The sequence below is a fragment of the Clarias gariepinus genome, chromosome 16 (genome assembly GCF_024256425.1).
Source record: "Clarias gariepinus isolate MV-2021 ecotype Netherlands chromosome 16, CGAR_prim_01v2, whole genome shotgun sequence".
NCBI lineage: Eukaryota > Metazoa > Chordata > Actinopteri > Siluriformes > Clariidae > Clarias > Clarias gariepinus.
The window spans coordinates 8,261,999-8,370,553 of NC_071115.1; the positions used below are offsets into that span (position 1 = coordinate 8,261,999).

At 38.2% G+C, this 108,555-nt stretch overlaps 3 protein-coding genes and 1 long non-coding RNA gene across 8 annotated transcripts; all 4 read left to right on the plus strand.

The window, feature by feature from the left end:
* Nucleotides 1-26,719: 26,719 nt before the first annotated feature.
* Nucleotides 26,720-29,184, plus strand: LOC128544392 (polyserase-2-like). Its single transcript, XM_053514448.1, has 6 exons — nt 26,720-26,959; nt 27,074-27,329; nt 27,458-27,632; nt 27,723-27,976; nt 28,074-28,171; nt 28,258-29,184. The coding sequence occupies exons 1-6, from the start codon at nt 26,915-26,917 to the stop codon at nt 28,714-28,716; spliced, it is 1,287 nt and encodes a 428-aa protein (XP_053370423.1). The 5' UTR covers nt 26,720-26,914; the 3' UTR covers nt 28,717-29,184.
* Nucleotides 29,185-46,091: 16,907 nt separating this feature from the next.
* LOC128544394 (uncharacterized) lies at nt 46,092-52,287 on the plus strand. Of its 3 annotated transcripts, none has more exons than XR_008365785.1 (6): nt 46,092-46,142; nt 51,126-51,243; nt 51,369-51,548; nt 51,637-51,870; nt 51,996-52,090; nt 52,202-52,287. It is a non-coding gene; the product is annotated as an uncharacterized LOC128544394 (long non-coding RNA). The 3 variants fall into 3 exon arrangements; XR_008365784.1 differs by having other exon boundaries at nt 51,637-51,864; XR_008365786.1 differs by having other exon boundaries at nt 51,637-51,741.
* Nucleotides 52,288-56,503: 4,216 nt separating this feature from the next.
* On the plus strand, nt 56,504-81,711 carry LOC128544390 (transmembrane protease serine 9-like). Of its 3 annotated transcripts, none has more exons than XM_053514443.1 (10): nt 56,504-56,641; nt 59,833-59,853; nt 60,295-60,457; nt 60,562-60,830; nt 61,502-61,647; nt 61,750-62,005; nt 62,111-62,285; nt 62,378-62,631; nt 62,755-62,852; nt 62,948-64,095. In XM_053514443.1, the coding sequence occupies exons 1-10, from the start codon at nt 56,593-56,595 to the stop codon at nt 63,464-63,466; spliced, it is 1,950 nt and encodes a 649-aa protein (XP_053370418.1). In that variant the 5' UTR covers nt 56,504-56,592; the 3' UTR covers nt 63,467-64,095. The 3 variants fall into 3 exon arrangements, with proteins under 3 accessions (XP_053370418.1, XP_053370421.1, XP_053370419.1); XM_053514446.1 differs by lacking the exons at nt 60,562-60,830; nt 61,502-61,647; nt 61,750-62,005; ... (2 more) ...; nt 62,755-62,852; nt 62,948-64,095 and adding exons at nt 75,134-75,402; nt 78,845-78,990; nt 79,089-79,356; ... (2 more) ...; nt 80,187-80,284; nt 80,402-81,711 and having other exon boundaries at nt 56,508-56,641; XM_053514444.1 differs by lacking the exons at nt 59,833-59,853; nt 60,295-60,457; nt 60,562-60,830; ... (4 more) ...; nt 62,755-62,852; nt 62,948-64,095 and adding exons at nt 73,803-73,823; nt 74,870-75,032; nt 75,134-75,402; ... (4 more) ...; nt 80,187-80,284; nt 80,402-81,711 and having other exon boundaries at nt 56,511-56,641.
* Nucleotides 81,712-83,630: 1,919 nt separating this feature from the next.
* On the plus strand, nt 83,631-107,842 carry LOC128544954 (uncharacterized). The gene is made up of 21 exons (XM_053515266.1): nt 83,631-83,791; nt 86,815-86,835; nt 87,463-87,625; nt 87,735-88,003; nt 89,178-89,323; nt 89,425-89,680; nt 89,763-89,934; nt 90,026-90,279; nt 90,403-90,500; nt 90,614-91,214; nt 95,754-96,179; nt 96,267-96,427; nt 103,603-103,633; nt 104,154-104,316; nt 104,462-104,730; nt 105,865-106,010; nt 106,112-106,379; nt 106,462-106,636; nt 106,715-106,968; nt 107,088-107,185; nt 107,280-107,842. Exons 1-21 carry the CDS (start codon nt 83,746-83,748, stop codon nt 107,652-107,654), a joined length of 4,392 nt encoding a protein of 1,463 aa, XP_053371241.1. The 5' UTR covers nt 83,631-83,745; the 3' UTR covers nt 107,655-107,842.
* The last annotated feature ends 713 nt before the right edge of the window (nt 107,843-108,555 follow it).

Sequence of the window (108,555 nt, forward strand, 5' to 3'; positions counted from 1 at the left end):
TGCTAGTACATGTTACTCGATAATAATAATAATGTATAGTAAGTTTAACAGATCATAATGTACATAATACACAGAATATATATATATATATATACACACACACACACACACACACACACACACACACAGTGGAACCTTGGATAATGAGTATAATTTGTTCTGGAAGCAGGCATGCATTTCAAAACACTCATACACCAAATTGAATTTTCCCCTAAGAAATAATGGAAGCTCAAATTATTCGTTCCACAGCCCCAAAAAATAAATACTTAAAAATAACTAATACAATTTAAGTAAAAAAGTAAAAATAAAACAAATATACCTGCACTTTACCTAAAAAAAGGTAAAAATAAATCCCTAAAGATCAGTGTTTCCGTTTGTGTGCGCAGCACTGTGTGTGTGTGTGTGCGTGCGTGCGTGTGTAAGCTAAAATAAGGATCCCCCCTCCCCCTTCTCGTCTTACACAGTTACCCTTTCTCCACTCTTTTCACACAAGCGCACACAACGAAAACACAGTTTTATCGAAAAAATTATGACACACAATTCAGAGACGCACTAATCTAGTGAGACTTGCTCTTGCTTAACACACGTGCTGTACACACACGCATACAGACACAAAATAAAATATATTTTAGGCACGCACACATGTGGTCACAGTGTTATAGTAAACAGTACACACCTGCATGGATATTAATTATACCAGTAAGAGACACGCACAAAGACCCAGGAGGGGAGACGATAACCACAATTCTGCAGTGCAAGAGAGAGAAAAGCCATTGGCTTTTTTTGTGAATACGTGACGGTCGGCGTCAAAACAAGAAGCGCATGGCTGATACATAATACTTGGTAAAGTAAAACTTTGGATTATGAGTAACGCGGTTTGTGAGTGTTCCGCAAGACGAGCAAAGATTTTTTTTTATAAATTTTGACTTGAAAAACGAGCAAGTCTTGGTTTACGCGCACAGAGTATCATGTGTCACGCAAGAGATTCTTGTTTTGACACAGAGCGTCAAGTGATCACAACTGTGCCAACGGTTTTTCTCTCTCTTGCACTGCGGAATTGTGGGCAATCGTCTCCCCTGCTGGGTCTTAGTGCTCGTCTCTTACTAGTATAATCAACATCTGTGGACGGATGTACTGTTCACTATAACAATGTGACCACATGTGTGTGCGTCAAACATATTTTATTTTGTGTTGTAAGCGCGTGTGCACAGCACGCATGTATTGTTTCTTATAACACACGTGTGCGCGCATGTAAAGCAAAAGAAAGTCTCATTAAAAGGTTAAAAAAATCCAGTTTCTTCCTCTCTGTTATGTATGTGTACACGCATAATTTGACACCGTGTCACACACTCTCTCGGCTTTAGTGTGTCTGTATGCATGTGTGTGTGTGTGTGTGTGTGTGTGTGTGTGTGCGTGCATCTCCTCTCTGCTTCACAGTTATTGTGAAGTAATAACGCATAATTTGACCCCGTGCTGGTTCACACACTCTCTGTGGACGAGAGGGGCTTCACACACACACACACGCGCGCGCACACGCGCACACACACACACACACACACACAGCGCCGTAAACGGAAACACCAATCTGTCGGGATTTATTTCTACTTTTTTAAAAAGGTAAAGTGTAGGTTAATTTGTTTTATTTTTACTTCATATTTTGTGTTAATTATTTTTATGTATTTAATTTTTTGGGGCTATGGAATGAATAATTTGCATTTCCATTATTTCTGATGGGAAAATAAAATTTAGGTAATGAGTGTTTTGGAATATGAGCCTATTAATTTTGTGTTTGTGTGCGTGTGTGTACTGTTTATTATAAAAATGTGTGTGCGCACTAGTAAAGCAAAATTAAGTGTCATTAGGGAGGTTAAAGATCCTTTCTCACACTCTCTCTCTCAGCCTGCACTTTGTGTATGTGTGTGTGTGTGTGTGTGTGCGCGCGCGCTTCATTAGACACCTTGGCCCCTCCCCCCCTCCTTTCGCCTTCACACATAATTTTTGTTAGGCATTGTTTCCGTTAGTGTGTGTGTGTGTGTGTGTGCGTGTGCATGTGTGTGTGTGTGTGTAAAACTTAAATAAGAGAGACGGTAGGGTTTTTGTTTAAGATGAGAAGAGGAAGAGGGAAGGGTCTCATTCCTTCTCCCCTCTTACTTTAGTACATGTTGAATGCAACTATGACACTGAACAGCTTTGGAATTCAGGATTTTGCTACACTCTTGCTTAACTGTACTGCTTTGCAATGTAATGTTGTTTTTTTGAAAGTATAATAATTTGATAGAAGGATCAGCATGTTGTTCAAGCACTGTTATTAATGACTGTGTATTTTTAGGTTGTCATCATTGAGTAATCGTTTAATGGCACTATTAGTAACTTGTTTGTTTATTTTACTCTTTCTCCTTTGTTTACCTGAGAGTCAGTATGTGTCACCGTAAATCACATTTGTGCTTATAAAAACGTACATACGGAGACACCCTAATGGAACAGTTGTGCTCCTTTATAATGGCTTAAATCCTAGTACAATACTCGCGATGACAATAAAACTAAGTAGAAGCATGGAAATTAAACAATTATAATGATTGACATGTGCCATGTCATGACTATCAAGTAGGGATGCACCGAAATGAAAATTCTGGGCCGAAAACGAAACCGAAATTTTTGGATGCACTTGGCCGAAAACCGATACCGAAACTGAAAATGGCTTCATTAAAAAACATGTTTAAAATATTTTCTTTTTGTTTGTATTAAAAAAACTACAAATTAATTAAGCAATCAAACTTTTATTGATAATAAATAACAGTAATAAGGCTGTTTAACAATAACAAAACTTTATGACATACTCCGTGTTTGATGCGTAATGACAGCGCGAACGAGACGGGAGGATGGGAGAGGCGTGGCGACAATTTCGGCTTTTATTTTCGGCACTTTCTTACGTTTCGGCCGAAACCGATAATGCTATTTCGGCCGAAAATTTTCGGCGGCCGAAATTTCGGTGCATCCCTACTATCAAGTGAGAGAACAGAATAAGTTCATGGGAGTAAATGAATAGGTGTAAATTCTAAATTCCAAAATTCTAAATAATAAATTGCTGGGAATTTAAATTAATAAATAAATAAATTAATAATAATAATAATAATAATAATAATAATAATAGTAACCCATTTTTAAAAATTAAAACAGTTTTTAATTCACTTTTAGATCGTTTGAGTCATCATTTAATGGCACTATTATCACAAAGCCCTCCCCCGCGCCCCTTTCGGCCAATCAGATCATCGCTCCATTCTGCTTCTTCCTGCCTATAGGCAGAAGCTGAAACAGGAAGCTCCAACCTCAAGGGCGGTGCACTGTTGGTCGGACCAATCAGATTCCATCTTACAGGACTGTTTTGATCACGTGGACTGGGAAATGTTTCGAATGGCTGCAGACAGCATTGATGAATATGCAGACTTAGTCTGTGGATTTATCAGGAAATGTGTAGATGACGTTGTACCATCCAAAACAGTAAAAATTTATCCAAACCAGAAACCATGGATAAACAGTGATGTTTGCATGGCACTGGCAGCACGGAACTCTGCCTTTGCCTCTGCTAACACATTGGAATATAAACACGCCACCTATCAACTTCGGAAGACTATTATGTCTGCGAAACGTGAGTACAGGGACAAAGTGGAACAACAATTTGATGATTCTAGAAGAATGTGGCAGGGACTGAATACAATTATGGACTTCAGAAAGAAAACCAGCACACCACAGACCACGGCCTCTCTGTGTGAGGATCTAAACGTATTTCACGCTAGATTCGACACAGGAAACAACACGAGACTGCACAGCGAACGCATCATGGACGATGTCAGTGCACACGGTGTCTGAAGAGGATGTAAGGAAGTGCTTCAGACAGGTGAATGCACGCAAAGCCGCTGGTCCTGCCGGAATCCCCGGCCGTGTCCTTAAATCATGCGCGGCTCAGTTGGCTGGAGTGTTCATGAACATCTTCAACCTCTCCCTCTCTCTGTCTGTAGTCCCAGCCTGCTTCAAGATGGCCACCATCGTCCCTGTACCCAAATTCTCCACCATCACATCCCTGAACGACTGGCGACCAGTAGCCCTGACCCCCATCGTGAGCAAATGCTTTGAAAGGCTGGTCAGGAACTTCATCTGCTCTGTGCTGCCGGACTCACTGAACCCTCTACAATTTGCATACCGCCACAACAGGTCCACTGATGACGCCATAGCCCTGACTCTACATACTGCCCTCACCCACCTGGAGAAGAAAGATACGTATGTGAGAATGCTGCTAGTAGATTATAGCTCTGCATTCAACACCATCATTCCCTCAAAGCTGGACAGGAAACTACAAGATCAAGGATTGAGCAGCTCTCTCTGCAGCTGGATTCTCAACTTCCTGTCCGACAGACGCCAGATGGTCAGACTGGGCAGTATCACCTCATCCCCCGTCACAATGAACACGGGTGCTCCACAAGGGTGTGTACTGAGCCCTCTACTGTACTCACTCTACACATATGACTGCACAGCCACTAGCAGCTCCAACATCGTTGTGAAGTTTGCGGACGACACAACAGTGGTGGGTCTTATCACCAACGGTGATAAGATGGCATACAGGGAGGAGGTCAGTGCCCTGACACATTGGTGCCAGGAGAATCATCTCTCCCTCAATGTCGGAAAGACCAAAGTGTTGATAGTGGACTTCCGGAGGTGTAGAGGTGCACATTCCCCCATCATCATCAACGGCGCTGCTGTGAAAAGAGTAAGCAGCTTCCGCTTCCTGGGTGTCCAAATAGCAGAGGATCTCACATGGTCAGTTCATACTGACAAAACAGTGAAGAAGACACAGCAGCGACTCTTCTTTCTCAGGAGACTAAAGAGATTTGGCATGAGCCCTCGCATACTTAGGTCCTTCTACCGCTGTGCCATCGAGAGCATCCTCACTGGATCCATCACGACCTGGTACGGCAACAGCACCGCCTACAACCGCAAAGCTCTGCAGAGAGTGGTGCAGTGTTCCGAAAGGATAATTGGAGACGTGTATGTGTGTATATTCTGTATGTGTATATATGTATACTTATACTCACTTTTTTATTATTTTTTTAATAACACTTGCACAATATTTATACTACTGTATTATCCATATGTATATTTATTCTTATAATTGTACACCACTATTGCTTGTGTAGCTTGCACATAAGAATTTCACTTACATGTACGGTACCAGTGTACCAGTAACGTGATGTGACAATAAAAGCGACTTGACTTGACTTGACATGAAGTTGCATGATTTGTTGCAACATTGGTAGTTTGTAAACTTCTACATCCCATTGCTATGTTTCCTTCACCCGTAGCCTCAAACATCAAATTTAATACACTCAGATGTTTGTCTGTGAAGACAAAAATGGATCAGCACCCATATTCCTGAAAAAATTTGTCATGCCCTGCACTTCACTATTCTGTCCAGTTTCCTACAGTAGCACTGGTTAATTAAATGTTTTCTCTTTATTTTTATTGTTTTCAATATTGTATATAAATATTGCAGATATTGAAATTATGACAGAACAAATATAGAATTCTGTAGTCTACAAAAATGTGTTAAATAACCCAGAATTACGGTGGCCCAGAAGGGCAAATCATCTTTCCTGTATATGTGTGTTTTTTCCCTTATAAATGTGCTTTTTTTTCCCTTAAAAATGTCCTTTTTTCCCCTATAAATGTATGCTTTTTCCCTTATAAATGTGCTTTTTTCCTTTCAGAATGTGCTTTTTTTCTTTAAAAATGTCCTTTTTCCCCCTACTAATGTGCTTTTTTTCCCTTAAAAATGCCTTTTTTTTTCCTTAAAAATGTCCTTTTTTCTTTTATAAATGTGCTTTTTTCCCTTGAAAATGTGTGCTTTTTTTCCCGTGTAAATGTGCGCTTTTCCTGTGTAGCTGTCTGCACTTTCTCGTTTGTGCGCAACTACTTCTTTCCCGTGTGAGAACTGTCTTTCTCCCCTATTTTGCAAGCTAAAAGCTAAAGCTAATGCGCAAAGGATTATGGGAGTGAGGTCAAAACGCAACTGAACACGGAACCTTTCCGGATATCAGCTCCAGGACTCAACATCATGGAGTATACAGTGAATTATAGCGTGATAACGTTATTTTCACTAAATTTTCAACTGCACACAATTACCAGGTAATGTTTAATACATAAAATTAATCAGATGTTACTGTTTAGGCACTAATGATAACTTTGTAGCAGTGTTAATACTATTGGAGTGTTTGGGGGAAATGCCGAGCCGAGTGTAAATGTCAGTGATTTAAAGGAATATTATCTCATTTAGTCCATTAAACACTGATGTAAACCATCAGCTCCATGGCATCTCTGTAATATACATCCACATATGGATTTTTAAGCAAGCTAATATCACTATGCTAACCGCTAGCGCTTAGCATGGGGAAACTAGCTTGTTCATTAATACCGTACTTTCCGGACTATAAGCCGTGACTTTTGTTACACAATTTCAACCCTGCGGCTTATGCAGAGATGCGGCTAATGTATGCATTTTTTCTAACGGCCGCCAGGGGCGCTCGAGCAGAAAAGGTAAGAGTGAGACATGTGATGTCGAGGAAGACGCAAGTCACAACCGCTAATAAACACCATAGAAGAAGAAATTTAACGTACGGTAACTTCGCACGCTTTGTACATGAATAAAATTAGCATAAGCCTACCCTCATCATGGAAAATGCAAAAAGAAAAGCATATGACGCAGCTTTCAAGTTAAAAGTAATCGAGCTGGCCGATAAAGAAGGAAACAGAGCTGCAGCACGTAAATTTCGCATAGATGAGTCGATGGTGAGACGCTGGAAACGGCAGCGGGAAGAACTGAAGCAATGTAAAAAGTCGAAAAAAAAAAGAAAAGCTAAGTTATGTTATTAAAACATTGAAAACTCTTTTTGTGTACCGTCTTTCTTTGTAAATATCCCATGTTTCAATGTGGGCACATGCGGCTTATAGTCAGGTGCGGTTTATGTATGTACAAAATGGTTTTTCCTTTAAAATATGTACTAGGTGCGGCTTATAGCCAGGTGCGGGTTATAGTCCGGAAATTACTGTATATATTAGTTTAATAGTGTATTTGGACACATATACGTGATGTAAACAGTTAGCTCTATTGTTTCTGTAAAATGCCTGTCCAAATATGAATCTATAAGCAAGCTAATATAAATATGCTAAGCGCTAGCTTACTAAAAGAGCTAAGATAGCAGCAACTATTGCTAATTATCCCTGAGCTGTTCCTGCTTACACAATGTATGTAACAGTCAAGAAAAGGGGCTTTTGTTCAGGTTCTATTTATCCTATTATAAAGTCATTAAATATATGTTTATACTCCTTATAATATGTATGATTGTGTGTTTTTCTTCTCACAGTGAACTGTGTGTAAATCATCAACTGCCTGTGTATCAGCTGATTTCTACACCAGCTTTACATCCTGAGCAGAAGGTGAGTGCTCAGAAGTATTTACCTCTCTTTTCAAGAACACCACTGAGCACATCTTAATCAGGGGACAGGGACACATTTCTCTTCATGGACATGATGTGTGTGTTAATGAATGGTGGAGATTTTGCAGCAATCCTTAATAGCAAAACCAAATAATTGGTTTTAATACACAGCATTACTAAAAGCTTGCATTCTATTAAATTTTGTGTGCATGTCCTGCCTGCGTGTGTCAAACTGTGTCATATGATGTCAAACATTATGAAGTGATATTAACTTGCTTATAAACCCATATGTGAATGTATATTACAGAGATGCCATGGAGCTGCATAGTAACACCATGAAGTCTTTTTACTAGACACTTATATTAACATGTCTTTATTTCTCCCCGTTGTAGATTGTCGTGGAGAGGACGGACCCTTGATGCTTTGCCTTTTTGCACCACTAATACATACATGTATTTTATTAATTTGTAAATAAAGTCTTTAATATAATTTATAGTTGAGTATTTATTTCTAGTTTGCTTATTATTTAGCAAAACAGTTAAAGTGCATGTAAAGCATTGCTGCAAATGACACTGAATAGAATCAGATGTTACTCCACTATGTGTGAGGGTACAGGCTTATATACAGTACACTGTAAACCGGGATTTTATATCTAATTAAACAGTCAATTACAATGTACTAAATAATTTAAGTTTGATTGCATTACTATTATAGGTAAGTATATTGTACTAATTTGTAATACAATATACTTGCAATTTGATAGTAATGTAATAAGTTAATAATTTTAAGTTTAATTGCCTAAAAATAGTAAGTTTTAGCCATGGCCACGCCTCTATCTCCATAGAGACCGAATTTAAAGTTGATGATTGGCTGTTTTTTCAGGCAACACACGAGATGAACGTGCACGCGCCATTTCGGTTATTTCACCCGTCCGATTCGACCACAATCCGTTTTCCACCTCCTCTTCTTTTAATTTGGTTTTCTTTTACTCGAGAGGCTGATTTTGAGCGTTAAAATATCAGCTTGAAAAATGTTTTATCACCTGTTACTTGGACCGCCGTTAACAGAGCTGGTGTAACGGTCACTGTGGGCGGACGCTGCCCCGCATTAACCTCCCGCCAGGTGACCGCGCCGAGGCTGCTTCCAGCAGGTCGGACTGCTGTTTCACAGTCTATTAAATCTGGTGAGTGCTATTGGCGAGAAGTATAAACCTGCTGCTTTTTTTTTTTTTTTGCTGTATTTTGCACTGGAGGGGCTGAGTGTGGCAGTATTAACTTTGTTGTAATGTTGTAATGTTCAACAATTTTAGCTAGCTAACTGGGAACACGAACGCGCATTTCACGTAATTTCACCCGCTAAATTAGCTAGCTATATTATATAGCGTTGTCTTATCACTTTTTCTGCTGTTTTGGAGCAGTACACTGTGATGTTTTTTAGTTTGATGGTCATTTTACCTGTTAGTCACCTGTACGGGAATCATTTCATGGTCTGTTTGCGAGCAGTGAAACATGCTTTAACCAGTGTGATAGGCTATTGTCCACCTCTCCCCTCATTATTATTTTTTAAGAACCGCTTGGTATTAAACTTTTACTTTAACGGTTTACAGAATGGTTAATTTTATGCACATGAAAAATATAAATAGGTGGAGGTAAATAGAGGTACTTTTTGTTGGGCAGGACTGCATTATCTAACTGCTTAATTACAGTATATCTTCTCTTTGTTAATCTGTTTTTTTTTCTATTAGGATATAACTAATATGGACTTGTACAGTAAAACACCAGTGTGAGTCCTCAAGAAAAACCTCAGCTCAACCCATCCAGAGTGGACATCATCTTGGAAGGGAGTGTGGTGATGGATAAACTGGCCAACATGCCTCAGGCTTTTTTGGACTGATGTATGCTCTGCACCTGGACTATGATTAACCCTTTGTTTAAATAATAATTTAAAAAAAGGTTTATAAGACATGACTTGTTCTTGAATTTCATGTTTGAAGTTTAAATAAAACAGGAAAATAATATAATGTTTCAATTCTTTTTTATATTAAAAAAAATAATAATTTAAACTCTCTAATTTAAGTTTAATCGAAATAAAAAATTCTCACTTTAACTTAAGATATTAAGTGGTGTGATTGGGTAAAGCAATTGATATTACAAACGATTTTAAGTTAAGTCAACTTAGCATTTAAGTTAAACTTACTTAAGTTTTCATTAAACATTACTAAGGCAACCAGTTTCCTTAAATTTTTTAAGTAAACTCAACTTGTCTGGGCTTACAGTGTATGTGATTTTAGCATCAATAATGTTTTTCTGCTAACTAAAGCATGCTGCCTTGGAGATATTAGTGACATCTCTGTTTCAGTTCGAACAACATATTCCATAATATTTATGAATACATTAATCCCATATGTTCAGCAGTTAAAACAGAGGTTCTTACACATTTTCAACTATAAAACAAACACCTCTGCATACATTTACTTATAGTGCATTTCCAAAAATTTATTTTTGTTATTTAAAAAGTAAAACTTTTTTTCATTTAAACGATTACCGGTACTGCTTACACCTCCATGAAAATCAAAATATTGTCAAAATATTAGAATATTTCACTTCAATCAGGGGGAGGACTGCTGACCTAACAAGTTGTCCAGAAGATGATCATCTACACCAATTATTTGGTTTTGCTATTAAGGATTGCTGCAAAATTTGGCCCCATCTCCACCATTCATTAACACACACATCATGTCCATGAAGAGAAATGTGTCCCTGTCCCCTGATTAAGATGTGCTCAGTGGTGTTCTTGAAAAGAGAGGTAAATACTTCTGAGCACTCACCTTCTGCTCAGGATGTAAAGCTGGTGTAGAAATCAGCTGATACACAGGCAGTTGATGATTTACACACAGTTCACTGTGAGAAGAAAAACACACAATCATACATATTATAAGGAGTATAAACATATATTTAATGACTTTATAATAGAATAGATAGAACCTGAACAAAAGCCCCTTTTCTTGACTGTTACATACATTGTGTAAGCACATAACTAACTATTCAGAAGATCTCTAGCTATGATAAAACCACTACATTATACAGCAGTATACATTATATGGCACTCAGGAGCTCCAATAAACTACATACAACAATTCGTTAACAATCTGTAACATTTAGCACATAACTGTCACGATCTGGGTGTATTGGCAGGTGTTGAACGCCGTGGGCGGAAGGAGCAGGCATAGAGGCAGATGGGTGGTGTAATCAAAAAAAGAGTCTTTTTAATAATAATTAAACAAAATATAAATAAAGATACAAACAAAGAAACAAACAAACTTAAACGATACTTAACTTTGTGCTGACAGGGGCTCTCTGGTAAGACACAGACAGGGCAAGACACACAACACGCCCTGCGGCGAGACACACAACACGCCCTGCGGCGAGACACACAACACGCCCTGCGGCGAGACACACAACACGCCCTGCGGCGAGACACACAACACGCCCTGCGGCGAGACACACAACACGCCCTGCGGCGAGACACACAACACGCCCTGCGGCGAGACACATAACAGGGGGACAAACACAACAGGACATAAACGAGGTGTGGAGCTGAAACGAGACACTAGGGAGAACGGGAGACACTAGAGACACAGGAGACACTAGAGACACAGGAGACACTGGAGAGGACAGGAGACACGTAACGACGAGACGAGAGACCAAGAGAGGGACAGGACAAGGGCTAAAGACATGGCAATCAGCTAGGCATGGCTTCTAGCTAAACATGGTTAAGCACTGCTTAACCATGGCAGTTAGCTACACATACACCTAGCTAAGCATGTCTTCAGCCCCAACATGCACTAAGCTATACTTACCTAATAGCTAAAACACACTAGGGAATAGGGGCTCAGAAACACAGACAAGGATACCCAGTGGCTAGGCGAGGCAGCCCTCCAAGACTAAGGGAGGCAGCACTCACAAGCTAGTCGTTACTCCCAAGCCAGGAGGGACAGCACTCTAAACCTAGGCACACTGGAACACTAGGGGTAGAGGAAACACAGGACAGCTAGAGACACAAAGGGGTTAAGGCTAGAAGCATGCTAGTTACTGTAACACAATATAGATCTTAGCTAAGCACGCTCCTAGCCCCACACACACCTAACTACTTACCTGCTCTAGCTAACCACAAGAACACAGGAGGACAGGACTGAATCAGCTCCACTAACACAGACACACAAAACATACACAGAGACATTGCCGGTAAGAGAGCCCAAGTCAACACAACTAAAATCAAAGTACAAACTAAACATAAAACTAAACAGAACAAAAGCCCACACATGTGACAGTGGTAATACCCAAAAATGCTCGACCCAGTTTCCCAGTCTAAACAGCTATTTATAGATTGGTTGATGGCTACCTCGGTTCAGGTGTGCACTGCATCACCTGACCGAGGTGCCTGCTGGGAAACTGAGTCGGCCAACAAAAACTACAAACTAAAAACAGTGACCTCTAGTGGAGGACCCTTACAGTACCCCCCCCCCTTAAACCGCTCCTCCGGAGCGCTATTGGTGGTCCCAGGGCACTTCCCTGGTGTCCCTTCACCCGACCCCGACGGGCTAGCTCCCATAGTCAACTGTGTGGCGGAGGCAGCACCGGATCGCTGTTGTAGGCCGGGCGGAGGGGGCAGCACTGTATTGCTCTGAAAAGTAGAGCCCCTGAAGACAGTGCTGTGTTGTCCCCCCAATCCGGGCGGCCGATGCAGTACTGGCTTTTCCTCCGCCGTGCAGCGGTGGGTGCCCGACATCGAAGCCGGGTGCTGGACGCTGTGCTGGGGTGTCGCTCCGAAGGCGGTGAGCCTTGAATAAGGGCTACTGGACGAAGGTGGGGGCCTCCACATGAGGCCTGCTGGTGTTGCTTGGACCTCCTCGAGGCGCTCGGCGGCTGCTGCTGCTGGGACCTCCTCGAGGCGCTCGGCGGGTGCTGCAGCGGTGGCCTCCCCGTGAGGCGCGAAGCGTGCTGCGGCGGTGGCCTCCCCGTGAGGCGCGAAGCGTGCTGCGGCGGTGGCCTCCCCGTGAGGCGCGAAGCGTGCTGCGGCGGTGGCCTCCCCGTGAGGCGCGAAGCGTGCTGCGGCGGTGGCCTCCCCGTGAGGCGCGAAGCGTGCTGCGGCGGTGGCCTCCCCGTGAGGCGCGAAGCGTGCTGCGGCGGTGGCCTCCCCGTGAGGCGCGAAGCGTGCTGCGGCGGTGGCCTCCCCGTGAGGCGCGAAGCGTGCTGCGGCGGTGGCCTCCCCGTGAGGCGCGAAGCGTGCTGCGGCGGTGGCCTCCCCGTGAGGCGCGAAGCGTGCTGCGGCGGTGGCCTCCCCGTGAGGCGCGAAGCGTGCTGAGGCGGTGGCCTCCCCGTGAGGCTCGAAGGGTGCTGCGGCTGTGGCCTCCCCGTGAGGCTCGAAGGGTGCTGCGGCTGTGGCCTCCACGTGAGGCCTGAAGGGTGCTGCGGCTGTGGCCTCCACGTGAGGCCTGAAGGGTGCTGCAGCTGTGGCCTCCACGTGAGGCCTGAAGGGTGCTGCAGCTGTGGCCTCCACGTGAGGCCTGAAGGGTGCTGCAGCTGTGGCCTCCACGTGAGGCCTGAAGGGTGCTGCAGCTGTGGCCTCCACGTGAGGCCTGAAGGGTGCTGCAGCTGTGGCCTCCACGTGAGGCCTGAAGGGTGCTGCAGCTGTGGCCTCCACGTGAGGCTGCCGCTTTAGTCCCAGCCCCCTCTGCTATGCCTTGGTGGGTCGAGCATTCTGTCACGATCTGGGTGTATTGGCAGGTGTTGAACGCCGTGGGCGGAAGGAGCAGGCATAGAGGCAGATGGGTGGTGTAATCAAAAAAAAGAGTCTTTTTAATAATAATTAAACAAAATATAAATAAAGATACAAACAAAGAAACAAACAAACTTAAACGATACTTAACTTTGTGCTGACAGGGGCTCTCTGGTAAGACACAGACAGGGCAAGACACATAACACGCCCTGCGGCGAGACACATAACACGCCCTGCGGCGAGACACATAACACGCCCTGCGGCGAGACACATAACACGCCCTGCGGCGAGACACATAACACGCCCTGCGGCGAGACACATAACACGCCCTGCGGCGAGACACATAACACGCCCTGCGGCGAGACACATAACACGCCCTGCGGCGAGACACATAACACGCCCTGCGGCGAGACACATAACACGCCCTGCGGCGAGACACATAACACGCCCTGCGGCGAGACACATAACACGCCCTGCGGCGAGACACATAACACGCCCTGCGGCGAGACACATAACACGCCCTGCGGCGAGACACATAACACGCCCTGCGGCGAGACACATAACACGCCCTGCGGCGAGACACATAACACGCCCTGCGGCGAGACACATAACACGCCCTGCGGCGAGACACATAACACGCCCTGCGGCGAGACACATAACACGCCCTGCGGCGAGACACATAACACGCCCTGCGGCGAGACACATAACAGGGGGACAAACACAACAGGACATAAACGAGGTGTGGAGCTGAAACGAGACACTAGGGAGAACGGGAGACACTAGAGACACAGGAGACACTAGAGACACAGGAGACACTAGAGACACAGGAGACACTAGAGACACAGGAGACACTAGAGACACAGGAGACACTAGAGACACAGGAGACACTAGAGACACAGGAGACACTAGAGACACAGGAGACACTAGAGACACAGGAGACACTGGAGAGGACAGGAGACACGTAACGACGAGACGAGAGACCAAGAGAGGGACAGGACAAGGGCTAAAGACATGGCAATCAGCTAGGCATGGCTTCTAGCTAAACATGGTTAAGCACTGCTTAACCATGGCAGTTAGCTACACATACACCTAGCTAAGCATGTCTTCAGCCCCAACATGCACTAAGCTATACTTACCTAATAGCTAAAACACACTAGGGAATAGGGGCTCAGAAACACAGACAAGGATACCCAGTGGCTAGCGAGGCAGCCCTCCAAGACTAAGGGAGGCAGCACTCACAAGCTAGTCGTTACTCCCAAGCCAGGAGGGACAGCACTCTAAACCTAGGCACACTGGAACACTAGGGGTAGAGGAAACACAGGACAGCTAGAGACACAAAGGGGTTAAGGCTAGAAGCATGCTAGTTACTGTAACACAATATAGATCTTAGCTAAGCACGCTCCTAGCCCCACACACACCTAACTACTTACCTGCTCTAGCTAACCACAAGAACACAGGAGGACAGGACTGAATCAGCTCCACTAACACAGACACACAAAACATACACAGAGACATTGCCGGTAAGAGAGCCCAAGTCAACACAACTAAAATCAAAGTACAAACTAAACATAAAACTAAACAGAACAAAAGCCCACACATGTGACAGTGGTAATACCCAAAAATGCTCGACCCAGTTTCCCAGTCTAAACAGCTATTTATAGATTGGTTGATGGCTACCTCGGTTCAGGTGTGCACTGCATCACCTGACCGAGGTGCCTGCTGGGAAACTGAGTCGGCCAACAAAAACTACAAACTAAAAACAGTGACCTCTAGTGGAGGACCCTTACAATAACAGGAACAGCTCAGGGATAATTAGCAATAGTTGCTGCTATCTTAGCTCTTTTAGTAAGCTAGCGCTTAGCATATTTATATTAGCTTGCTTATAGATCCATATTTGGACAGGCATTTTACAGAAACAATAGAGCTAACTGTTTACATCACGTATATGTGTCCAAATACACTATTAAACTAATATATTAATGAACAAGCTAGTTTCCCCATGTTAAGCGCTAGCGGTTAGCATAGTGATATTAGCTTGCTTATAAATTCATATGTGGATGTATATTACAGAGATGCCTTGGAGCTGATGGTTTACATCAGTGTTTAATGGTCTAAATGAGATAATATTCCTTTAAATCACTGACATTTACACTCGGCTCGGCATTTTCCCCAAACACTCTAATAGTATTAACACTGCTACAAAGTTATCAATAGTGCCTAAAACAGTAACATCTGATTAATTTTATGTATTAAACATTACCTGGTAAATGTGTGCAGTTGAAAATTTAGTGAAAATAACGTTATCACGCTATCACGCTGATGTTGAGTTCTGGAGCTGATATCCGGAAAGGTTCCGTGCCACAGTCAGGAAGGAATCTTTACATGCAGGTTCCACTTTTTACTAGCAGATATACAGTAGCAGAATTGTCACCATGTAAAAAGTTTTTCTTAGAAGATTATGCATAAAAAAAAGAGCTAACACTTTACTATAAGGAGCACATATTAGCAATATATGCAAACAAAAAATATCATGACATTAATTAATAAAGCCACTTACAGTCTAATGGTAAGTTTTTCCTTAGATCTTTTGAAATATTTGATGAATAATAATACTTAAGCCCAAGGTGCCTAAATTATTTAGTTCGATATAAAAGGAGAAACAAGACACAGTCATTGACATACCTAAACATTGTTTTTCTGTCGGTTGTTAGTCTGTGGAATAGCTAACCTCAACACCAGGATTGTAGGAGGACAGGATGCTGTTCCTGGGTCTTAGCCTTGGCAAGTCAGTCTGCAAGTGTATGGAAGACATTTCTGTGGTGGCTTTTTAATCAATAATGGCTGGGTCCTCTCTGCAGCTAGAAAAGTAAGATATTGATTTTTAAAAAAATATGCAAACACGGCTGTGACACCTCATGTAATAATACTGAAGTGACGATGACACGAGTGATTGCCTGATTTTTACAGGTACACAACCTCTCAAGGGACTAAAACTGGGACTGTATACCTTGGAATGAAACAACGTTAACAATATATCAAAAACCCTCATTGCGATCATCATGTGCATCGGGCATAAACTGGATTAGGCTAAACTCGGAAACAAAAATACAAGCGAGGTCAATATCGGAAGACAGGTACGTAAGAACGGCTTGGTAACGACACTGGGGATTAATCACAGGAAGCGTATACTTCGCAACGACCGGAAGTGTGAGAGTCTCTTTTATTAGTTCGGTAATTGGTTTCAGGTGTTAGTATTCAGGTGAACAGCGGCATTGGAGTTGGGAGTTGTAGTTCTTTGAAGTTCTAAAAGTCGCCCATCGTCCCCTTTAAATTTGATATGAAAGCGGCGGCAGACTTCGGCTCCTTCGGCTCCTCCCCGTCTTTCAGCGCGGTCTTTAATTCGCCATCACAGAGCGAGGATTAAGGCAAGGTGTGTGTTTTTTGATAAATTGTTATATCTGCATCAGTGCAGTCCTTTCTTATAAATACAGTTTACAAAATGTCATGAGGTATTAATCAGTTAAATCTTCGCTGTGTTCACCCTCATCACACCAGCTGTTTCCTTTAGTGAAAATTAAGCCCTTAATACATACCCTATGAACCTACTTTATAAAACAATCATGCCGGTGGTAGTTTAATTGGAAAACCTAACTGTCTATATAAAACATTGCACAGTGCATAGGGAATTAACTACCATAGAGTTATGCACAAAAATGATTAAAACTAGTGACAGAAAGCATTTAATGCACTCGTTTTAACTGCATAGCAGTGTGATTTACAGAGATAGAAAAATCCTCTTATTTTGTAGTAAATATTGTATTGTATTAAATAATGTCCCAAATCATAAATAGTCTTAGAGTAGGGTTTTTGTCACTTTGATTTAGAAAAAGGTACTTTTATTAATTAATTAATAAAAACAAAAAACAAATTTGAAAAGAAGGTTTGTTTAATTACATCAAAACAATATTTGTCTATATTAATGAATTTAAATAAATACCCTAGTAGCTATGAAATTTTAAGGGGTTAAATAGAGAACCTACTGTCTTATTTATGTAGCTAAAACACTAAATTAAACTAGATAACATGATCAAAGTTTTAATATTTACACTCAACAAAAAAATATAAACGCAACACCTTTGTTTCTGCTCCAATTTTCCATGAGATGGACTTAAAGATCTAAAATTTATTCCAGATACACAATATTACCATTTCTCTCAAACATTGTTCACAAATCAGTCTAAATGTGTGATGGTGAGCACTTCTGCTTTCCTGAGATAATCCATCCCACCTCACAGGTGTGCCACATCAAAATGCTGATCTGACATCATGAGTAGTGCACAGGTGTACCTTATACTGCCCACAATAAAAGGCCACTTGTGGGTTAGGGTTAGGGAACCAGGCCAATATCGAAAGCTCCCCTTAATGTACAAGATCCTAAAAACTTTAACATACACGAAAGGACTCATCGTGACACAGAGTCAGCACTGGTTATTGTGGTAAATGACCTACTACTAGCCTCTCATTAGGGTTGTTTCAACATGGCTTGTACTGCTTGACCTTAATGCAGTTTTTGACATTATTGATAATAATATTATCCCTTACAGATTAGAAAATTTTGGAGTTAAAGAAATAGACCTCCGGACTAAGGTCTCATTCAACTTATATTATTATTAAATGTTTTCTGTTTGTAAATGTGAATGGTGTCTTCTCTATGTAAATAGTCAATACTAAATTTGGTGTAACACAGGGTTAATTTTTACTGTCACTATCTTTTCGTACATGCATGCTGTCTCTTGGTAAAATTAATAAGAAACATGGAATTCTTGTTTACTGTTATGCTGATGACACACAACTGTGTATTTAAGTCCTTATCACATGAAGACCACTAACTGTTGCTGAGAATGACTTCATATGCTTTGCTTGTAGATACTATGTGACTACTGAGAGCACTTAAAATCCCCAAAGATGGCTTTGGACTGCATTTGATACAGCCAGATTTATTATACTGGCTTATTACTGCAGTTGCCCTGATGTTCATGTTACCTAAAATGCGTGCTTGTTGTACAACCGCACTTTTGACATTATACAGTAGCACATTTATATATTTTTTTCCTTCCAGTTTTTAGTATCACTTACTTGAAAAGGGGCTTCCTGTAAAGTCTGATTCCTTTCAAGATTTTTGAAAGAGAGTTTTTCCATGCAACCTTCACAGCTATTCATTTTCTCATGAATATCAACTAAAAAAAATTATAAAGCTGTAAAAAAAAATAATAATAATTTATATTCAGAAGTCTGATATAAATCCACAATGAAAATTTTTAAAGCATTAAAATTTATCAGCACAGTTATCAAGCTCCGCCCATGTTTAAAAAGCAGCAACTTTACCAGTTTTTTAGAGATTTCATAAAACTATAAATTCCCACTCCAACTGAGCAAATACATTCCACTATGACACAAGCCAAATGTTCCAAACCTTACGTCCACAAGAGTAGAAAAAAACATTTGAATCATTTTTAAAAAATGTACAAAACTTTTGCAATGTTCTTTCCAACGTTAAAGATCGCCAAAAGAATTTACAAAAAAAAAATCCGGAAATTCATAGAATTACAAGCATCACAAATTAGAAAAATGATAAATTGACGACATTAAAATGTATCTATAAACTTTAAATGACGACATTAAAATATAAAAACTATGTAAACTCTACATACCAATCATCACCTACTGTATATTCACCAGGGAACCACTTTAAAATGGATAATATTCACACAAAAAACTTATTTACACTTATATTTACTTAAAATATTTTGTTATTGTTAAAAATTATTTTACTTTAAAAACAATTTATAAAGCTGTAAAAATGGCTCAAAATATAGATTGATTTTGTTTCTTTAATCATTGGACCCTTTTTAGTTTATTTGAACTCAATTTAAAAAAAGAAGTATTGTAAATTTTTTTATGAAAACGTCTTTAAAAAAAACATTTAAAAATGCTTTTTTTTATGAAAACGTCAAAGCACTTTTGTAAGTTGTTCTGGATAAGAGTGACTGCCGTGTAAACTAAAATAAGCTTTTTTGTTTGACAGGGAATTACGTAGGTTTTTTTTATGGTACAAAAAGTCTTGGCTAATGATTGAACAGATACAGGCAGTAAGAATGAAGAAGAACTTGTTTTAGTCAACTTTTAGTCTGACATGATGACGCAACATGTCTGTTGGTCATAATAAAACAAATATATTCTTTATGCAGTTTATCTTCATCATCTATGCTTCTATAGACAGGAAGCCAGATTATTATGTAGTTGCTGATTTAAAAAATGTTCATTGGCTGATCCCAAGTGCAAGAAAGTACATATATATTCAAATGTCATTCTGTTTCAGAGCAATAGTATTTGACCATGATGATGTTCAGAACATTGTGTGTGGTGCTCCTAGTCTTCACCAAAGGTAAGTTTTGAATTAGCTAGGCATTTCGACTTCCTCAATAAACAACCTGTTTTCTGAGACAAGAACTCATCCTGCCAGTTTAAGGTTCAGGAGTTTTTTCTATGCTTTACTAACAAACAGTTTTAGTGTAATGGTATTCTTCAACCATGGCTTAAATAAATATAACACAAGATCCATCACAATTATTAGTGAAATGTAAAATGTTATGTTGGGACTTTAATGTAAATTCAAAATATGTGCATGTGTGTGCAGCCCTGTATGACCTGGGTTTGTACTGGTCTAAACATATAAAAGTATACATATACGTACATGTACATGTAATAATATACAATACTGTAATTGTAATGATGTATACTGGGCTATTTTTAGCTTTGTAGGCAAGCATCAGCTTTTTAAATTTAATGCGGCCAGCTACAGGAAGCCAGTGCAGGGAGCGGAGAAGTGGTGTGGTGTGGGACAACTTGGAAAGGTTAAAAACGAGACGTGCTGCTGCATTCTGGATCAGTTGCTGAGGATGAATCATGGACAGAGGCAGGCCTGCCAGGAGTGAGTTGCAGTAGTCCAGTCTTGAAATAACAAGGGACTGAACAAGCACCTGAGTAGCCTGTGAAGAAAGAAATGGGTGAATTCTTCTGATATTGTAAAGAAGAAATCTACAAGAGCGAGTAAGGTTAGCGATGTGTGGGGAAAATGACAGATGATTGTCCATGGTTACCCCAAGATTGCGGGCAGTGGTTGAACGAGTGATTTGGTTGTTGTCCAGGATATCACAAGGTCTTGACAGGGGGATAAACAACAGTTCTGTTTTACTGAGATTGAGCTTCAGCTGATGAGCAGCCATCCAGCATGAGATGTCTGCCAGACATGCTGGGATCCGGGTGGAAACCTGAGTGTCAGAGGGAGGAAAGGAGAGAGTAAGTTGGGTGTCATCTGCATAACAATGGTATGAAAATCCATGCGATGATATGACCTTACCAAGAGACCGGGTATAGAGGGAGAACAGAAGAACACCAAGTACTGAGCCCTGCGGGACACCAGTAGAGAGTCTACGTGGGGCAGATGTAGATCCCCTCCATGTTACCTCATATGACCTATCTTCTAGGTAAGAAGCAAACCATTGCCACGCTGTTCCACAAATTCCAAGGCTTGTAAGAATAGATAATAGAATCTTGTGGTTCACCATGTCAAATGCAGCTGACAGGTCCAGGAGGATGAGGACAGATGATAGTTTAGCAGATCAAGCAGCATGGAGCTTCTCAGTGACTGACAGACTGACTACAGTCTCTGTAGAATGTGCCACTTTGAATCCAGATTGGTTGGGATCATTAAGGTTGTTCTGTGAGAGATAAAGAGCCATTTGGTTATAAACAGTTCTTTCAAGAATTTTGGAAATAAAAGAGAGAAGTGATACCGGGCGATAATTGTTAACTTCTGATGGGTCCAGGCAGGGTTTCTTGAGGATGGGAATAACCCTTGCCTTCTTAAAAGCAGCAGGAACATGACCAGATGATATGGAATGGTTGATGATGGTTGTGGTGAAGGGAAGGAGGTCTTGTGAGATGGCCTGGAGCATTGTGGAAGGGATTGGGTCTAATGAACAGGTGGTGGGGTTAGATGACGAGATGATCTGCTGAACCTCATCAGATGACAGGTTGGAGAATTCTGCTAAGGGAGGGAAGGGAAGGTCCTGAGGTTCTGCCGTAGGAGTTTGGTTGGGAGCGAAGGACTGGCGGATTGCTGCAATCTTCCCATCATAGAATGTGGCAAAATCGTCAGCAGTCAGAGAGGAAGGGGCAGGAGGAGTCGGTGGGTTAAGTAGTGAGGAGAAAATGTTGTGGAGTTTGCCAGGATCATGTGCAGAGGCTTCCAGCCTTTCTCTGAAGAAGGTGGTTTTGGCAGAAGTCACATCATATGAGAATTTGGAGAGAAGAGTCTTTGGTGAGAGGTGAGATCTGCATCAAGTTGCGATTTCTTCCATCTTCTCTCTGCATTTCTTAATTCTCTCCTGTTGTTGCAGTACATCAGATAGCCAAGGAGCAGGACAAGATGTCTTCCTTGGTTTAGATGACATCGGGCAAAGAAGATCTATGGATGAGGAAAGAGAGGAGAGGGAAGTTTCAGTCGCAGTCTCTAGTGGTAGAGGGGAGAAGGAGTCTGGGTCTGGGAGGGATGATAGGGTGCAGAAAGACACAGAGGAAGGGGAGACAGAGTGAAGGTTTCTGCGGGTAAAAGAGACATTTTGATTAGGTTTACAATTATTAATTGAGACCAGAGCAAATTTTTTAAATCAAATGATCATATGATCATAAAATCCTATGATTATATCAAATATTAAAGTAAAATACAGCAGACAGATTCAGTATGAGTAGCAGTGGCCAAAGCGTGCCCTGACTGTATCCTTTAAGAATTATTTATGTCTTTGCTATTGCATTTCAGTTCTTTGCTTCACTTACCTACTTAATTTATATGTTGAGTAAAATTATTATTTAGACATTCTTTTTACCTATAATACACACAGACAATTTTTTTAGAAATAGATATTCATCAAAGTGTCTACCAGCAAATATCATTGTAGGGCAACTAATCAGGTTATCAAACACAACAGTAAAAAAGAGGTCAGTCTGCTAATAAAGCAAAACAGACACGACCTGAATCAGATCAGAGTATCGAGCACCGAGTATCATGTATAACGCATGCGCTTCTTGTTTTGACACTGAGCATCCCGTCATCACGACTGAGCCAACGGTTTTTCTCTCTTGCGCTGCGGGTCCTAGTGCTCGTCACTTACTGGTATAATCAATGTGTGTGTGTGTGTGGTTTTCTTTCTCTTGCGCTGCAGAGTTTATGTGTGTTATGTGTGTGCGCGCGTAATTTGACACCGTACAAGTTTACTCTTTCTCTCACCTTTAATGTGTGTGTGTGTGTGTGTGTGTGTGTGTGTGTGTGTGTGTGTGTGTGTGTGAAACAGAGAGGGGGTGCTTTACTCACACACAATTGCACACACATAACAAACACTCAGCAGCGCAGAAGAGAGAAAAACACACGCACACACAGCGCCTGTGCGCATAAATGGAAACACTTATCTGTCAGGATTTATTTTTACTTTTTTAAGGTAACATGCAGGTTAATTTGTTTTAATTTTACTGTTACTTTCACGTTCTTACGTTTTATTTTGTGGTAATTATTTTTATGTATTTAATTTTTTTGGGCTGTGGAACAAATAATTTTAATTTTCATTATTTCTTATGGGAAAATGTGCTTTGATTTATGATTGTTTTAAAATACGAGCCCGCTTCCGGAACGAATTATGCTCGCAATCTGAGGTTCCACTGTACTTAATATATGAATACGTTAACAGCCAACAGCTAGGTGTAAATTTTGTTTAGAAATAAATAAATATATGAATAAATATATTTATTATTAAAACAAAGTCTAAAAATGACATAAAAACACATAGCTTGGCACAGGTTATATGGCTTTCCGGATGTCCTTCCTGACACAACTCTCCTATTTTTTCTAACCAGGTTTGGAACCAGCACTGTATACAGTGGCTGGTGTGGAAACCTACTGATGGCAGGGCTCAAACACAGATCCTCAGATACCTATATCAACAACCTACAGTAGAGCCTTAGTTGCCTAAACCACTCCTCCGCTGCATTTACAAACTATTATAAACCTATAATGTGAGTTAAGGTCAACATTCACAATGAAGATATTGTAGGTACTGGTGATAAATTAATTAATAAAAAAAAAAAATATATATATATACATATATTTTTTTTATAATTTATATAAGTTTAAAAGTTCCTAGCCATGTTGAAGGTGTGTATACCGTATGTGCAGTGATTTCACAGTTCTGGGGCTTAAGAAATAAAGACAACTGCAAATTAAGTGGCTCACACAAGTTATCGAACGGAAAACTGGAGCCAGATTACAGAAAACATAACACCAAGAACATTAACATAAATACAAACTGCCATAAGATTACACAGACTGGTATGATGGTCATGTGATTACATACTCAACCAGGGCGCTGCCTGTTATAAGCACTGTGCATACATGGTTTTTGATTTCTGTTTGCCAGTCAAAGAACGTTTCTAGCTTTTTTTCACATTTAGTTATCTTTCAGCATCGTTTCAGCAGGTTTACGAGTAGCCTAGAAACAAACAAAAGAATGAAGATAAACATTTTTTAAACTGGAAAGCGACCTGTCATACACAGCGAAATGTCTGTGAATGGTAGCACTGAGTTTAGCCTTAGACATGTATGCGGTAGGGTAATGAGAGTTTTATGGTAGTGGTGTTTCAGTAACATGCAAAAAACTTGGCACACCAAGTAAGCACACCCTGGATGCTTTTGACATGGTATTAAACCCCCTAACATTACTACAGTAGGTAAAAATCCATGGATTCCACTTACTTCACTAACATGTAAAACCTGTTCTCATTATGTGTCATGGAATTACCATGGAAGTATTATAACTAGTGGGCGGCACGGTGATGTAGTTGTTAGCACTGTCGCCTTGCACCTCCAGGGTCTGGGTTCGATTCCTGGTCTGGCTCGATTTCCATCTTTGTGTGCATGGAGTTTCCATGATCTCCCTGTGCTTGGTGGGTTTTCGTCTGGGTACTCAGGTTTTCTTCCACAATCCAAAAACATGTAGGTTAGGCTAATTGGTGATCCCAAATTGTCTGTAGTGTGTGAATGAGCATGTGAGTGTGTGTGAAATGCGATGGATTGGCACCATGTTCAGGGTGTACCCCTGCCTCATGCCCTAAGCCTCCTTAGATAGGCTCCATGTTCCTGCAACCCTCAATACAGTATAAACCGGGATAAACGATGATGTATCATAATTAGCAATGGTCATACAACACAAACCAGAGTAAAAGAAGAAAAAGATAAGCTGCTAATGATATCAGCAAAACATCAGTGGAACAAGCATTAAAAATGTTGTTTAAGTAACGATTGTCTTACTAAAACTTTTTCCATTTCAGGATGCCTCTCACAGCTGGATGGTAAGTTTTTCTTTACATTATTTAAAATATTTTGATATTTTTTAATTTAGAAATACATACATGCCATCATTGCTAACAAGAAAATCTTAATGGTAGAGACAAAAAGGAAAAAAAAATTAGGGTTTTCTGGGGGTTTTTCCACCTTCTAATTTTTGCCAGTATGTGCTTCAACTACCTAATGGTTTCTTTGGGTTTGCCTCTCTGGTTAAATTCAGGTGTTTAGCCTACAACTAAGAGTAAAAATGCTTTCAAATTCTATCCTATAACCCCATATGCAACTTAATTTCTATATTTTGCACTACCGCTGGAATCAATTTAACACTTAAGTGGTAAGAAAAACTAGACCTAGTAATCAATGTGGGTTTAACTTAGTTTTTTTATCTTTAACAGTCTGTGGCAAAGCTTACCTTAACACCAAGATCGTAGGAGGAGAGGATGCTGTCCCTGGGTCTTGGCCTTGGCAAGTCAGTCTGCAAATTTTTGGAAGCCATTTCTGTGGTGGATCCCTCATCAATAATAGATGGGTCCTCTCGGCAGCTCACTGCTTTGCAGGGTGTGATATAGAATAAACAATTATACAAAGAGCTTATAGAGGTTTAAAGCATAATGTATTAACGCCAAAGTGATGATGAACAAGAACAGTTATGTTTTTTTCAGAACTCCATACTCTCTGGTGACAGTAAAACTGGGGCTGCATACTCTGGATGGAAGCAATCCTAACAGTGTGTCAAGATTGCTTGTGAACGCTTTCATACATCCTTTGTACAGTCCTATAACGCAGGACAATGATCTCTCACTACTGCTGCTGTCTTCTGCTGTACCATTTAATAATTATATCACCCCTGTCTGTCTGGCTGCAACAGGAAGTACTTTTAATAATGGGACCCCAACATGGATTACTGGTTGGGGAAACATCAGATTTGGAGGTGAGAATTGAAATTGTTGCTGTTCTTATAGCTTTACAGTCAAATAGCATAGTTGAAAATTTAGGGAAATGCTAAGCTCACCCAGAGGAATTTTTTTTTTTAAAACACTTGATGACAAATGATAAGAATGAACAGCAAAGAACATTAGACACTACAGATATTTACATCAAATGCTACATGAATATAAGTGTGCAGGTCCTGAAAACTAAAAAAGGCTTGCACACATGAAAGCTGGCCACTCCAAACCTCACCCTCCTTTTTTCCTTTCTGAACTAGTTATTGTAGATTTTTTCCACAGCTTTTTCAACTTCCTCAACAGCAACACAAAAGAATATTAACTACACCAAACACACTTAACATGCAGTGTATAATATTAAAGAGTTCTCTTTGGAGTGCCATAGACTGACAGACAATAGAAAACAAATTACCATGTTGTGAGGAGACAAAAGGAATCCAACAAGGTATAGTATTACAATATAAGGAGTAAGGAAGCACAATAAGAGAAATGGTTTATAGACATAATAGATAGAACGATGAAAGATGTAAGAGACAGACTCATAGGAAAATTCATACAATATGAGAAAACCCTAACAGTCAAGGTAATAAACAGTAACATTAGGTTACATGTTGCTCGTTACTGTTTACTACATTTTGACTGACTAATAACACACAAATGACAAACCAACACAGCTCTGCAGAAGTATATAAACAAGAAATTTTATTTTAAAGAACCATAATAAAAACTAATGACTATGCTTTAAAAATGCAATTGTCATAACAACTCTGTTATACTCATTATCCTTGCATCATTGTCTTTGTATTTTTTTTTTTTTTATGAGCAATAACCTCATTACTATAGTTGGTCCACTTGTTGAATGTTTTTAAGTGATGTTCCAACAAGCTGCATTGTAATTGGTCAGAGGCATTCCTGTCGCTGGGCAAAAAGTTGGTCAAATCTATGAACAAAAAAAAAAAAGGCTTTTTTTTATCACATAGCGAAATTCTATCACTGATGTGAAATGTCCTACTGGAGGTGATTGGTTTGAAAAATATTATTTATGTGAGCGATAATCTTACCTCTGGCTTATAAATTTTTTTAGCGAGTCTTGGTTGGGCCACTGAGAAGGCGAGTAGATTAAATGATGTTTTACTTGTGTATTGTCAGTAAATTTACCATCTCCTGGGACATTACAAGAAGTTAAGGTTCCAGTTATTGGAAACAGGAAATGTAACTGCTTATATGGAGCTGGATCTATCACCGACAATATGTTATGTGCTGGGTTATTGCAAGGGGGCAAGGACTCTTGTCAGGTATTGTCATCATTATAAGTTTAAGTTTTGTACTGTAACTCAATTAACTCAATAAACTTTCAGTTTAAAGATTTGTACAATTCAAAGACATACATTTTTGCTTGCACTACACAGGGTGACTCTGGAGGTCCACTGGTTATCAAACAGGGCTCTCAGTGGATCCAGGCTGGCATTGTGAGTTTTGGTAAAGAATGCGCTCTTGAAAATTTTCCCGGTGTATATTCAAGGATTTCTCAATACCAGGATTGGATCAGTAAAATAATCATCACAAACCAGCCAGGATTCATCAAATATACATCAAATGACATTGATAGTGATCTGCAGGTGACCTGCAAAGGCTTGTTGCCTGTTCCCCCAACTATTGTACCGTGTAAGCTTATTTGCATTATATCTAACTCTTCTTGATGAATTTGCCACAAGTATATTTTTGTAATGTTTTTTTTTTTTGTTGTTGTTTAATTTTCTATAAAAAAAAATTTGATTTAATATCTTCTTTAGCTGTGGTATGTGGGAGTGCCAAGCTCAATACTATTTCTGGAGAAACAGATAGTTCCTTGGCATCAGCAGGTACATGGCCGTGGATGGCCAGCCTGCAGCTTAATGGTACTCATATTTGTGGTGGAACACTGATAGCTCAGCAATTTGTCATGAGCTCAGCTGATTGCTTCTCTAGGTAAACAAAATACATCCAGAAGAGCAGAGTGGGTGTCAAACAATAATCTTCAGACAGACATTAAAACCCTTTTTTTCCCCTTTTGTCTAGCTCAAGCAATCTCTCTGACTGGACCGTAAAACTGGGTCGGCTCAATCTGAACGGCTCTAACCCCAACGAGGTCTCTTTCACTGTGGCTAATATTACATTTAGCACAAATGCCAGCAATAACATAGCAGTGCTGAAGTTGTCTACCACTCCCACTCTTTCCGACTTCATCCAGCCCATATGTGTAGACTTTGGCAATACCAACTTCAGCATTGGTACTCGGTGCTGGGCAGCTGGCTGGGGCTCAGGAGGAGGAGGTACAGGTTTATTTATGTGTTAAACAAAATAAGTGTCTCATGTCAATATAATAATAATAATTATTATTACAATAATATTACTATCTTTCTGCTATAGTTCAACAAACGCTTCAGCAGTTCAACACTACTATAGAAAACTGTGGAAATTTGTCTTCATCCAGCAGTATTTGCATTAAAGCTATACCATTAGAACAGGTCTGATTTTTGTTTGTTTCACTTCTTTTTGTTATTGTCATCCAAAATAGGAAACTGACATGTGGTAATTTTTTTCTCTCCATCAGACTATAAGAGGAGGTCCTTTAATGTGTAAGATCGGACAGACATGGATCCAGGCTGCCATTTTAACCATCGCTAACAACATTGTGAACAACACCACTAATTCCACCAACAGCTCAAACAGCACCACTAATTCCACCAACAGCTCAAACAGCACCACTAATTCCACCAACAGCTCAAACAGCACCACTAATTCCACCAACAGCTCAAACAGCACTAGTGGCTCCACTAAATCCTTGTCCAATATATACCTTCGTGAGACAAATATACAGGTCATCACTTCAACATCCAGTTTCTCAGTTTTCTTGCAGGCTACAGTGGGTACCTTCCCTCCTGCTACAACATCCAGCAACTCATCTTCATCCTCATCATCTTCAGACAGTGAAGCTTTGTCATCCCTCTCAGTTGTTTCAGTCTTTCTATTGTCCCTTCTTGCCCTCCTCCAAACTTTTGGTTTAAAATAAGTACTCTCAAAAAGCCAGTATATTATTTGGAAAAATACAGTATATCTTTCTTGATTCATTTTTGGTTACTTTATTATTTTCTATTCTTTTTTTTTACCTGCATGGTTTGATACAGTGCAGATTAGTCTTGCTATCCAGTAATGTAACACACCTACACCATACCACCATGCCTACTGTATATCCTGTTCTTCATGAATGTCTTATAAAAGAGAACAAGACTAGCCTGTTATAGACATCTATATATTTGTGTATGTGGAATTAAACAGTTAATGCCCTGCTCCCAACATGTTAAGCTTTCATACATTATACTGTAAATATTGCACGGAATTGCTGTTTCATATAATCATACTTTAAATTACTGAGCAGTGAATTCAGTGGATTGGATTTGTGTGGTGCAAATGTAGCAGATAAGATTATATTTTACATTTACTGCATTTTACTGAAAAACTACAGTACAACACTATTAGATATAGGGTAAATAAATTGTGGCAATTCTGTAAATTATCTAATGTTCAATTATTATTACTTACAGTATAATGATGCAAACAAAGGGAAGTAAATGCTAGTACATGTTACTGGATAAAAAAATAATAATATTTTGATCTGTTTTGTGGTGAGAGCAGAATTATTTGGAGCGTGTAAATGAAATAATAATAATAATAATAATGTATAGTAAGTTTAACAGATCATAATACATAATATACAGAATATATATACACAGTGGAACCTTGGATAATGAGCATAATTCGTTCTGGAAGCAGGCATGCATTTCAAAACACTCATACATCAAATCGAATTTTCCCCTAAGAAATAATGGAAGCTCAAATTATTCGATCCACAGACCCAAAAAATAAATACTTAAAAATAATTAATACAATTTAAGTAAAAAGTAAAAATAAAACAAATTTACCTGCACTTTACTTAAAAAAAAGGTAAAAAATAAATCCCTAAAGATAAGTGTTTCCGTTTGTGCACGCAGCAGTGTGTGTGTGTGTGTGCGTGTGCGTGTAGAAGCTAAAATAAGGAGCCCCCCCCCTCCCCCTTCTCGTCTTACACAGTTACCCTTCCTCCACTCTTTTCACACAAGCGCACACAACGAAAACACAGTTTTATCAGAAAAATAATGACACTCAATTCAGAGACGCACTAATGAAATCACTGCTGTAAAGTAAAAATAAAACAAATTATCCTAAACTTTACCTTTGAAAAGAATCGCAACAAAGCAGTGTTTATGTGTAGAGCAGAGAGAAAGAGTGTGTGTGTCTGTGTGTCTGTAAAGGCAAAAGTAGGAGGGGTCTGTGTGTGACTCTGTGTGTGTGTGTGTGTGTGTGTGTGCGTGCGTGTGTGCGTGCGTGTGTGTGTGGCACGGTGTCTAATGATGTGCGCGGACATACACACAAAGAGCAGGTTGATACAGAAAGAGAAAATTGATCTTTAACCTTTCTAGTGAGACTTGCTCTTGCTTAACACATGTGCTGTACACACACGCATACAGACACAAAATAAAATATGTTTTAGGCACGCACACATGTGGTCACAGTGTTATAGTAAACAGTACACACCTGCATGGATATTGATTATACTAGTAAGAGACACGCACAAAGACCCAGGAGGAGATACGACTAACCACAATTCTGCAGTGCAAGAGAAAGAAAAGCCATTGGCTTTTTTTGTGATTACGCGACGGTCAGCGTCAAAACAAGAAGCGCATGGCTGATACATAATACTTGGTACAGTAAAACCTTGAATTATGAGTTACACGGTTTGTGAATGTTCCGCAAGACGAGCAAAGATTTTTATTTTTATTTTTTGACTTGAAAAACGAGCAAGTCTTGGTTTACGCACACCGAGTATCATGTGTCACTTCTTGTTTTGACACAGAGCGTCAAGTGATCACAACTGTGCCAACGGTTTTTCTCTCTCTTGCACTGCAGAATTGTGGGCAATCGTCTCCCCTGCTGGGTCTTAGTGCTCGTCTCTTACTAGTAAAATCAACATCCGTGCACGCATGTACTGTTCACTATAACAATGTGACCACATGTGTGTGCGTAAAACATATTTTATTTTGTGCTGTAAGCGCGTGTGCACAGCGTGCGTGTACTGTTTCTTATAACACACGTGTGCGCGCATGTAAAGAAAAAGAAAGTCTCATTAAAAGGTAAAAAAAATCCAATTTCTTTCTCTCTGTTATGTATGTGCGACACCGTGTTACACACTCTCTCGGCTTTAGTGTGTCTGTGTGTGCATCCCCTCTCTGCTTCACAGTTATTGTAATGTAATAACGCATAATTTGACACCGTGCTGGTTCACACACTCTCTCTCTGTGGATGGGAGGGGCTTCACACACACACACACACACACACACACACAGCGCCTGCACGCATAAACGGAAACACCAATCTGTCGGGATTTATTTCTACTTTTTTAAAAAGGTAAAGTGTAGGTTAATTTGTTTTATTTTTACTTTATATTTTGTGTTAATTATTTTTATGTATTTAATTTTTGGGGGCTATGGAATGAATAATTTGCATTTGGTTAATGAGTGTTTTGGAATATAAGCCTATTTGTGTGTGTGTGTGTGTGTGTGTGTGCGTGTGTGTGTGTGTGTGTGTGTGTGCGCGCGCTTTATTAGACACCTTGGCCCCCCTCTTTCGCCTTCACACATGTACAGCTTTGGAATTCAGGATTTTGCTACAGTCTTGCTTAACTGCACTGCTTTGCAATGTAATAGGTTTTTTTTATAGTATAGAAATTTAATAGAAGAATCAGCATGTCGTTCAAGCACTGTTATTAATTACTGTTTATTTTTAGGTTGTCATCATTGAGTAATCATTTAATGGCACTATTAGTAACTTGTTTGTTTCTTTTACTCTTTCTCCTTTGTTTACCTGAGTCAGTATATGTCACCGTAAATCACCTTTGTGCTTTTAAAAATGTACAAACGGAGACACCCTAATGGAACAGTTGTGCTCCTTTATAATGGCTTAAATCCTAGTACAATACTCGCGATGACAATTAAACTAAGTAGAAGCATGGAAATTAAACAATTATAATGATTGACATGTGTCATGTCATGACTGGCAAGTGAGAGAACAGAATGAGTTCATGGGAGTAAATGAATGGGTGTAAATTCCAAAATTCTAAATAATAAATTGCTGGGAATTTAAATAAATAAATGAATTAATGATAATAATAATAATAATAATAATAATACATTTTTATTAAAACAGTTTTTAATTCACTTTTAGATGTGTATTTTAAGATCGTTTGAGTCATCCTTTAATGGCACTAATTATCACTATTTTTTTTAACTCTTCTTCTTTGTTCAGCTGAGAGGCAGCACGTGTCTCCATAAATCACATTTGTGCTTTTTAAAATGTACTGTATATACGGAGACAATTTAACAGTTGTGTGTCTTTATAAATCACACTGTGTTGAAATAGCACAGGTTGAATTGTAGGACAATTCTTAGGTAAATGTTTACAGTTTACTTACAAATTGCATAAGGACCTACTGTAGCTGTTTTTCTTGCAGCTGTGTCCATCATATAGATCGCCAAGCAGACCACCTGACCCACATTCAACCTGGCATTGGTTGTACACTGAGTGCCCAGTGTTTATAATTGTTCTTTCGAGCTTGTAATCTGTGCTAAGGAAGCCTGGTGGCTAACCCATGAAACTATCAAAAATAATATAAGATATATTTATTAGAATCTTTGATATATTCTAAGGTTAATTTTAAATCTTATCAGCAGTGCAATACTTAAATTCCTCATTTTCATAACTACACATATTTTCCCATTAGTTTCACTTGCTTAACACTTATTGGTAATTGCACTACTGCAATAAATATTTTTATTTAATAAATATTTTATTCTTTAAAACATGCTGAGTCAAACATATGTCTGCAGCACTCTAGTGTCACTTGATCCATCCAGGCATGCATATTATACAGAGAAGAAAGAAGTAAGCTGCAACTTTAAGTCGTGCAAATGAGATAATTATTAAAGAGTGACATAATTTAGAGGAAATTCATAATTCTTTATTATTCATCGTTATTGATTTAGTTGCTCTAGTGTTTCATTACTATTTCTACAGTACTAGCAACAAGGTTAAAATATGAATTAAACATAAACAATATAATTAACTATTTAGTTTATTTAAAAAGGACTATGGTATCTCTTTGCTTAATTGGCCAGCAAACTCGCCCGACCTAAAACCCATAGAGAATCTATGGAGTATTGTGAAGAGGAAGATGCGAGACACCAGACCCAACAATGCGGTATCAAATAATACTGTACCTTGTGCATATAAAATACTTTCAGCAAAGCTCGGGTGAATTGCTTATTGTGAAGTATTTGTCTCCCCACCCAATTGATGGAAAGCAATCTGTGAGTCTTGATAATGATGATGTGCAGTTAAAAGGGCCACCACATTCACCTGACTCGATGTGATTTTTTTTTATGGGTCTATGTGAAAGCTCTGGTTTTTATCCCCCCTCTTTCTTTCAAGCCTTAAGGAACTCTAGCAGAGAATCATTGAGGCACTGGAGACTGTTACGCAATATATGCCTAAGCGTGTTGAGCAGGAGCTGGACTACCAACTTAACGTGTGTTGTATCACGCCTATTGAACAGTTGTAAAGCTTTGTGATATTGGTTATAAAATCTATATCTGTTTGAACATGTTGGAATTTTTGGGATTTATTTCCCCTAATTTTCTCCCTAATATCTGTAGGGATTTCGTATCCAATTCCCACCTGTTGCGTAGGGCCCTCCTAAATCAAGGTTATTACTCAATCATTAAGTGCCGGTGACTGTCACGTGTTTCCTTCGAACCACATGAAGCCAACTGACCACATTTTTTCGAACTACTTGCTCACGCACCTTTGGGGGTGACGTAGCACACTCAGAGAACAGCGTTATTTGGTCCTTCCGCTTGCATGACCTCACACACTGCATGAAAAGAGTTGTTTTCGGACAAATATGGTATGGGAAATCCCCGCTAAACTTTAGGTTTGCTAGTTGTATGAGGCAGAGTGCTTGAAAAGGTAGAATGCAAAGGAAATTTTGTGAAACGACCAGATACCTTATGTATATGGATGTATACGGGAATCGGTAAAAACTTTCTAGGAATCCTCACAGCTAGTAGTGAGAGGTAATGGCGGTGAGGTGTAAAGGCCTTTTGTATGTTAATGACTAGCAAAAAGAGGTGCTGTCCTTCTTATCATAGCCGGGTGCGGGGATTATCTGTGATGTGCCTTTGTCTCTTCAGCTTGAGGGTTTTAAAGGAGAAGCAAGCTGCACACACTGCTCTTCTCAAAAGGGGTTATCCAGCATCTTGATGCATTTGAGCACAAGTTTAATGAGAGAAGACCACACGAAGAGTCAAGCCATGTGCATAAAAGAGCTAAGAGGGTGCATAACGTGGGCATTGCGGTTGACCTTTATGTTACCTGACAATACAGTAGTAAATTATACCTTGCCAAGTTAGCCTAAGCATTTGGCTACACATCTACTTTTTGTTACTTGCATTGATGTAGGTGTCCAGAATATTCAAAAGTTTGTCACGTCCGAATTATACAATGTTGTTTACAAATGTATGTATTAAAGCGATTTTAATTCAACATTACAGGAAGCTATAAGGAGCCTCCATAATTCAGAAAACAACCCACATAAATACGATCCACAAACTGGGTAAAAATGTTGTTTCATTACATGCCATGCATGGGGTTTTACATAATAATTTAAAATGTAATTGATGATACTACTCTCTTTCCAGACAAAATAAGTTTACTTTATGATCATGCCGTGATGACATACAGTATCTGCTGAAGGAATTAAAGATGACTTTTGCAGATACAGACCCTGAGTATATAAAGGGTAATCAGAATGTGGTATTGTAATTATTTTCATGTCCCTTTATTTTTTTATCCCTCTAATAATTTGAATTGTTTATGTCACTTTTTTTTTTTTTACCAACATGTTAAACATTGCAAAAGAAATACTTTTTGTCTCAGCCAGGAAAGTGTTAGCTAAGAGACTCCATTAAGACAGGGGCTAAAAACCAACAAAGATAAGCAAGTGTACAAATTCATTTATGTAATAAGTTCTGTACATCTCTGAGTGTTTTTAGAGGTTAACATATGATGTGCTTTGCAGTACTGCAATACTGCAATACTGGAGCTGATGTCCGATGAGGAGGTTGCCATTGTGAGCCATGCCGTCAGCGTGTAATATCTAATGGGACAGAGCTAGAAGGACATTTATTTTGGACATCTAACAAGCACTGGTGCATGTTTGTTTTAGTATTGCTTTTAATTTAATTGCACCTTCATAAATGCACATTTGTTCATTTTTTCCATATTTTATGTGTTTTCCCCCTTATTCTTACTTTGCTTTGTATATTTATTAGTCTTTGGTTTTATTCAATTCTATTGACATTTTTTGAAGTATGTAGAGGATATATAGTATTGTGTGTGTGTGTGGGGGGGGGGGGGTCTATCTACATACCTGCCCAATATCCAATCAAGTCACTAAGTTATGAGGGCTTGGGTTGGGCTAAATAAAAAGTAGTAACTGGGTAAAGTCCCAATAGATGTCAGGGTTTGAAGAGTGTTTTCATTATTCTCAATACAGATACACCTCTTTTCATGCAGTGGTAGAGGTTTTGGATTGGGGTTTGTAATCCAGTCTTGGGGTCCTGTATTATACAGTATAAATCTATTTTATTTGTCATTATTAGTTTGTTCATATACCCTTGCTTTGTATTGTGCTGTAATTTGTAATTTGGTATTGTCTCTTTTCTTTCTTTTTCTCCTTTCTCCTTTTCCTTTGCCATCATAAATGAACAATCTGAACAGCTTTTTCGCGAAAACAAAATAAAAGGTTTGCAGATAATCACTGTAGTAGGCACAGGTGACACTGATGCAGGCCACTGTGCTGTCTTGGGCAGCAGGTAGCACCCTTGTTCTGCTTTTTCCTTTTTTCCAAGAGTATTGCAGTTCTCCAGTTTCATCTCTAGTTGGACCTTTGGTCTAAGGATATGGTCTCCTTTATAGGTAAAGGAGAGGCACTCAGAGAAGAAGGAAAACAAAAGCAGGCAAAAGCAACAGTAAAGCAACAAAAAGGGAATGGCTGATAAAACACACACACACGCACACACACACACACACACACACACACACACACACACATATTATCACTCAGATTAACTCAAAACAGATATATCAACACACACTCAAACACACTGATCAACACTAATGTACACACCAACATGTAAATGCTCTTTGCACAATATTCATTAATTGCTAATTTGCACAAACTATTTTTATCTTTGCTGCTACTTACAAGGAACGTTTACTGTTTAATGTTTTATGTTTCTCCTCCCACTACCTCAACCTACTACCACAAAGTATTGTAATGTCATGCTGTCGCATTTTCACTTTGTCTCTCTTGTTTGCACGTGCACTTTATGCTGTCACTTTTGTATAAAAACATAGACAGTTCTCGCAATACATATGATTTAAAAGAAAATGTGATTTATTCAATTCAATAAAATTTTATTTATAGAACACTTTTAACATTGGTCATTGTCTCAAAGCAGCTTCACAAAACGAAAAGAGGATTATGGAATTGTGTAGCAAAGCAAGTAGAAATGTGTATAGATTATAGTGATCAGATCCCTGTCCCTGATGAGCAGCTAAGGACAATGGTAAAATTCCCTGGGATGGCAATAGGAAGAAACCTTGAGAAAAAACAGATTCAACAGGAAACCCATCCTCATTTGGGCCATAACAGATAGCAGGAATTTTTATTGCAGACAAACTGTGTTAAGCAGCTGGAAGTTCAACATAACAGAAGATGTCTAACTTAATATGGGATCCAGTTCAGTTTGGCACCAGCTTGAAGCAGAATCCAGCTGGAGGTGGTCTTTCTCTGGATGCCTCAGGAACCTCATAGGGTTGGCCTCTGTCTACTGGCACAATCCTAAGGTGCCTGCTAGTTGTGAGATGTCATAACGCATTCATCTGGCCAACAAAATTTCAGAGTTGGTCATAACCAATTTATTTTTGCACATTCCTTTTTTTCTGCTTCAACTCCTATTAACTTTAAGACCTGGCATAGGTGCCAATGTAATAAGACAATCAATGTTATTCACTTCACTTGTAAGTGGATTTAATGCTATCAATGGTCAGTGTATGTGTTTTGCAGTGTCACTTGAGAAACCATAATTTAACACTAACAAATCCAGATTCTTTCACTGGAAGTGACACACAGGTGAACAATAATTTCTCAAATATGTGTTATGCATATGCAGTACAATATCTACATCTACACAAAACTTCTAAAAAAAACTTTTTTGCAACATTGTCCTGCTGGCTATGCCAAATGTTGGCCTGTGAGGTACAGTAATTTTATTGTTTACTTCTCAGGAAGAATCTCTAAGAAAGCTCTAGGGAAACCACTTGTTATTGAGAAGAATCAGAAAAAAGGCATCAGTTTGCCAGGCAGCATAAAAATTCAACTTTGAAGTGATGGAAAAAGGTCATTAGATCCAGAGTCTAAAAATACATTGTGGGAGTATACTGTACACAGGTACAGTGTATACTTTAAGTGTTATATAAAAAATAAAAGGCTCCAAGAACATAAAAATACATTATAGAAATAGAGGTAATAAGAAAATACAATTGCCTTGCATTAATGAACAAGGCAAGTCATCATTAATACTCTAATAAAAAGTTTTTTCTTGTAATAACTAGAATAACATCTCACAAAATTAGTTGTCTGTAAATCTATTAGTCAAACTTGCTGTTGAGTCTTTATTACATGTACTTAAGTAAAATTTTATTCAATATTTTTTGTTCTTTGTATTATTATTATTATTATTGACTGAACGGAAACAGTACCATTGGCACCACAAATAGATATAATATTAGAAACAAATTATTAACTTTGTGTCAAAATCAGAACGGACACAAGTGCAGGTCTCCTTCAAGCTTCTTTTTATTTATTTATTTTTTTCTTCACTATCTATTGAAGAGATGCCTTGATTCAGGCAAAAACAAAAGAACAAAAACAAAACAGAAACAAACTGAACTGTTTTCTTTAGACAAAAACACAGGAACGCCAACGTCTCTTAAATGAAAAACAAAAACCACTCCTAAGAGGAAAAAGGCCTTAACTATGAGAGGTGGCTGTAGTTCCCTTGGCAGACAGCATGGGACCGAAGTCCGCTGAACAGCGAAGGCAGGTCGGCCTAGGGGCGGCAAACTGCAGAACAGCGCAAACTAAGAAAAAACAGGACCCAGTCCGGATACAAAAAGACAAAATAATGAGAGAGAGGGGGGGAAAGGTAAAACAAAACAAAGCCAGAGGATACTGGCTTGGAGCCAATATAAGGAACAAAATATACCGAACTGGACAGGACACAAAACGGGCAGACGGCTGGCGACATGAAACAATGATCTGACACAGGACAACAGACAAGAGGGAATAAATAGGGTGAATGATTACAACGAAAACGAGGGAAAAAGGTGAGTGAAATCATCTTGATAGAATAATAATGAGGAAGTGGGAGGAAAGGTAGTGATGTCACAGGAACACAGGCACATGACGAGGATAAAAAAAAAGCCATTTGCTTGAATAGACATGTAAACAACACAGAATGCAAGGGGGAAAGAAAAAAAATAAAAACTTTAGAGATCAGACAGGGGTTTGACAGTGAAAATCCCCTCCCATCCCAGGAAGTCGGATTATGGGATGCCAGGCAGCAGAGAGCATGTTCCAAATCCTGGTTATTGAGAGACAAACTGTGGGCCCCTATTGGAGATCACATCAACCGGAAGACCATGAATCCGGAATACTTGGTCAACCACCACCTGAGCAGTCTCTTTGGCGGAGGAGAGCTGGGGAGAGGGATGAAGTGGGCTGCTTTGGAGAAGCTGTCCACCACTGTGAGAATGATGCTAAATGTGACCACGGGCGGGCGGAGATGGGTAATGGCCAAAGCAGACCAACGAGAGGCGAAGATAAACTCATGTTCTGGGCGCAAACTGAGCAAGCTGCCACAAACTGCCTGACATCCCTGGTCATGAAGGGCCAGCAAAATCGCTGACGGATGAAGGCCAGCGATCTCTGAACTCCTGGGTGACAAACTAGTCTGGATGACCCCACTGGATGACCTTAGAGCGCAGTATCAAGGGGACATACAGCTTGCCTGCTGAAACCCCTCTGGGTATGCGGCGCTTATGCAGAGCCTCCTGAACCTCCCTCTTGACATCCCATAAAAGTGCGGCCACCACCATGCCTTTGGGCAGGATGGTGTCAATAGAGACTTCCCGCTCGGGGGTCTCAAACAGGTGAGAAAGAGAGACCAGCTTTGTGTTTTTAGGAGAGGGTAAAATTAAAACGGCTAAAAAAAGACCAGCGGGCCTGTCTAGAATTTAGTCTTCTGGCCGAATTGATGTACTCTAGATTTTTGTGGTCGGTCCAGACCACGAATGGTTGAACTGCGCCCTTCAGCCAGTGACACCACCCACCCAAAGCCAGTCTGACTGCCAACAACTCAAGATTACCTATGTCATAGTTCCGCTTAGTGGGGTTCAGGCGGCGGGAGAAGAAGGCACAAGGATGCACCTTTCCAGCTCAAAGAGAGCATTGTGACAGGACCACACCTACTCCAACATCGGAAGTGTCAACCTCAACAATGAACTTTCATTTAGGATCTGGAGTAGACAAGACAGGAGAAGAGACAAACTGGGAGAGATACTCTCCGCTTTCACGAATAGTTGGTTCTCCAAAAGCCGTTGCAACACCTGCCGGACATGCTGAGTGTGTACCTGCAAAGGGGGAGAAAATATCAGGATGTCATCCAGGTACACAATGACAAATTAAATTACCATGTCTCTCAGCACATCACTGACCAGGGGCATTGGTCAGACCAAACGGAAGGACTCGGTATTCAAAGTGTCCCATGGGTGTGTTGAAAGCTGTCTTCCACTCATCTCCCTTCCGAATACGGATAAGGTGGTAAGCATTGCGCAGGTTAAGCTTAATGTAATGTCATTCAACCCCCGATAATCAATACAAAGGCGCAGGGAGCCATCCCTCTTCTTGACTTCTAGGGCCAGGGGTAGCTCAGTGGTTAAGGCATTGGACTACGGTTCGGAAGATCCCAGGTTCAAACCCCACAACCACCAAGTTGCCACTGTTGGGCCCTTGAGCAAGGCCCTTAACCCTCAACTGCTCAGATGTGTAATGAGATAAAAAAAAAAAATTTAAGTCGCTCTGGATAAGAGCGTCTGCCAAATGCCTAAATGTAAATGTTGACAAAGAAGAACCCTGCACCCACAGGGGAGGAGGAGGGATGGATGAGGCCAGCTTTGAGGGACTGGTTAATATATGTGTCCATGGCCTCTCTTTCCGGACCTGAAAGGGAATGCAAGTGACCCTTGGGCAGAGAAGTGTCTGGGAGGAGCTCAATGGCAAGGACATGGCCCGGGACTTGCTGAACACCAGACTTAGGTCGTGGGACTCCGCCGGAACCCCAGACAGGTCAGCAATCTCCACCTGCAACACAGGAAAAACACAACCAGAAAAAGGGGCAGGACTAAGACAAGAAGCAAGACAATTTTGGCTCCAAGATAAGACAGAATTTCCAGACCAATTAACGTGAGGGCCATGTTGTACCATCCAGGGGTGCCCCAACGGGACCAGGCAGGGATATGTTCAGGCAAGGGAATGGCTGGAATACCCAATCGTGCAGCTATCGAGCTGTCCATGAAATTATCCTCAGCCCCCGAATCAACCAAGGCTGAGCATGACTCTGAAGTCTCCCTATACTGGACCAATACCGATTAAAGGGTGCGAGAGGAGGGGGATTGTGAAAAAGGAATAGCGCTTACCAGGATCCCCCGCTTCACTCGTGAGCCTTGGCTTTTGTTGGGCAGGCTGCGGCAAAGTGGCCTGGCTTTCCACAATAGAGGTACAGGCCCCTGGTCAGACGCAGTTGTTTCTCCTGGGGTGTTCCCAGATGGAAGCGTCCCACCTGCATGGGTTCAGGTTCTGACAGGACACCGGTCGGCGAGGGAGAGTGGGAACCCTCCACCCTGCTAAAGGAGCGGCGACAAAGACGAGTCTTGATGCGGAGTGCCAGATTGATGAGGTCTTCCAAGTCGCCGACGACAGAGGAGGTATTGCGTGGCCAGTTCATCCTGTATGTCCTCCTCAAGCCTGGCCCGGAACATTGCCCTAAAGGCTGCCTTGTTCCAGTCACAGGAGGCTGCTATGGTCTTGAACTGGATGGTAAACTCCCTGACTGAACGACCTGCCTCACGAAGCCGTGCGAGCTTGTCCGCTGCCTCCTGTCCTCTGACAGACCGGTCAAAAAGCCTCATTATTTCCTGCTGAAGCTTATTAAATGAGTCACAGCATGGGGTACTGGACTCCCAGACAGATGTTCCCCCTTCACGAGCTTTGCCCGTAAGGAGAGTCAGGACAAATGCCACTCTTGTCTCTTCTGCTGCGAACGTGCGTGGCTGGAGGGCGAACACTACTGAACATTGTGTCAGGAAGGCTCGACAGGAGATGGGGTCCCTGTCATAGGGAGGTGGGTTGTTGCAGCGGGGTTCATGCTCATGATGTGAGGGGAGGTGGGCAGAGTCTGCTTAAGCGCCCTTTCGCTGGAGTTCCTGGATGCGAGCCGTGAGGTCTGCCACTTGGTTGGTGAGGAACTCCCCTCTCTTGTGGTGCTGGTCTGAAAGAGTTTGAACCTGCTGCGTCCATGCTGGTCAGATCGTTTTGTCAGGAAATCAGAACTGACACAAGTGCATGTTTCCTTCAAGCTTCTTTTAATTTTTTTTTTGTACTATCTATTGAAGAGATACCTTGATTCAGGCAAAAACAAAACAACAAAAACAAAACAAAAACAGAAACAAACTAAACTGTTTTCTTAGGCAAAAACACAGGATCACCAACATCTCTTAAAAGAAAAAAACTGCACGGCCGCGAAGAAGAGCAAAGGCAGGCCGGCCTCAGGACGGGAAACTGCAGAATAGCGCAAACCAAGAAAAAACAGGACCCAGCCTGGATACAAAAAAGACAAAAAAAAAACAAAAGAGAAGGGGGAAAAGGTAAAACAAAACAAAGCCGGAGGATACTGGCTTGGAGCCAAAATATAGAACAACATATACCGAACTGGATAGGACACGAAACAGGCAGACAGCTGACGACATAGAACAACGATCTGACACAGGACAACAGACAAGAGGGAATAAAAAGGGTGAATGATTACAACGAAAACAAGGGGAACAGGTGCATGAAATCATCTTGATAGAATAATAAAGAGAAAGTGGGAGGGATGGTAGTGATGTCACAGGAACACAGGCACATGGCGAAGGATCAAAACAAATGCCATGTGCTTGAATAGACATGTAAACAACACGGAATACAAGGGGGGAAAGAAAAAAAAAACTGAATTTTAAAGATCAGACCAGGGGTTTGACACTTTGGACTTTGGTTGAGGTTAATTCAATGCATAAGTTTTTTCTTCTGTGTTTACCCTTTATATTCTTTTTTTAGGTCATCAATTTTATCTACAGTAGTGCTTCTATAGGATTGGACTACATGACCCCCATGTGCATCAGTAAGCCGTGGCCACTTATGACTGTGTTGCTATTCACTAGTTTTAATTTCTTGGATTACTTTTGGTAGGTCCTGACTACTCCATACCGGGAACATCTCACAAGACCTGCAGTTTTGGGGTTGCTCTGACCCAGTCATATAACTGTGACAATTTGGCCCTTGTCAAAGTCACTCAAATCTTGATCATGAACAACTCCAAAGCTGCAATCTTGCAGGATGTTCCCAGGCTGCAGTGGTCAGGACATACCCAAACTGATCCAAGAAAGAAAAACCAGTGAAGTGGCTAAAGGGTCATAGTGAAGGAGGCCAAAGCTCATTGATACATGTGGGCAGGGCTCCCAGAAAACACAAAGAAGTGTTCAGTTGCACAGGTGGAAGTACATTATCTGAGTTTCCACTTGTGTCATGGGCAGGTGCATCCCCAAATTGATAAGACCTTGCTAAAAATCGGACAAGGCAGTTCTTCTTAAATTATTGAAAATTCTTAAAAGCATTGAACTAAGATGTGTTCACTAAGAGGTGTCCACTAAGAGGTGTCCATAAATAGTATTGGAATTTTCTCATCATAGTCCAATAGCAGCGCATCTAAGACTAAACTGTTTCATGCTTGCTTCTATTTGCTGGTCATTCATGGCAATGTATGCAGGTGTGTGGCATGCTAATAAATCCCCCAAGTGTTTGCTTACTGCGTTCTTCACCAGTACCACCAGACAAATAACAAATGCATGCCAGTACAAATACATACCCCAAAGTGTGGATAAAGAAAATGGTCTATAAAGAGAGAAGAGCAGGAGCATAGTTACAGCATTTTCACTGGTGTCGAGGGAAAAATAACTCAGGTCATTCATCCTGGCACCTGGCATATAAGAAAACATTATCAACCCAAATAATAATTAATATATTTTTTAAATGATGTTGCAATATTTTTGTTAATCTAATATGTAAAACCATTAAACAAGTTTTCCAGGGTTTTCCTCCACATGTTCATGTGTACAGAAAGCAAAATATATATTCAACTGATATAATGATCACCTGACACTTTATTTACTGTATCTTAGTAGGCTGCTTTTATAGACTTTTGCAGACTACTTTTTACAAATGTGCAGTTTTTTTGTGTATTATGCAATGAAAGCAGTATTCCTTATATTTTTTAGAATACAAAACAGGAACACTCATTAGTGCACAGTAACACTTAAAGTGCCCCTAATCAGGCCTGTGACTTATAGGCAATAATGCAAAACATACATTTTTATGTTTATTTCACCCATTTTCAACAAAAGTTAATAACTTTTTAAAAACATCTTAGATAAATTTAGGACGAATTCTGACTATTTGATTTAGTTTGACTAAACGAACCTTGGAAGTTGTCAAACTTGCAGCAGGACTCTAGCATTAAAACACAAAAGGTAACAAAAACAAATATTTCTTAAGTTAGATTATTAAGCTAGTTTACAGCACATGACAAAGCACATGTCTGCTTCCTCATCTTTTTTCTCATCCTCTTAGCTACTAAGGTTTCACAACCCAGTGAAGTCTTAAGTGTCGGTCCCATGCCAGAATAAATGAGGATGGGGAGTGCCGAAGACTATCACGTGTTTCCTCTGAACCATGTGACGCCAGTCGACTGCATCTTTTCAAACTGCTCGCTTACAGCGGACAGCGCTATCCGCTCCTTCCGCTTGCGTGAGTTTACAGACACCCTGATTGGCTGTAGAGTCGGGCTTAATGTGAGCACTAAGTACCTCTCATCCCTCCTCTCTGAGAGAGCTCAGCCAATCAGCTCTCTCTAGACCTCGGCTGCGAGGGTTACAGAATCAACCGGGAATCAGACCCACAATCTCCAGATGATAGGGCGGGCACTTTACCACTGCACCACTCGGAGGCCTGAAAGAGATTTCTAAACTGATTCCGCCACAGCCTAGAATAACAACAACCACCTCAGGTAACTTTGGCCAGAAGGATACAAGTGGAAATCAGGCCACTGTTTATTGAAGAATGAAGAGAATGAGAAGGAAATAAGGAGATGTAAAAGCATACAGTTCAAAATAGAGACTTTGTATGTTGGCACTATGACAGTGGTGTTTGCAGATAATATTGTGATCAGCAGCAAAAGTAGGCAACAGGTTGTGTCTAAAGAGGTGAAGGGAGAAAGAGGAATCAAAATCAGTAGGAGCAAGACGAAGTACATGTGTGTAAATAAGAGAGGGGTGGGAAAAAGATGCAGTTGCAAGGAGCAGAGATAGAGAAAGTGGAGAAGTTTAAATATTTAGGGTCAACTGTACAAAGCAATAGAGAGTGTGGGAGAAAAGTAAGTACGAGAGTGCAGGCAGGGTGGAATGGGTGGAGAAGAGTAGCCGGAGTGGTCTGTGACAAAACGGTATTAGCAGGAATGAATGTGAAAGTTTGTTGTATGCTTTAGAGACGTTGCCTCTGACAAAAAGCCAGGAAGCAGAGCTGTAGGTGGCAGAGCTAAAGATTCTGTTGCTTTGGAAGTGACAAGAATGGACAAGATTGGAAATTAGTATATTAGAAGGACAGTGCACATAGGACGGTTCAGGGACAATGTGAGAAAGGCCAGATTAGGATGGTTTGAATATATGCAGAGGAGGGATAAGGAGAATATCGGGATGAGAGTGCTAGAGATGGAGATGCCAGGCAGGAGGAGAAGAAGAAGGCACAAGAAAAGGTTTATGGAGGTAAGAGAGGACATGCAAGAGGACATGAGTGACAAAGAAGCATTTGGTAGACAGAGTTTGGGACAACTGGTCCGTTGTAGAAGCTCCTATTTGGAGCAGCCAAAGAAGATGTTGTTATTTTATGATATAAAGTTTAGCTGTTTTGCAATAACAGCATTTTCAAGTGCGTTTGTAAAACCCTAAAGCACCATTAAACTGGCAACCATCAGAGGAAAGCAAGACTAAAACCAATCTCTGCTGCAGAGGAGAAGTTTGTTTTACAGTTACCAGCCTCGGAAATCACCAATTAACAGCACCTCAGATTAGAGCCGTTATAAAGGCTTTACAGAGCATAAGAAGCAGACACGTTTCAATATCAATTGTTCAAATGAGATTTATGCATATTGTGGATGCTTTCAGCATTGTTTTATAATATAGAAGAAAAAAAAATCAGGAAAGAGCAATGAATTAGAAGGTGTGTCCAAACTGTTGACTGGTGGTGTATATGTAGTGTACTGTATGTATAGTGTGGTAGTGCATACATGGATGGATGGATGGATGGATGGATGGATAGATAGATAGATAGATAGATAGATAGATAGATAGATAGATAGATAGATAGATAGATAGATAGATAGCGAGAGAGAGAGAGAGAGAGAGAGATAGATATGTCTTAACAAAAGCATGAGGCAGAAATGAAGCACATTCTCTTGAAAAACTTGTTTTAGTAGAATACAGGTCAGAAGGCATTTTGCTGTGAATCTTAAGCTCTGCATAGTTTACCAGCAGGGTTTGCTTTTTTAGTCTGGAAAAGTGTGCGTGCGTGTATGTGTTTGGGTGTGGATGTTTGTGTGTATGTGCATGTTTGTGTGTGTGCGCGCGTGTGTGTTTGTGTGTGTGTGCGTGTGTGTGTGTTTGTTTGTGTGCATGAGAAAGAGGGGCAGAGAGAGAGAGAGAGAGAGAGAGAAAGGGAAACTTGAGAGGTGTGGTTTATGAGTTGAAACAAAGGTAAGATATATGTAGAGATGTGATGATGTTAAACAGCACAAGAGTCTTTAGCAATGATTGTGTTCACAACCTTGTGTGTGGTGTTCCTAGCCCTTACCAAAGGTAAGTTCCTAACTTCCACAACATGTGCTACTGTACTTTTACATTGACATTAATATACAGGTTTTTATTTATGTTTAAAAACTAACACCAGAACTTTTACAAGATAAAAGATAGACTATCTAATATATTACAAGTTTAAAGATATCTAATAGAATATATTTAAATACAATAATTATGCATAAGGACTAATAAGCTCATAGCTCATCAAGAGCCATTCAAGACCCCAATTATTAATTAGTTCATAATGAACTACAAAATGTTTGCTTTAATAATTACTTATTAAGTGTATTATTAGCTTGTCAGTTTGTGTTAGACGTGACTTCTGCAAAGACAGTCCTCTACAAGGAACAGCTGAAACCTTCTTCACAAGGGCACCACAAGATCCACAAAATTTGCTTCTTCAAGCTACATGCTGCTAGATCAACCAAACCATTATCAGTCCTCTTTTTTTAACCTTTCAGTAGTGTTTGACACAGTTAAGCTCAAGATTCTTTAGTCTATTGAAATGCATGGCAAAGTATGCCTAGAGCCCCTCCTTCCTTCCCTCAGACATCTCAAAATGGATGACAATAAATCAGCTTTCAATATAATTCCAGCAAAAATCCCAGTTATTTGATTCCAGTGTTAGGATCTTGTGATCTCCCTGGACAACTTTATGGTTTCATCTTTGGTCACTTGCTGTAAGCTTGGGATTACCATATAAAATTAAATGTCCATTACCTCTCACATTTCTGATCTGACATAAGGTTGCATAATTTATTGCAACATTGGTAGTTTGTAAACTTCTACATCCCATTGCTATGATACCTCCAGTGGAATCCCGTAGCCTCAAACATCAAATTTAATACACTCAGATGCTTGGCTGCAAAGACAAAAATTGATCGGCACCCATATTCCTGAAAACATTTGTCATGCCCGGCACTTCACCGTGCTGTCCAGTTTCCTAGCACTGCTTAATTAGATGTTTTCTTTTTATTTTTATTGTTTTCAATATTGTATATTAAATATTGCAGACATTGATATTATGACGGAACAAATATAGAATTCTGTAGTCTACAAAAATGTGTTAAATAAACCAGAATATATTTTTTTATATTTTCAATTCTTTAAAGTAGTCACCTTTAGCTTTGATGGAAGTTCTGCACTTTACTGGCATTCTCTCAGTCAACCTCATGAGGCAGTCATTTAAAATGCCTTTCCAACAATCTTGAAGGGTTTCCAGGGATTTTAAGTACTTGTTGGCTGCCTTTCCTTCACTCCTGTGGTCCAACTAATACCAAACCATCTCAATTGGATTTAGATCGTGTGATTGGGGACGCCAGGTTATCTGTTGCAGCATTCCATTAACCTCCTTTTGGACAAATGTTGTTCTCTTTTGTTACTGTCTGTTTGTTTTTTGTACTGTATATGGCAATTGAAAAAGAATGCATTTTAGTATAATGCAAATACATTAAAGAACCATATACAGTATGTGTACTACTGAGCATATGTTTTATGGAGACGAAGATATGATAACTAGTTCGGTAACCATCGGTAACCTTTATTGGAATGTAAATGTACATCCAAGCTTTGCTGCAGGAATCTTAGGGCAACATACAAGAAAATTAGTGCTGTCAGAATGAATGATTAATCCAAGTGAAAAAATATATATACATATACATACATATATATATATATATACTGTATATACACTCACCTAAAGGATTATTAGGAAAACCATACTAATACGGTGTTTGACCCCCTTTCGCCTTCAGAACTGCCTTATTTCTACATGGCATTAATTCAACTAGGTGCTGAAAGCATTCTTTAGAAATGTTGGCCCATATTGATAGGATAGCATCTTGCAGTTGATGGAGATTTGTGGAATGTACATCCAGGGCATGAAGCTCCCGTTCCACCACATCCCAAAGATGCTCTATTGGGTTGAGATCTGGTGACTGTGGGGGCCATTTTAGTACAGTGAACTCATTGTCATGTTCAAGAAACCAATTTGAAATGATTTGAGCTTTGTGACATGGTGCATTATCCTGCTGGAAGTAGCCATCAGAGGATGGGTACATGGTGGTCATAAAGGGATGGACATGGTCAGAAACAATGCTCAGGTAGGCTGTGGCATTTAAACAATGCCCAATTGGCACTAAGGGGCCTAAAGTGTGCCAAGAAAACATCCCCCGCACCATTACACCACCACCACCAGCCTGCACAGTGGTACCAAGGCATGATGGATCCATGTTCTCATTCTGTTTACGCCAAATTCTGACTCTACCATTTGAATGTCTCAACAGAAATCGAAACTCATCAGACCAGGCAACATTTTTCCAGTCTTCAACTGTCTAGTTTTGGTAAGCTTGTGCAAATTGTAGCCTCTTTTTCCTATTTGTAGTGGAAATGAGTGGTACCCGGTGGGGTCTTTTGTTGTTGTAGCCCATCCGCCTCAAGGTTGTGCGTGTTGTGGCTTCACAAATGCTTTGCTGCATACCTCGGTTGTAACGAGTGGCTATTTCAGTCAAAGTTGCTTTTCTATCAGCTTGAATCAGTCGGCCCATTTTCCTCTGACCTCTAGCATCAACAAGGCATTTTCGCCCGCAGGACTGCCGCATACTGGATGGTTTTCCCTTTTCACACCATTCTTTGTAAATTCTAGAAAAGGTTGTGCATGAAAATCCCAGTAACTGAGCAGATTGTGAAATACTCAGACCGGCCAATCTGGCACCAACAATGATGCCATGCTCAAAATTGCTTAAATCACCTTTCTTTCCCATACTGACATTCAGTTTGGAGTTCAGGAGATTGTCTTGACCAGGACCACACCCCTAAATGCATTGAAGCAACTGCCATGTGATTGGTTGATTAGATAATTGCATTAATGAGAAATTAAACAGGTGTTCCTAATAATCCTTTAGGTGAGTGTATATATATATATATGCTGTTACCTTGCTTGCTGGCGCTTGGTTGTGACATTTTGATCGAATCTTGAGTCTCTATCACGGACATCTTCGTCTACTTATCACAACCTTATCAACCGAAAATGCTATTTTATTCAAATGTCCTTGCTGGAGTGTGTGACGTGACATCATGTGCAGGTACGATGAATCGCGTACCAACCAATAGGGTGTCGGAATTCTATGTTTATACTTCTCATCCAACCACAATCAAATTTGCTCCATCTGGATGGCGCAATTTATCCTGATGTTTTTTTGTTTGTTTGTTTTTTGAATGACAAGCTGAAATAAAATAGGAGTAACAAGGCTATTTTTAAAATGTAGGGAGTAGAAAGTACAGATAATAGCGTGAAAATGTAAGGAGTAGAAGTAAAAAGTCGGCTGAATAATAAGAACTCCAGTAAAGTATAGATACCCAAAATTTCTACTTAAGTAAGGTAACGAAGTATTTGTACTTCGTTACTTGACACCTCTGCTGGTTATGTGTGCCCTCAATTTTGACAAAATCAACAATGGTGTCACCAAAAAAGCACCCTCACATCATTTCATCTCATTTTTGCCGGCTAATCTAAGGTGCTGTAAATTGGGTGTTTCTGAGGCTGGTCATTCTAATAAACTTATCCTCAGCAGCATAGGTAGCTCTTTGTCTTTTTTACTGGGAAAAGTCAGTTTCATCATAGCGTTTGATAGGTTTTGGTAACTGCACTTGGGGATTTAAAGTTTTTGAGATTTTTTGGACTGACATGACATGTCACAAATTATCTCTTGATAAAGCACACCTGTGAATTGACAATCATTCTGGATGACTACCTTGTAAATCGGATGAAAGAATGCCATGGCTGTGCGAAGCTCTTATCAAAGCGTTATGTACTGTAGCTACTGTGGAGAGTCCAAAATATAGAACATATTATGGGAAGTTTACCATTTTATTCCATAATTTTCCATAATTCCATACATGATCTTTCATAGCTTGGATGTCTTCAGTATGAATGTACAATGCTGAAACTAATAAACACAAGTACATCTGGTATCTATATTGGTTTCAAGCCCAGCTAAAATGGGAGGGTTGCATTAGGAAAGATACCCAATGTAAAACATCTGATGGTCTGCTGTGGCAATATACAGTATATTAATATGCATACTGTATGTTATATTTTACTATCTATTTAATTTAAATAGCTTCCCAGTCTAATATTGACGCTGTCAAAATGTACTCAATGTTCTTGTGCTGCAATCAGGAAGGAATCTTTAAATGCAGTTTCCCCCTTTTTACTTTTTCCTTCTTTTAAAATATTTGAGTAATAATAATGCTTAAGCCCAGGGTGCTTAAAGGATGTAGTTCGATATAAAAGGAGAAACAAGACACAGTCATTGACATACCTAAACATTGTTTTTCTGTCGGTTGTTAGTCTGTGGCATAGCTAACCTCAACACCAGGATAGTAGGAGGACAGGATGCTGTTCCTGGGTCTTGGCCTTGGCAAGTCAGTCTGCAAGTGGTTGGAACACATTTCTGTGGTGGATCCCTCATCGATAATGGCTGGGTCCTCTCTGCAGCTCACTGTTTCGAAAAGTGAGATATTGATTTAAAAAAATATGCAAACACGGCTGTGACACCTCATGTAATAATACTGAACTAGCAATGACATGAGTGATTGCCTGATTTTTACAGGTACACAACCTCTCAAGGGACTGTAAAACTGGAACTGTATACTCTGGAAGGAAACAACGTTAACAATATATCAAGAACCCTCATTGCGATCATCACACATCCGGCATACAATTAAAAAATGCACAACAATGACCTCTCTCAGCTGTCTTCTGCTGTACCGTTCAGTAATTATATCACTTCTATCTGCCTGGCTGCAACAGGGAGCACCTTTAACAATGGCACCCTGACATGGGTTACTGGCTGGGGAAACATCGGTGCTGGAGAAAATTAAAATTGTTCGTATAACTTTATAATCAAGTAGTATAGTTGAAAATGTAATAAAATGCACTTAACTAACTTGCCAATTATTTATTTATTTTATTTTACAAAGGCAGTCTTCATCACATATTCATCTGGTGGCACTGATGGTGATCTGCAGGTCTCTTGCACTGGCTTGCCACCTGTTACCATAACTGCCCAACCAACTACTGCCACAACTACTGGAGCATGTAAGCCTACCTGCATTTTCTCTTAACTGTTGGTAATGAAGTTACTGAAAGCATACATCATGGGACACTGTGCTTTAAATAATAATAATAATAATAATAATTTTCTCTTTAATCTGTCTTTTCAGCTGTGGTGTGTGGAAGTGCCAAGCTCAATTTTACAGTATTTCGGGAAAAGCAAACAGCACCTTGGCATCAGCAGGTAGATGGCCGTGGATGGTCAGCCTGCAGATTAACTCTACTCACATTTGTGGTGGAACACTGATAGCTCAGCAGTTCGCCATAAGCTCAGTTGATTGTTTCTCTAGGTAAAAAAAAAAATAGAATAGCAGAGTAACTGTGAAACATTGAAACTTTAGCCAGACATGTAAATCACATTCTTACCTGTCTATACAGCTCAGCCAAACTCTCTGACTGGACCGTGAAACTGAGTGAAACGAGGTCTCTGTTGCCGTGGCTGATATCACATTCAGCACAAGTGCCAGCAATAACATAGCTGTGGTAAAGTTATCCACCACTCCTACAATGTCCAACTTCCTTCGGCCCATTTGTGTGAACCTGGGAACTACTGTACCAGCTTCAACACTGGCACTTAGTGCTGAAAAGCTGGCTGGAGCTCAGAAGGTGAAGGTAGAGATTAATTTGTGTGTTAAACAAAATAAGTGTCTAGTTCCATTAACAAAACAATTAATGTCAGCAATTATAGGCTCTTAGTGATCCTTTGCACCACACCTTTTTTTATCTGTATGATATAGCCCAGCAAACACTTCAGCAGTTCAACACGACTATAGTGGATTGTGGAACTGTGTCTCCATCAATCATCTGCATAGCAGCCATACCATTAGAACAGGTCTGTGAGTTTGTTTGTTTTTTAAATTGGTTTTTATTTTTACTTTTTAATTCCACAGTTGCCAATGTACAATAGGAAACCTTACCTGTGGACTTTTTCTTTCTCCATCAGGGTGAAAAGGGAGGTCCTCTAATGTGTCTGTCATGGTTCCAGGCTGCTGTTTTAACCCTTGACAACAAGCGCATCACTAAGTCTACCACCAGCTCAAACAGCTCTAGTGGCACCAGTAAAGACTAACTAGTTGTGTTACCTCGTGCCACAAATATACAGACCTTCACTATGATATCCAGCACATCTTCATTACCATCATCATCAGGCTGTGAAGCTTTGTCATCTTTTTCAGTTGTCTCGATTTTTTACTGTCATTTCTTGCACACCAAACCATAGGTTTGGAATAGGCTCCCTTAATAATCAAATATACTGTACATAATGAATAAAAAAATACACTATGTCTAAGAAAACATGCACTATATCTCTATTGATCCAACTTTATTTTTTAACCTGTCTGGTTTGATACAGTAAGCTGATTGCTGATAGCTGCCATTCAGTTCTATAACACAGCCCTAAGCAATAAAGTATACCTAGTTAACAGATAATTTCAGCACAGGTAATTGTTACTACTAAATGTCAACATAGAATAATAGAAAAGACATGGCTTATAAAGAAGGGTTTGTTTTTATAGTCATTTGATTTATTAATGTTTATTCCATAAAACCTGTTAGTGCTGTCCTACCGGTCCACCGCAGTTTAAGGAAACTTTCAGTTTCAGGAATGTACACGTACATATGAGTGAAGGAATGTGTGGTATTGTTACATAAGCCATGACTGGACAGGGAATTAAGCAGACCTAATTGTAGACTACCAAAAAAAAAACATTTTATTTAAGTATTTTGTACATATGTATATTTATTGAGCTTAATTTAATAAATAAAGAGTGCCATGAATATAAAGGTTATAATTCTTATTGTAAATGAAGGGATTATGTGCATTAGGTCAGCTAAGCGAGCTGCATTATGGTCGCTCTTGCAATAACTTCTTATTTATTGACATCTTACAAAATTTGTCAGATTGTCTATAAATCTATGAACCAAATACTCTTAGATTTTTTTTTTAATATAACTAAGAAAAACTAAAATAACTTACAATAAAAGTGTCTGAAGATAATTGTATTCAATTAATCTTTATTGAGTAAGATAAGATATACCTTTATTTCGTCTCACAGTGGGGAAATTTCCACGTTACAGCAACAATGAGCAATGTGCAAACATAAAGTAGTGACAGTAAATGGAATGATGTTATGGTAAATGGAAGGTTTCACAAAGATTTTTATCAACAGTTTTGCTCATTTGCTCCATTGTCCTCCTTACTGTTGGAAAAATTGTTGATTTGATTGGGGTAGAAATCAAATGTCAGAGGTGCTGTTTTTGTTACAGTAGTTTCATTCACTGTAGTAAATGTCAGTAGTGACAGTGTCTGCAAACGTGATGTTTTTGCAAGAGACACATATTAATTTGACAAAGGCGAAGATGATTAAGAGTTTTTTTTCAATTATTAATGATCCAGCAGGTGAATACAGTATATAGCTGTTTTGGTTAATTGGTTGACAATATTGATTGTTTTCCAATGGCTTGTGTTAATGGCCTATGCAAAAAATTTCCCCCTGAGATTATTGAAGTTCTTTGAATCTTGAATCTTGAATATACAAATAACTGCTCCAAAGCAAGGATGGCCTAATATAAATTGCTATTTAAAAAAAACACTATAAAAAGCAGTCAACAGTTGTTAGTAAAACAAAGCCAGTAATTAAAGGGACAAAGCTTTGCATAAAAAACAGTGGTTAAAATTTTGATGATATAGATTTTTTTGTCTCTAGCTTTTTTATTTGGACCTCTTTTCAACATTCAGACCACACACAATTAATGGATGGATGGATGGATGGATGGATGGATACGGTACAACTACAGCAGCCAGTTGGACTTTAAGTGGATTTAAGAACTTTACATTAAGGCGCTTTAATGAGGTAATATAATAAAAATACAGATTTTATGTACATTAAAGTTTCTGTATGATTTGTTTACATAACTCTACATTATGTACGTTCTCAAACTACAACAAAAGAATTTTGAACTTGCTGACAAGCCTGACAGACTGCTTTTGACGTATGCATGCATGTACAGTAAGTAGGACAATCTTACTGGGTAAATAAAAAACTAAATAAGAATGGTTAATGACAGTAAAGAGGACACAGATCCCTCATTATTTTACCTTCCTATCCTTTTCAATGGCTGTAAAAAATGTGCCCAATTTACACATCTTAGTAGATACTGGCTTTTAATCTGAAGGTACAATTAAGCTGAAAATGCTCCAGGCCAATATCGAAGCTCCCCTTAATGTACAAGATCCTAGAAAATGTTAACATACATGAAAGGACTCATCGTGACACAGAGTCAGCACTGGTTATTGTGGTAATAACCTACTACTAGCCTCTCATTAGGGTTGTTTCAACATGGCTTGCACTGCTTGACCTTAATGCAGTTTTTGACATTATTGATAATAATATTATCCCTTACAAATTAGAAAATTTTGAAGTTAAAGAAATAGACCTCCGGACTAAGGTCTTATTCAACTTATATTATTATTAAATGTTTTCTGTTTGTAAATGTGAATGGTGTCTTCTCTATGTAAATAGTCAATACTAAATTTGGTGTAACACAGGGTTAATTTTTACTGTCACTATCTTTTCGTACATAAATGCTATCTCTAGGTAAAATTAATAAGGAACATGGTATTCTTGTTTACTGTTATGCTGATGACACACAACTGTGTATTTTAGCCTTTAGACATCCACTTAATAAAGTTAAGGAATGTCTAAAGGACATTAGAGATGCTTATCAATGTCTTCTAGTTAATTGTGACACTGGCACTCAGCCCACATGTAGCTAAAAGTAAACTTTCTGTTCACAAAGTAATTGCATTCTTGTAATGACTTACAGTAGGTGCATACTGTAAATAAGCTCCAGTTAGTCCAGAATGCAGCAACCAAACTCCTTACATGAATCAGAAATATATTACCAGATCGTCTCTAACTTAGGTCCTGATACCTCCTGCTCTACAGACTTGTCTGATCCATTATGTCTCTTTTTTGAGTCCTCATCACATTAAGACCACTTACTGTTGCTGAGAATAACTCCATATGCTTTCCTTGTAGATACTACAGTATGTGACTACTGAGAGCACTTTTACTTAAAATCCCTAAAGATGGCTTTGGACTGCATTTGATACAGCCAGATTTATTATGCTGGCTTATTACTGCAGTTGCCCTGATGTTCAAGTTAACTAAAACACGTTGCTTGTTGTACAACCGCACTTTTGACATTATAGCACAGTTATAGATTTTTTTTCCTTCCAGTTTTCAGTATCACTTACTTGAGAAGGGGCTTCCTGTAAAGTCTGTAATATCTGTAAATATATATATATATATATATATATATATATATATATATATATATATATTTATATCCAGAATTCTTAACTCTGGAAATCTGCTTTGTAACAATGACCATTATTAAAGCATTAAAATTTATCAGCACAGTTATCAAGCTCTGCCCATGTTTAAAAAGCAGCAACTTTACCAGTTTTTTAGAGATTTCATTAAACTATAAATTCCACATCCACAAGAGTAGAAAAAACATTTCAATAACTTCAAAAGAAGTTATAAAGATGGCAAAAAAAAAAAAACTCAAAGTCATAGAATTACAAACATCGCAAATTAGAAAAAAGATAAATTAACGACAATAAAATGTAAAAACTTACTGCCACAATCAAAAATATATTTACCAAATTTACCACGCTTCACAGACCAATCATCACCCACTTTGAAATGGATAATATTCACAAAAAACTTCACAAAAAATATTTTGTTATTGTTGAAAATAATTTTACTTAAAAACAATTTATAAAGCTGTAACAATGGCTCAAAGTATAGATTGATTTTATTTCTTTAATCATTGGACCCTTTTAATTCCTTTAAAATCAATTTAAGATATAAGCATTGTAATTTTTTTTATGGAAAAGACTTTGAAAAAACATTTAAAAATTTTATTGAAAACGTCAAAGCACTTTTGTAAGTTGTTCTAAATAAGAGTGTCTGCCATGTAAGCTAAAAATAAGCTTGCTTCCAGGGAATGACATGTTTTGTTTTTTGTTTGTTTTTTTAATGGTACAAGGAGTCTTGGCTAATGATTGAACAGATACAGGCAGTAAGAATGAAGAAGAACTTGTTTTAGTCAACTTTTAGTCTGATATGATGACGAACATGTCTGTTGGTCATAAAACAAATATATTTTAAATGCAGTTTATCTTTATCATCTATGCTTCTATAGACAGGAAGTCAGATTATCATAGAGTTGTTGATTAAAAAAATGTTCATTGGCTGATCCCAAGTGCAAGAAGGTACATATATATTCAAATGTCATTCTGTTTCAGAGCAATAGTATTTGACCATGATCATGTTCAGGACATTGTGTGTGGTGCTCCTAGTCTTCACCAAAGGTAAGTTTTAAATTCGCTGGGCATTTCGACTTCCTCAATACACAACCTGTTTTCTGAGACAAGAACTCACCCTGCCAGTTTAAGGATCAGTAATTCTTTTCTATGCTTTACTAACAAACAGTTTTAGTGTAATGGTATTTTTTAACCCTGGCTTAAATAAATATAACACAATATCCATCACAATTATTAGTGAAATGTGAAATGTTATGTTGGGACTTTAATGTAAATTCAAAAAATGTGCATGTGTGTTCAGCGCTGTATGATCCTGGTTTGTACTGGTCTAAACATATAAAAATATACATGTAATAATATACATAGATACTGTAATTGTAATAATGTATACATGTAGTACAAGACAATTAAAGCCCTGGGCTGTACAAGACCATTTATAAACTAATTACTGCTTAGTTTATAATTACTTCCAAACAGTACCCTTATTAAGAAGTACTTAATAGGACTAATTACCCAGTATTTATTACATGCTAACAGCACTCATTCAGGTATTAATAACATGTTGCTTGTTCACTCCTGTTTAGTCTAGTGAAATAGTACTGTACCACACTACCAAATATAGAAATAAATATAAAATATTTGTCTGGATATTGCACAGGATGTGAAAATAGGAATCAATGTGTATGTTACTATTCAAAAAATAAGGCAAGTATTATTATAATAAGCCGTTGGTAATTAATACCAGAGCAAATTTTTAAAATCAAATGATCATATGATAATAAAATCCTATAATTATATCAAATATTAAAGTAAAATACAGCAGACAGATTCAGTATGAGTAGCAGTGGCCAAAGCGTGCCCTGACTGTATCCTTTAAGAATTATTTATGTCTTTGCTATTGCATTTCAGTTCTCTGCTTCACTTACCTACTTAATTTATATGTTGAGTAAAATGATTGTTTAGACAATTTTTCTACTTATAATATACACAGACAACTTCACTTGAAATAAATATTCATCAAAGTGTCTACCAGCAAATATCATTGTAGGGCAACGAACCACGTTAACAAACACAACAGTAAAAAAGAGGTCAGTCTGCTAATAAAGCAAAACAGACACGACCTGAATCAGATCAGAGTCACGGGCTGTATGTCAAAATGTTACAATGTTACAATATGAAATGTGGCCTCATGCTACCATGCATATATATATAAAAAAAAATGGCAACACTTTCATACAAGGTGCACAAATAAGCAATATATGAATACTTAATATATGAATACATTAACAGCCAACAGCTAGGTGAAGATTTAGTTTAGAAATAAATAAATATTTTTTATTATTAAAACAAAGTCTAAAACTGACATAAAAACTTAAAACTTTTGTTCGGCTGCTCCTGTCAAAGGGTCATCACAGTGGACCATCCACTCTGCACAGGTTATATGCCCTTCCAGATACAACTCTCCCATTTCTTCTAACCAGGTTTGGAACCGGCACTGTATACAGTGGCTGGGTAGTATGGGGTGTGGAAACCTACTGATGGCAGGGCTCAAAAACAGATCCTCAAATACCTAAATCAACAACCTACAGTAGGGCCTTAGCTTCCTGAGCCACCATTCCCCTGCATTTACAAACTGTAATAAACTATAATGTGAGTTAAGGTCAACATCCACAATGCAGATACTGTAGGTACTGGTGATAAATTAATTATAAAAAAAAAAATACAATATAATTTTTTTTAATCCAATATGAATTTAAATACAATATAAATATGTTTTTTAAAAAAAGAAGAATGAAATAGCCATGTTGAAGGTGTGTATACAGTATGTGCAGTGATTTCACAGTTCTGGGGCTTAAGAAATACAGACAACTGCAAATTAAGTGGCTCACAGGTTATCGAACGGGAAACAGGAGCCAGATTACAGAAAACATAACACCAAGAACATTAACATAAATACAAACTGCCAAAAGATTACACAGACTGGTGTGATGGTCATGTGATTACATACTCAACCAGGGCGCTGCCTGTTGTAATCCTGTACGCACTGTACATACATGGTTTTTAATTTCTATCTGGCAGTCAAAGAACATTTCTAGCTTTTTTTCACATTTTGTTATCTTGTGTTTCAGCAGGCATACGAGTAGCCTAGAAACAAACAAAAGAATGCAGATGAACTATTTTTCAAACTAGAAAGCGACCTGTTGTACACAGTGAAATGTCTGTGAACAGTAGCACTGAGTCTGGCCTTAGACATGTATGCGGTAGGGTAATGAGAGGTTTATGGTAGTGGTGTTTCAGTAACATACAAAAAACCTTCTTTGGTTTTCTGACATTGCAGGACATTTTAAGGAAACCCACAATGTAGCTAAAACTGTTAAAGGAAGCTAAGAACACTTAAATGTCTAGTTTTGTGATTTCTTGCACTGGCACCATTTTGTCAACTAATAGTTTTAGTAGTCATGTTGCTCACACACATATTCAAGTTTATTTTACTTAGTCCCTAAATTAACCTATTTTAAAAAATATTTTTTTCATTTAATACAATAATTAGGTAAATTTGCTTGGCCAGTACTAAGCACACCCTGTCTGCTTTTGACATGGAACTTAAACCTAACATTACATATCTAGGTAACTAGGTAAAAATCTCTGGATTCCACTTACTTCACTAACATGTAAAACCTGTTCTCATTATGTGTCAAGAAATTACCATGGAAATATTATAATTAGCAGGCGGCACACGGTGGTGTAGTGGTTAGCACCGTCGCCTTGCACCTCCAGGGTCCGGGTTCAATTCCAAGCCAGGCTCGATTCCTGTCTCTGTGTGCATGTTCTCCCTGTGCTTGGTGGGTTTCCTCTGGGTACTCTGGTTTCCTCCCACAGTCCAAAGACATTTAGGTTAGGCGAATTGGCGTTCCCAAATTGCCCGTAGTGTGTGAATGAGCATGTGTATGTGCCCTGCAATGGATTGGCACCCTGTCCAGGGTGTACCCCTGCCTCATGCCCTAAGCCTCCTGGGAAAGGCTCCAGGTTCCCACAACCCTGGATACAGGATAAACCGGTATAGACGATGATGTATGATGATTATAATTAGCCATGGTAATAAAACACAAACCAAAGTAAAAGGAGATAAAAGGCAAGCTGCTAATGATATTAGCAAATATCATTTGTTTAGTGGAAGAAGCATTAAAAATGTTGTCTCCGTAATGATTAATGTTTTACTAAAACTTTTTCCATTTCAGGATGCCTCTCACAGCTGGATGGTAAGTTTTTCTTTGCATCATTTAGAATATTTTAATATTTATTAATTTAGAAATACATACATGCCAACATTGCTAACAGGAAGAGACAGGAAGAAAAAAACAGAATTAAGCACAAAGTGTAGCATACTTCGGTCTAATCGTCCATGGGAGTTTTCATCAGGGTTTTGTGGTTTTCTTAAAATTCTACTTTATAACCCCAGATGCATGTCTATTTCTATATCCCGCACTTCCACTGGAATAAATTTGGCACTCAAGTCACACTATTGCTTATTGCTGTCTGCCATGGATTCTATGGTATAATGTCTAGCTAGCAAAATATAGTGACAAACTACAGTACATAACTTGCAAGTTAAAGTGCATTAATCATGAATGTAGACATGGTTAGAAAAACTGGACGTAGTAATTAATGAGAGTTTAACTTTGTTTTTCTATCTTAATCAGTCTGTGGCAAAGCTAAACTTAACACCAAGATCGTAGGAGGACAGGATGCTGTTCCTGGGTCTTGGCCTTGGCAAGTCAGTCTGCAAGTGAATGGAGGACATTTCTGTGGTGGATCCCTTATCAATAATAGATGGGTCCTCTCTGCAGCTCACTGCTTTGGAAGGTGTGATATAGAATAAACAACTATACAAACAGCTTATAGAGGTTTGAAACATAATGTATTAATGCTGAAGTGATGATGACAAGAACGGTGATCTGCTTTTTCAGAATCTCATACACTCAGGTGACAGTAAAACTGGGGCTGCATACTCTGGATGGAAGCAATCCTAACAGTGTGTCAAGATCACTCACGAACGCTTTCATACATCCTTCCTACAGTCCTAGAACACAGGACAATGATCTCTCTTTACTGCCGCTGTCTTCTGCTGTATCGTTCAATAATTATATCACGCCTGTCTGCCTGGCTGCAACAGGAAGTACTTTTAATAATGGGACCCCAACATGGGTTACTGGTTGGGGAAACATCAGATTTGGAGGTGAGAATTTAAATTGTTGTTGTCCTTATAAGGTTACACTCATATAACATAGTTGAAAATGTAGGGAAATGCTTAGCTCCAAGAGCATTTTTATTTTAAATTCATAAAACTCTTAAGGTTTCACACCATGAATGAGAATAAACGGCACAGAAAAAAAGTGAAAATTTTGCAGGTAAATTAAACACACTACAGAAAATCACAGCAAATGCCACATGAATATGAGTATGCAGGTTCTAAAAATTTTAACTACCAAAAAAAAATGCAATCGTCATAGCAACGCTCTTCAGCTGTCCTTGTGCTCATTGTCCCTGTGATTATTGTTTTTGTAATTTTTTTTATTTTATTTTTTTTTTATTAATAACTGCATTTGGTCCACTTGTTGAATGTTTTCAAGTTACATTCCAACAAGCTGCATTGTAATTTGTCAGAGGCATTCCTGTCGCTGGGCAAAAAGTTGGTAAAAATCGAGTTGGGCCCAAATAAATAAATTACACTTTTCACACAGCAAAATTCCATCATCGATGTGAAATGTCCTACTGGTGATTGGTTTAAAAAATATTATTTATGTAAGAGATAATCTCACTTCTGGTTTATAAATCCCTTTAGAGAGTCTTGGTTGGGCCACTGAGAAAGGGAGTAGATTAAATGATGTTTTGCTTGTGTTTCCTCAGTAAATCTACCATCTCCTGGGACACTACAAGAAGTTCAGGTTCCAATTATTGGAAACAGGAAGTGTAACTGTTTATATGGAGTTGGATCTATCACCAAAAATATGGAGTGTGCTGGGTTTTTGCAAGGGGGCAAGGACTCGTGTCAGGTATTGTCATCTTTATCAGTTTATTTTTTGTACTGTAACTCTTTCAGTTTAAAGATTTGTACAATTGAACACATACTGTACATTTTTGCTTGCACTGCACAGGGTGACTCTGGAGGTCCACTGGTCATCAAACAGGACTCTCAGTGGATCCAGGCTGGCATTGTGAGTTTTGGTAAAGAATGCGCTCTTGAAAATTTTCCTGGTGTGTATACAAGGGTTTCTCAATACCAGGACTGGATAAATGAAACAATCACCACAAACCAGCCAGGCTTCATCAAATATACATCAAATGGCACTAATAGTGATCTGCAGGTAACCTGCAATGGCTTGCCACCTGTTCCCCCAACTACTGTACCTCGTAAGCTTATCTGCATTATATCTAAAGTATTCCGGTGAATTTGCCACAAGCACAGTTTTGTAATGCACCGTTTTTTATTTGAATTTTTTTTTTCTTTCTCCTCAGCTGTGGTATGTGGAAGTGCCAAGCTCAATACTATTTCTGGAGGAGCAGGCAGCCCCTTGGCGTCAGAAGGTACATGGCCGTGGATGGCAAGCCTTCAGCTTAATGGTACTCATATATGTGGTGGAACATTAATAGCTGAGCAATTTGTCATGAGCTCAGCTGATTGCTTCTTTAGGTAAACAAAATACATCAAGAATAGCAAAGTGGCTGTTAAACATTACACTTAAGCCAGATATTAAAACCCTTTTTTTTTTTCTTTTTGTTTAGCTCAAGCAATCCCTCCGACTGGACCGTGAAACTTGGACGGCTCAAGCAGCACGACTCCAATCCCAATGAGTTCTCTGTCACTGTGGCTAATATCACTTTCAGCACAAATGCCACCAATAACATAGCAGTGCTGAAGTTGTCTACTACTCCTACTCTGTCCGACTTTATCCAGCCCATATGCGTGAACCTGGGAGGTACCAACTTCAACATTGGTACTCGGTGCTGGGCAGCTGGCTGGGGCTCAGGAGGAGGAGGTACAGGTTTATTTATGTGTTAAACAAAATAAGTGTCTCATTTTAATAGTAAACCAATTGAGGCAGCAATTGATAGGCTCTACTGATCCTTTCCACCTCATCTTTGTTATCTGTCTGCCAAAGCTCAACAAACGCTTCAGCAGTTCAACACAACTATAGTGGACTGTGGAAATTCGTCGTCATCAAACAATATTTGCATTGAAGCTATACCATTAGAACAGGTCTCAGATTTTTGTTTGTTTGTTTGTTTCACTATTCTTTCTTATTTTCATCCAAAATAGGAAACTGACATGTGGTATTTTTTTCTTTCCATCAGACTATAAGAGGAGGTCCTTTAATGTGTAAGATCGGACAGACATGGATCCAGGCTGCAGTTTTAACCATCGCTAACAACATTGTGAACACCACCACTAATTCCACCAACAGCTCAAACAGCACTAGTGATTCCACCAACACCTCAAACAGCACCACTAATTCCACCAACAGCTCAAACAGCACCACTAATTCCACCAACAGCTCAAACAGCACCACTAATTCCACCAACAGCTCAAACAGCACCACTAATTCCACCAACAGCTCAAACAGCACTAGTGGCTCCACTAAATTCTTGTTCAATATCCACCTTCGTGAGATGAATGTACAAGTCTTCACTTCAACATCCAGTTTCTCAGTTTTCTTGCAGGCTACAGTGGGTACCTTCCCTCCTGCTACAACATCAAGCAACTCATCTTCATCCTCATCATCTTCAGACAGTGAAGCTTTGTCATCGCTCTCAGCTGTTTCAGTCTTTCTACTATCCCTTCTTGCCCTCCTCCAAACTTTTGGTTTAGATTAAATACCCCTAATAAGCCTGTATATTATTCAGAAAAATTACAGTATATATAATGAAAAGTACAGTATATCTTTATTGATTTATCTTTTGTTCACTTTATTATTTTCTTTTTGTTTTGCACTTTATCTGCATGGTTTGATCCTATGCATTCAGCTTGCTATCCAGTAATGTAAACACCATACGTGTACCATCAGCTATTATGCCAATATCCTGTTCTTCATAATTGTCTAAGAAAAGAGAACAAGACTAGCCTGTTATAGACATCTATATACTCATGTATGTGGAATTAAACAGTTAATGCTCTACTCCCAGCATGTTTAGCTTTCATACAGTATGCTGTAAATATTGCACAGAATTGCTGTTTTATAGAATTGTACTTCAAACAACTACACAGTTAAATCAGTGGATTGGATTTGTGTGGTGCAAATGTAGCAGATAATATTTTATTTTACATTTACTGCACTTTACTGAAAAACTATAGTAAAACACTGGTAGAAATAAGGTAAACAAATTGAGGTAATTCTGTTGTGAATTATTTACTGTTCAATTATTTAATTATTTGTAGTGATGCAAACAAGGGAAAGTAAATGTCAGTACTGTACATGTAACTGGATTAAATACATTTTTTAATATATGATCTGTTATGTGATGAGAACAGAAAGAGTTGATGGGTGTAATTTAAATAATAATAATAATGCAGTATAGGTCAGAATTTTTTTTTTTTTTACATTTATTTGTTCCTTTTTTATGTCCCACAATTAGGGGGCATTTATTCTCTATTTGCTAATCTCAAGTGTTTCAAGGGGTTTCAAGCACAGATCAGCGGAATATCCAGTCTGCACTACAACTTGGCACAGGTTTTACACTGGATGCCCTAACTGACCCTCCCATTTTATCCGGGCTTGGGACCAGCACTGCATCCAGTGGCTGGGGGGTTTGGGCATTGGCTGGGAATTGAACCCGGGCCTTCCGCATGGCAGGCGAAACACCTACCACTGAGCCACCAGTGCCCTCTATGAGCTACAGATATACACAGATTCAGATACTACAGAATTAAAATGAGCTAAGGTTTAAGATTTTAACAGTTTGTGAAAAATGGAAACTGAATGAAGAAAACCGAATTGTCTTAGCTGTTGTGATTATGGAGCTGGTGGATGAGTGGAGACGAACAGGTGGCACGTAGAACACGGAGTAGACACGGACCAGGAGACGAGACGTGGGACCAGGAGACGAGACGAGAAGAGACAAAACGCGAAGCAACATTTGCTAGGTACGTGGCCAAGTCTGTTTTCCATTGATGAGGTCAGACACTGAGTATATGAGGTGTGGTGATAATATGATTCAGATGCTTGTTTAGAACTCGGGTGATTGGGAATGAAAGCTGAGGGTGGAGCCTGGTGTTTCCGTGACAGTTTTATATTTTACAGAAGACAAAATCACTACTAAAAATCTTTTTGTTAATTAAAAAGTATAGAAATTTAATAGAAGGATAAACATGGCACGGTTGTTGTTAATTACTGTGTATTTTAAGTCATTTAATGACACTACTTATAACTCGTTTGTTTTTTTACCTCTTTCTCCTTTGTTCACCTGAGAGTCAGTATGTGTCACTGTGAATCACATTTGTGCTTTTAAAAACATACATACGGAGACACCCTAATGGAACAGTTGTGCTCCTTTATAAATCACCCTGTGTTAAAATAGCATGGCTTAAATCCTAGTACAATACTCCCGATGACAATATACAGTATTAATATATATACAGTATAAATTGCATAGTGACCTATTGTAGCTGTTTTTTTTTTTCAGCTGTGTCCATCATATAGATCGCCAAGCAGACCATCTGACCCACATTCAACCTAGCACTGGTTTTACACTGGGTGCCCATTGTTACAATTGTTTTTCCGAACTTGAAATCTGCGCTAAGGATGCCCTACACACAGTGGCTAACCCATGAAACTATCAAGAATAATACAAGATATATTTATTAGAATCTTTGATATAAGGTTAATTCTAAATCTTATCAGCAGAGCAAAACTTAAATTCCTCATTTTCATAAATACACATATTTTCCTATTAGTTTTTCTTGCTTAACACTTATAAGCAATTGCTCTACTGCAATCAATATTTAGTATGAAGTCTTTGAGTCAAACATAAGTCTGCAGCACTCTAGTGTCAATTGATCCAACCAGGCAATGCAAATCATACAGAGAAGTAAGAAGTAAGCTGTAACTTTAAGTCGTGCAAAATGAGATAATTATTAAAGAGAGACATTATTTACAGCAAATTCATAATTCTTTATTATTCATTGTTATTGCTTTGATTGCTCTGGTGTGTTCATTATTATTTCTACAGTACTAGCAACGAGGTTAAAATATCTAATGAAAATAAACAATATAATAAACTAATTAGTATATCAAAGAAGGACAAAAATGTTATAGGAGAAAAAGACCCAACTAATTTAGATTTATATGTACAAACCACTGTCAGTAATAGCGAATATAATCATTATTTTATGTCAACATAAAATAATAAAGAAGAATTGGCTTACTAAAGAAACACACATTTAATCATTCTCAACAACAAAAAAAGAATATCATCGAAAAGTTGATTTATAGTTCAGCTAAAATATTTCAAGTGTTTGTTTCTTTTAATTTTGATGATTATGGCTTACAGCTAATAACAACCCAAAATCAGAACATTAGAACATTGTGAAAAAGATCAATATTGGAGACTCATGGTGTGACACTCTAATCAGCTAATGGATACACCTGCAATGGTTTCCTGAGCCTTTAAATGGTCTCTCAATCGGGTTCAGTATGCTACACAATCATGGGGAAGACTGCTGACTTGACAGTTGTCTAGAAGACAATCATTGACACTGCACATTGAGGGTAAGACTCAAAAGCTCATTAAAAAAGAAGCTGGCTGTTCACCGAGTGTTATATCCAAGCATATTAATGGGAAGTTAAAACTTAGGAAAAAATGTTATAGAAAAAGGTACACAAGCAACAGGGATAACCACAGCCTTGAGAGGTTTGTGAAATGAAGCTCATTCAAGAATTTGGGGGAGATTCACAAGGAGTGGACTGCAGCTGGAGTCAGTGCTTCAAGATCCACCACGCACAAAGGTATCTAGTACATGGGCTACAACTGTCGCATTCCGTGTGTCAAGCCACTCTTCAACCACAGTCAACTTCAGAGGCATCTTACCTGGGCTAAGGACAAAAAGGACTGGACTGTTGCTCAATGGGCCAAAGTCCCCTTTTCAGGTGAAAGTAATTCTGGCATTTCATTTGGTAATCAAGGTTCCAGAGTCTGGAAAAAAAAAGAGAGGCACAGAATCTTGAAGTTGCTTGAAAGCCAGTGTAAAGTTTGCACAGTCAGTGGTGGTTTGGGGGGCCATGTCATCTGCTGGTGTTGGTCCACTGTGTTTTATCAGATCCAGGGTTAGTGCCAGGAAGTTTTAGAGCACTTCATGCTTCCCTCTGCTGACCAGCATTCTGCAACTGATCCAGAAGGCAGCAGCACGTCTCGTTTTTAACCTTCCCAAGTTCTCCCACACCACCCCACTCCTCCGCTCCCTGCACGCATCAAATTCAAAACGTTGATGATTGCCTACAGAGCTAAAAATGGCCCAGCACCCATTTACCTCTCTGCTCTCATCACACCACGCACTGCACCACGTTCCCTCCGATCCTCCAGCACTGCTCGCCTCATCCCACCATCTCTCAGGGATCGAGGGCGGCATTCATCCAGGTTCTTTTCTTTTTTGGCACCTAGGTGGTGGAATGAACTTCCTCTAGATGTCCGTACAGCAGAGACTTTGACTATCTTTAAACGACGACTCAAGACGCATTTGTTTCTCCAGTACTTGGTCTAACCCCCAAACCCAACCAAAAAATAAAAACTCTTCCCAGTTGTGTTGGACTAATGGCACTTAGTTATTAACCTAGTTAACCCAGTGTAAGTATGTATCCAGTAATGTAAACTTTAAAGCACTTTTTGTAAGTCGCTCTGGATCGTCTGCCAAATGCGTAAATGTAAATGACATGGTAATTTCATTTTCCAGCAGGACTTGCCACCTGCCCAAACGGCAAAATGTACTAATACCTGATATAAGGACCATGGTATCCCTGTGCTTAATTGGCCAGCAAACTTGCCCGACCTAAACCCCATAAAGAATCTATGGAGTATTGTGAAGAGGAATATGCGAGACACCAGACCCAACAACGTGGAAGAGCTGAAGACCGGTATCAGAGCAACCTGAGCTTCTACCTCACGCATACTGTATACAATACTTTTGGCAAAGTGAAATTGTGAAGTATTTGTCACCCCACCCAATTGTTGGGAAGCAAGCTGTGAGTCTTCTTAATGAGGTGCTGTTGAAATGGCCACCACATTCACCTGACTTTACACCTTGTGATTTTTTTTCTATGGGTCTTTGTGAAAGAACTGATTTTTATCCCCCCTTGTTCTACAAGCCTAGAGGAACTCTAGTAGAGAATCATTGAGGTACTGTTATGCAACATATGTCTAAGCGTGTTGAGCTACCGACTTGATGTGTGCTGTATCACAGGTGGTGCGCATATTGAAAATTTGTAAAGCTTTGTGATATTGGTTATAAAATCTATATCTGTTTGAACATGTTAGAATTTTTTTATATTTTTTTCCCCAATTTTCTTCCTGGATTTCGTATCCAATTCCCACTTGTTGCGTAGGGCTCTCCCACAAGCCTACCAACAACATTTTTTCGAACTACTTGCTCACGCACCTTTGGGGGCGATGTAGCAAACTCGGAAAACAGCGTTATTCGGTCTGTTCGCTTGTATGAGCTCACAGATGCCCATGATTGGCAGTAGAGCCGTGATTGATGTGAGAGCACTAAATACTTCCCTTCCCATCCCAGCCCGCTGAGAGTGCTCGGCCAATATTTCAAATTATATCAAATTTTGTATTGTATATTAATTCATAAAGGCTTTAGGGTTGCGGACCCTAACATGAAAACTTCCCATCCCAGCCCACTGAGAGTGCTCGGCCAATATTTCAAATTATATCAAATTTTGTATTGTATATTAATTCATAAAGGCTTTAAGGTTGCGGACCCTAACATGAAAACACTTTGCATATGGCACTCACATTTTACAAACCCATTGAGTCATAACATGAATTAAACTTTGCCAATCCACCTACCAGCATTTTTCAAAAGGTTAATAAATGTAATTTTATTTCATTTCAACCAAATATACAGACATGACTAATCAAAAGATAAAAAAAAAAAAAACAAATAGCCCAGATTTAAGAGATCACTTTTTTTATGGTTGTTTCTGTGACCAATAAATAGTAATAATAATAATATGTGCATTTTGTAAATTTTGTTGCTTTTTTGTAAGTTCTGATGTTTTAAAAGTAATGATAACTTATGTACTTAGTAATGATAGTAATGAGAACATGACATATCACAAAACCCAAAGGCACAGTTTGATGTCTGCAGCCTCTCCTGTCAACACACACTGTCAGGACTTTGGTATACAGTAAATATTGTCTCACATTTCATACACATTTCCATAATTTACTTTCGATTCTGTAAAGATGCCCTGTTACAATGACCATTGTTAAAAGTGCTATACAAATAAAATTGAATTGAATTGAATAATGTAGAGGAATATGTAAAAGACCTTAGATCACATATTAACTCTGGATAACCTTTCTGTTTTATCACATGTAGCAATAAAAGATTTTGGTCTGGTTATTTACTTTACCAGGCAAAACTTTGGACACACCTTTTAACTCTATGGTCTTTCCGAATTATTATTTCTTACTACACTGAAAAACAATGCTGAAGGCATCCAAAACATGTAATAATCTCCTTTGTACAGTTGATAGTCAAATGTGTCTGCTACTTACTGTATGCTCTGTAAAGCCTTAAAAACAGCTCTGTTTTCAACTAGTGATTTCTGGTAACTCTAAATGAACTTCTTCTCTGCAGCAGAGATAAGCTTTGGTCTTGCTTTCCTGAGATGGTCTCCATGAGAGCCAGTTTCATCATGGCACTTAGTGGGATTTGCAAATGCACTTGACAAAATTTTTCTTGGAAGAACAATTCCAGAACAGATGACCTTTGTGTCTTAAAAGTAACATCTGACTGTTGTTGTTGTTGTTGTTGTTGTTACTTAATTATCTAATGTCATAGTTTTGGAAAATCAAGGGTTATGCTAGAATTTAGAAAATAAAACCAAATTTGTGTTCAAACGTTTGAATGATACAATAGTACAGCCTCTTGTTTGAAACTCATAAAGATAATATTCTAAAATATACTTATTTCATCTAATATTGCTAAATAAGAAATACCACATTATTACATGATGCAAAAAAAATGGTTTTGTTACCTCTGGGTTGGATTATTGTAACATCTTACGGTCTGAATGTTCAACTAAATGCATATACAAGTTCCGGTTAGTCCAGATTGCAGCAGCCAGAGACTTATAACCACACTATACACCAACAACACTATAAACCAGAAGATATTACCAGATCATCTTTATCTTACTGTAGGTGCTTTTGAGATAACGGTGATCCTGACATATTCTGCTACACGAACCTGCCTGAGTCCTGGTTTCTTGTTCTCATCATGTGGAGATGACTAGTAGATAGTCTTAAAAACCATGATGATGGCTTTGGACTGCATTTGATTTTGCATTTGAACAGTTTTGCTACAATTGGCTTGATAGTTTTAGAACTGAAATCGCCATGGACAATTTTGTACCCAAGTCTCCCCTCAGTCAACATTTGTTAACTGCAACAAAGTGGACTTCATGTTAAATAAAACACATTGCCTTTTGTACAACCTCACGTTTGACCTCAGAGCACGGAATTATACATGTATTAAGGATTTATTTACGGTTGCAAGAAAACTATACTTAAAAATCAATCTTAAAGAATAACAAAAAACAAATACACTAATGACTATGTTACAATGTAAAAAACTCTCTGCCAGAGTCAAAAATAAATGTAACAAATCTAGCACTATTCACAGACCATACACTAGGGAACCATTATGCAATTGCTAATAAGACAGAACAAACCACCTACCGCATATCTCTTGCATAATGCTATCAAACACACACAACTGAACCACAAAAACAAACACACAACAGTCACAGAAATCAAAGATGGTGTTATGCATGGGACCCAGGAAAACCCAGGAGAAATCCCAGCTACTACCCCTTGCACACACATCCACCTATACCCCTACCCCGACTCCTCAACCCACCTAGTAAGTAACATATCCAACTTGTATCTACTATCTTGACATGTCTATTTTTTGAATAACCTACTGTCGTTTTTGACATGTATGATACTATCATTTATTTATTATAATTATAAAGCATGACTTATGACACCATTGCCAAAAAAGCTTTAGATTTATTATTTTATTATTGTTAAAAATGATTATTTTATCTTTAAAAACTATTTCTAAACCAGTAACAATGGCACAAGATATAAATAGAATTATTTTTTTCAATCCGAGCTTCCTTTTTAGGTTCTTTGAACTCTTCCTTAACACAGAGTTTTTTTTAATTAAAATTAAACTTGCTAGACAGGAAGTGATGCGTTTTGGGGTTTTATTTGGCATTGGCTAATGATCGAGCAGATAAAGAAGGTAACAATGAAGAACTACTTGTTTTAGTGAACTTATTGCCTGACATCATGAAACTTAAGCTCTATCGGTCACATGTTTTTTTTTAGCCTAAGAGTCGGATTACTGAACAGTTATTGATTTTTAAAAAAGTTTTAAAAAATCCAGGTGCAGGTATAAAAGAAAGGTACTGTATACACAGCTGTAATACTGTTACAACATTACAAGAGCAAGAGTGTTTCACAGTAATGGTGTTCAGGACATTGTGTGTGGCGCTCCTAGTCTTTACCCAAGGTAAGTTCTGATTTTGCATGGCAAATTGATTTCCTCATATACTTTTATTTCAATAATTTTTCTATTTTTTTTACAACCTTGTACATAGCAACCTTTTTTAGTTAAAACTTTTCTATATTTGTATAATTTCTCTTATTTCAAATTTTATTTCTTTATTTGAATATTTAATCCATACCCACAAATTCATAATTCTGTGTGCATGCTTTCACAATCCATTCCCACAGGTTTTTACACATTCATAGTTGTGACAGATATTCTGTTGCATGTACTGTATGTAAGCCAGAGTTTAAGAATACCATTAGGCTTAAACTGTTAATTAGTAAAAAGTTAACCTATGAAAGTCCTGACGGAGCCCTGGAGTCACCTAGAGAAGAAAAAAAATCTGTGGGAACAGTTTTGTAATTCGTGCCCTCAGTTTAATAATCCGTTCCTATGACTTCTTAAGCTGTTTCCTCAGTTTAACTATTTGTGCACACAGATAAATATAGAAATGTAGATATAATATCTGTGTGGATATAATGCATACGCAGCATATACTGTCAAAACTTACCATTTACAATCTGTCTCAAAACTACTCATAACTTCCCTTCTACTCAACATTTTGATTTCATTTATTGTGCAGGTTTATCTTTAGGCAAATATCTGCACTGGCAAAGTTTCGTTAAATTCTGTGCAGCCAGTTTTGCAAGATGCTGTGACAAAATCTGGCTGGACAGACATACAGACTGGTTTCAGGTTCGACAATGTATGAACAGACAAACCCTTTTTTTTATTTATATAAATGTTAAAGTAATTACAGCAGGCTGTCTTAGATTAGGCACACTAAATTCTGTCAGCAGTCCATAAAGCACAGCCAGCTTATATACTTACATAAGTATAAATAGCTACACATGGTAAACCCTAATATTTAAAGTAATTAAACATATTGAGTACTGTTACTGTAACTTAAATAATTACAATTAGTACAAATAATTACAAATAGATTTTAATGAGTATTTAGAACTTTTTGGTTCTGTTTACAACTCTTTGGTGAGTTTGTAGAAATTACACTTTTCAAGTTAGCTGAACAGCTTTGATATTTTAAGCCACAGTAACTGTCTCCTTAAAGTTCCACCAACTTAAAATCTTTCAGCCTCGATTCTCAGCCACTGGATGAAGTGCTTGTCCTACTGTAAGCCCATATAAAATGGGATGGCTGCTTCATGAAGGGCATCTGGTGTAAAACCTGTGCCAAGCTTGTGTGCGGACCGGATGGTCCACTGTGGCGACCCATTGCCGGGAGCAGACGAAAGACCAACAACAATTTTTTTGATTTGCAACAACTAAAAAAAAAATTATAAGTACTATTAAATAGTATAAGTTAGGCTACGCATTAATGCAAATAAAGAATGATTAATATGAATGAGTACAACAAACTAAAAAACTGATAGTTCTGTTTACTTAAAATTGATGTAACTGATTTTTTTTTTGAGTTTACAGTTTACAGTGCAGCAAACGTGGCCCCTGATTGCAACATGTTTAAGATGTGACAATTTTTTACCTACAGTATAATCTACACATACAGCTTCACTTCCAATATACTCGATCAAAATGTCTTGGAAAAGTTTTCACTTATTTTAAATTGTTGCCTGAGAAGCCTTCCAGTGAAGATCATTGTTTGGCAATGAACCAGTTTAACAAACGCAACAGTAAAAAGAGTTAGTCTGCTAAAAGATTAAAACAGACACAAGTTAAATTAGATAAATTTGCAATCCCTCCAGCTGCCAGCCAAATACTTTAAAAAAATTAACACTTTAATATAGGGTGCACAAACAAGGAATATATGAATACTAATCACATATTTATGATTTATTTAGAGACTTATTATGGTTGTTTTTTGTAATACACTTTACCACTCCTGTTTTGATTTTCTTAAACTGGATGAGAAACGCACAACACAGCTCAGAATAAAGTAAACTGCTTTAGGAATCTAAGAACACTTAACTTTCCAAAGCACACATAAGGACTCTTTTCTTTTACCTAAATCTTTAAGTGGTGATTTCCTGTAGTCGCAGTGTCAAATGAAAGTCTTAGTGGTCATGTCTCTCATGCACAAGTTTTTTAGGAGTTCATGAATTAAAAGTTCATAATAAGTACAATAATTAGCTTAATTTACAAGGACAGTACTGTACTAAGCAAACCCTACAGTAGCTGCTTTTGACATACCGTTGTTAATAATCTTACATTACATTGTAGGTAACTATCTAGAAATCCATGGAATACACTTACATTAACTCATGAAAGGAATGCAAATTGCAGGTTGCAGATGATAACCAATGTTATCAGCAATACATCAGTGGAACAAGCATTGAAAAATGTTTGTCTAAGGAATGACTAATGTCTTACAATTTTTTTTCATTGTTTCAGGATGCCTCTCACAGCTGAATGGTAAGTTTTTCTTTACATATCTTGGAAAAATGTTAATTAATAGTTATTATGCCAATGGCAAAAAACAAGCATTGTCTTGGTTTACGCCGAGTAATCTTGTAGCACGCATGTGCTTCTTGTTTTGACGCCGAGCTTCACATGATCACAACTAAGCCAACAGTTTTTCTCGCTCTTTTGCGCTGCGGAACTGTAGGTAATTGTCTCCCCTGCTGGGTCTTAGTGCTCGTCTTTTACTGGTATAATCAACATACTGTTTACTATAACACTGTGACCATGTGTGTGTGTGTGAAACATATTTTATTTTGTGTTTGTAAGCGTGTTTGTACAGCGCTGGTGTGTGCGTGCGTATAAAGCAAAATCAAATCTTAGAGAGTAAAGATCCATTTTTTCTCTCCCTCTCTGTAAAAAGGTATTTTACCTTTGAAAAGAATCACAACAGAGCAGAGTTTCTGTGTAAGGCAGAGAGAGTGTGTGTGTGTCTGTGTGTGTGTGTGTGTTGGTGTGAGTGAAGAAGGACGGTGTCAAATTACGTGCGCGCGCACACACACACACACAGCGCCTGTGTGCAAAAACGGAAACACTTACTGTATCTGTCGTTTTTTTTTTTTTATTATTCAAAGTGCAGGTTAAATTGTTTTTTTTTTTACTTTATATTTTGTATTAATTATTGTTATGTATTAATTTTTTTGGGCTGTAGAACAAATAACTTGAGTTTTAATTATTTCTTATGGGAAAATTTAATTTGGTTTACGAATTATGCTCGTAATCCAAGGTACATTATATATATATACTATACACTATATTTACTGTATATATATATATACATTGTAAAGTTAGTTCGTAGTTAGTTAGTAGCTTGTGGAAGGGGAAACTAGCCAGACTAGTTTAACTACTAGTACAAACTCCAATACATAGCTTGCTACAATTTCACAGCCAATAAAATCAGGGGCAAAGTCAAAGAGCCTAAAGTATGAATAGAGCAATGGTCAAAAAAACTGGACATAGTCATTAGTGTAACTTTAACATTGTTTATCTGTCTTTATCAGTATGTGGTGTAGCTAATCTCAACACCAGGATAGTAGGAGGACAGAATGCTGTTTCTGGGTCTTGGCCTTGGCAAGTCAGTCTGCAAGTGTTTGGAAGCCATTTATGTGGTGGATCGCTCATCAATAATGGCTGGGTCCTCTCGGCAGCTCACTGCTTTGGAAGGTGTGATACAGAATAAATAACTATACAAATAGCGTAGAAGGGCTTGATATATAACGTATTAGTACTAAGGTGATGAAATGATGACTATATGCTTTTTTCAGTTTCACATATGATCAAGTGACTGTAAAACTGGGGCTGTATACTCTGGCTGGAAGCAACCCTAACAGTGTGTCAAGATCCCTCACTGCGGTCTTTGTACATCCAGACTACAATAATCAAACGATGGATAACGACCTCTCCTTACTGCAGCTATCTTCTGCTGTATCATTCAGTAATTATATCACTCCAGTCTGCCTGGCTGCAACAGGGAGCACTTTTAACAATGGCACCTTCATATGGGTTACTGGCTGGGGAGACATCGGTGTTGGAGGTGAGAATTAAAATTGTTCAAGTAGCTGTTCTTACAACTTTGTAGTCTAGTAGTGTAAGTGAAAATGTAGGAAAATGTTTAGCTTGCCCAGAACAGTTTTATTAAAAATGTAGTTCTTTTTACACCATAAACTATTCAAATAAAAAGTATAAAAAAAAGTGAAAATTTCGGAAGCAAATTAAATGCACCAATTCAATTCAATTCAATTCAATTTTATTTATATAGCGCTTTTAACAATTGTCATTGTCCCAAAGCAGCTTCACAAAAAAATAAAAATAAATAAGGATTTTTTTTTATTTTATTTTTTTTTAGAAAAGAAAAGAAAAGAAAATATTTGGAAGTGTGTATGTGTGAGAAAAATGTGTCTAGATAATAATGAAATGCATGGATGATGAATGAAATGTCTCTGATGAGCAAGCCAAGGGTGACGGCGATAGTGGCAAGGAAAAACTCCCTGAGATGGCAATAGGAAGAAACCTTGAGAGGAACCAGACTCAACAGGAAACCCATCCTCATCTGGGTGATAACACATAGAAATAACATCAAGTGTGTTGTGCAGGTGAAAGTTTAATATATCAGACGTTGTGTAGATTCAGTTCAGCAGTAGGTGCAGAGGGCAGATGGGGTCAGATCACTGGAAGCACAGGAGCAGGATATGTAGCTCCAGCCATCATAAAGCAGAATCTAGCTGGAGCAGGTCCTTCTCAAGATGCCTTAGAAACCTCGCAGGGTTGGCCTTTGTCTACTGAAGCTGGCACAATCTCCAGATGTCTCAGGATGGGTAGAAAAATACAGAACAGATGGAGAGAATTAGCGTAGTTGCCATTCAGGATAGGTGTACTGGAGTATGAGGTTATGGGATGAGTTACGCGTATGCCAGATTAAAGAGATGCGTCTTGAGCCTACTTTTGAATTGGGAAACCGTGTCTGCTCCCCGAACAGTGTCTGGAAGGCTATTCCAAAGCTTTGGAGCCAAATATGAAAATGCCCTGCCCCCTTTTGTAGATTTTAAAATTCTGGGAATTACCAGAAGTCCGGAGTTTTGTGATCTTAAGGGACGTGGTGGATTATAGCGTATCAGAAGACTGGTTAGGTATGAGGAAGCTAAACCATTTAAGGCCTTGTATGTAAGTAATACTATTTTGTAATTAATTCTAAATTGAACAGGTAGCCAGTGCAGGGATGATAATATAGGTGTTATATGATCATATTTTCTGGATCTAGTGAGAACCCTGGCGGCTGCATTTTGGACTAACTGTAGCTTGTTTATTGAGGATGCAGGACAACCACCTAGTAATGCATTACAATAGTCCAGTCTGGAGGTCATGAATGCATGAACTAGCTTTTCTGCATCAGATACGGATAGGATACTCCTAAGTTTGGCAATATTTCTAAGATGGAAAACGTTATAACACCAGATATATTCACATCTAATGCAATGCAAATATTTATTTACAGGTTCTATTTCATATTTTGAGTGAAGGGGAAGGGTTAAAATATTTACCCTAAGAAATGGAACACCACTACAACACTGTTATACGTCATCATACGTATCCGTTCATTTACATGTACACATATGGCCGTAAGCAAAACAATGCGTTATCAAATCCTCTGCAAACTGCCGTGCTACTAAACTTTCATATTTGTTAGTAGCATGCAGTAAAGTGTATATGACATAAAAATATATTTTTGTAATATCGCGCAATCGGTGCTATCCGCTAGCAAACTTTAGCGTTTTTTTTGCAAACGTTTTTTTTTACAAAACATCACCATACACACAAACACAAGACTAAAGGTAATATACATATAATGAAAATTTCTCATAAAAATCCTTATTAATGGCAAAAATTTGTTAAATCTATGGGTCTGCTTGCTCGAGTGAGCGGCCATCTTGAAAATTTCGTTAGCCCTTCATTTGAAGTGAGGTCCGGAAAAATCTTTGTTTGGAGGGCTATTTGGCCCTTCCCCTTACCCCTACCCCTCCAACCAAAAGAGAAATGGGACACCCCTACCCCTTCACGTGAACGCGCCAAACGGAGGGGTAGGGCTAAGTGTAGGGGTAAGGGGTAGAATTGGGATTGGGCTTAAGTGAGTTCTGAGCAGTAAAAAGACATAGAAATAAACCATTATTATCACAACGTAAACCTTTAAATTAGACAGTTCTGAGCTGTAAAAAAACATGGCAAAGATCCATATTTGTTACAATGTAAACCCTGGAATTTTTACATTTTTACTGCTACCAGATTTTTTACAGTAAACGTCTGGCAACCACAGCTGCCGTTTTTTTACCGTAAAAATTATGTTTTGGGTTTTTTTTTACAGTGCAATAACGGTGCTATCATATATGTTACGGTAGAATTCTGGCAACCACAGCTGCCATTTTTTTACTGTAAAATGTACAATTAATTTTTTACAGTGTACCAAAAAATGGCCTCCACATTAAATAATGTTATTTCCGCCTGCCTGTCCACTAAAAACCTTCCCTTCTTCTTAAGTCTTCGTCACATAGTTAACACTTAGATTTTTGCACAGCTTTTTCCACCTCCTCAAAACAACACACAAGAACAGTAACTATACTGCACCTGAACACACCCAACAGTGTATCATGCCAATAAATATAGCATGTCTGCTTTAGCAGGATAGTAACAGAAAATGTGATGTCCATATTCGGTTGTTGTTAAATTTAACATACATTTAAGGAAGAATTATTACTTGGTACACTTTACCAGGTGGGAGAGATACCACGCAGCATGCATGATGACGGTGTCTAAAGATCTCTCTTTATTATCAAAAAGAGAGCATGTTTATGCCTTTGTAATATGGGTAGTATAAAGACCCATAGACAGACTACAGGAAGCACATAAACATGTTCCAGGAAAACAAAAAGGCTCCAGAAAGTCAGTGGAAGTATTACCATGTGAGGAATGAGGGAACACCAAAAGGGTGTTGGTTTAGAAATATGACATACAGTAGAGCAAATTGCATTATAAAAGACAGAGGCATGGGAAAGTTCATACAAAATCAGAAAACCCTAAAAATCATAATACGCAGGGTAATGAACTTTAACATTATGTTCTACATTACTCATTATTGTCTACTACTCTTGGACTGAGTGACTGACTGATAACCCGCAAATACCAAACTAACAGAGCTCTGCAGCTATAGCTATATGAAGTATACAGGACAAGAATTAAAACAACAGTCGATTTATAAAAACTAATGAGTAGGGTTTAAACACACAACACTGCTTGTCTATCCATCTCCACACACTGTCCTTGTGCTCATTGTCACTGTCAACTGCATTAGCCAGATAATAATAAATTGTCATGAGAAATAAATGCTCACTTCGAGTGTAGCTTTTAAAAAGTCTTGATTGAGCAATTATGAAAGTTTTGTGTGTGTGTGTGTGTGTGTGTGTGTGTGTGTGTGTGTGTTTCCTAAGTAAGTCTACCATCTCCTGGGACACTACAGGAAGTTCAGGTCCCAGTTATTGGAAATAGACAATGTAACTGTTTATATGGAGTTGGCTCTATCACCAACAATATGTTGTGTGCTGGATTATTGCAAGGGGGCAAGGACTCTTGTCAGGTATTGTCATCTTCATTAGTTTAATTTTGCTTTGTAGTTCTTACTGTTTGAAATTTTTGTTCAATTAAAAGAGATAAATGTCTGCACGCACTACACAGGGTGACTCTGGAGGTCCACTGGTCATCAAACAAGGCCCTCGGTGGATCCAGGCTGGCATTGTGAGCTTTGGTAATGGATGTGCTCTCCCAGATTATCCTGGTGTGTACGCCAGAGTTTCTAATTATCAGAATTGGATCACTCAAACAATCATCACAAACCAACCTGGCTTCATCAAATATACATCAAATGGCACTGAAAGTGATCTGCAGGTGACCTGTAAGGACTTGCCCCCTGTTTCCACAACTGTTCCCCCAACTACTGTACCGCGTAAGCTTATCAGCATTTCTTTCCAAACTATTCCTGATAAATTTGCCACAAGCATATTTTTGTAATGCGTTGTCTATTAAAAAATCCGTTTAATTTCCTTCCTCTTTTAGCTGTGGTATGTGGAAGTGCCAAGCTCAATACTATTTCAGGTGGAGCAGGCAGCCCCTTGGCGTCAGCAGGTACATGGCCATGGATGGCCAGCCTGCAATTTAACGGTACTCACATTTGTGGTGGAACACTGATAGCTCAACAGTTTGTCATGAGCTCAGCTGATTGCTTCTCTAGGTAATTTAATACCACCAGAATAGCAGAGTTAGTATGAAACATTAAAACATTAATCAAATTCTAATTCAAATTTTATTTTTCACATAAACAGTCATACACAGTACGATATGCAGTGAAATGCTTATTAACCAGACATTTAAATCACATTCTTACCTGTCTGTGCAGGTCAGCCAATCCCTCTGATTGGACCGTGAAACTGGGTCGGCTCAATCAGAACGGCTCCAACTCCAACGAGGTCTCTGTCGCAGTGATTAATATCAACTTTAGCACAAGTGCCAGCAATAACATAGCAGTGCTGAAGTTGTCTACCATTCCAGCTCTTTCCAACTTCATCCAACCCATATGTGTGAACCTGGGAACCACCAACTTCAGCACTGATACTAAGTGCTGGGCAGCTGGCTGGGGCTCAGGAGGAGGAGGTACAGGTTTATTCTTGTTTGAAGCAAAATAAGTATTTTATTTCAATATTTTAATAAAATAATATCAGCACATTATAAGCTCTAACTGATCTGTTCCACCGCACTTTTTTTACGTGCTTGCTATAGCTCAACAAACCCTTCAGCAGTTCAACACGACTATAGTCGATTGTGGAACTGCATCTTCATCAAACACCATCTGCATATCAGCCATACCATTAGAACAGGTTTCTTATGGGTTTTTTTTGTTTGTTTTTTAGTTGTTTTTTGTTTTGTTTTTTGTTATTTTTTAATCAAATCAAAATAAGAAAACTGACCAATGGTTATGTTTTTCACTCCATCAGACTGAAAGAGGGGGTCCTCTAATGTGTAAGATTGGGCAGACATGGATCCAGGCTGCAGTCTTAACCCTAACCAACAACATTGCCAACAGCATCACTAATTCCACCGACAGCTCGAACAGCACCACTAACTCCACCAACAGCTCAAACAGCACTAGTGGTTCCAATAAAGACTTGCCAGTTACCCCTCGTGCCACAAATGTACAGGCTTTCACTTTGACATCTACCTTCTCAGGTTTCTTGCAGGCTACAGTGGGTACCTTCCCTCCTGCTACAACATCAAGCAACACACCATCATCTTCATCGTCATCTTCCTCTTCATCATCATCATCATCATCTTCTTCTTCCTCTTCCTCCTCCTCTTCATCATCATCTTCATCAACATCTTCATCTCCATCTTCATCCCTTTCAGTTGTCTCAGTCCTTCTACTGTCCCTTCCTGCAATTATCCAAACTTTTGGTTTAGAATAAGCATCCCTAATAAGCCAATATATCATTCAGAAAAATTACACTTCATTACACTTCATCTTAATTCATCTTTTTTCACTTTATTTGGTTTTGGGTTTTTTTGCACTTTACCTGCATGGTTTAATGGTATAAATTCAGTGTAAATATAAGCAGCCATCCACCTTTGTAATACGGTTTTCTACAGTATACTAATGTATGTGGAATTAAACAGTTAATCCTCTACTCTAAGCATGTTTAGCTTTCATACAGTATGTTGTAACAATTGCTAATGAAATTCTGTTTTATAGAATTGTTCTTTCTGGGCAGTTAAATCAGTGGATTGGTTTTGTGTGGTGCAAATGTAGCAGATTATATTTTATTTTACATTTACTGCATTTTACCGGAAAACTATAGGGATACACTGGTAAAATTACACTAAACATATATATAAAGTTATCGTACTTTGTGATAATTTTGTCGTATGATTATTTACTGTGAAATTTATAGTGATGCAAACAAAAGGTAGTAAATGTCAGTAAATGTTACCCTTTTTCTTATAATTATGATTATGTGAGAGAACAAAATAAGTTAATGGGTTTAAATTGGCAGTAATTCAACTGGGCTGATTGGGCTTAAATGGGCTGAATTTAAAGATTTTAACAGTTTACAATTTAACAGCTTTATCAGTAATTCCTGCTAAATTCCTACTAATTTTTTTTTACAAATGACCAATTATTACAAATTTAAACAGTGAAAATAAACCGTGTACAGGCTGAGTATATGTTGAAAGTTACAGTATAGCTTTTTTATTCAGTATTCTACTACAGGTTTACTTAACAGTAGTGCTAGAACTGCAATGTTTTCTATAAAACACAGTACATCAATGATATTGGAGATTTTTTTATGTGGTGTGTCATTTTTATTACCATTTATTTATTATTTTTATAAATATAATATATATTATTATATTACTTTTTTCTTATCAGCCTTACCTCCCAAAATTCCTGTTAGGGATCAACTAACAAAACTTGAATTTATCAGCATAGTTATCGAACCCCTCCCATGTTTTAAATAGCAGTAACTTTAACAACTTGGTGGAGATTTTTTACATAACATGAATAATTCATAATTCCAACTAAGCAAACAAACTCCATTATGACACAACCCTAATTTTCCAAACATCATATGCATAAAGGTAGAAAATACATTTTGTTTTTATTAAACATGAAAACACAACTTTCACCAACAAAACTATTTTAAAAAATGGAAATCAAAGAATAACAATAACAGCACAGGTAAAAACTAACAACTGACTACATTACAATTTAAAAAGCTTTTTGCCACAATTAGAAAAACAAATGTAACAAATTGAACACTATTCACAGACCAGTCATCACCTACTGTATATACACCAGGAAATCACTTTGTAAATGCTAATAAGCAGTGTTGAGCGTAACACGTTATAAAGTAGGTTGTACAAAGTAATGCGATAGAGTACTTGGATTACTTTTTTGATGTAACGAGTAATCTAACACATTAGGTCAACCATTTAAGTACTCAGTTATTTAGTAATTTTTTTAAATAAAATTTTATCTGTTTTTTAGACAATTTATGTAATCCGTGAGCCAGACAGCATGTGTGTGTGTGTGTGTGTGTGTGTGTGTGTGTGTGTGTGTGTGTGTAAAAGTCATCCTAAAATCCCACATCGCCAAAACTCGTGGTGAATTATGATGAACCGTACTTACAACCACCACGCGAAACCGCGTAGGTGAGATAGGGGTTTTAGTAGTTAACAGATTCTAGGTCAAACTTCGTAGAATAATTCTATAGGTCTTGACTAGGAGGAGGAAAGAGTTTTCATTTTCTGCAATGGAAAAGTACTCTAACCAGACTTTTCTCAGAAATTAATGCTGAAATGTAACTAATTGTGACAGTAATTTTGTAATGTAATTAGTTACTTTAAAGTAACGTCCTCCAACACTGCTAATAAGACAAAACAAACCACCTAACCGCATATCTCCTGCATAAAAATATCAAACACACGCAACTGAACTACAAACACATACACACAACATTCACAGAAACCAAAGATGGCATTATGCAATAGGACTTAACCCAAAAGAAATCCCAGCCACTACCCCAAGCATACACTCCCACCCATACTACACCCTTCATCCACCAGGTAAGTAACATATCCAAGTTGTGTTTACTATCTTGACTTTTTTTGACTCACTTACTGTCCTTTCTGTCATGTATTACAATCTTTACTTTTTAATTCATTTTAATTCTAAAGTATGACATATGGCATGATATTGTTATATATTCTAAACACGCAACAATAGCACAACATATAGATAGAATTTTTTCTTTTTAATCCTAGCTTCCTTTTTAGGTTCTTTGAACTCTTCCTTAAAATGGAAGAATTTTTAAATAAAAACTAAACTTGCTTGACAGGCAGTGATATGTTTTGGGGTTTTTTGGTATTGGGTAATGATTGACAGATGAAGGTAAGAATGTAGAACTACTTGTTTAAGTAAACTTCTTGCCTGACATCATGAGACTTAATCTCTGTTTGTCACTCTGTTTTTAGCCTTAAAGCCGGATTACCAAACAGTTGTTGATTTTGAAAAAAAAAAATCATAATGCTTTTTACAAATACATAAGTTTAACCTGTGGTCTGTTCTGGTCTGTTTCTGGCTTTAATTAAAAAAGTGAGGTAAGCAATGTTGGGTTAGAGTTGTGTGTTTATGGATCCTCCGAGTGAGAGAGAGAGCGAGAGAGAGAGAGAGAGAGAGATAAAGGTGTGGTTTATGGGCTGATCCCAGGTGCAGGTACAAAAGAAAGGTATATACAGCTGTAATGCTGTTACAGTATTACAAGAGCAAGAGTGTTTCACAAGGATGGTGTTCAGGACGTTGTGTGTGGTGCTCCTAGTCTTCACCAAAGGTAGGTTCTGAATTTGCATAGCAAATTGATTTCCTCGTAAACTTTTATTTCTATTCTTTCTTCTTTCTTTTACAACCTTGTACATACAGTAACAACCTTGTAAATTTTCAGTTAAAGGCTTTCCATATTTGTATCATTTTCTCTTTTTTCATATTTTATTTTTGTATTTGAATCATTAATTTTTTATTCTTTTATTTTTACAATGATTAATTAATTGTACTTGCTAGTGCAATTTATTCTCACGCAGAAGGTCACGGGCAGTCGAATACGCATTTCACTGCACATCATTCTGTGTATGGCTGTGTATGTGACAAATAAAGTTTGAATTTGACCAGAACTCACCCAGACAGTTTAAGGATCAGGACTTTTAAAGTTTAACTTTTTACTAATTAACAGTTTTAGCCTAATGGTATTTTTAATTCATGGCTTACATAAATGCAACAGAATATCTGTCACACGTAAATGAAACGTGAAATGTCATGAGTCCTAAATGTGTGCATGTGTGTATTGTACTGTATGCAGCTCCACATTGTCCTGACTTGTACTGGTAATTTACCATACTGTATACGAGTGTATGTATGTAGTACAAAACTATTACAAGCCATTAATTGCAATAAGACTTAATTAAGTAGTAATTAATAGTTCAAGTAGTAAGTTATAATTACTTAATTATAGTAATTATTGAACTACAGTACTACATCTTAATCAGTACTTAATGAGAATAAGTACCCAGTATTTATAAAATGCTAATGGTAGTCATTTAGTAATAATGAGAAACTGCTTGTCACTCTTGTTTAGTCCCTTCGTATTAACCTCTGAGTTGTTAACCAGTTCTGTACAGCACTATTAAATATAAAAATGAAGATAAAAATATCTATGTGGATATAATGCATGTGCTGCATTCACTATCAAAACTTGCCATTTATAATCTGGCTCAAAACTACTCATAACTTCCCTTCTACTCAATATTTTGATTTTATTTATGGTGCAGGTTTATCTTTAGGCAAATATCTGGACTGACAAAGTTTCGTTGGATTCTGTCCAGCCAGTTTTGCAAGATGCTGTGACAAAATCTGTCTGGACAGACATACAGACTGGTTTCGGGTTCTTTAATGTTTGAAATGTAAAAATATCACTGAAAAAGCGATTTCTGACGAAACCTTATCTTTTATTGACGTATATAAATGTTAAAGGAATTGTACTGAGATTAGGCACACTAAATTCTGTTAACAGTCCATAAAGCACAGCCAGCTCAATGGTTTTTCCCACATAAGTATAAATAGCTACAGCAAAAGACATTCCTGATTGCAACATGTTTAAAAATGGACAATTTTCCGCCTATAATCCACATATACAGCTTTACTTTAAATAAACTTGATCAAAATGTCTTAATTTGTCTCAAAAGTTCTCATTTATTTGAAATTGTTGCCTAAGCAGTATTCCAGTGAAGATCATTGTTGGGCAATGAACAAGTTTAACAAATGCAACAGGAAAACAAGTCAGTCTGCTAAAAGAGAAAAAACAGACACAAGTTGAATCAGATCAATTTGCAATGCGATACAGGCTGTATGTTAAAATGTCAAAAAATCGGCATGTGAAACATACCCTCCTGCTGCCAGGCAAATACTTAAAAATGTTAACACTTGGGTTCACAAACAAGCAATATACAGTATGAATACTTATAATACTGTTGTTCGCAGTAAAGAGTCTGTGGAGAGAAACAGTAACACTGTGTCTGGGCTTTGAAATGCATGCAGTATAGTGTAATCAGAGATTTATGGTGGTGTTGTTTTAGTAACACGCTCTACCACTCCTGTTTGCTCACTCACTCACCGGGTGTGTTGTACGTGTGTGCATTAAACCAAGACATTTAAGGCATGTAATAAGGACAGGTCTTGTGTGTACTCCTGCTTTTGCATCTTTTTTCAACTATATTTTGATTAATATGAATATCAGAATTTTTTTTATTTTATGAATAGTAATTCAAGGGAAAACATATTAAATTCTAATATATATTAAACATCAAAAAAGATAAACATGCAAGATATGTACAAACAAATGAGCTGAACATAATAGAAGGTCTTCATTACAAACTAGAAATGACCATTTAAGTAACCAGACAGAATAATTTTATCTGGATCACCAGTTAAAAATATAGATACACTAAAATAATGCTTTCACAGGGGTTCTTCGCTTTTTTCATACTGGATGAGAAACGCACAACACAGCTCAGAGTAAAGTAAACTTCTATAGGAAGCTAAAAACACTTAACTTTTCAAAGCACAGGAATTCTTTACCTAAATCTCAAAGAGAAGTGTAAGAGCCATAGTTCATTTTATTATTCTGTTGTTGTGTTTAATTAATTTTTTGTAGTTAAGCATTGACTTATAATCGTAAGTTGTTGTGTGACGTCTTTCTATAATTGTGTAGTTGCATGATTATTACACACGGTAGAAGTCGCTAAGATGTGGAAGTTTTGGAGAACACAAGCTTTTAACCATAATCTAACACAGCCATGACTGGAAATACCTTATCATCAAGATACAGCAAATAAGTTGTTGTAACCATAGTGGATATATGCAAGAAAACTGTAAGAAGTGTCAAATGAAAGTTTTAGTGGCTATGTTTCTCACGAACAAGTTTAAGTTTGTTAGAGTTTGTAAATTATCCTATTTTTAAAATAAGCTCATGATTAGTACAATAAATTGTCTAATTTACGAGGCCAGTACTGTACTAAGCAAACCCTACAGCAGCTGATTGGACATGCCGTTGTTAATAAACCTTATATTACATTATAGGTAACTATCTAGAAATTCATGGAATACACTTAACTCATGGAAGGAATGCAAATTGCAGGTGACACCTAACACCTGTTCTCATCATGAGAGAAAAGATTAGCTGAGTGACAGGAGTCATAGATAATAACCTTCTTGTGTTATCAGCAATACATCAGTGGAACAAGCAGTAAAAAAAATGTTTGTCTAAGCAATAATCAATGTCTTACTTTGTTTTCATTGTTTCAGGATGCCTCTCACAGCTGAATGGTAAGTTTTTCTTATTAATAATACCAATTAGTTTTTTAGTTGATTTTTTTTAATAGTAATATTTTTATTTATATGTCTTAATTAAGGAATAAACACAAGCAAACATTGCTAATAAGAACATCCTACTGGTGGAAAGATGAGAAAAAGTATAAAGTGTAGCATAGATGAGGTGGACCTATTTTTTTTTTTCTTTCACATGCCAATTTTATACCAGTAGGCACTTCTAATGTTTTTTTTTTTTTTAGTTTGGACCTCTGGTTACATCCTGGTGAAGGTTTTCGGTTTAGTCTACAGCCATTCACAACTACATAGAAGCTCTTTAGAAATTTAGATCTTAGAAACTCCTGTGCAACTTTATGTCTTATGTTATCTTGCATTACCAATGGCATCAGTTTCGCACTAAAGTCACCCTACTGCTTATTGCTGGTTGTCATGGTTTCTCTCTGCCTGGCTAGCAATATATAGTGACAAACTACAGTACATAGCGTGCTTTAGTTTTACAGCCCATAAAATCAGAGGCTAAGTCAGAGCGCCTAAAGTATAAATGGAGACATGGTCAGAAATACTGGACATACTGTAATCATTGAGTCATTCTAACTTTGGCCTTGTTTTTTCTGTCTTTATCAGTATGTGGTGTAGCTAATCTCAACACCAGGATCGTAGGAGGACAGAATGCTGTTTCTGGGTCTTGGCCTTGGCAAGTCAGTCTGCAAGTGAATGGAGGACATTTCTGTGGTGGATCCCTCATCAATAATGGCTGGGTCCTCTCAGCAGCTCACTGCTTTGGAAGGTGTGATACAGAATAAATAACTATGCAAATATAGTATAGAAGTGCTTGACATATAATGTATTAGTACTGTACTAAGGTTTTGAAAGGATTGATTATCTGCTTTTTTCAGTTACACATATGATCAAGTGACTGTAAAACTGGGGCTGTATACTCTGGCTGGAAGCAACCCTAACAGTGTGTCAAGATCCCTCACTGCGGTCTTCAAACATCCGAACTACAATAGTCAAACGAGTGATAATGACCTCGCTCTGCTGCAGCTGTCTTCTACTGTATCATTCAGTAATTATATCACTCCTGTCTGCCTGGCTGCAACAGGGAGCACTTTTAACAATGGCACCCTGACCTGGGTTACTGGCTGGGGAAACATCCGTGTTGGAGGTGAGAATTAAAATTGTTCATGTAGCTGTTCTTTACACATTTCTTGCAACTTTACACAACTTTTACAAAAAAATGAATTTCACATCAAGTAATGGTATTTCCGCCTGTCTGGCCACTTTAATCCCCTCTTCTCGTAAGTCTTCCTCACATAGTTAACACTCAGATTTTTCCACAGCTTTTTCCACCTCCTTAATAACAACACACAAGACCAGAAACGATACTGCACCCAAACACAGTCAACATGCAGTGTATCGTACCAATAAATATAACATGTCTGCTTTAGCAGGATAGTAACAGAAAATGTGACGTCTGTATTCTGTTTTTGTTGAGTTTAAAATTAATTAAAAGGTAATAATTATATTTCAGTACATTTTATCAGACAGGAGAGATACCACACAGCATACACAGTGATGGTCTCTAAAGATCCCTCTTTACTGTCAAAAAGAGAGCATATTTATGCATTTGGCCAGTTGTCCTGTGTCACAAACGTCTTATTTAAATTAAAAGGACGTCAAAAGAGAGAAAGTCGTATGAAGAGTTATAAACCTAAGTATTATCAAATATGGAATGAGGAAACGCAACAAGGGGTTGTTTTATAGAAAATGACAATAACAAACAAATAGCATTGTAAGATATAGAGGCATGGGAAAGTTCATACAATATCAGAAAAACCCTAACAATCATGATTCGCCGGGTAACAAACTTTAACATTGTTTTGTACATTCCTCATTATTGTATACTACTCTTGGACTGAGTGACTGACTGATAAGCCACAGCAGCTATAGCAGTATTGAAGAATACAGTACAACAACAAAAAAAGTATAAAAATGACTGAGCTTAATAAAAACTACAGAGTAGGGTTTAAACACACAAAGATCTTCGGCTATCCATCTCCACACATTGTCCCTATGCTGATTGTCTTTGTACTGTAATTTTTGTCTTTTTTATCATTAGTAACTGCATTAGCCATTCCACTTGAATCTTTTCAAGTGACGTTTCACAAAAGCTGCATTGAAATCGGTCAATTGTCGCTAGGCAAAATTCTGGTAAAATCAAGCTTTGGTGCTTTTCAAACAAAATTGATGGGGAATGTCCTATTAGGAAATTATTGTTTAAAAAAATTGTCTAAATTGAGAAAGTGAGTAGTTTTAATGTTTTACTTGTGTCTCCCCAGTAAGTCTACCTTCTCCTGGGATACTACAGGAAGTTCAGGTCCCAGTTATTGGAAATAGACAATGTAACTGTTTATATGGAGTTGGATCTATCACCAACAATATGTTGTGTGCTGGGTTTTTGCAAGGAGGCAAAGACTCGTGTCAGGTATTGTCATCTTCATCAGCCTATTTTTGTTGTATTGTTGTCTCTTTCTATTTAAAGGTTTGTTCAATTAGAAGGTATAAATGTCTGCTTGCACTACACAGGGTGACTCTGGAGGTCCACTGGTCATCAAACAGGACTCTCAGTGGATCCAAGTTGGCATTGTAAGCTTTGGTAACGGCTGCGCTCTTGCCAATTTCCCTGGTGTGTATACAAGAGTTTTTCAATATCAGAACTGGATCAATGGAATAATCACCGCAAACCAGCCAGGCTTCATCAAATATACATCCAGTGGCACTGATAGTGATCTGCAGGTGAACTGCAAAGGCTTGCCAACCGTTCCCCCAACTACTGTACCATGTAAGCTCATTTGGATTTTCCTGATGCAGTTAGTAGAAACATAAAGCATAAGCTCCGTGCTAAACATTGTCTTTCTCCTCAGCTGTGGTATGTGGAAGTTCCAAGCTCAATACTATTTCCGAAGGAGCAAGCTCCTTGGCAACAGCAGGTACATGGCCGTGGATGGCCAGTCTGCAGGTTAATGGTACTCATGTGTGTGGTGGAACACTGATAGCCCAGCAGTTTGTGATGAGCTCAGCTGATTGTTTCTCTAGGTAAACAAAATACAACTGGAATAGCAGAGTTACTTAGAAACATTAAAAAATTTGCCACACATTTAAACAACATTCTTACCTGTCCATGCAGCTCAGCAAAACCCTCTGATTGGACTGTGAAACTGGGTCGCCTCAATCAGAATGGCTCCAACCCTAATGAGGTCTCTGTTGCTGTAACTAATATCACATTTAGCACAAATGGCACCAATAACATAGCAGTGCTGAAGTTGTCTACCACTCCTACTCTGTCCGACTTCATCCAGCCCATATGCGTGAACCTGGGGAGTACCAACTTCAACATTGGTACTCAGTGCTGGGCAGCTGGCTGGGGCTCAGGGGGAGGAGGTACAGGTTTTTTTTGTGTTTGAAACAAAATAAGTGTCATATTTCAATATAAAATAAATAATGCCAGTTCTTCATAAGCTCTTACTGATCTCAGCACCTCACCTTTTGATCTGTCTGCTATAGCTCAACAAACTCTTCAGCAGTTCAACACGACCATAGTGGACTGTGGAACTGCTTCTTCATCAAACACCATCTGCATATCAGCCATACCATTAGAACAGGTCTCTGATGTTTTTTTATTTTTTTACTTATTTTTGTTATTTTTACAGTTAAAAGTTACCGTTCAAAGAAAAATAGGAAAACTGACCAATAGTTATGTTTTTCTCTTCATCAGACTGAAAGAGGGGGTCCTCTAATGTGTAAGATTGGGCAGACATGGATCCAGGCTGCAGTTTTAACCCTAACCAACAACACTTCGAACAGCACCACTAACTCCACCAACAACTCGAACAGCCCCACTAACTCCACCAACAACTCGAACAGCACCACTAACTCCACCAACAGCTCGAACAGCTCCACTAACTCCACCAACAACTCGAACAGCACCACTAACTCCACCAACAACTCGAACAGCACCACTAACTCCACCAACAACTCGAACAGCACCACTAACTCCACCAACAGCTCGAACAGCTCCACTAACTCCACCAACAGCTCAAACAGCACCACTAACTCCACCAACAACTCAAACAGCACTAGTGGCTCCACTAAATCCTTGCCAGATATTTTCCCTCGTGCCACGAATGTACAGGCCTTCACTTCAACATCTGGCTTCTCAACTTTCTTGCAGGCTACAGTGGGTACATTCCCTCCTGCTACAACATCCAGCAACACAGCATCTTCCTCTTCATCAACGTCAGACAGTAAAGCTTTGTCATCCATTTCAGTTGTCTCAGTCCTTCTACTGTCAATTCTTGCACTCCTCCAGACTTTTGGTTTAGAATAAGCATCCCTAATAAGCCAGTATATCATTCAGGAAAAAAGACTCTACATGTAATGGACACCATATCTCTATTGGTTCATCTTTTGTTCACTTTATTTAGGGTTTTTCTTTTTTTTTTTTGCACTTTACCTGCATGGTTTGATGCTATAAATTGCAGTGCAGATAGGAGCAGCCATTTACTTCTGTAATACACCTAAACTATGACAACATCTATAGTATCATACCTGTATCATGTCTTTCTTCTTTCTTCTTATCGTGACTGTCTAAGAAAAGAGAACAAGAACAAGACTAGCCTGTTATAGACATATACATATACTTATGTATGTGGAATTAAACAGTTAATGCTCTACTCCAAGCATGCTTAGCTTTCATAAAGTACGTGGAAAATTTGCTCAGAAATGCTGTTTCATAGAATTATACTTTAAACAACTGAGCAGTTAATTCAGTGGATTGGATTTATGTGGTGGAAATGTAGCAGATTATATTTTATTTTACATTTGCTGCATTTTACTGAAAAAATACAGTAAACATCTGTAAATGTAAAAGTGTAAAAGTACTTTGTTGTAATTGTATTGTGAAATAATTTACTGTGAAATGTATAGCGCTGCAAACAAAGGGTGGTAAATGTCAGTACAGTACATGTTACAGTATTTTGTTTTTATATATGATCTGTCGTGATGATTGTCAAGTGAGAGAACAGAAAGTGTTGATGGGTGTAAATTGCTAAATTTATAAAATAAATAATTTGCTGAGATTTTTTTATAAACATAATAACAAGAAAAAGAAGACTGTATAGAAAATTTAATCGATCAGAAGAATATATACTTTCTTGTTTCACACAATTAAAGGACATTTCTTCAGCTAAATGACCTGAACATTGATTGTGAAATCCTAAGAATCTTTTTTTTTATTATTGAATCTTAAAAAATGTGTTTTAATATATACCTCGTACAGGCTGAGTAAATGTCACTATGAAACTGTACAACTTTGTTATTCAGTATTTTGCTACAGTATTTTGTTAGCAGTACTGTTAGAACTTTGCAATGTGTTCTGTATTTAAAAAAAACAGTATATAAATGCTCTTGAAGAAAAATGTTTTGTTGTGGTGCATGTCATTTTTTTTATTCGGTTTAATGTTTAATATTTTACAGAAAACAAAATCAGTACTAAATATTTGTTTGTAAATAATTTTTATGTATAGAAATTTATTGGAAGGACTAATTAACATGTCCATCAGGCATGGTTATTAATTACTGTGTATTTTAAGGTCAGATGAGTCGCCATTTAATGGCACTACTTATCACTCTTTTTCCATTGTTTACCTGAGAGTCACAATGTGTCACAGTGAATTATTTACTTTTAAAAACATACTGGTGCCTTAATAGACCAGTTATGCTTCTTTATAAACCACGTTGTGTTGAAATAGCATAGCTTAAATCCTAGTACAATACTTGCAATGACAGTAAAACTGCTTTTTAAGAAGCATGGCAACTACAATATAATAGTAGGTAAAATTTAATAGTATAAAATTTTACACTGGGTGCCCTTCCTGATGCAATCCTTCCATTCCAGGCTTCAGATCAGAACTAAGGATGCATTATTAATTATTGCATTATTATGCAGATTAAACATATTCTAAGGTTAACTCTTAAATTTTTCTATTAATATCAATATATTTTATCAACAATTAGCTGTTATAACTGTGGCCATAAATTGCCATGCAACAATCAATATTTAGTATGGCGTTGCTTTAAAAGTTTTAAAAGCTGCGGGAACTAGCAGAGCATAAAGTCGAAAATAAGTCTGCAGTACTCTAGTGTCACATGCCCCATCAATGCCTGCTTGATTGCCAATAATGTAGAGAAATTTGCGGGGGAAATTCACAATTCCCTACTTTCAGCCATTTTTGTACAGTCCAGCCACATATTTGTTCAATCTATTAACCTAACCAACAGATTTTAATCAACGCAACTCCTCAGCCAGATAGGCTTGAACTAATTACTGACGTTACCTGTTTTGTGTACATTGAAAACTCTAATACATGGTGTACATTGTCTAGCCACCACTGTACTTACTAAGCAGTGCAAAATGGAATAATTATTAAAGAATGACATAATTTACAACAAATTGTCATGTCATGTTAGATTTGGATATAATTTCAGGTTTATGCTTATATGTTTGATTGACACACATTTAATCTAGGAACCTCTATAGTCTGTGGAGACCAGTGATGACCACTGTATTTATTCCCATTTTATACCACCGTGGTAGGACAATGTCAATTTCACACATGCATTTACACACTACAGGCAATTGGGAAATATCAATTAGGCTAATCTGTCATGGTATGTCAGGTCACGCCCACGGCTTGAGCCAAATCAAATCGAATTTGATTTGAAAATTTGAATTTGAAGTCATGATCACCCACGACTTCTCTCTTCAGATTCCATTCCACTTCTGTTTTACTGCCTCATTTGCTGGCATGAGCACACCTGCTCCGGATTTCATTAATCACTTTCACTCTATATAACTCGCCCATAAAATACCATCCCTTGCTAAATTATTGTGTGCTTATAACCCAGTGTTCATTTACATCTATGCCAAGTGTTTTTGCTCTTAATGCTGTCAACCCTTTTTTTGTCACCGGATACAATTTTGCTTCTCGATTTGGATTAATCTCTACGTTGACGGATATACCGGCTTTGATCTTTCGCTTATGTTTCTCGACCACGACTCTGCCTCAATCACCAGGACAATCAGTAATTGGATTAAAGGTCTGTTTTCTGTTACAATTTAATCACCAGTGCTTCAATCCATGATCCGCTCTCACTTTTTGCATCGGATACGATCTACACTCAGCACCCTTTGATCTCCAATCCCTCTGCATGCTGCTGTTAACCCGCGCGTTGGATTTGGCATGCGCATAGCAGCCTGGATTCTCACACAGAAACATCATTCTCATCCCCAAACATTGATCGTCAGTCCATATATACTCACACTGCTGCCCACCTCTGCTTTTGCCGCAATTACTAATTCTGTGCTTAAGTTTCTCTGTTTTCTTTATCTGTCATATTCCTTAATAAAATCATTAAACTCTTAAAGTTTAACTATTAAAGTCTGATCTGTTGTGTCTGCTTCTGGATCCTCCAAGCCTGCGTTGCACAGTCACTGCCTTGTGACAGAATAATTCGGCGGATTTAGGTTAACTCAGGACCGCTGTGGAGGCACAGAGCACCCTCCTTGGCACACACCAAGGGGTTGATTTAGCAGGTTAATCAAAACCTGAGGTCTATGGTGGACACTCTCACCATGCTCACTTCCAAGATTAAACATTTTCCAGTCTCATTACCCCCAGCCCCAGTTCGATTTCCTATCCTAGAACCACGCCTGCTGCCCCCTCAGTCCTACAACAGAGAACCCGGCAATCGTTCCTCTCTCAGTGCTCTCTGTCTCTTAAGTTACAAGCCTCTGAACGTTCAAAAATAGCTTTTGTCATCACCTTTCTTTCTGGAAGAGCACCTAAGTGGGGAACGGCACTATGGGACGCCGACGACCCCTGATGAATCAATTATAGCGCATTCACTAACTAGATGGAAAGAGTCTTTGACCGCTCAATTTTCTGCAAGGAGGCTGCTGGGCAGATGCTTGGAGCATACGATTACGCCATCAAGTTCTGCACCCTGGTGGCCTCCTGTGGATGGAATGATTGCACTATGTGCGATGGACTAAGCAAAGTCGTCAAGGATGAGTTGGTCTCTGGAGCTTTCTTCAGACCTGAATGGACTCATGGATTCAGCAGGTTGCATTGATGCATGCCTCCGACTCTTGCTTCCCATCATGATCATCTTCAAGAACAAGGCCTAACCACTCAAAGCTCTCATAGACTCTGGATCTGACCAAGACTTGATGTGTGCTGCTACAGCTAGGGAATTAAGAACATCTTTTCTGCCCTTGGACACCCCGTGTCAGTCCAGGCCTTAGACAGAAGTTCCATCATCCATCACTCACCGCACTCCCCCGCTCACCCTGAGAATCTCAGGCAACCATGTTGGGAATTCCTGGCTGCTCCGACATAACCCCAGCATTGACTGGGCAAAGAATACCATCTTGGATTGGAGCCCTGCCTATTTTCCTTCATGTCTCCACTCTGCCAGAGCCCACTCGTCACACCCTGTTAAGGATGAATTTCCAGACCTTTTCAATATTTCATCGGAATACAGTGACCTCCAGCAAGTGTTCAGCAAGACACGTGCTCTTTCTCTGCCGCCCCACAAACCCTACGACTGCTTATCGAAAACACTCCTAAATATCGAAACATGTGTAAAGAGAGCACTCAATCAGGAACCAGATCCGAGCAACAGATCCGGATCCGAGGTCTTCTCTTCTCTCTGCGTCTGTCTGGCCTCAGGTGTTGGAATGGGGACATAACTCCTGAGTTGCCTGCCACCTTGGGGAGCCCGCACCCTTTCCCTTCTCTAGCAACAATTTTTGTGGATTTCCATAAAGGGCAATTTTTTGGGGTTTGTTGCAGCATGTGATACCTGCTTAAGGAATAAGTCAAGCAATAAACCTCCCGCTGGTCTTCTGCGGTCGCTCCCGGTTTCCCGCCGGCCTTGGTCTCATATCGCTCTGGACTTCATGACCGGTCTTCCCAACTCCAATGGCTATACCTGCATCCTGACCGTGGTGGATCGATTCTTCAAGTCTGCCCATTTGGTTTCCTTGCCAAAACTTCCGTCAGCCAAGGACACAGCCGAATTGGTGATTCTCCACATCTTCCGCCTGCATGGTCTCGCCTCCTACATCATCTCTGACCATGGCCCCCAGTTCTCAACAGAATTCTGGAAGGCATTTTGCACACTGGTCGGAGCAACACCCAACCTGTCCTCTGGAAATCACCCTCAGTCAAACAGGCAGACAGAGAGACTTAACCAGGAACTGGAGAAGGCCCTAAGGTGTATGGTGTCCCGTGATGCAACTACTTGAAGCAAAACCATTTCCTGAATAGAGTATGCGCACAACTCACTACCGACCTATTCCACAGGTCTCTCTCTTCCAATGCTGCTTGGGCTATTAGCCACCCCTGTTCCCATTCCAAGAAAAGGAGATAACGGTACCCTCAGCATCATCTATCAAATGCCGCTGCAAAAGGGTTTGGTCCCAGGCCAGAACCCGCCTCCTACACACCATCAGCTACTTCAAACGGCAAGTAGACCGATGCCACTCAACAGGCCACTAAGATAATTAACCCTGTTTCCTACAGACTTTCCCTATCCTTTCCTATTTTCCGCATCAACCCAACCTTTTATGTCTCACAACTCAGACGACTGATACCCAGCCTATTATCTACTCACACTGCTGCCTACCTCTGCTTTTGATCCAATTGATGATTGTCTGCTTAAGTTTATCTGTTTTTTTTTTTATCTGGCATATTCCTCATTAAAATCAATAAATTATTCTGATCTGTTGTGTTCGCTTTTGGGTCCTCCAAGCCTGCGTTGCACGGTCAGTGCCTTGTAAAATAATCTGCATTTGGACTGGAACCAGGAGGAAACCAGAGAAGCTGGAAGAAACCCACGAAGCAGAGGGAGAACATGCAAATTCCATGCACACAGACATCAGAATCAAGCCCGGGGGTGCAGTGCAACAGAGCTAACCACCAAGCCACCGTGATGTAGTTCATATGTTTATATGGCGGCACAGTGGCTTAGTGGTTAGTATATAACAGCTATATATACAGTACAGTACAGTATGTAAGAGTAAATTTGCTAAAATAATATGTATTATATACAGTATTTTTTTAATTAAAAAACATATACATATACTTAACCAGAAGTAAGTCCTGTTATATTCACTTATCATAAAAAAGTTTGTGACCTCACCCAATTGAAGAAAAGCAGGCTGTTAGTATTGCAGTAATTTAACCCTTCATTTCTGTTTTTCTTTTCTGCAGTGAAAGTTACTGCTCAACTTGGCTTTCTTTTGGTTAAAGTTTTCACCTCTGCCCTCTTTATCTCCTCCAGGTTCACTGCAAAATAGAACACTCATTACACAAAAATCCATTCAGATATACCCTGCAGGTGTTACCTCTCTCACCACCCTTCACAGACTGGTGCTCAACCTCTCCCACAATGCCCTTCTTAATTATGGCAGAACATAATAGTTATAGGCTTTATGTTGCAGACCCTAAAATGAAATCATTGTGCATAATGCACTCAAAAACAAAATACACACAAATAGCATAGATGCATACGATCATTCATTTTTTTTGTTTTTAGGTTGTTTCTGCAAATAAATTGAATAAATAAATACTTATTCTAATACTACTTCTAATAATAATAATAACAATAATAATATTAACAACAACAACAACAACACTAATAATAATAAGCGCATTTTGTGAGTTCTGCATTATTTTAGGAGTAAAAATTTACATGTTTTAAAAGTAACCTTTGAATCTACATGACATAACAGAAAACCCAAATGTTCAGTTTGATGTCTGGCATCCTCTGCATTTACGGCAGTACAACGTGTGTACTCAGTAAACCGCTCTTCTGCTACTGTTCCTTTACCTGTTTATTTTCCTATCGCGAGAGCAGTGTACTGTCCTCTACTAATTAATAAATCATGGATCTTCTCCCGAACATCTTATTAAAAAGAATTGGCAAATATACTTGAGCGGCCATCAATGTACTTGGGCGCACATCGAAGTATACTGTACACTCCATGTGGGACAGAACATGGTATTAGTTTTCACTGTTATGCAGGGGACACACTACTGTGTATTTTAGTCTAGCCAAATGGGACACACCAACTTAATAATGTTGAGGAATGTGTAAATAACATTAGAAATGCATTCTCATTCCTTCTCCTTATTTCTGACAAGACAGTAGTACTGGTACTAGGTCTACATGTAGCTATAAGCAAGCTTTCTGATCACATATTAACTCTGGATGACCTTTCTGTTTCATCACGTGGAACAATTATGTAATAATGTAGATTATTTACACTACCAGCCAACCTTTGGACACACCTTCTAACTTCATGGTTTTTCCTGATTTTTATTTTATTTTTTTACTGTAAAACACTGTAAAAAAATACTGAAGGCATCCATAATATTCAATAATCTCTTTTAAACAGCTGATATTGAGATGAGATTGAGTGTCTGCTACTGTACTTATGCTCTGTAAAGCCTTCATACGGAGTCTAATCTGATTAGACTGAATAGTGCTGTTAATTGATCATTTCTGAGGCTTTAAATTAACTCTTCTTTTGTTACTGTTGTTGTTGTTATTTAATTAACTAACGCCATACAGTATGTGTTATTCTATAGTTTTGAAAAAATCGAACATGTATACTAGAATGTAGATAATAAATTTAAACTTTTGACTGATACAGTAGTTCAGCCTTTCATTTGAAACTCATAAAGATAACATTCTAAAATAAACTTATTTCTTCTAAGAAATATTTTGCTAAATAAGGTGTACAACATGATGCAGAAAAAAAATTGTCCATGGTTCATGGTTTTGTTACCTGTATGTTGGATTATTGTAAACCTTACTTTTTGGATGTTAAACTAATGTCCTATTCACACGGGATTAGTCTTATCTGGGGAACTTGCGTGATTTAGAAATTATCTTCCCACATCTGAGATTCTTGTGGCACATTCGCAAGGGGTAGGCAAAACCTGCGATTTTAGACGAATTTACTGGCTTATTCCCTGGAAATGATGTTTTTCATACAAAAAAATATTACCTTTATGTTATATTACTGTACATATTATAGTTTATATTTATTTATATTACATAATAAAAAAATTATTACATTTCATACAAATAAGGCCATATTTATGTTTTTTTTTCTTCGAAACAATCCAATGCTGCCTCCATTCTTTGCAGAAAATGGATAAAAATGCAAAGGAAACAAAACCTTTAAAAGATTATACACAACCCCGCCAAATCCTGGCCAAATCACAGACATAATGCCTGTTGTACACCTGCACTTTTGTCCTGAGATCACACAATTCTATAAAGAAATGAGTATGGGCTTCCTGGTAAATCTAGTTCCTCTTTAGAGTTCCTCCTCATGTCTCTTTAGAGAGTTTTTTCTTTGTCACCGTCACCTCCAGTTGTTTCATTAAGAATCAACTAAAAAATATATATATATATATAAGTATTATATTAAGTAGTATAAGAATTATAAGTACATTTATCAAACTTCACTCCAGTTTCAATAGCATGAACTATGGCATCTTGGTGGAGATTTTATAAAACTTTAACTGAGCACCGCAACTGAGCAAACATGCTCCATTATGACACAACCTTAATTTTCTAAACACCTTATCCATAAGGGTACAAAATTAATTTTGATAATATCAAAACTAAAAACCCAACATTTTAGTTAGTTAGTTAGTTAGTTAGTTAGTTAGTTAGTTAGTTAGTTTGTTTGTTTATTTATTTCTTTGTTTGTTTGTTTGTTTGTTTTTTAACAACACTAACACCACAAAAAAACTATTCAAAAAAAATGGAAATCAAAGAATAACAATAATATCACAAGAAACCTAATAAATGCCTACATTACAATGTAAAAACTACAGTACAAAATTTTTTTTACCAAAATGTAACAATACTCACTGACACAGTCATCATCTATAAACACCAGGGAATCACTTTGCTATAGCTAAAAAGACAAAACAAATGACCAAATTTCTACTGTACCACATATATTCTGCATAATACTATCAAACACACAACTAAACTACAAACACACAAATACAAATACACACCAGGCACAAAAACCAAAGATAGAGATCCTAAATACTGTACTACTGTTATTCTGTGATAAAATTCTGGCACAGAAAAATGGCACAAAGAATATAGATACAGTAGAGAGGGTTTTATTTTTTCAATCCTATATTTCTTTTTAGGTTTTTAAAAATTTCCTTGTTCAACAGGAAGTGATTTATTTGGGGTTTTTTTGGTCTTGGCTAATGGTTAAACAGATGAAGAACGTAAGAATGAAGAACAATAACAGTTTCGATAACAGTTGTTGATTTAAGGAGAATAGATAACAGAAGAAATAGAATAGAGAATAAAAGGAATAAAATGTATATGCTTTATACCTATAATCTTTACATATAAGTTTACTTGTGGTCTTTTTTTGGGCTCTTATTAAGAAAGTTAGGTATGCAATGTTGGGTGAGGGTTGTGTGTTTGTGTATCTGAGTAACTGTATGTAGGGAAAAAGAGAGGGGTGTGGTTTATGGGCTGATGCCAGGTGCAGAAAGGTACAAACACATATGTACTGGGGCTACAGAACAAGAGTGTTTAACAATGATGGTGTTCAGAACGTTATGTGTGGTGCTTTTGGTTTTCACCAAGGGTAAGTTTTGACTTTGCATTTCATATCGACTTCCTTAATACGCATCCAGAACTCACCCAGACAGTTTAAGAATCAGGACTTTCATACTTTTACTTTTTTTCACATAATTAACATTTTTAGACTAATTTTATTCGTAAACCCTGGCTTACATAAATGCAGTTAAATATATGTCACAACTATGAGTAAAATGTGTATTGTCATGTTGAGTCTTTGATAAGAGTTGATGATCGCACGATCATAAAAATTATAATTATAATCATGTGATTATATTCAATGTTTAAGGGATTCAAGCAGGCTGTCTGAGTTTAGGCACATTGAATTCTGTTAACAGTTCATAAAGCCAGGTCAGAGGCTTTCTCACATAAGTATAAATAGCTATACTGTAGCAAAAGCCACACCTGATTGCAACAAGATGTGACAATTTTCTACCTATATAATGATACAATCATACAGCTTCACTTTAAATACATGTGAGAAAAATGTCCTGGAAAATGTTTCATTTATCTTATAATCCTGCCTAATCAGTCTTCCAGTGAAGATCATCATTGGGCAACAAACCAAGGTTATCAAACAGGTTATTTTCTAAACTAAATTTAAAAAATGATTAATGAATTCATTCAATAATCCAACGCAGGACTTCGAGGGGAACTTTGGGCCGTGGGGTGTTTATTACAGCAGGGAGCAGGGAATAATCGGATTGTGTGAGCATGATGCAGCACCAGGCGAGAGCGCCTCTTTAATATTGACTCTTACGACTCAAAAGGGGGTCTATTTTTTACTGTGACATGGGGAGTGCTTATGTCCGCACTCCCCACTCCCCCCCCAACTAGAATCCTCCCAAGCTCGTGCTTGGGTTTCCCCACTTCTCTTGAAATGAAAATATTTATTTGTTTATATATTTATTTATTTTTATCTTTTCACTTTTATCGTTTCTTAATCTTTTCATTTTTCTTTTCTCAGTTTTCTCTTTTTCTCTTTTTTTTATTATTTTTTTTCCATATATCGGAGCACCGCTCTCAGACCCGGTGCTATCTAATTGTTCACACATGGTGCGCTGGTTTCTGGGAGCTAGTAGCCTACCGGCCAGGTGTAATGCATTTACTCTGATTGCCAGCATGGCTGTGTTGCCTAGTAACCGCACCCGTCCATTTGTTTGCCAGTTTAGAACGGAGCATGAGGAACAGTAACATAAGCATAAATAAAAAACTCGCATAAGATTACCTGTGCTTACATACATAAACGGGGCATCAGCAGCCGTAATCCTCTATACACTTTACATACTGTATGTTTTTTCTAATTTGCATCTGATTGTCAATGAAAATTGCTAGCATTTTTTTACATTTAGCTTCTCTTGTTTTACCAGGCAATTAAACAAAATTGTTGTTCTAATGATGTTTCGATTACATGTGAACTTTTTTTAACGCTGAATCATGCTGTGCCACTCTTGTTCTCTCACTCACTTGTTGGGTAATTGTATATGTACACATACAATTACTCACACAATACACTCAGCGAGCAAGAGAACAAAAGTAGTAGAGCATGATTCAGGTTTTTTTTTTTTTTTTTTGCATATTACCATAACAACACCATCAGAAAACTCTGATTATTCATTAAACTAATGTTGCTCTATACAGACTATTTGATCAGTATGAAAGACAGAACTTTTAATGTACAGTGTGGGTGAAAAGTAACAAGAAATTAAAAAATTGGTAATAAATTCCATAATTCTAATACAAATTTATTGAAACAAGTTGTACTTTATTACAAAGGAAAATTAAAGCAAATCTTTACATTTTAATGTAGGCACTGGTGGCGCATCTTCTTGCATCGTTGTATATGCATGTAGTGTAGCATTCCTCTTTTTTCACTGTATGCCACACTTCCTCGTAGCTCGCACTTGGACAGTTAACAATCTTTGTTTACAGTCAGCCATCTTTGTTTACGTTGAATGCGCTGCCTCTTGTGGCCGATGCCTGCACTAACTATCATCTATTAAGAGAAGTTTTCTTTATGACTCTTGCTTAGTTAGTTTTCACCCACCATGTACTGTATGAATAGTAATGCAGCGGGAAAACATTGAATATTAAGATAAGATTAAGAAAAGATAAGAAAAAAATTATACTGATCACCCAAAAGATAAACATGCAAGATATGTACAAACAAATGAGCTGAACATCCTAATAGGTCTTCATTACAAACTAGAAATGCCTATTTTGGCAGACAGAGTAAGTGGAGCACCAGATAAAAGTACAGATACAGTACACTAAAATAATGCATGTTATTGTAATGTTGTCTCACACCAAAATACTATTTAAGGAAACCAACAACTAAGCTCATAGTGAAATAAAACTTCTATAGAATGCTTAGTGGTTAGCACTGTCGCCTTGCACCTTCAAGGTTTGGGTTTGATTCTCGACCAGGTTCGAGTCCCACCTCAGTGTGCATGGAGTTTGCATGTTCTGCTGCGATAGGCTCCAGTCCCCCCACAACCCTGTAAACAGTGGTATAGATTATGAGTGAGTGAGTGAGAGACATACATATGGAATCTTTTTTTTTAATTTAACCTAAATCTCAAGGTAGTGATCATATACAGTGGCATCATTGTATCAACTGAGGGTGGCCATGTCTCTCACACAGAAATTCAAGTTTGTTTTAGGAGTCTGTAAATGAACCTATTTTAAAACAGTAATGAACTTACAGTAATTTACAAGTCCAGTTCTAAGCAAACCCTAGCTGTTTTTGGCATGATACTATTAGTAAACCTTAAATTACATTGTAGGTAACTAGCCTTAAATCCATGGAATCCACTTACCTCATGACACAAATGTAAGTTCCATGTGACATGTAAAACCTGTTCTGAGCATGAATAAAGGGATTAGCAGAGTGAAAAGAGTCAAAGGCAATTACCTGCAAATGATATCAACAAACCATCAGTGGAACAAGCATTGTTTGCAAATGTTTGTCAAAGTAATGATTAATGTCTTACTAAAACTCTTTTTATTGTTTCAGGGTGCCTCTCACAGCTGAATGGTGAGTTTTTCTTTACATTAATTGAAATACGTATTCATTTAGGAATGAATACATGCCAACATTGGTAAAAGGTGGACCTTATGCTGGTTTTATCTGAGTTTTATGATTTACTTCTGCCCGCTAATAAGTTGTCAGTAGGTGCATCAGGTATCTTGGTGGTCTTTGGTGTCTTTGTTTTGCCTCTCTGCTTAAATCCTGGCAAAACCTTCCAGTGTTTAGCCTACAACTGAAGGTTCAGTTTTCCCTTCAAAAAAGTAAAAGCTCTTAGAATTTTAATTCCTAGAAACCTCTTTGCATCTCTAAGCCAATATCCTGCATCACTACTGGCATCAGTTTGGCACTTAAGCCGCTTTACTGCTTATTGCTGATTGCCATGTGTTCTCTGGTATAGTGTCTGGCTAGCAAAATATAGTAACAAACTACAACACATAGCTTGCCCAAATGACTTATGCAGACATGGTCGGAAAAACTAGACATAGCCATTGATGTAACTTTAACATTGTTTATCTGTCTTTATCAGTATGCGGTGTAGCTAATCTCAACACCAGGATAGTAGGAGGACAGAACGCAGTTTCTGGGTCTTGGCCTTGGCAAGTCAGTCTGCAAGTGTTTGGAAGCCATTTCTGTGGTGGATCCCTCATCAATAATGGCTGGGTCCTCTCGGCAGCTCACTGCTTTGGAAGGTGTGATACAGAATAATAACAATACAAATAGCTTATAGAGGTTGGACTCATAATGTATTAGTGATAAGGTGATGATGACAGGAACAATTATCTGTTTGTTTGTTTGTTTGTTTGTTTGTTTGTTTGTTTGTTTGTTTTGTTTTAGTTACACTGCCTCCGACGTAACTGTAAAACTGGGGCTGTATACTCTGGATGGAAGCAACCCAAACAGTCTGTCAAGATCCCTCACTGCGGTCTTCAAACATCCAGACCACAATGGTCTAACAAACGACAATGACCTCTCACTACTGCAGCTATCTTCTACTGTATCATTCAGTAATTATATCACTCCTGTCTGCCTGGCTGCAACAGGGAGCTCTTTTAACAATGGCACCCTGACCTGGGTTACTGGCTGGGGAAACATCCGTGTTGGCGGTAAGAATTAAATTGTTGGTGTTGCTGTTCTTTCAACTTTACAGTCATGTTGTGTAGTTAAAAATGTAGGAAAATGTTTAGCTTGTCCAGAACAAGTTTATTAAAAATTTTATTTTTATAACTTTTTACATTATGCACCACAAAAACATTAATGCCACATCAAATAATGTTATTTCTGCCTGCCTGGCCGCTTCACACCTCACAGTCACCATAGTGTACGCCTTCCATACTGTGACATCCGTATTCTGTTGTTGTTAAGTTTACAATTAATTAAAGGTAAGAATTATTGCTCAGTACCCTTTACCAGGTAGGAGAGATACCACACAGCAGGCACAATGACTATTTATTACCACTGACAGATGACTATTTCTGAAGATCCCTGTTAATTGTCAAAAAGTGGACATATTTATGCCTTTGCATGTGTGTCACAAACATCTTATGTAAATCAAAAGAACATTAACATTTTCCTGGGGAGAAAAAAGAGAGGATGTTGTATGGAGACCTATAGACAAACTATAAAAAGCACGTTAGCATGTTCCAGGAAGACAAAAGGGTTCCAGCATGCCATAGGAAGTATTACCATATAAGGAAGAGGAAGCACAACAAGGGGGTTGTTTTATGGAAACAAATATTAATGTAAAAAAAAAATACATATAATTTCAGAAAAGCCTAACAATCATGAATCGCAGGGTAATAACCTTTAACATTATGTTGTACATTCCTCGTTATTGTATTTGCAGCTATAGCTGTATGTACAAGAACACACTGTACAAGAATTTCTTTTAAGAACTATTGAGCAGGGTTAAAACAAACAAAGCTTTTCTAGCTATCTGTCTCCACACATTGTCCTTAAGCTTGTTGTTTTTGTAATTGTTGTCTTTTTTATCATTAGTCACTGCATTAGCTGTTCCACTCGTGAATGTTGTCAAGTGACATTCCAAAAGCTGCATTGAAATTGGTAGCTCCTGTCCCTAGGCAAAAAGTTAGATAAATAAATTAACAAAAAAAATTTTTTTTAAATCACACAAAATTTAACAAAAATGTCCTATTAGAAGATTGTTGTTGTTTTTTTAAAAAAAAAAAAAAAAAAGTGACAGAAATAATCATTCAGGAATTTCACCTGTGTTTCCCCAGTAAGTCTACCATCTCCTGGGACATTACAGGAAGTTCAGGTCCCAGTTATTGGACACAGGAAGTGTAACTGCTTATATGGAGTTGGATCTATCACCAACAATATGTTATGTGCTGGGTTTTTGCAAGGAGGCAAAGACTCATGTCAGGTATTGTCATCTTCATCAGTTTATCTTTTGTTGTATTGTAACTCTTTCTATTTAAGAGGATGTTTGATTAGAAGAAATACATATCTGCCTGAACTTTACAGGGTGACTCTGGAGGTCCACTGGTCATCAAACAGGGCTTTCAGTGGATCCAAGTTGGCATTGTAAGCTTTGGTTATGAATGCGCTCTCCCAAATTTTCCTGGTGTGTACGCAAGTGTTTCTCAATATCAAAACTGGATCAATGGAATAATTACCGCAAACCAGCCAGGCTTCATCAAATATACATCCAGTGGCACTGATAGTGATCTGCAGGTGACTTGCAGAGGCTTGACTCCTGTCACCACAACTGTACCTCCAACTACTGTACCATGTAAGCTTATCTGGATTTTCCTGATAAAGTTAGAAGAAACGTAAAGCATAAGCGCTATCCCAAACATTTTCTTTCTCTTTAGCTGTGGTCTGTGGAACTGCCAAGCTCAATACTATTTCAGGTGGAGCAGGCAGCCCCTTGGCATCAGCAGGTACATGGCCATGGATGGCCAGCCTGCAGCTTAATGGTACTCACATTTGTGGTGGAACACTGATAGCCCAGCAGTTTGTCATGAGCTCATCTGATTGCTTCTCCAGGTAAGTAAATACAATCGGAATCGCAGAGTTACTGTAAAATATTTTTTACATTATTATAATAGCCAAACATTTTTGCAGCTCATCAAATCCCTCTGACTGGACTGTAAAACTGGGTCGCCTCAACCAGAATGACTCCAACCCCAACGAGGTCTCTGTTGCTGTAACTAATATCACATTCAGCACAAGTGGCAGCAATAACATAGCAGTGCTGAAGTTGTCTACTACTCCTACTCTTTCCGATTTCATCCAGCCCATATGTGTGAACCTGGGAACTACCAACTTCAGCATTGGTACCCAGTGCTGGGCAGCTGGCTGGGGCTCAGAAGGAGGAGGTACAGGCTAATTTTTGTGTAAAACTAAATACATTTCTATTTCCAATATTAAATCAATTAATGCCAGCACTTTAAAAGTTCTTACTGATCCTTCCACCTTTGTTATCTGTTTGCTGTAGCTCAACAAACACTTCAGCAGTTCAACACTACTATAGTGGACTGTGGAAATACATTTTTATCAAACACTATCTGCATAGTGGCCATACCATTAGAACAGGTCTCTGAATTTTTTAAAACCAATTTTTGTTATTTTTACAGTTAGCCAATGCAAAATAAGAGAACTGACCTGTGATCTTTTTTCCCTCTATCAGACTGTAAGAGGAGGCCCTCTAACGTGTAAAATTGGGCAATCATGGATTCAGGCTGCCGTTTTAACCCTCACCAACAACATTGCGAACAGCACCACTAATTCCACCAACAGCTCGAACATCACTAGTGGCTCCACTAAATCCTTAAAAGATTTTTCCTCTCCTGCCGCAAATGTACAGGCCTTCACATCGACATCAAGCTTTTCAGTTTTCTTGCAGGCTACAATGGGTACCTTACCTCCTGCTAAAACTTTCAGCAGCACATTTTCAACTTCATCTAATTCTTCGTCTTCATTATTTTCAGCTAGTGAAACTTCAGTTACCTCAGTCCTTCTACTGTGCCTTCTTGTCATACTTCACATTTTTGGTTTTGAATAAGTAATCCTAATAATCCAGTATATAATTCAGGGAAATTACACTATATGCACTATATCTCTATATCTTTTTTCCATTTGTTTGTTTTGTTTTTCCACTTTACCAGCATGGTATGATGATATGATTTCAGTGCAGATAGGAGCTACCATTTAGTCATCATAAAACCTTAAGACGATTTTTTTCCTGTTCTTCTATACTGTCCAAGAAAAGAGAAAAGAGGGCATGTACGTGGAATTAAATAAAATTCATGTACGTGGAATTGAAAAAAAAAAAAAAAAAAAAATATATATATATATATATATATATATATATATATATATATATATATATATATATATAAGAGAGAGAGAGATTTTTTTTTCTTTGTCGTATATTTATTTAGCTAAATGACCTATAGTATAGTGGATAATTGGAGAGATGGTTTGGTGCAGATAAGTCATCTCTAATGGAAAAATAAATAGAAATGTATAAGTGTTCAAAAGTTGGAGCTTCAGGCATGATCCTTTTCCAAAATGTCACTGATTGATATATTCTACAGATATACTGTATACAGATGAAGATACTGCAAATTTAGTAATGAGTTTAAATATTTTAATGCCTTATCAGTAATTCCTCCCACGTGAACTACTTGAATTCTGTAACCACTTTTTTATTTAATTAAAAACTATTTTAGTTTTAATAGTGGAATTATACCTTTTACAGACTGAGTACATGTTACATGTAACTATAAAAATAATTTTGTGATTCAGTATTTTTCTACAGATTTGCTTAAGAGTACTGTTAGAACTTTGCAATGTTTTCTATAATAAAAAAAAACAGTACATAAATGTCATTGGAGAATTTTGTGTGTGTAGTGCATGTCACTAAAAAAATTATGTTTCTTATTTCACAGAGGACAAAATCA

What these genes read in the sequence shown, in the direction of transcription:
- LOC128544392 (XM_053514448.1), top strand. Translation starts at nt 26,915, where the DNA reads ATGTTATGTGCTGGGTTATTGCAAGGGGGCAAGGACTCTTGTCAG. An exon ending in CTGGGGCTCAGGAGGAGGAG is followed by an intron (nt 27,977 to 28,073) that starts GTACAGGTTTAT and finishes TTTCTGCTATAG; the next exon opens with TTCAACAAACGCTTCAGCAG. An exon ending in AAGCTATACCATTAGAACAG is followed by an intron (nt 28,172 to 28,257) that starts GTCTGATTTTTG and finishes TCTCTCCATCAG; the next exon opens with ACTATAAGAGGAGGTCCTTT.
- LOC128544390 (XM_053514443.1), top strand. Translation starts at nt 56,593, where the DNA reads ATGATCATGTTCAGGACATTGTGTGTGGTGCTCCTAGTCTTCACCAAA. An exon ending in ATGCCTCTCACAGCTGGATG is followed by an intron (nt 59,854 to 60,294) that starts GTAAGTTTTTCT and finishes TATCTTAATCAG; the next exon opens with TCTGTGGCAAAGCTAAACTT. An exon ending in AAGCTATACCATTAGAACAG is followed by an intron (nt 62,853 to 62,947) that starts GTCTCAGATTTT and finishes TCTTTCCATCAG; the next exon opens with ACTATAAGAGGAGGTCCTTT.
- LOC128544954 (XM_053515266.1), top strand. Translation starts at nt 83,746, where the DNA reads ATGGTGTTCAGGACGTTGTGTGTGGTGCTCCTAGTCTTCACCAAAG. An exon ending in ATGCCTCTCACAGCTGAATG is followed by an intron (nt 86,836 to 87,462) that starts GTAAGTTTTTCT and finishes TGTCTTTATCAG; the next exon opens with TATGTGGTGTAGCTAATCTC. An exon ending in GAGGCAAAGACTCGTGTCAG is followed by an intron (nt 89,324 to 89,424) that starts GTATTGTCATCT and finishes TGCACTACACAG; the next exon opens with GGTGACTCTGGAGGTCCACT.